General features: G+C 39.8%; 2 protein-coding genes, 1 long non-coding RNA gene and 79 other non-coding genes across 82 annotated transcripts; 80 read left to right on the top strand and 2 right to left on the bottom strand.

Moving 5' to 3' along the window:
• Positions 1-21,180: 21,180 nt before the first annotated feature.
• LOC117291765 lies at positions 21,181-51,444 on the bottom strand. Its single transcript, XM_033773666.1, has 2 exons — positions 51,106-51,444; positions 21,181-24,417 (listed from the first exon to the last, which is right to left on the bottom strand). Exon 2 carries the CDS (start codon positions 24,409-24,411, stop codon positions 23,920-23,922), a length of 492 nt encoding a protein of 163 aa, XP_033629557.1. The 5' UTR covers positions 24,412-24,417; positions 51,106-51,444; the 3' UTR covers positions 21,181-23,919.
• Positions 51,445-55,448: 4,004 nt separating this feature from the next.
• Positions 55,449-55,520, top strand: Trnam-cau. The gene has a single exon. It is a non-coding gene; the product is annotated as a tRNA-Met (tRNA).
• Positions 55,521-55,874: 354 nt separating this feature from the next.
• Positions 55,875-55,946, top strand: Trnat-cgu. Its single transcript has one exon. It is a non-coding gene; the product is annotated as a tRNA-Thr (tRNA).
• An 862-nt stretch (positions 55,947-56,808) lies between these two features.
• On the top strand, positions 56,809-56,880 carry Trnak-cuu. Its single transcript has one exon. It is a non-coding gene; the product is annotated as a tRNA-Lys (tRNA).
• A 1,777-nt stretch (positions 56,881-58,657) lies between these two features.
• Positions 58,658-58,729, top strand: Trnak-cuu. Its single transcript has one exon. It is a non-coding gene; the product is annotated as a tRNA-Lys (tRNA).
• Positions 58,730-59,347: 618 nt separating this feature from the next.
• Trnam-cau lies at positions 59,348-59,419 on the top strand. Its single transcript has one exon. It is a non-coding gene; the product is annotated as a tRNA-Met (tRNA).
• Positions 59,420-59,502: 83 nt separating this feature from the next.
• Trnam-cau lies at positions 59,503-59,574 on the top strand. Its single transcript has one exon. It is a non-coding gene; the product is annotated as a tRNA-Met (tRNA).
• Positions 59,575-59,772: 198 nt separating this feature from the next.
• Trnam-cau lies at positions 59,773-59,844 on the top strand. Its single transcript has one exon. It is a non-coding gene; the product is annotated as a tRNA-Met (tRNA).
• A 317-nt stretch (positions 59,845-60,161) lies between these two features.
• Positions 60,162-60,233, top strand: Trnam-cau. Its single transcript has one exon. It is a non-coding gene; the product is annotated as a tRNA-Met (tRNA).
• Positions 60,234-60,323: 90 nt separating this feature from the next.
• On the top strand, positions 60,324-60,395 carry Trnam-cau. Its single transcript has one exon. It is a non-coding gene; the product is annotated as a tRNA-Met (tRNA).
• A 185-nt stretch (positions 60,396-60,580) lies between these two features.
• On the top strand, positions 60,581-60,651 carry Trnam-cau. Its single transcript has one exon. It is a non-coding gene; the product is annotated as a tRNA-Met (tRNA).
• A 197-nt stretch (positions 60,652-60,848) lies between these two features.
• On the top strand, positions 60,849-60,920 carry Trnam-cau. The gene has a single exon. It is a non-coding gene; the product is annotated as a tRNA-Met (tRNA).
• Positions 60,921-61,381: 461 nt separating this feature from the next.
• On the top strand, positions 61,382-61,453 carry Trnam-cau. The gene has a single exon. It is a non-coding gene; the product is annotated as a tRNA-Met (tRNA).
• Positions 61,454-61,693: 240 nt separating this feature from the next.
• Trnak-cuu lies at positions 61,694-61,765 on the top strand. The gene has a single exon. It is a non-coding gene; the product is annotated as a tRNA-Lys (tRNA).
• Positions 61,766-62,383: 618 nt separating this feature from the next.
• On the top strand, positions 62,384-62,455 carry Trnam-cau. Its single transcript has one exon. It is a non-coding gene; the product is annotated as a tRNA-Met (tRNA).
• An 83-nt stretch (positions 62,456-62,538) lies between these two features.
• On the top strand, positions 62,539-62,610 carry Trnam-cau. Its single transcript has one exon. It is a non-coding gene; the product is annotated as a tRNA-Met (tRNA).
• A 198-nt stretch (positions 62,611-62,808) lies between these two features.
• Trnam-cau lies at positions 62,809-62,880 on the top strand. The gene has a single exon. It is a non-coding gene; the product is annotated as a tRNA-Met (tRNA).
• A 317-nt stretch (positions 62,881-63,197) lies between these two features.
• Positions 63,198-63,269, top strand: Trnam-cau. The gene has a single exon. It is a non-coding gene; the product is annotated as a tRNA-Met (tRNA).
• A 90-nt stretch (positions 63,270-63,359) lies between these two features.
• Trnam-cau lies at positions 63,360-63,431 on the top strand. Its single transcript has one exon. It is a non-coding gene; the product is annotated as a tRNA-Met (tRNA).
• A 185-nt stretch (positions 63,432-63,616) lies between these two features.
• Positions 63,617-63,688, top strand: Trnam-cau. Its single transcript has one exon. It is a non-coding gene; the product is annotated as a tRNA-Met (tRNA).
• Positions 63,689-63,885: 197 nt separating this feature from the next.
• Trnam-cau lies at positions 63,886-63,957 on the top strand. Its single transcript has one exon. It is a non-coding gene; the product is annotated as a tRNA-Met (tRNA).
• Positions 63,958-64,418: 461 nt separating this feature from the next.
• Positions 64,419-64,490, top strand: Trnam-cau. Its single transcript has one exon. It is a non-coding gene; the product is annotated as a tRNA-Met (tRNA).
• A 198-nt stretch (positions 64,491-64,688) lies between these two features.
• Positions 64,689-64,760, top strand: Trnam-cau. The gene has a single exon. It is a non-coding gene; the product is annotated as a tRNA-Met (tRNA).
• A 521-nt stretch (positions 64,761-65,281) lies between these two features.
• Positions 65,282-65,353, top strand: Trnam-cau. The gene has a single exon. It is a non-coding gene; the product is annotated as a tRNA-Met (tRNA).
• Positions 65,354-66,438: 1,085 nt separating this feature from the next.
• Trnam-cau lies at positions 66,439-66,510 on the top strand. The gene has a single exon. It is a non-coding gene; the product is annotated as a tRNA-Met (tRNA).
• A 198-nt stretch (positions 66,511-66,708) lies between these two features.
• Positions 66,709-66,780, top strand: Trnam-cau. The gene has a single exon. It is a non-coding gene; the product is annotated as a tRNA-Met (tRNA).
• A 517-nt stretch (positions 66,781-67,297) lies between these two features.
• Positions 67,298-67,369, top strand: Trnam-cau. The gene has a single exon. It is a non-coding gene; the product is annotated as a tRNA-Met (tRNA).
• Positions 67,370-67,685: 316 nt separating this feature from the next.
• Trnam-cau lies at positions 67,686-67,757 on the top strand. Its single transcript has one exon. It is a non-coding gene; the product is annotated as a tRNA-Met (tRNA).
• Positions 67,758-67,847: 90 nt separating this feature from the next.
• On the top strand, positions 67,848-67,919 carry Trnam-cau. The gene has a single exon. It is a non-coding gene; the product is annotated as a tRNA-Met (tRNA).
• A 185-nt stretch (positions 67,920-68,104) lies between these two features.
• Positions 68,105-68,176, top strand: Trnam-cau. Its single transcript has one exon. It is a non-coding gene; the product is annotated as a tRNA-Met (tRNA).
• Positions 68,177-68,374: 198 nt separating this feature from the next.
• Positions 68,375-68,446, top strand: Trnam-cau. Its single transcript has one exon. It is a non-coding gene; the product is annotated as a tRNA-Met (tRNA).
• A 618-nt stretch (positions 68,447-69,064) lies between these two features.
• Trnam-cau lies at positions 69,065-69,136 on the top strand. Its single transcript has one exon. It is a non-coding gene; the product is annotated as a tRNA-Met (tRNA).
• Positions 69,137-69,491: 355 nt separating this feature from the next.
• Positions 69,492-69,563, top strand: Trnam-cau. The gene has a single exon. It is a non-coding gene; the product is annotated as a tRNA-Met (tRNA).
• A 316-nt stretch (positions 69,564-69,879) lies between these two features.
• Trnam-cau lies at positions 69,880-69,951 on the top strand. The gene has a single exon. It is a non-coding gene; the product is annotated as a tRNA-Met (tRNA).
• Positions 69,952-70,041: 90 nt separating this feature from the next.
• Trnam-cau lies at positions 70,042-70,113 on the top strand. Its single transcript has one exon. It is a non-coding gene; the product is annotated as a tRNA-Met (tRNA).
• A 191-nt stretch (positions 70,114-70,304) lies between these two features.
• On the top strand, positions 70,305-70,376 carry Trnam-cau. Its single transcript has one exon. It is a non-coding gene; the product is annotated as a tRNA-Met (tRNA).
• Positions 70,377-71,042: 666 nt separating this feature from the next.
• On the top strand, positions 71,043-71,114 carry Trnai-aau. Its single transcript has one exon. It is a non-coding gene; the product is annotated as a tRNA-Ile (tRNA).
• A 306-nt stretch (positions 71,115-71,420) lies between these two features.
• Trnam-cau lies at positions 71,421-71,492 on the top strand. The gene has a single exon. It is a non-coding gene; the product is annotated as a tRNA-Met (tRNA).
• A 63-nt stretch (positions 71,493-71,555) lies between these two features.
• Positions 71,556-71,627, top strand: Trnam-cau. The gene has a single exon. It is a non-coding gene; the product is annotated as a tRNA-Met (tRNA).
• Positions 71,628-72,022: 395 nt separating this feature from the next.
• Trnam-cau lies at positions 72,023-72,094 on the top strand. The gene has a single exon. It is a non-coding gene; the product is annotated as a tRNA-Met (tRNA).
• A 468-nt stretch (positions 72,095-72,562) lies between these two features.
• Positions 72,563-72,634, top strand: Trnam-cau. Its single transcript has one exon. It is a non-coding gene; the product is annotated as a tRNA-Met (tRNA).
• An 834-nt stretch (positions 72,635-73,468) lies between these two features.
• Positions 73,469-73,540, top strand: Trnam-cau. The gene has a single exon. It is a non-coding gene; the product is annotated as a tRNA-Met (tRNA).
• Positions 73,541-74,090: 550 nt separating this feature from the next.
• On the top strand, positions 74,091-74,162 carry Trnak-cuu. The gene has a single exon. It is a non-coding gene; the product is annotated as a tRNA-Lys (tRNA).
• Positions 74,163-74,780: 618 nt separating this feature from the next.
• On the top strand, positions 74,781-74,852 carry Trnam-cau. Its single transcript has one exon. It is a non-coding gene; the product is annotated as a tRNA-Met (tRNA).
• Positions 74,853-75,050: 198 nt separating this feature from the next.
• Trnam-cau lies at positions 75,051-75,122 on the top strand. Its single transcript has one exon. It is a non-coding gene; the product is annotated as a tRNA-Met (tRNA).
• Positions 75,123-75,434: 312 nt separating this feature from the next.
• On the top strand, positions 75,435-75,506 carry Trnam-cau. The gene has a single exon. It is a non-coding gene; the product is annotated as a tRNA-Met (tRNA).
• A 174-nt stretch (positions 75,507-75,680) lies between these two features.
• Trnam-cau lies at positions 75,681-75,752 on the top strand. The gene has a single exon. It is a non-coding gene; the product is annotated as a tRNA-Met (tRNA).
• Positions 75,753-76,276: 524 nt separating this feature from the next.
• Trnam-cau lies at positions 76,277-76,348 on the top strand. The gene has a single exon. It is a non-coding gene; the product is annotated as a tRNA-Met (tRNA).
• Positions 76,349-77,054: 706 nt separating this feature from the next.
• Trnak-cuu lies at positions 77,055-77,126 on the top strand. Its single transcript has one exon. It is a non-coding gene; the product is annotated as a tRNA-Lys (tRNA).
• Positions 77,127-77,744: 618 nt separating this feature from the next.
• On the top strand, positions 77,745-77,816 carry Trnam-cau. Its single transcript has one exon. It is a non-coding gene; the product is annotated as a tRNA-Met (tRNA).
• Positions 77,817-78,014: 198 nt separating this feature from the next.
• Trnam-cau lies at positions 78,015-78,086 on the top strand. The gene has a single exon. It is a non-coding gene; the product is annotated as a tRNA-Met (tRNA).
• Positions 78,087-78,402: 316 nt separating this feature from the next.
• Positions 78,403-78,474, top strand: Trnam-cau. Its single transcript has one exon. It is a non-coding gene; the product is annotated as a tRNA-Met (tRNA).
• A 90-nt stretch (positions 78,475-78,564) lies between these two features.
• On the top strand, positions 78,565-78,636 carry Trnam-cau. The gene has a single exon. It is a non-coding gene; the product is annotated as a tRNA-Met (tRNA).
• A 197-nt stretch (positions 78,637-78,833) lies between these two features.
• On the top strand, positions 78,834-78,905 carry Trnam-cau. Its single transcript has one exon. It is a non-coding gene; the product is annotated as a tRNA-Met (tRNA).
• A 316-nt stretch (positions 78,906-79,221) lies between these two features.
• Positions 79,222-79,293, top strand: Trnam-cau. Its single transcript has one exon. It is a non-coding gene; the product is annotated as a tRNA-Met (tRNA).
• Positions 79,294-80,271: 978 nt separating this feature from the next.
• Trnam-cau lies at positions 80,272-80,343 on the top strand. Its single transcript has one exon. It is a non-coding gene; the product is annotated as a tRNA-Met (tRNA).
• Positions 80,344-80,894: 551 nt separating this feature from the next.
• Positions 80,895-80,966, top strand: Trnam-cau. The gene has a single exon. It is a non-coding gene; the product is annotated as a tRNA-Met (tRNA).
• A 90-nt stretch (positions 80,967-81,056) lies between these two features.
• Trnam-cau lies at positions 81,057-81,128 on the top strand. Its single transcript has one exon. It is a non-coding gene; the product is annotated as a tRNA-Met (tRNA).
• A 550-nt stretch (positions 81,129-81,678) lies between these two features.
• Trnam-cau lies at positions 81,679-81,750 on the top strand. Its single transcript has one exon. It is a non-coding gene; the product is annotated as a tRNA-Met (tRNA).
• Positions 81,751-81,990: 240 nt separating this feature from the next.
• Trnam-cau lies at positions 81,991-82,062 on the top strand. The gene has a single exon. It is a non-coding gene; the product is annotated as a tRNA-Met (tRNA).
• Positions 82,063-83,131: 1,069 nt separating this feature from the next.
• Trnam-cau lies at positions 83,132-83,203 on the top strand. Its single transcript has one exon. It is a non-coding gene; the product is annotated as a tRNA-Met (tRNA).
• Positions 83,204-83,293: 90 nt separating this feature from the next.
• Trnam-cau lies at positions 83,294-83,365 on the top strand. The gene has a single exon. It is a non-coding gene; the product is annotated as a tRNA-Met (tRNA).
• Positions 83,366-83,752: 387 nt separating this feature from the next.
• Positions 83,753-83,824, top strand: Trnam-cau. Its single transcript has one exon. It is a non-coding gene; the product is annotated as a tRNA-Met (tRNA).
• A 653-nt stretch (positions 83,825-84,477) lies between these two features.
• Trnam-cau lies at positions 84,478-84,549 on the top strand. Its single transcript has one exon. It is a non-coding gene; the product is annotated as a tRNA-Met (tRNA).
• Positions 84,550-92,819: 8,270 nt separating this feature from the next.
• Positions 92,820-92,891, top strand: Trnam-cau. Its single transcript has one exon. It is a non-coding gene; the product is annotated as a tRNA-Met (tRNA).
• Positions 92,892-93,287: 396 nt separating this feature from the next.
• On the top strand, positions 93,288-93,359 carry Trnam-cau. The gene has a single exon. It is a non-coding gene; the product is annotated as a tRNA-Met (tRNA).
• Positions 93,360-94,180: 821 nt separating this feature from the next.
• Trnam-cau lies at positions 94,181-94,252 on the top strand. Its single transcript has one exon. It is a non-coding gene; the product is annotated as a tRNA-Met (tRNA).
• Positions 94,253-94,491: 239 nt separating this feature from the next.
• Positions 94,492-94,563, top strand: Trnam-cau. The gene has a single exon. It is a non-coding gene; the product is annotated as a tRNA-Met (tRNA).
• A 240-nt stretch (positions 94,564-94,803) lies between these two features.
• Trnam-cau lies at positions 94,804-94,875 on the top strand. Its single transcript has one exon. It is a non-coding gene; the product is annotated as a tRNA-Met (tRNA).
• Positions 94,876-94,965: 90 nt separating this feature from the next.
• Positions 94,966-95,037, top strand: Trnam-cau. The gene has a single exon. It is a non-coding gene; the product is annotated as a tRNA-Met (tRNA).
• A 550-nt stretch (positions 95,038-95,587) lies between these two features.
• On the top strand, positions 95,588-95,659 carry Trnam-cau. The gene has a single exon. It is a non-coding gene; the product is annotated as a tRNA-Met (tRNA).
• A 1,582-nt stretch (positions 95,660-97,241) lies between these two features.
• Trnam-cau lies at positions 97,242-97,313 on the top strand. The gene has a single exon. It is a non-coding gene; the product is annotated as a tRNA-Met (tRNA).
• Positions 97,314-97,557: 244 nt separating this feature from the next.
• Positions 97,558-97,629, top strand: Trnak-cuu. The gene has a single exon. It is a non-coding gene; the product is annotated as a tRNA-Lys (tRNA).
• Positions 97,630-97,868: 239 nt separating this feature from the next.
• Trnam-cau lies at positions 97,869-97,940 on the top strand. Its single transcript has one exon. It is a non-coding gene; the product is annotated as a tRNA-Met (tRNA).
• Positions 97,941-98,024: 84 nt separating this feature from the next.
• On the top strand, positions 98,025-98,096 carry Trnam-cau. The gene has a single exon. It is a non-coding gene; the product is annotated as a tRNA-Met (tRNA).
• Positions 98,097-98,651: 555 nt separating this feature from the next.
• On the top strand, positions 98,652-98,723 carry Trnak-cuu. The gene has a single exon. It is a non-coding gene; the product is annotated as a tRNA-Lys (tRNA).
• Positions 98,724-98,926: 203 nt separating this feature from the next.
• On the top strand, positions 98,927-101,538 carry LOC117291374. The gene is made up of 2 exons (XM_033773024.1): positions 98,927-100,680; positions 101,511-101,538. The coding sequence occupies exons 1-2, from the start codon at positions 98,927-98,929 to the stop codon at positions 101,536-101,538; spliced, it is 1,782 nt and encodes a 593-aa protein (XP_033628915.1).
• Positions 101,539-102,221: 683 nt separating this feature from the next.
• Trnam-cau lies at positions 102,222-102,293 on the top strand. The gene has a single exon. It is a non-coding gene; the product is annotated as a tRNA-Met (tRNA).
• An 814-nt stretch (positions 102,294-103,107) lies between these two features.
• Positions 103,108-103,179, top strand: Trnai-uau. The gene has a single exon. It is a non-coding gene; the product is annotated as a tRNA-Ile (tRNA).
• Positions 103,180-106,385: 3,206 nt separating this feature from the next.
• Positions 106,386-106,457, top strand: Trnai-uau. The gene has a single exon. It is a non-coding gene; the product is annotated as a tRNA-Ile (tRNA).
• A 1,177-nt stretch (positions 106,458-107,634) lies between these two features.
• Trnak-cuu lies at positions 107,635-107,706 on the top strand. Its single transcript has one exon. It is a non-coding gene; the product is annotated as a tRNA-Lys (tRNA).
• A 4,874-nt stretch (positions 107,707-112,580) lies between these two features.
• LOC117291682 lies at positions 112,581-115,359 on the bottom strand. The gene is made up of 2 exons (XR_004519188.1): positions 115,292-115,359; positions 112,581-115,068 (listed from the first exon to the last, which is right to left on the bottom strand). It is a non-coding gene; the product is annotated as an uncharacterized LOC117291682 (long non-coding RNA).
• Positions 115,360-138,295: the final 22,936 nt, after the last annotated feature.

Genomic DNA, 138,295 nt, shown 5'->3' with positions numbered 1-138,295 from the left:
CTCTTTTCAGAGCCACCACTCCTTCAAAAGAGTTTTTACCCATGGTTGTACCTGCAAGTTTACTATAGGTTTTCTCGGTCAAATTCGGCAAATAAGCAGCCAATTTCATTTTCATGCGTTCAAATTAAAGCTGATTTGACTCTCCAGTTGTTACTGCGTTTCAAATTCTGAATTCGGTCATTCAATTTCGTTTTGAGTCGAGTCAAATTCATTTGGCACTCTGTTCAATTTAGCGTATCGTCATTCTTTTTCGAGACACACACGCCTCAAGAAGCGACTGCGAATTTGAATGCTGCTTTGATGAATTGTTGAATTGAATGTTTATTTTGTTAAATCGAATGAAGCAACATTACATTTGACTAATCATAAAACGAAATCGAATGACTCTTTTTAGTAGCATTCGATTTCCCGCGAAATAGAATAGCTTGATGGTTAAATTGGCTGCTCTTTTTCCGAAATTGGCCGAGAAAACCTATATTAATATTTATATTTATAGTTGCTCTTACATGGGGATTGTATACATTGTGCATGCGCACTCTATCGTGAACTGGTCCCCGACCCCATAATTGTATGATACTGGTAACCAACATCACAGCGATTGCATAACTCACATTGCGTCCTCGAGAATTTTCAGTACCGTCCATCATCTAACGTACGCATATTTTTTTAGCATTCAAACAAATTAATTTTCAATATATTTTTTTATACAGTTATAATATGGGGAAGTTATTGCCAGTTTGGTAGTTTTGTGTCTGAACTTTCGTCGAGTTCCGGTTATTTCAGGGAACATGCGCGCGCACAATCAATTACCTCGCACAGTAACCTTTGCCGTCAGCTGAACTGAACTTCCGTTTAACTATGCGAGATCAAAAATTGTAATTTTACAATGATTTATTTCAACAAAACACCCATCCAGCTACGAAATGGTAAGGCCCGGGCCGTACCATTCCATAGCTGGAGGGGTGTTTGATAAAAAGTCCTTATGAGTAGATTGGCGTGCGCGTCGCGCGTATCGCATGGTTTGGCGCAGGTGCAAGCGCGTGTGTCACGCCCATATTTAAACACTTCGGCAGGGGTGGATTTCAAAAATTAGTTTAGACTAGCCCTATCTCGACTTAGGACGAGTTACTCGTCCTAACTTAGGACTACCCATACTTGTTTAATATCTCCCGGGACTAGTCCTAAGTTAGGAATAGTCCCAACTCTTCGTGAAATCGGCTGTGATTGGTTAAATGCCTCTCTTAATATTTATGCATGAGGTACGTCACAATGCTAATCCAAAACGAGGCGATGGGCGCACCGACGACGGCGACGACGACGACGGCGGCGGCGGTTGCGGCGGCGGCGGCGACGGCGGCGTTCAGTTTGAAAGTCAATTTAGGTGTTTTTTTTTTGTTTTTCACTACCATTGTGATGTTTTTAAACTGGGACCCTGGTTGCAACGATTAATTCGATTATAATCATTAAGGCTTTGACCCACAGCAATTAATTTTAATGAGGGGGGAGGCAAGTCAGTTCTAATTCCTTCGTCCATAGTACAATTACAAACCATATTATTCATTAAGACACTGATGGAACAGCCTTCTAGAATAGTCATAATTATTCCGGTCACATGTAACTCGTTGTGTATCAACATAAGTTATATTTCTGGGTGGACTATTTCAGAATCGTAGTTTATTGCCGCAGGAAAAGTACAGTTAGCAAATCAATGATCTGAAAATTCAGGCTGATTCCCGAACAAGAACACGCTTTATGTTAACATCTCGCGCTATGAAAGTGCAGGAATATGACTCCATACACCAACAGTAGATTTAAGAATACTCCCACAGGGGTTACTGTGAGATTTTGCCCCTTACAAGATTATCACACTATTTCGGTCAGCCAATAAAACCCAACCCGGCCATATTAATGCCGACCGTTTTCTAGTGGCTGCTCCCCACACATCGCAGCGCAACTCCTAACACCTTGCATGCCGCAGGATTGCAAGGACGGACCCGTGTCAAGCCTCGAGCGGACGAGGTCCACCGTTAGCTTCCGGGTGTTGTACTTTCAGAATGCACGGACAGGTAAGCTTAAACGGGCACAAGACTCGTTTAAGTTGTGATTCCAACTGCTAGTGTTTAGATTTAACCCAATTCAGGAGTTAACAAAAATCGCGTGAGGCTGTTTTCAATTGAGCTTTTACGATGTGGCCTTTATTCAATATTTTGGAACAAAAAATGACAAGTTTCGCAGATCAAGATTGGTGAACGATATCACAACCAGGTAGAAGAAGTTTGCTTTGTTTATTTAAGGTATAATTACTTTGATAAATAAAGTTAACTATTATAAGTCCATTTCAGAACGGTACTTCAATGTCATCAAACATATTAAAGGGATGTGTAGGTCCATTCACTGAAACAAGCTATCTACAAACCAGCTTTCTAGTTATCTTGAAGTGTGAAGTGTTGCTTTATTACACCATGCTTAAAACGTATGTTAATTACTAATCAGACTATTCAAAACATTCCCTTATACGCTATTGATGTTTATAAGATTCGAGCATTCCTTCCAAGTATAGCACAATTATTTTGCATGTAAAAAGCCTTACGGCAAATTACCAATCATGGCAGTTACCTAAGACCTGCATTATCAAAAATAAAGTCAAATCCATTGATCGTATAGTGAGCCAAGCAATCTGGTTTATTGCTCAACCACATCACTGTATAATATCGTCTATGGTTAGAATTTCAATCAGTCAAAATAGGGTCCTTTTATCATCGGATTCATTTCTTATAATATAATAAAAAAAGACGACCGTCTGCAATCAGCTTTGATCCCATAAACTGCGGCATATTGCCCCATGATCAAATTAGGTCACTAAGCTAGATCTGATGAAAATCCCCAATGTGGATCAAGTAAGTTCTTATTGAAGACCAACCATTTCCCGACAGACCCACATTCGATGGCTAATTTTCACAAATAAACTCCTGCCTTTTTGTTTGGCTTATCGAGTTGAATATTGAAATAATCTCTCGCTTCCATAGAAAGGTTTAATATATCAACTCACACTCACTCTCTGAACAAACGGCTGAACCTAAAGTTCCATTTTCTACTATAATATTCTACACCGGGATATGTATAGGCTAACTATAAACATGAGATTGGTTTAATCTTCGATACGTATCAAATAATAGGTATGTTCATAGTTTGTAATTATTGTTATAAAAACATAAAAAAATCCACGATGTAGGCCCTATTATCTAATAATGTCTACCTCATCCGTTCAATAATTGTTATATTTTTTTTGTATCTATTATCAAATCCATTTCACAGTCTACATCAACTCAACAGCGTGCAATACCGCGATTCACAATTCAAATTTATATAAAGGCAATTCAAACAACATCAATGAAAATCTTCATTGAGCATTTTGTAAATCACCCTTTCAATCATGACAAATTGGTTGACAAAACGATCATTAAAATTGTTGAAGCAACCTAGGAGCACTTTCAAAAGACCTTGATTTATTGTAAAATATGTAAATGAATTCATTACCTTTTAAATGATACTTTGCTGCCCAGTTTGGTCAAGATTTACAGCCATTAGGTGGCGCCATGCCCCCCAATATTACTGAATATGCTGCATAAAATTATTTATAACAGCCTATTAAAAAGACAGTTTCAGTCAGGCCCGTGACCAGAAATTGTTTTTAATAAGCCTATTGTTATTACTATCATTATTGTTATTATTAATATTATTTATGTAAATACAAAATAATAAAAAATAAAAAATATAACATGATAATGTGTTGTGTGTGTGTGTGAGCCCGTGTGGGGTGTTTGGTCCATAAGGTCAATTTTTGCGCTATTTTTGCTCCGCACAATTTGAACTTCTATTTGATTCGGGGGACTCGGGGGACTTTTCCCTTGATTCAGACACTATTTGGTGTGAAGGGGGATCTGGTTTCAGTCATTTATTGTATTACTTGCTACTGACATTGAAAACAAACGTGTTATGCGCTTGACTCCATGTTATTTTACTTTCTCTATTAGTTTTCTTAAGTTGACGTCATGCGTCTCCTAGCAACCGATTCGATTATTAAATTACTATAAATCTGTTCAATGGAAATAAATGAAGAAAGGACATGCTTACAACAAAATGACAACAAAATGACTTTTGTCTCCATCTTTTTTCTCTTTGCACCGCTACTAATAGTTTAATCGAGACAGTTCGAGAAAATGTTTCTGCACAGTAGGGCAACACATAAAGGAAACATTCATAATTTTTATTATTTGGGTTTATTGATTTTTCCCCCCGAAACACGTTCTGAAAAGAACCGTTGGTTTCAACTCAAGAGTTGAAACGCTTCTCATTCAAAGCCTCATTAAGACTGTGAATCTTTTATTTGTGCAATAAACCAATCAATATGGTGTTACCGCAAACCTTGCCGTATCGTTTTTCCACCATTGCAAAATTTTAAATCCTACTTGTTTTACATACTTTGCTCTTACAAATGATCACGAGATAATTTACTGCAGAATGATGACATCATAAACGTAAGATGACGACATCCTTGGGATGAAATTTTTCCCGAGTAAGCTATATTTAACATTTATGATATATTTGTTTGAAAGTAGAATGTGAGCTTTCTGCGATAAGCCACATTGGTACGATGACAATCTGAATGTGAGCTTTCTGCGATAAGCCACATTGGTACGATGACAATCTGAATGTGAGCTTTCTGCGATAAGCCACATTGGTACGATGACAATCTGAATGTGAGCTTTCTGCGATAAGCCACATTGGTACGATGACAATCTGAATGTGAGCTTTCTGAGATATGCCACATTGGTACGATGACAATCTGAATGTGAGCTTTCTGCGATAAGCCACATTGGTACGATGACAATCTGAATGTGAGCTTTCTGAGATATGCCACATTGGTACGATGACAATCTGAATGTGAGCTTTCTGCGATAAGCCACATTGGTACGATGACAATCTGAATGTGAGCTTTCTGAGATATGCCACATTGGTACGATGACAATCTGAGATATGCCACATTGGTACGATGACAATCTGAGATATGCCACATTGGTACGATGACAATCTGAGATATGCCACATTGGTACGATGACAATCTGAAACTAGGATTTCGTCTTCATCAGAATGTTTTCTTGCAGACCTACAGAGGAGTGTCAGTAGAAATACAGAATTATTTTGGGAAGACGAAATCCTACTTTAAAGTTTCAAAAAGTCGCCATCGACAGTTAAACTATCAATCTGCGATAATTTTAGATAAATAGATCGAACGAAGAAAATACGTTGTTTTCTATGGAACGCCAAAGAGGCATTTAATCATCGGTGATGGTCTTTTGCAACCGGTGATCAAATTTGTCATCGGTGGTGATCCTATGCGATCGGTGATCAACTTTAGCAATCGGTGATAAAACACGATCGGTGGTCCATTTTAGCGATCGGTCATGCATATTCATGATCGGTGATGGTATTAGCGATCGGTCATGCGTATTCACGACCGGTGATGGCTTTTTGCAATCGGTGGTCAACTTTAGGGATCGGTGATGGCTTTTTGCAATCGGTGGTCAACTTTAGGGATCGGTGATGGCTTTTTGCAATCGGTCAACTTTAGGGATCGGTGCTGGCTTTTTGCACTAGGTCAACTTTAGGGATCGGTGCTGGCTTTCTGCAATCGGTCAACTTTAGGGATCGGTGGGGGCTTTTTGCAATCGGTAAACTTTTGCAACCGGTGATGGAATTTTGGGAAATCCGAATTTTGCGTCCGGTCGGTGCAGGCCTACTTTAAAATCTATGATTGTGTAGATTGTTGTTATTTTCTAGTTCACACCACCATGGAGGAATACATTACACTCACCAGCGGGTTGACTGACTTGCCAAAATTTTTTAGAAGAGTACCATTTTATAACTATAAGCCGGAACGCAACAAACATCAAATTAATTAGCTCTTTCTAAAAAAAAAAAAATAATAATAATAACAAAGGTGTAGGAGAGGGTGTGCAAGCGGATCTATGTCCCACAAATTGGTTGTCGTCTTCCGGGAATGGTGTATGCCGGGGAAATACAAATAGTTATATTCAGTGAAGGGAAATGTTTTTGAACAAGAGTCTTTACCGATAGTTTTGTTTGTTAGGGGAAATCTGAAATTATACAAGTAGCCCCGTGTAAACAGACCCGGAGGTGAGAACATTATGATCACACAAAAACCGTTTTTGATGGAAAAAACATAATTTTTATGTGCATCATAATTTTTTTTTTATGAATGTTTTTTTTTTTTTGGACAAGCACAGATATAGTAAAACCGGGACACACTCAACACGTTTTATAAAAGGCTGGGTAAAGTATTATACAAATATTTACTTTTAAACGGAGAGGCATGTATTAATTAAATCCAAAGCGAAAAACGTACTGTATAAAGTTCTTAATTTAGGGGGGGGGGGGGGGGGCGAAACAGGTGTTATAAAGTACTAAAGCGGAAATAATACAGGAGCGAGAAATTCTCAACCAAATCCAGTGTCAGGAGGGGGTGGAGGTGATTGGAAAAGGAAAACGTGTTATCGGTGTGGACTGTTTGACTCATTGACAACATAATCATAAAAAAAATAAAATAAAAAAAAAAAGTTTCCGTAAAAACCTAATTCAATAGCATTGACAATTCGAAAAAAATCACCAAAGCTCTGACGTGGTATGACCATGGAGGAAGACACTCTCATGGGGGACTGTACTTCACTGAATAATCATTCACTTGACCAGTTTATCTCATAGTTTATCTCCCAATCATGGAGGAATGTCCCGATCAACACCCATCTCTGGACGTCCCCAGCAGGAGTCTTCCTGTGTCCATGTACTGTACTGTAGTAAAGGTATCTTTAACCACCTGGCTGCATATCATTACAAAATTGTTAAACCGTACCACGTTTTAATAAGAACTAAGCTTTAGTGCACTGGCTATGGGAAACAATAAATTCACAATACCCAAAGGCGTGGGGGACAACTTGAGTGACTGGTCTCACTTCATTGATCATCTGTATGTCTATATCTTCTAGAATTTGGAAATCTCCAGTACAAATACTCATACAAAAACTAGTGATTTCCTTCTTCAAACTCAATCTGTAAATCTACCGTATCTAAGTTTCAACTTCTCCTCTGAACAAAGCTAACTTTTCCTTTGAACAAAGGGGCAAAATTTCAGTCCCTGAACTATATGCACACAAAGACACACCAACCAAGAAGTATGGCCAAACAAAAGCGAATAATTATGTGAGAAATCTGAGTAGCGTCACTTGTCAAACAAAGTGAGAGTATTTTGTCATAATTTCATAGAGCAATCATGAAATTCAGAAAAATTATCGGTACAGACTCGTATTAGTTGTTCAAAAAACATTTAAAAATATTTGTATTCCCACACCATTTCTGGAAGACAACAACCAATTGGGACATGGATCCCCTTCCGCACCCTCTCCTACCCCGTTGTTATTTTACTTTTTAGAAAGAGCTAGCTAATTTGATGTTTGTTGCGTCCCCCTGACATAGTTATACAATGGGAATCTTCTATGAATGTATGGCAAGTCCGTCAGTCAAACAGACTGGTGAGTGGCGTAATCTGCAAGCATAGGTTTTGAAAAAGGCTTGCACCGGACGCAAAATTCACCGATTATTATTTGCCTCTGTGGCGTGGCGCCAACGCCAAAGAGGCAAATAATCATCGGCGATACTTGGCGTAAAATGTGTCACTGACCTCATTACTATAATAAGGGAAGAGTTCCCACGGTCAACTCATTACCATATTGCCCGCGAAAGACGAGACATGTTTACATCACACCACCACCACGGACGCTCAGTGAGCATGATAGGGTCCAAAGGTTGTGATAAGAGAAGTGCGTGATTGGACGTCAAAATGAATAGTTCATTTGCTTCACATCCTGTGTTGTCTGATATGTCTGACGAAAGATATACATATTCATGAGCTGCATACTAGCATATCAGAGAGCCCCCCTTATTTTCCTCGTGTGAAAAGGCCTAAAGATACCCTAACCCACACCCTCTCCTACCCATTTGTTATTATTATTATTTGATTTTTTAGAAAGAGCTAATTAATTTGATGTTTGTTGCGTTCCCCCTTACATAGTTATAAAATGGTACTCTTCTAAAAATGTTTGGCAAGTCAGTCAACCTGCTGGTGAGTGTAATATTCCTTCCATGGTGGTGTGAACTAGAAAATAACAACAATTAATATCCACAATCTACACAATCATACTCATAGGTTTTGAAGTAGGCCTGCACCGACCGGACGCAAAATTCGGATATCCCAAAATTCCATCACCGGTTGCAAAAGTTGACCTAGTGCAAAAAGCCAGCACCGATCCCTAAAGTTTGATTGCAAAAAGCCATCACCGATCCCTAAAGTTGACCACCGATTGCAAAAAGCCATCACCGGTCGTGAATATGCATGACCGATCGCTAATACCATCACCGATCATGAATATGCATGACCGATCGCTAAAATGGACCACCGATCGTGTTTTGATCACCGATTGCTAAAGTTGATCACCGATCGCATAGGACCACCACCGATGACAAATTTGATCACCGGTTGCAAACGACCATCACCGAAGATTAAATGCCTCTTTGGCGTTCCATAGTTTTCAGACGGGGAAGACTATAGTATTGGAAAGATTTGTGCTTCACTTATAATTTAAGTATTATGATTGCAATATGTTTTATTTACACTGGTGTATTTGTAGGGAATTGACTTCGGCTCATCTGAAGGATGTACAGTTTAGGTCGTTATAGAACCGTGTCTATTTGACGTACATGGACACGAACAGCAAGTTAAACAATTAACAACCTTGAGATCGTATTCAAAGTCTTCAAAATAAACTAAGTTTTAGCTGTCTCTCAGTGACGATATGTTCATGTTGCACTGGTGGCTTACCCTTGGGATGGATGCTTGGCTCCCCTTTTGTTTGTTGGGTGGTCGTATTTTTGGTTCAGATTTTGTCATTTTTATGCGTTATGGATAAGAGCTTATAAAAGCTTAGGAGGGGCAAATGAATACCAAAAGGAAACTCCATTGGCATTGAAAAGTTTATGCTGACAGCATACTTAAATATGTTGAACTGTTTTTTTTTCTTTTTTTCAGCAAAGTGAAAATGTTTCAACTTTAAAAAGAGTTACAAGTAAGAAATATGTTGATATGGTAACTGGATCAGCCCGATATATGATGAACATCGATGATGTCATCAACCGTTACATCTCACGGATGAGTGGAATAGCATTTTAACAAGAAATAACGTTGCACAATAACGTGCAGCACAAAGCTGAATATTAAGTCCACATACCAGGTCGGTTTACTTCAGTTTACTTCAGTTTAATTCGGTTCCCTTTAGTTTATTTCAGTTAACTTCAGTTTACTTCAGTCTACTTCAGTTTACATCAGTTTACATCAGCTTACTAGAGTTTACTTCAGTTTACTCCGGCTTGCTTCAGTTTACTTCGGTTTGAATCAGTTTATATCAGTTAACATCAGTTTACTTCAGCTTACTTCAGCTTACTTCGGTTTGCTTTGGTTTACTTCAGTTTACTTCAGCTTACTTCAGTTTACTTCGGTTTACTTCTGTTTGCTTTGGTTTACTTCAGCTTACTTCAGTTTACTTCGGTTTACTTCAGTTTATTTCGGCTTACTTCAGTTTGCTTTGGTTTACTTCATTTTACTTCAGCTTACTTCAGTTTACTTCAGCTTACTTCAGTTTACATCAGTTTACATCAGTTTACATCAGTTTACATCAGTTTACTTCAGTTAATACCACAGTTTACTTCGGCTTTCTTCGGCTTACTTCAGTTTACTTTGTGCGCAACATTTTGCTGCTTTTAATAAAAATATCGCTCCTGACTTTCGAAAGGCCTAGTACGAAATAACTGTATTGCGCAAACAACCTTTTCATAGTATGCGATGACTCCATGCAATGTATATAGTCGACAAAAATGTTTGCAGCGTTTGCGAAACCTAATGTGCTCTTATAAATCGAAAGCTAATAACAATATAAATGACAGTTTCTGAGCTGGTTTTGGACTTGTTTAGCCTCTGTAATGAAGACGAAAGCAGCTACTTTAAATCAAATCGCCTCTGCTTTTGTAGAGTACAGCGTTGATGCTCATGGGAATATGTTAAAGTGCAAGGAACCCGGGGACTCATTTCCACTGAAATATTTTTATCAACACCGCTGCAACAGACGCCTTGGGAAATCTCAGCTTAATTGGTCTTGATGGTATCGGAGTTGCATTTCAAGGTTATTGCCTCGTGTGTGTTTTGGATACAGTGTTCTGCCTATTAGTTTGATTGTTTTACTATCCATCAATACACACACGCACACTCAACGATTAAGATGATAATAATAATAAGTAATTAAACAAAATTGAGGAAAAAAGAGTCATATCATAGTAAGCTGATGGTCTTTGAATATTGAACCTTGACTCGTCACATATGAAAGGGCATATAAAGTTTGAATGGTGAGTACTCTACGGACCAGTGACGGATATATACCCATCCAAACCCCTACTGGATATATACCCATCCATATCCCTACTGGATATATACCCATCCATACCCCTACTGGATATATACCCGTCCATACCCCTACTGGATTTATACCCATCCATACCCCTACTTGATATATACCCATCCATACCCCTATTGGATATATACCCGTCCATACCCCTACTGGATATATACCCATCCATACCCCTACTGGATATATACCCATCCATACCCCTACTGGATATATACCCATCCATACCCCTACTGGATATATACCCATCCATACCCCTACTGGATATATACCCATCCATACCCCTACTTGATATATACCCATCCATACCCCTACTGGATATATACCCATCCATACCCCTATTGGATATATACCCATCCATACCCCTACTGGATATATACCCATCCATACCCCTACTGGATATATACCCATCCATACCCCTATTGGATATATACCCATCCATACCCCTACTGGATATATACCCATCCATACCTGGCTCATCAAGGAGTAAGGCATACAGTTGTGACACAGACTAGATATCTTGCTTTCGTATTTTAATGCAATTCGAACTGTAAATAAACATACAGAAAAAGAGATCCTTAATACATGTGATCCTTAATCAAAGTTGAACTTGTCAGAAAGAAAGTGGTTCTTAAAACTCTCCTTAAACCTTCATAATAATCCAGGAAATACTTGGGAAACATATCAAACTGTCCTTATCTCTCAGTAATGTCCATGGATTCCATGTCCATCATTAATAAACAATCCCTAATTTCTCACATCTGGTCTGAAACTAGCAAAAGCTGGGAAACTTCTTACACGTAAATGTACCCAATCTGCATGTAAACAAGTTGCATGTCCCTTTAATTTCAACATGAAGACTAGTAAATTATGTCTGCTCTAATAAGGGCTTACATCATCAAAATCACAACTGAAAAGGGGTACTCACTTCTTTGGCAAGACTCTAGTAAACCTGGTGTCCATAATCTCTGAAGAAAAAAAAACTGATAACTGCTGGTTTTGACTATAAACTTTTCGGCTAAGAACTGCTACAGTAAAACATGGTGAAACATGGCTGAAACAACCACATGTAAACACTAAACATCTACAGTCACTAGAGGGTGCTCGTTACAATCTCAAAGGTCACTGGCTCAGTGAAACAATACCCCTACTGGATATATACCCATCCATACCCCTACTGGATATATACCCGTCCATATCCCTACTGGATATATACCCATCCATACCCCTACTTGATATATACCCATCCATACCCCTACTTGATATATACCCATCCATACCCCTACTGGATATATACCCATCCATACCCCTACTGGATATATACCCATCCATACCCCTACTGGATATATACCCATCCATACCCCTACTGGATATATACCCATCCATACCCCTATTGGATATATACCCATCCATACCCCTACTGGATATATACCCATCCATACCCCTACTGGATATATACCCATCCATACCCCTACTGGATATTATACAAATATTGACTGCTTCGAGTGCTATGGTTTAAACTATGACTACCTCGGTGATCCCCGGAGCTCCGGGGATCACCGAGGTAGTCATAGTTTTAAGTATTGCACGAGTAAAAGCAGTCAATATTTGTTTTATAACACCCCAAACATTTCTAAATACTGTACTTATTATAGGTTTTCTCGGTCAAATTCGGCAAATGAGCAGCCAATTTCATTTTCATGCGTTCGAATTAAAGCTGTTTTGCCTCTCTAGTTGTTACTGCGTTTCAAATTCAGAATTCGGCCATTCAATTTCGTTTTGAGTCGAGTCAAATTCCTTTAGCACTATGTTCAATTTAGTGTATCGTCATTCTTTTTCTAGACACACACGCCTCAAGAAGCGCTTGCGAATTTGAATGCTGCTTTGATGAATTGTTAAATTGAATGATTATTTTGTTAAATCGAATGACGCAACATTACATTTGACTAATAATAAAACGAAATCGAATGACCCTTTTCAGTAGCATTCGATTTCGCGCGAAATAGAATAGCTTGACGGTTAAATTGGCTGCTCTTTTTCCAAAATTGGCCGAGAAAACCTTTATTAAGTTACAGACCCGAACGCTACAATCCACGGACGACGCGAATACAGATTGCGAAAACTTTTACTGTGCTGCATGTAGTGTCATGTAATCCGAAATGGTTACAGACTATTAATTTATCATCCTCGTACACGCTATGTACGTACGCGAATGTTGCGAAGTTTGAGCGATTGTTAAATATTTCCTTCCGTTAGTATAGCACATTCGCAAGCATATTCGCCTTTTGAGAGAAGCATAAATTGACCGATCTTCGTAAGGAGGTGGGAATAATTGTTGAACGTACCGAAATTGTTACGAACGCTGACGAAGACACGGCGAATGTTGCTAAGTTTACAGCCATGATATACTTTCGGTACAGAAAAGAAAAAAAAAGGTTCACAGATTTACAAATAACTTACAGGGTTTACAGAAGGTAATGGTGAAAGACTTCTCCTGATATAATATATCCAAGAAATGCTTTAAAAAAACAATATCAATTCTCGATAGCGAGAATTACGTTTTTTTTAGACTCATGTCATGACACGGCGAAACGTGCGGAAACAAGAGTGGGTTTTCCCGTTATTTTCTCCCGACTCCGATGACCGATTGAGCATAATTATGTTTTCACAGGTTTGTTATTTTATATATAAGTTGTGATACACGAAGTGTGGGACTTGGACAATACTGTTTACCGAAAGTGTATAATGGCTTAATGGTATAATTCGTCCAAAAATGGCGATTGGATAGTGATTTTTCATATCTCGGTTTCACCCCTCGATCGTCTTCGGTCGGCCCTCTCCTTACCAATATTTTCCTATTTTATTACGAATGCTTACCAACGCTTGCTAATGCCTTTACGAACGTTGCCAACGCTTACGCACGCTTTACCAACCTTACCAATGCTTACGAAAAAAGACAGCTTTCGCAACATTTGCTGAAATTTAGAAAGCGCTTCAAAATTGACCGATCTTCGTAAGGAAGTGTTGGAATAAAGCCCGGTTCACACTTCATGCGAACGCGAATGCGAAGCGAATTTGACGTGAATTTGACGTCACACCCTCCTTTCGCAGCGATTATTCGCAAGGGTGTAGAGCAGAGGGCAACTGCTGCGAATTGTTCGTTGCGAATTTGTGACGTCACGATTCGCTTCGCATTCGCATTCGCAAGAAGTATGAACCGGGGTTAACTTGTGAACGTTCCGAATATGTTACCAACGCTTACGAAGACACGGCGGATGATGCGAAACTTGAGCAATTTCTTTTCAAAATTTTTCATTCGTTAGCACATTCGCCAGCATATTCTCCCCAGTGTGCAAGTAGCATTATACCATAAAAACTAAGAAACGACTGCATGTATTTTTTTGTGTAACGCCATTTTGCTTGTTAATATGTAATTAGACTTTATATTGGAGTTTTCTTCTTTAATTTCGTACTTGAGTTAAGATTTTTCCTCGATTTCTCTTAAATTATATGATCAGTGTTTAAGGGAACGTTGCCTTGGATCGGACGAGTTGGCAGAATAAAATGCATTTGTAACCGTTTGTTATACAATGCTTTATGGTTGGAAAAGTAGAATACAATGATCAGCACAAATTTGTCTCGAAATGCGTGGTTTTCCTTTTACTGTGCGAACTAACACGGTCGGCCATTTATGGGAGTAAAAAATTTGACTCCCTTAATGGCCGACCGTGTTAGTCGACGAGCTAAAAGGAAAACCAGACGCAATTTCGAGGCATATTATTTTGTGTGGATCATTGTGTTCTACTTTTAAAACATCTTTCTAACCAATGCATTTTATAACCAACGGTTACAAACGCTTTACAAACTCGACCGGTCCAAGGCAACGTCTGTTCCTTTAAATGATCTGTCTTGATTTGGTTTTCACAAATATGAAAGACGTTAACAAAGCTGTGTTTTTTTAATAAGAATCCTTGCCAGACCAAAATAAACCGATGATAAAATGAACCATAAGCGAATTGAACGTGGACTCTAAAGAGATATTTAATTTGCCAAGACTCATTAGATTACAGTATCCTGTGTTTTCTAAATGTCCATGAATTACAAGCCACAAGCCAAGCTGATAAATACCGATTTTACATTGCCACGTCATTTTGCAACGGGCGAGTTTTTGTCCTTAGGCACGTAGCGTATAGTTACCCCTCTGTGCGCCAAACATTCTTCCGCATTCTACAACGGTTTCCCTGCAATGTCTTGACGTAGATTCGGTAATTTTGTATTCATCTCTTGGAGCAAACTTTTTGTGAAAAGGCTGAGCACGGTGTGGTTTTCAGTCTTAATGATGGGGTTTCATTTGGTGAGTGATAATAGCTAGGACTTCCGAGAGCTTGGGGACTCATTAATTCACTGCGCCGGACGAGTTCAAAGGCGTAAGTGTAATATCCTTCGCTATGGCACGATCTTGCATCTAAGGATGCAGGAAACTTCTTTTAAGTTTATCATCATCAATACTGTCATAAAACCACCTCCTCAGAAATCGCAAGCGACTAAGAGAGACATTTATCAGATTGACGTATGCTGAATACTGGCAGATTTTGAGGATTCAATTAGATGATACGGGTAATCTTTGTCAACTTGACAATTTGTCCTATCATTTTGCTTCAAGATGATTTTCTTTGACGAGTTTGTTTGACTGTATTAATTCACGTTAGTAATTTTTTTTCACCGAATCTAAAAATTAAAATTAAATATTAAGTCGGTATGAAGACTTTGATGAAAAAAGGAAAATATGTTAAAGTATTCACAATCTCCTTGAATTGGATAAAGATTATAATTTTGTTGTTTAATGCTGTTGAATTGAGAACAATTTAAATACTTTTCGTTAAACTGTTCCTACCCACAAACCCATTGGTTGACGTAATGTGCGATATCAAGGTTGTAACACCGATTGCCAAGAGAGCTGCTATCAACAAAAGTAGAATCTTGACATCATAAATGTACTCTTAGGCCCCCTAACATCCCCATCCACAACATAAACAAAAACACAACACACACAAAACACATTTAGATGTGACTGAATGGAATCTGAGACTGACAGTTTCTGGAAATTATAAATTTGGCAGAAGTGTGTTGGGTTTGAGAATAGATTCAGCTGGACGCAGCATCCCCTTGAGCACGGTACTTGACTTCCCCGTTGTCAAAGTGATTGAATATATCAAGCAAGACAAAATCATTATGATCAGTTTACCTATTACCAGATGAAGATAACAAAATACTGGATGATCAGTTTGCTTGTTGCATGATAAATTTGTAATACTGGATGATCAGTTTGCTTGTTGCATGATGAAGATATAATACTGGATGATCAGTTTGCCTATTGCATAATGAAGATATAACAGTGGATGATCAGTTTGCATATTGCATGATGAATATGTAATACTGGATGATCAGTTTGCTTATTGCACGATGAAAAAAAATACTGGATGACCAGTTTGCCTATTGCATAATAAATATATAATACTGGATGATCAGTTTGCCTATTGCATGATGAAGATATAATACTGGATGATCATGCAGTTTGCCTATTGCATAATGAAGATATAATACTGGATGATCAGTTTGCCTATTGCATGATGAAGATATAATATTGGATGATCAGTTTGCCTATTGCATGATGAAGATATAATACTGGATGATCAGTTTGCCTATTGCATGATGAAGATATTATACTGGATGATCAGTTTGCCTATTGCATGATAATACTGGATGATCATGCAGTTTGCCTATTGCATAATGAAGATATAATACTGGATGACCAGTTTGCCTATTGCATGATGAAGATATAATACTGGATGATCAGTTTGCCTATTGCATGATAATACTGGATGATCATGCAGTTTGCCTATTGCATGATGAAGATATAATACTGGATGATCAGTTTGCCTATTGCATGATGAAGATATTATACTGGATGATCAGTTTGCCTATTGCATGATAATACTGGATGATCATGCAGTTTGCCTATTGCATAATGAAGATATAATACTGGATGACCAGTTTGCCTATTGCATGATGAAGATATAATATTGGGTGATCAGTTTGCCTATTGCATGATAATACTGGATGATCATGCAGTTTGCCTATTGCATAATGAAGATATAATACTGGATGATCAGTTTGCCTATTGCATGATGACGACATCATACTTTGGGCACCAGACTTTTTTTTTTTTTTTCTTTTTTTCTTTTACATAACTACATTACTTTTTAGTAAAATATTTCTTAAAAATGCTTTATACCTTTAAAAATTGCTGTATAGGCCTCTAACCAAAATTTCTCTTTACATTCATTTTAAGAGTGATTTCCCAAAATAACACCCCCTTTAACCTTTTAGCTTAACTAGACCTCCCATCTGCATAAAGTGACACACTGTAATAAGTTGTAGAAGGAAACATCGCTAGCTGGTGTTTGCAGAAAAATAATAACATCTAAAATAACATTTGCTAGTCACTTTTACGCATTGGCCAATCGATCTAATCATTATGTATTTTTTATTTTATTTTAATGTCAACGTTTATGATGATGAAATATTTTAGCTGTTACCTAATAAAACGCTCATTTGTAAACAAATTTTAAATTGTCTTTCATCATGATGATGTTTTCCAAACTAATGCCTCAGCAATTAATCGGTATGAGCATTGAGCCAGACATTAGTCTCGAACAGCTATTGTGTTCATTCTAATCTTATGAAAAAATAATCGTCGTAAAAATTACCGGTAACGTTAACGAGAGGCATTTATCTTGCAAACCAGTCACCCTTTCAACAAAGTCGGGCGGTGCAGGGACTTAATTAAATGGTTTTCTCTGTCAATTTCGGAAAATGAGCAGCCAATTTAACCACCAGCCTATTCTATTTCGCACGAAATAGAATGCTTCTAAAAAGGGTCATTCGATTTCATTTTAAGACTAGTCAAATGTATTTTTACTTTATTCCATTTAAAAAAATAATCATTCAATTAACAATTCATCGAAGCTGCATTCAAATTCGTGGGATTTTTTTGGAGGCGTGCGTTAAGGCATTCAATTTCATTTTTGGGCAGTCAATTCTGGAATTTGTGCATTCTTAAAAACGCTTGGTTAACTTGTGTTTCCTTACGAATGTTAAAGGCATATTGTTCATTATTTTGGCACTCTTCAACATAAAATGCCAAGATGTCTGGCACGGTTGGCGATAAAACATTAAACAAAAAACACAAAAAACCCACATTCAAACACATTCAAATCAGGTCTTGCTCAGTAAAAGCCAGTATTGTCCAAAGGCCAACACTTTGTATCACAACCTATATATAAAATAAAAAACCTGTGAACATTTCGGCTTAAAAGGTCATCGGAGTCGGGAGAAAAAACGGACAAAACCCACCCTTGTTTCCGCACGTTTCGTCGTGTCATGACATGTGTTTCAAATAAATGGTTTTGACCATTGAATATCTCCCGAAAAAATAAAGAAGAAACAAACCTTATTTGGTCCCAGGTGAAGTCTACTGGAAACATAAAATAAAGAAAATAAACATCGCTTGATTTAAAAGTGAATGTACAGTTGCCTTTTACAGTTTATCTGTTTATTCGTATTTCTTTAGTCGTACTTATTTGAATCCTCGTTTAGCGAAATTGATTGCCTCTTTACGAAATTGAAATTGATTAAATCAGCAAAATCTCTAGTCCAACCAGCTTTGCTAAATTGAATGCTGATTGTGTGTAATAAATAAAGAATGAATTTGAATGCCTCAAAACAAAACCGAATTCTGAATTTGAAACGCAGTAAAAACCGGAGAGGCAAAATAGCTTGAATTCGAACACCTGAAAATTAAATTGGCTGCTCATTTTCCGAAATTGACCGAGAAAACCTATACAACTTTATGAATTGTAGTTCAGGAGAGCTTTATTTGGTACATGATGACGTCATGGTGAGGAAACACGTTGTGAAACGTGGGGACCTACAATCCCCGTCATAATATATTTGTTGTGCCTTGCAACAACAGACTTGTTTTCTCTACCCCTGTTTACCCCGGTGACTCTGCGAAACCTCTTTATTCCTTCCTTTCCACGAATTAAAGCCACTCAATATTTGTTTTATATAACTGACATAAAGATCCTTGTGTTTGACAACCAAAAATCATATAGCGCCGCGTAGCGGCAACTATGCACCAATTTGATAGCAATCGGATCACAACCTTTTGAACAGGTGCTCCTTTGTTTAAGCAGCGGTGCGACGGCGCTGTATTGCTCGAAAACATTGGGAACAAGGATGATCCTAACTGTTGAATGGGAAATGCTATTTCCCATGGGCGAATAGTTTTTTTGATCGCCGGTGCGGATGGGAGTAATAGTGAATGTCACGTGAAGTACGTTCCACCAATCAAATTACAAGGATCTGTATGTCAGTTATATAAAAACTTTTATTAAGCATTTCACTCGGAGAAGATTCGGGCTGGTAGTTCGGCATTAAGAAAAGACTTCGGGCTGGTAGTTCGGCATTAAGAAAAGACTTCGGGCTGGTAGTTCGGCATTAAGAAAAGACTTCGGGTTGGTAGTTCGGCATTAAGAAAAGACTTTTGGGCTGGTAGTTCGGCATTAAGAAAAGACTTCGGGCTGGTAGTTCGGCATTAAGAAAAGAAGACTTCGGGTTGGTAGTTCGGCATTAAGAAAAGACTTCGGGCTGGTAGTTCGGCATTAAGAAAAGACTTCGGGCTGGTAGTTCGGCATTAAGAAAAGACTTCGGGCTGGTAGTTCGGCATTAAGAAAAGACTTCGGGCTGGTAGTTCGGCATTAAGAAAAGACTTCGGGCTGGTAGTTCGGCATTAAGAAAAGACTTCGGGCTGGTAGTTCGGCATTAAGAAAGGGCTTTCCAATAAAGCTTATAGTCATTGGTGTGAATAAGATTTTGAATAATGACGGGTCGTCAAACGAGACAGGTGGGACATGGTTAGATTCAATCCGAATCCTAATGTAACAGAGATTGCGCGAGTAGCCGATGTACATTCAGGCACTGCGCGTATTTTAACTCATTGTCTCCCTGACTGGTTGAATACGCACTGTTCCCTCAAACCATGGAGAAACAAGGGACCGGTTTCACTTAGATCTAAGATTGATCTTGTCTGCAAATCAATCCTAGTTGTTAAGTAGAGTTGTGATGTCACAATCTAAACACTATCGTAGTACTGAAAAAGTGCCTTGCGATGAATTTGATTGCTTTGTGAAATCGGCCCCTGGTCTTCCAGCAGTGTAACGGGTCAACAAATGACACAATGTGGACACGGCAACTCAACAGCTTAATTCACGATAATTTAATCTGAATAACAAAGATGAAAACCCAAGATGTTGCTGTGTCTTCGTTGAAAAGTAAACCATCAAGTCAAATAAATCAACAACATATAAGACACAGATGAAGAACAAAATATTTACACACATCCTTGCTGCTACGGTTGCCTCCATTTTGAATCTATCTGATTAGTATAAGCGTTATCAACTAAAATGTAGTGAACATTTGAACTATTAGGTGATGGTATAGAATGAATACTTTCAACGAAATAGTTATTATTAGCACGGATAATATAATTAAGGCGGTAGTCTACTCAGGACAGTCAGGAAACAATACATTTATGTCGAAATATTCCTCAAGTGATATTAACAATATATTTATTTAGGCAAAGTTCTAAAATCGCAAATGATAATAAAAGACTAAGAGTAAAACAAGAAGCTAGTTATACTTGAAAATTGGGAAGAAATTGAACATGTCACGGTGTGTTCGTGCGAACAAATTAATGCCGAACCCGAGGACCAATTACAAAGGATAGAATTATGCTGCATCGTTATACAACGATAAACGTTGCATAAGTAACTGTCACGTCGCAAGCAAAGTCATGTTACGTCATAAAAGTTAACGAATATATTGGAACTCTTTCTTCACAATCTTGAGATAAATACCTTCCACGATGTTTGCAGCGCAATATAAATGTTGTATTTATTATTATCATTGATATTTTATTCCCATAAAACATATTCTTCGTAAGATTTTAAACAAAGAATTTTTTTCTCCATTATGTAATAATGAACCATGAACAATTAATTATCTGATGATCAGCTGAACAAAAACAAAGACTTCGAATTACTTGAATTATAACCATTGGGATCTGAATGAACATACCAGAAGAAGAACGTAAGAGAACTTTGGTATTTCAATTCAAGTAGGGCCATCTTTGGGAATGTGTCCATCCGACAGAGGTTACAATGGGTTCATGATTATAAAAACAGGTTTGAGAATTGTGTTTCATGCTTTTCCTTTAAAGGCAGTGGACACGTTTGATAATTATTCAAAATAGTTATAAGCATAAGACCTATACTGAGAACCATGGAGCTGTGGATAGTATAACACACTGTGAGAAACGGCTCCCTCTAAAGTAACCTAGTATTTTTTCAAGAAGAAAGAAGTAATTATCCAAGAACTTGATTTTGAGACCTCGGAATTAGATTTTGAGGTATTGAAATCAAGCATCTGAAAGCCCACGACTTCGTGTTTACAAGGGTGTTTTATTTCATTATTATCTCGCATCTTTGACGATCAATCACAGGTTGACGATCAATCATTTTCGCAGGTTTGTTATTTTATGCATATGTTCAGATACACCAAGTGAGAAGACTGGTCTTTGACAATTACCAAAAGCGTCCAGTGTCTTTACTAGTAAATGGTTGTGTCCAGTAAATTTAAGGGATATTATGTTATAATTTATTGTTCTTATTGGTTAGTTTCGATTTGAAGTTAGGAAGAGTAAAGTTCGTTTTCAATGTTCGTTAAAATCGCTTACTTAATTTAGGCCATATCACCTTCGTTAATTTGATTGAAAACTTTTGCCTTAGACTTGATTTTGTTTTTTTCATTGTTTGTTTGTTTGCTCGTTTGTTTCGATTTTTGGTTTACTGTCGATTTTTGGTTTGCTGGATGTTTCATTGTACTGTTACTGTTTTCAATTGATAAGCAACACACTTAGCTTCAACGCAACAAAACAGTTAAAATGAATAAATATACAGTATAAATGTTTTTTATGAATCGTTTTTTAAACTTTTTTATTCCAGCTTTTGCTTCGAGACTTCAAACATTTTAGTAAACAACACAATGACCACTGTATCCGTAAAAGTGGACAACTGTTGCCACAATGGCAAACCTGGTCTGTTACAACTTTTGGAACTAATTTGTTCACAAAAATTGACATTTAGGGTTTCGGAATTTAATAGACTTTGTAATGATATCCAACATTTGGTGATGCATTTATCACCTGAAAACTTAATTTAAGCAAGTCGTTATTGTTTAATGTCATAGTCAGCACGTTGAAATTTAAGCGCACTGTATCTACCCAAGTGCTCAGTCAGAAAGGAATAGAGACACGTTTTATCACTTCAAAGTAAATGTTACATTTTAGCGCTAATGATATAGGACAAAATAATGTTAACTTATCTTTGGATAACAACTCAACTATAATTTGCATAATACATAAGACACTTGTATTCATTTGCGTCAGGGGCTACGATACAAATATTGTGTGATGCATAAAGAGTGTCATATAAGAATCACGAGCTCAAGTTAAATAAAACAGTTCAGATTTCAACTAGGGATTGTGATCTGCTTTATTATGAATAAAATGCAGTATATATGTGAGTGCCCATGGATAAATCCTTGTCAATTGACATTATTTATAAATTCAATTCACTGTTTTGAACACTATATGACCTATTTCGACATTACTGTATGAAATGATCGATAAAGCTGTGTATAAACAAGTATGCTATTTAAAGCACGTTCGGCGTCCATAGCCTAACCTGTCCTGGAGCGCAATCAATGCAAACGATTCTCAATGTAAATCTCAAAGCGAAGTTACGAAACGTCAAAAGCGTACAATATTTAATAATATAGAACTCTTCTAAATAAATATAAAGTGTTGGAGCAGTTTACTTGGCAAAATACTGTAAAGTATGACACGTGACGCGTGTTCCGCCAATCAAATTACACGATCGGTTTAATAATGTAGGTTGACAACTATGTTATATTAATCTGTACAACAAGAAGGAGAGGTTGTGAGTAGGAAACGAAATACCTCCATCTCAAGCCTGCTTCTTTTCAGAACGGCAACTTTCCTTAGATAGATTAGTAAAGCATTGTTGAGAACTATATAAATGTGTTATACTTCCTACATGATTCAAATCTGCAAATCGTGCTAAGTAACTCTTTTCTGCTAGTTCATGTTCAAGGTATATACACTTAACAAAAATAAAACATCGGGCTTACGAAGTTGACTCAAAAGACGGTTATGCATAAAATAATTTACAATGGATTAACGTTAAGTTTGTCAACATTGGAGTTTAAACAAAAGAAACAATATTCAGAATGACGCAACGAAATCCACAGTAGTTGCACAGATTTGTTATTATTGAGAAACAACAGTCAGTTCAAACCAATAAAACATCGACGGATTGAAAGCGCTCCGATTTGCAACGCAACGTTGTGGTTAACTCATAACTTTACTATTTTGCCTATAAAATGTGTGTTTTTCCAAAAAGGTTATGATAGAGAAGCAGTGATTGAGATGGCATGATAGAGAAGCAGTGATTGAGATGGCATGATAGAGAAGCAGTGATTGAGATGGCATATAGCTTCAATGGTACCCACATACATTTACAGATTGCAAGACTTCCAAAAGGCGTCAACAACTGCTTGCGTTCTAAAATACAAGGTTTCTTAAACATGGGGTTTATATTTATAAAACCGCATAACACAAAATACTTCTGCTAAACTGTCATTTTGATCCTGTCATGTAGTTCAGAAAGAGAGGTGTAATACCAATTGCGGTAAACGTCATTTGAACAATGATTCCTATCAAATTAAAAAAAATCAAATGATGGCAACCTTTGCTCGGAACATGACAAGTCAATCTTTAAACTTAAACTAAAGCTAATGTTGTAATTTGCAGTGTGAGCTGTACTGGCTTTACATGATTTATCCGTATTTATCAGTCTAATTAACTCGATACATCGCACGTTCAAACGCATTACACAATTACCAAGTACCCATGGTTTGTGTGAATTATTTGTAAATGATTTCGAGACGTTTTTTGCACAATTGTATTTGGCCGATAGTTGGACACTCTATTGAGACTTAACCCCCAACGAAGTGTCGAGTTATATTAGTTTGATATTGCGTTAACTTATCATAAAGACTATGCCTATTTACAAAACATTACTTTGCCAAATTCTTTAGAGCTTTTAAGTATCCTTATTTGCTAAACAATCTACAACGTAAAGTCTTCGTAGTCTTCTTCATTTCGCTTGCCAAAAAATAAGCCAAAGCCATATTGATCATCACCGCCCCTCTTGGTGTCCTTATCTGTCATTGCTCGTACCCCGTGGTCTGACCAGTTGGATCCTCTCTTGCCCCAGAATAGACCATGGCCGTAGTCATCCACCTTGGATTGTCTTCGTTTACGAGCTGTCTCTGTGTTGCCGTGAAGATAAAGATCTCTCGGGTTTGTGTTTGTGTCTCGCAGTGCTACAAGGAGGTCAAGAATGCCCGAGTCCCTGTTGTTATCCCCAAGTAGTCGCTTGCTCGTCTCGGCCAATTCCTCCGTGCCTTGACCTGTTGAACCGGACGGGTCTAACCACGTGCTGTGCAGGAGTTCCCGCCTTTCCTTACCGTCGGCTACGTCATGAAGAGGCAGGCACGTGATTGGCGAAAGCAAAAGGCATGTCACAGTTGCTATGGCGACCGTAAGCCAACTACTCATTATGATCTGAAATGATAATTGAATAACATACATAATTATTTCAGTGTTTTTGGAGAAGTTATAATGTGAATAATTTTAAAACAGGAACAGTTCAGTCTGAACAGTTTGTCGTCAGTTAAACATGTAGATAATATTATTACATTGGTCAATAATGGGATCACTGAACTGTTCACTAAGCTTGAATGATTTGATTGACAGCTTTGATAATAATAATTGTTATAGTGATAATCAATTCCTGAAGCACAACCTCTTATTATAAACCTTGTGCTTGTAATTTGTCTTCCCAAGCATTACTCGGTTTGGTGGGAGCATGGATCGGCACGTGCAAGCAATAATTCACAAGTTCCAATCCTGCTTATTAGTTAAAAGATTATCGGGATTATTTGGTATCTTGATAAACTTTGATGACTTGACTTGCTTTTATGCAGCAATGGCACCAAGGGACCTTTGTCTCTGCATAAAAAGGGTATATCCAGAAAAGTATGATTAGTACGATATAGCATAGGCCTTAGACTCAAGAAAGAGTATTTTCAAACAAAGTTGCAGCATTTTCAAACAACGATTTTCGTAAGTGGTGCAATTTTTTTTCTAAAACAGCAACATCAGCACACCAATAAAGAAGTAATGAACTGAATATTCTTTCATACCTTTGAAAGAATTTAAATTAAACTACAATACATGAAATATAAAGAATTCGATTGAATCGAAGTATAATTGTCCGCCTTGTGATTACTCGCTCTTAAAAAGTGAATCATGTTCACGATTGCCATGGGGGTAAAACAAAAGCAGTTATAAGCTAACTCGTATAACATCAAATGCAGTGGACACTATTAGTTATTACTCAAAATAATTATTAGCATAAAACCTCACTTGTTTTTCTACGAATTCGATTTTGAAAACTCAGAATTAGATTTTGAGGTCTCGAAATCAAGCATCTGAAAGCACACAACTTCATGTTACAAGGGTGTTTTCTTTCACTATTATCTCGAAACTTCGACGACCAATTGAGCTCAAATTTTCACAGGTTTGTTATTTTTTTGCATATGTTGAGATACACCAAATGAGAAGACTGGTTTTTGATAATTACCAAAGGTGTTCAGTGTCTTTAAAGTGGTCTGTAAGACTCAATTAGCTATATCACCACGGTGGTAATTTACAATTAAACCCGTTCATACTCGGAGATAAAAACAATTTGGTTAGAGGATGATCAGGTCCCCCAACAACCAGGTCATCAACCTTTGGCTTGTTATTTTGTTAATGAGTACAACCATAAAATATATCTCAGTTTTAAATTTTACTTTGGTGAATTGAAATTTTCAGTATAACTTAATTATAATAAATAATGACTGAATCAGATTGGTGTGCTGATTACAGCTCAATTAGCCAACAGATTATTTAACCCAGGACTAATCGTCTGATGATTGCCAATTATGAATAGTCTGTTTCAAGGGGTTGCATTCTACACAACCAGTCTGACACTAAAGTCTTGTGATTTAGAGGAGATCTTCATGGTAAACGTCATGGTAATGGTTAAGAGTTTTCACTTTCCATCAAAGATGCTGCTAATGAAATTGCGGGCACCATTTTGCAATTTTCTACAAAGTCCCCATCAATTAAAGTGACGAAAGTGTTTGGTTAGAAGCATTGAATGCTGCCATGGTCGCTGATTAACTCAGGCAGGTTGCCAACATTATTACTGCAACATACAGAACCCTTTAGGAAATGTTACAAGATATAACTATAAACCAATGGCATGGTTGTTCTCATGGTGTTTCAGTGTATTATGACCACATTTGCAAAGCAAAGAATTGACCTCAAACTCATTGTCTAGGATATTTCGTGAGGGATGAGACAATGCAATTAAATATTATTGTTGGGTTGGATTTTGTCAGCGTGTTTTTCGTTTCCCCTAAAATCTATAAAATAAAAACAAATAAAAAAAAAAAAACCACCTTCAAGCTTGTGGTAATTCTTGTTAAAATGTTGGTTACGTTTAAAAACATAAATGCTTATCAGGTTAGACACACGAACCAACTTGGACCAATATATAGAATGTAAACACCAGTCTAGTAAAGTTGGCTTTTACACAATCCCTTAGAAATACTGCTATTCTCGCAATGAGTGAAAATGTTTTGTGTATTTTTTTCCTGAGTGATTTTAACAGCCATAAAATGGTGGTATTTGAAAGTGCCTTGCAAGGGCAGAATGGGATTTGATTAACTTAATTGGCAGGTGTTGCAGTCATTTCTGCTGTGGGATGGGAATACAGTCATCGCTGTTGGCCTTCAAGCCACCATCTCAACTAATCAATTACCACTAGATACAAAACTGAACTTCAAATTTATGTTAATTCCTGGGTTCATGTAAACAGCTGCTCCACCCGTGGGTCCTTAATTCAATGGCAGTCCAGTCTGCATTTGGCCGCCCATACAGATAACTAGAGGAGCTTGAATTATGCAGTTGGCCGTCGCATTAATATTTCCAGTATATTATGTGAATATTGTATTGTTATTCTTATATATGTAACTCATTTTGACTTCAAGTCAGTCACAGAGCAGATAAACACATGGAAGGCGAATGTATTAAAACAATCGTATGCGTCCTTGTAAGCTTGTATGTTTGTGACGTGAGTGCACAACCTAAATACCAACATCAGACACTCAAGTTAACTTCTTCCAGGCCAAGAGAAATCAAATAAATCAAAATAGCCTTCAAAGCCGCTAAGGTTGTTTGTGATTACTTTATTCAAGGGGGCCATGCCAGAGTTTTTATATTTCACTTTCAACATTGCGGCAATTCTCCAATGTCACCAAATGGCTTCCTTCTTTATAGAATAAATATTTTTGTGTAAATACTAAGGCTACTCAAGAAGCCCTATTGTCTGCCATCCGTAGGGTAAGTCAATTAATTACGGCACTAAGAACCAAAATGAAGAACTTTCAGCAAATATTTGTACAGCAAATGCAAATGGAAGCTTCAAGGTGCCGAACCATACTGAGCCGACGTCTCCGGTCAAACCGAACTTCTTGAAAAACGCATAACAGATTCTTGTTTTGGCTTTTAGTGAGTCAGAGTGTGAGAGAGTATGATGCATTCCTTCAAGGCTATGTTACTGCTTACTCTATGTCTCAGAACAATATTATTTAAATCAACTTAATGTTTCCCCGTCGATATTTTTTGGTTTTGTGCGTGACGAATTCCGCGCTTGGCTGAAAACTTGCATTGCAGTCCACGGTCCGTCTCGAGGGAGAGATGTGAAGTGCTGTGCCGTTTAGTTGCACGACACAGGGCACCCTCCCCATAGATTTCAATCCTTCTGCAATGAATGCAGGTCACCCTAGGCTATGGACACTTTTCTTACGCGTGAAATTGTACACTTTTTTGATAATGACTATAACACCGCGAGCGAAATAAATGACACACTGGTAGTGTACATTGAACATCAAGACAGTCAAATGAGAAATGATACGCTCAGCTAAGAACCACAGATTAATCTTCTTTTAATACATGTTTTTTTTTTTTTTATGTATGCAATTTTGATTGGAATTTTTGTTATGATAACTTTAGCTGAAGCTTTAAAGATTATAACGAGTTGTATCAAACTAACATTTAGAAAGTTATTTGGTAAAAACAATAATTGGACATTTGTGTATATATTTGTTTTCTGTTGTTTTTCTGCAAACAAAAAGATTCAAATTACCCATCTTTAATATCTTTCCAGGACAATATTTGTGGCGAGTTAAAGGCCGTCGCTTGGAAGTGTTGTCTTTCGCAAAGTGGTGTGCCATGGAGAGTTGTACAGAGTGATCCCATGACACATACAGCGATCTAGTTCAATATGACCAATATTTTCAACGGGAATATTATGTCATAAGCAAAGAGAAGTCGTACTCTTACAAGACATTGGAAGTATGGATCACACTGAATAAATGTACTCAAATGGCGCAACACTTGTAGGAACGGTTGTCCCATGAAACTTACATCACCTAAGGTTAAATTAAGCTGTGGTTGATCAGGTCTAAGATGCCCTTATATACTTGTGGCTAAAATGTCAAATGTCCAATTTGTGAGGATCGTAACCTGGTCACGACAGACGTAACCTGGACGTTACCCGGAGCGATTCCCGGGTCTAATTAAGGCGTGGATGAACAGGAGAAACTCTGACTTACAATCAACAAAACCTGAATGATTCAACAATTGCTATATTACGTGTTGTTCAGTACCAATTAACCCAAGAACCTGCAAGATTTTAGTTCACGTAGTATTATTCGTCACAGATGGCGGACATTTCCTGAAGCACAGACAGTAAAGGTGTCTCTTGGAAAAGCAGTCCTTACTTCTCATTGTGGTTTCTCATCTCAAGTGGCAACAATGAAATTTAAAAGTGGTCAAAATTTAATTAGCAGAAAAGGTGAACAAAAAACAAAAACTCAGCCGACAAATGCCTGCATCCCCTGATCGTCGACCCAATTCATGTCAACTTTGTTAAACTAAGAAGTTAATTTGTGCCTTTTTGGGGAGTCTGTTGCATCTACCATTAGAACCATTTTAGCACAGGGATAAGGAATATTATTTGAATATAATTTATATTATCATATGACTTAACATCTCCAAGTTAGTTATAAAATTTGGTTCTTGTTCTTAAATTGATGTACCTGTAAGCGATAACAGTTTAAATATGTCAGAGCAGGGGAAAAGCAGGCGTTTATGTCACACAAACAAATTGTAATCGATAATTTATTAAAAGAAATCTACAAATACCATTATATATCGGAACATAATTATTGCTTATCAAGGGAATGATGAAATATTAATTCAGATAACGTACGAATGATGTTCGTTTGTGGCAATTTGAATGTTTCTTGGTCACGACGCCTCTGGGATAAGTCTTGGCCCACTTTAATAACATAATCGAAAGAGATTCAAATGTAACCGTAATTTGGACTGATTTCTTGCTGATTAATGTAACTATGCTGTGATTACTGGAGGGCGTCAAGGAGGATGACGGAGTTAAAACAACGTCTTGAGATTACTGTTGGGTAAAAGACACAACGTTGACGAGTAAGCCACCAAGCCAAGCATTCTGATTGATGACAACCAAATTGTCTTGTTGCAACACCTGCACACAGAAACTCACCCGTAGGCTATCAAAACATTGCCAATATGCAGAACGGTGAAAAGGGATGGCTAAATCATTGTCAACAGTCCTGTTAGGAAATGACTCAATGACGAGATGTTTTTTCTTTTGCTTTGGTCATCAGTCATTGAGGTTTACCTGATGGCAGATTCAGACCCGCCAAATTAGATGCCACATTGCTCATTCCAAAATAGCAATGTCACGTCATTCTTATTATATTGTCTTGTTGACCGTGTTGCCGTTCCATTCCTGTATAATGTTGATCGAAATGATTTGAATTTGCTTGTGCTAAAATTAATGTGTCAAATGAGGATAGTTCTCGTATGACTTTTAGTGATGGCGTTTATTTAGAACTAAAATGCAGTAGTGCCCGATGGGTTATGAGAGCTACAACCAACGTGCTTGTATTGTTTGTTTGATTCAAGATTGTTTACTGATCAAGTGGTTTTCAAACTATGAAAGTTTTTCCGAGTTATACTCAGATAAGAAAAATGGAACTAGGGACTACTAGAACGACAAATAACATGAAACGATGACCAGACGATTTAACCTGTGCTAAGCAAAACCGTGCAAAATTACATGGAAGGAAAAACAGTAAATATATTTAAATAAAACTGAGTTTTGATCCAAATAACTCCACGGACTTGGGAAATACATCATATGCAATGCTAAGTTAACTTTATGTACTTTTAAACACATTGGTTTGACATAATAATTGATAATTACAAACTGTTTGTTCCCCTTAAAATTTCATTTTATATGATATATATAATCAACTTTTAGAATTTACGTATCGTCAACTATTTGTGGAGTATGCGTGATTTTCAACGTTGAGGGTGTGTGATTTTAGCTGCACGTTTGTATTTCTTTCCTTGGTTCACTGACATTACTTGTACGTTGAACTCATAGACCAATTCAAAGGAGCGAGATGAAACTAAGGATTTGTGTCAGTAGCCCTACACATCCAAAAACCAGCGATGTTGTTTCATTTGGTGAAATGGCGGTGTAGTGTTTTTTGCAGGCCAACAATTATTGGTCAGAATAATTGTGATTCAAATAGTATTTCAAATCTATTTATTGTTTTTCTTTCCTTCCATGGTTTTGCTTCATAGCACAGATGACTTTTGCTTAGATGGTTTTGCTTAGCACACAAGGACTGTAAAAAAAGAAGCTAGGTTTGTTTTATATAATGTGTCTTTCTATTATCGTTATCTAGTTCCATTTCTTATCTAAATTAGAAATAAAAAGAATGACTTTGACTTAAGTTTTTTAACAACATTAACAATAATTAGTTGTCGTCCATAATGCTGGAACATTATAATATGTCGAACACAATGGCTGGCCCAAAGTGGTTGTGCAAACATTATAATATGTCGAACACAATGGCTGGCCCAAAGTGGTTGTGCAACATTATAATATGTCGAACACAATGGCTGGCCCAAAGTGGTTGTGCAACATTATATGTCGAACACAATGGCTGGCCCAAAGTGGTTGTGTAACATTATAATATGTCGAACACAATGGCTGGCCCAAAGTGGTTGTGCAACATTTTTGGTATATATTACATCTCAAATATACAAATGATCCTTTTATTAAAAAACAAATCCATTGTTAGATTTTCCGGTCATTACCATTTTCATTAATTCGTTTATTAATTGTGTATCCCCCCCCCCCGTTTTGCTTGTTTTGATAATATGGATGTAGATTCATCCTGCTGTGTACAAAGAGTTTGTATTTTAGAAGAATGTTTCCATCCCATTTGATTAAGGTTTGCTCAATGAAGTATACTATACAACTTCATCCTAGTTTAAGCGGTCTTGGGATAAAGTTTCGTCAATTTTGCCAATTTATGAAATTGCAGCAGTTGAAGATTGCCATCTATAATCGTTAAATCAAAACCTTACTTGGACAATAAATCCAGACGCCAAATATATTGTCATAAGCTTTGTATACGTGATCTGATTTGTTCCCAAGAATATTTCCCAATTGTGTATTTTGGGTTTCTGAGTCCAGACAATGACAGGTAATCCCAGTCTGAACTAGCCCTCACATACTAGTGAATATAACAGGTAATCCCAGTCTGAACTAGCCCTCACATACTAGTGAATATAACCTTCCGGAATTTATTCGGCAATTACAAGACATCGGATGCAATATTCACAAGCCCCGCGGGTATCTATTTCAAAAAGTTAGAGATAATTTCACTGGATAGCTCCTCTCGGAACAGATATATAATTTCATGAAATATAATAAAGATGACGTATATTGTCATATCAGTATCATTCCAAGCATTAAATTAGACAACTATTGTATCATAAGAGTTTAGTCAACAGCCCTAGGCTGTGCCTCGATTTAAGTGCAGAATGCTCGTCAAGTTGAAACCAATCAAAATCTGCTACTGTTTCCCAGTGTAATTCCCTGTAGTAAAAAAAACCCACAATTTACAACTTGCAATAAACTTGGTAAAACTTTATTTGAAAAAGCAATAAATGTGTGTTTTGAGCAATAAGATACAACGTACGTCCTATCTGTTATAGACAGCTGTTCAAGAATAATGATTATTTTTGTCCTAAGATTCGCCTGAAAACGAATGTGTTTAAGGATTACGATAGACATTCATATTAAGGACTGTAGAATTCCAATGTTCAGTAATTCTATCAGACATGTGGTCAGGATTTACGTGAAGTGTATCAGGGTTGTACACCCTTCGAGCCGGACTGCTTATTCAAAAAGCTCACATAAATAAAATTGCCCCGAGCAAAGGTGATTGCGCAGACCATAGTCGTACACAATGTGATACAACTTTGTTGTATATGCTCAGAAGACGATACTCCATGCATAGATGCATCAGTAACATTTTAGAATGTTGGTTCATTTGGCAAGGTATTTAGGACATTCCTTATTTGGCCTTGAATTACCAAAATAATACGACTAATAGTTTTTTTTATATATATTTTTTATATTTTTATATATATATATTTTAAACTTGTACGTGTTAGCGAGAGAGTCTGACAGATGACGCTAATGAAATGTGGTGACTTAACGGTAGTTTATTCGATAATCTTCAAGTGCTCTCCACTGAAGCTGAACTTGATTACCCCATACCACTTCAATCGTGTGTTATTGATTAATGCAATAAATCAAGTTTTCTATTGATTCATAAAATAATGCAATCAGCTTGAATCTTTACATCAAAGGCCATAGGGACTGGACCATGAACATCTGTATCGTTTCTTATAAACACATTTGTTAATAATTCAGAAGCAGCATGTCTGACCACTGTGTCGAAAGAACCATTGCTGACCCATCGTGTCGAAAGAACCGTTGCTGACCCATCGTGTCGAAAGAACCATTGTCTGACCCTTTGTGTCTAGAGAACCATTTTGTCTGACCCACTGTGTCTAAAGTACAATTTCTTGACCCATCGTGTCGAAAGAACCATTGCTGACCCATCGTGCCGAAAGAACCATTGCTGACCCATCGTGTCGAAACAATCATTGTCTGACCCTTTGTGTCTAAAGAACCATTTTGTCTGACCCACTGTGTCTAAAGTACCATTGCTTGACCCATCGTGTCGAAAGAACCATTGCCGACCCATCGTGTCGAAAGAACCATTGCTGACCCATTATGTCGAAACAACCATTGTCTGACCCATTGTGTCGAAAGAAACATTTGGTCTGACCCATTGTTTCCTACAGACCCCTTATGTCTACAAAACCATGGTCTGACCGTTGTGTCTAAAGAACCATTGTCTGACCATTTGTGTATAAAGAATCATAATGTCTGACCCACTGTGTCTAAAGAACCATTGTCTGACCCATTGTGTCGAAAGAACCATTGTCTGACCCTTGTATATATACATTACGGGGGTGGAACGGGCTCAAGCGTTAGCGCTTGCAATAGTGCCGCCATCTCTGTGTAATGGGTGGGGTTATGATGTATTCAAAAATACCCCAGACAGTTTTTCTACTCCTATTGGTGGAGAGCGCGTCGCGTGGGTGTGCATAAACCTTTTGTTAATGACCGGTAAAAAGTGTTAATTCATGGACGTGACACGCGACCTTGCACATGTGCTTAAGGCCGGTTTATAGTCGGTCGCGCGATGGTCCCAAGACGGAAATCTTGTGCGCAATCCTAAGACTGAGGCCTAAAAACCGTGTCTTTTTATGATCGCGCGTCAAGATTTCCGACGCCCGAACATCGCGCGACCGACTATGACTCGGCCTTTATAAGACAGTTTCTTCATTCCTATTGGTCGAGAGCAACGGCTGAAACAGTTGTGCCACATCACGCGATACGCGCGACGCCCACAGCATTCCCTTATAAGGAGTTGTTTACGCGAGGGAAGCGTGTGGGCTCTGGGAGGGGTGTTGTGTTGAAAGAAATCATTTAACAATTAAAACTTTTGCATTTATTTTACTTTTTGACCAACAAGTGATGATGTTTTTAACCGAAAAGGTATTTATGAATGGGAATCAAAGTGTGTTGAATCAGTTTTCAACTAGTGGTTTAAACCCGGTAAATATTCAAGAACCGGGCCTCGTTGGGATTAAACCACTGTTTGAAAACCTCTTCATCACACATTGATTCCATTATTTATGGCACAAACGAATGGATAAACATCGGAACATTTGAAAGGAACGATTCACGACGTGTTTTGATCTTTGTGGCTTGGCTTGCTCTCCTTCAAGACCCTTCACTCAATAATTTCCATAAAGTTCAAACAAGTCAAAAGTTGTAACTTTAAAGCCAAAGATAAACACTATCAGCTTTAATTCGATGCTGCTTTTAGGTTGTTTCTAATTTCCCGCTACTCATACAGTTTAACAGTGTCGGTCTAACTTTAGAACAGTGAAAAGCCAACTAATAACGTGTTTCCCTTTAGTGAATCCAAGACGTGTAGTATAGCTGAATATTATTCTAAAGTTTGTCATAATATGTCGGCCTTTTCAAATAACCTCGATGACAACAATGTATTAATAATAAGTACATCATTATTGCAGTCATTATCCTTGAAGCGTTGCACGTCTGGCGCACGTCTTTGGCCCACCGGGAACTATATACTTCTAGTCTCAGTGTCATTAAACAGACTAATTATCGTAATCGTAATTATCAATCAGTGTGCATGTAATCCCACCCCTACCCTCCATCCTTCCACCTCTTCATCGCAACAGACGTGCTGAAAGACCATGACTTCAAAATGTCACCGAAATTGACCCAGCTATCACATGACCCATGGAGATGGAGGCAACGGCCCCCAACAAAACAACGATGGGGACGATTCGGGCAAAATCCATGAGAAAGAGAAAACATTTTTGACAGAAAAAGCAAAACAAGAAATGAGTGTTTTGAGAAATACGTTAAAATATCGTGAAATCAAGTCTCTGCCTACGAAGTACCATACACCCATGTCGACTGCTGCAAGTATTCCTTCAAGTTCAAGTAAATGAACGAATCAAAGCACGGGTAGAAATGAGATCAAATACAATGGTAATATTATATACAATGATTTGTATTTCCATATTGAGTTCCAATTACTCCTTCCATGGTCTTGGCTTACTACATAACTATTCATGCCATTCATTAATAATTGGTTTAAATTTTATGAATTGAAAAAAAAAGTTGTAAACCTTGTTTAGTTTTGATTCATAAAATGATTCTAGTTGCCATTTGAAATGGTATCTTGAAGTTACATATAATAATGATTTTGCAAATTAATGTACAGCTTTGAGGCATAGCTTACTATACGATTAAGGTGTAATGAGACAATTATTGTCCAGCCACCTGTGGCCCGGGTATATCTAGTCAGATTTGTTTTGAAGTTGTTGTTCCTTTCCATTTCCCGCAAGGAGATCCTTGTACCTCAATCGTTCATAGGTAAAGGTCGATCATAGATAGATGAGGTCATATCCGTAAATAACACGTCCTTTAATTACGCCTCTTGGGATAATGTGAGGGGAATAAACGAGCTAAATGTCCGGAAATCAATCTGCAAACTATGCGTGAAATAATGAGTCATGGGATTTGTACAGCAAAAACAATAGTCCATTTATACAACCAACCCAATTTATCTTTATGCCAGCACATGCTCACTTGTTAAAGGCACTGGACACTATTGGTAATTGTCAAAGACGAGTCTCCTCACTTGGTGTAACTCAACATATGCATAAAATAACAAACCTGTGAACGTTTGAGTTCAATATTGGTCGTCAAAGTTGCCAGATAAAAAAACACCGCCTTGTCACACGAATTTGTGCGCTTTCAGTCGGGACCTCAAATTCTAAATCCAAGGTCTCGAAATCAAGCTCGTGGAAAGTTACTTCTTTCTTGAAAAATACGTTACTTCAGAGAGAGCCGTTTCTCACAATGTTTTATACTAACAGCTCCCCATTCCTTGTTACCGAAGTAGGTTTTTATGTTAACAATTACTCTGAGTAATTACCGATAGTGTCCATTGCCTTTAACAGGGGCCAGACCCATTGTACAGGGGTCAGACATATTGGACAGGGGCCAGACCCATTGGACAGGGGTCAGACCCACTGGACAGGGGTCAGACCCATTGTACAGGGGCCAAACCTATGGGACAGGGGCCAGACCCATTGGACAGGGGCCACACCCATTGGACAGGGGCCAGACCCACTGGACAGGGGTCAGACCCACTGGACAGGGGTCAGACCCATTGTACAGGGGCCAAACCTATGGGACAGGGGCCAGACCCATTGGACAGGGGCCACACCCATTGGACAGGAGCCACACCCATTGGACAGGGGCCAGACCCACTGGACAGGGGCCAGGCCCAATGGAAAGGGGACAGACCTATTAGACAGTGGCCTGACCCATTGAAAAGGGGCCAGACCTATTGGACGACAGTGGCCTGCGTAATGGGCAAGAAGTGGGGACAATGCGTTATACTCGGCATTTGGACAATAGTACTCGGTTATAAATATAACTGTGATACTTAAACGTGAAGACCCATACTCAAAGAATGACAATGTACACCCTTGTATTGGGCACTACATCAGTGACTATTGTACTGCTAGGTCATGTTTCTAGTCCAAATGCCTCCAAACTTCTACATATGAAACGTAATTAGGATAATGTTTCATTATATGACACTTTTACTGTTCTGCCCCCTTCAACATGATGGAGTTGCTTATTAGAAAGAGTAATGCAGCAATACTTTGTGTGGACAAATTTCAACCCATGTACATGTATCCCAACGTCTTAGCTGGAGGCGCCATCTACCGCATTTAAATTACAACGAAGCCTAAGGACCAACATACTCCATATTATTATTGAACCGAAGTAAAGTTTGGCACTGGTCTACGCCACAGAGTGTTGTTGTGGGCCGTGGGGTCTGTTTCTAATGTTTCGATGGCCTGTGTGGGTTATGATAACATTAGTTTGTCATTGTTAAATTCATTATATGTGCACACGGAGAGCTTTGTCTGTTGAACCCAGGGAAACAACACAAGAATACTTGAAATAAAGGAACTTGACACTTCTTATATAGTTTACAACATTATCGTGTTCAATTAATTAAATGTCCAACCCTTACCCCCACTTTTTTTCAGTCAAAACAGTTTGAATTGCAACATTTGAAAACGGAATTTGTTAACTTCCAACTTATTGAGTTTCGCGGTTGGTTTGATGCAATTGTTTAAAATGTCAAACTGTCCATAATGATCCTATCAAATTTCTTAATTATGGATGGTATTAAAAGTCGGCACCCACTGTTGACACTTTTATCATTATCTAGTGTGAGGTCTCTATGAGTGATGTTAGGGGAAATCAGCAATTAATGTCGTAATTATATACTTTTACCCATTTTTTTTTTACATTAAGTTTTTTAATATTTTAGTGTCGGCCTGTTTAACAACCTCTGCAAGACTGTTCCATAAGTGAACTGCTACAAATTTGAAAGAGCGGGAACCATATTTGACCATGTGTTTTTTTTTTAACTGGGGAGTTAGACGAGATTTATTCGAAGAACGCAGATTCCTGTTCGACACCTTTGAAAATTAATAGGATACACTGATAAGTGAGAAGCAACATTTGAAACTCTATTTAAGCCCGTATTGGTAGCCTGGTAGCCAATGTTAATCATGAGTAGGTTGTATATAAATATTGACTACTTCAAGTGCTATGGTTAAAACTGTGACTCCCGGGGTGATCCCCGGAGCGTTCTATTTTCCCGAGGCGAAGCCGAGGGAAAATAGAACGCTCCGGGGATCACCGAGGTAGTCATAGTTTCAACTATTGCACGAGTAAAAGCAGTCAATATTTGTTTTATAACACCCCAAACATTTCTAAATACTGTACTTATTATTAAGTTACAGACCCGAATGCTACAATCCACGGACGACGCGAATACAGATTGCGAAAACTTTTACTGTGCTGCATGTAGTGTCATGTAATCCGAAATGGTTACAGACTATTAATTTATCATCCTCGTACACGCAACGGACGTCTGGGTACTGCACGCCGTGTGATAGTCTTTCGGACTAGCGCACGGCAAACCGATGCACTAACACTCGGCCGTCGTCTAGTAAAACTAAGACATACCATGTGACGCACTATAAACCAATGAAAAGGCAGAATATTGGTAAGGGGTGTTATAATAGCAAATATGCGCCACATATCCAAGGAATTAGCCACATTTTCAATAGATTTCATATCCAGATAATGATAGGGCCGATGGAGCAAATGAGGCAGCATGATCGATATGTTTTGAAATTGTTGTTGGGTGTTAAAGATTGGCATTGTAATACTTTTTCGGTACCCAACACCGGCCTCCAGTCACCCCTAAGTCCAAGGTACACGATTTGTGGTAGGGGCAATTTTTACTATTTATAATGTATACCAACATATTATAACTACTTCTGTCTAGGCCTAATTCTTTTTAGACTTGAGGAAGAAGCAACTGAATCCCGCCCCTACTTTGGCAATAGCTGTGTCCTAAAACTCTTCTCTATTACAAAGGATTTATCTGGTTGTTGTATTACCAGCTCTCAACCACTGCTCACGTTAACATCAACACAATAGTTACATATCAAGAATGCCATTATCTATTTGAATGTACTGTTTGTAATAATATTACAAAGCTGGGAAGAACAACACAACAATGTTAAGACTAAATGGATCTACTAGTAGTTGTAAACACTGCATGTGAGACAACACCTCCCCAGGTACTTAACGGAGGCCAAAGAACCCAGCCATACAGTACCTGCCAAGATCCTACAAAAGTGTACAGAGACCGCCCAAAACATATCTTGGCTATTTCTTGTTTCCGGTGTATTTAAGCTCATGAAAACCAAAACTAGCGTCTGGCACTCCAACTCTTTAGACTTCAACAATAATGGCCCGGTAGGTACACCGTAGGCAATAGCTGATATGTGAACTTCAAAGCAAACTCCGTTTGATATCACACTCTCCTCTTCACTTTCATTGAGCGTGCGTCTTGCTTGAAAGACTTTGGTCCGAGGTTACATCTCGCCAACGCAGGACATGTTTTCATGAAAAACACAATCCCGGAACGCAGCTCCCTTGACATCCTGTTCTTACGGAAACATTCTTGAAATTGCAGTAAGACAATCATGGAGAGGAGACCATTTTGGGTTTGTTACCCATCATTAAAGGGAACTATGTATTATTATTATTATTATAATTATTATATAGCAGTATATGCATGTATTTGGTTAGCCCTATCTTGTATATGCATGTATTTGGTTAGCCCTATATAGGACTCTTCTACAATACGAAAGTGTAATATTGGTATGTTTACCAGTTGATCCTTATAGTGGTAACCTCTTATCTAAAATGTACAACACGACAATAGTATAAAATAAATAAATTTATTAAGATGCACAATTGATTACAATAAATTTGATTTAGTTTAATAATAACAACATTCATACGATGAGCTTTCAATCTGGACTTTATAACTAAACATTTCATTTTTCGACCTCCTCAAAATAACTGGAATTGTATTTACCCATCATTGTACAGTATTCTTGTCAAGTTAGGACCTGGGAAAAAACGTGCCGCCACAATCATTTTAGCCCGTATATGCGATAGTTATGAATGCGTATACTGTCCGGCTGTCATATTGGATTTGTTAGTTGTTCGGCCTTTATTTAAGGGCTCAAACTCAAATTCGTTCAAATGGGATATTGATTAACATTCTACATTTTAAGATTTGTGAGGTAAATCGTCAGCCAGGCCTCATCTTTGCACCCTGGGTTCCAAAAGAGGACGACAATAAGTTGTGTTTTTGTTGTGTTGTCATTTAGCCTTCGAGAAAGACTCTGCTAGGGTCGAACCGTCAGGCCATTAACAATTTTTTGCATTTATACCCTCGGTCCATTTGGTTGGTAAGTTGTTTGCAACAGCTAATTCTTATTTTCTCGTTTAAATATAATGTAATGTTTTGTCAAAAATAAAAAGGTTCGGGGATTTTCAAGAATGTGTGAAAATTGTGAACAAATTCTTCGTTCAAAGGAAACAATTTCGCAACGAAAACAAACTTCGTTCGAACGAAAATGTTAGCAAACCCAGGGCGAGCGCACGTGTGTGCATTGAGACAAAGACGCCATTGCTGACGGCACGCCCGAAGTCACATCAAAAACTATGTTGGTCAACGTCTTACTTGTAGGTTTGGATCTGAAGACGTGACTGCTATCGTGCCTCCACGGCATGGCGTCTGTGTCTCTGTCAGCAAACGATCGCAAGTCTAATCTTCGTTCGAACGTAAACATTGTTCCCCGTTTGAACGAAGAAAATCATAAAAAAATCTTCGCTAGAACGAATTTTTGTTCGTTCTAAGGAATAATTGTGTTCACCTATATCACTTTCAAAACTATGTAGGTGGGTTACTTTGTTGAAATTATGCATTTCTCCGCAATATTGTTTGAATCTAAGATCTAATCATTCAAATGTATGAGTTCGATGGTTTAAATAAGGATCATATTATGTCTGATAACAGTATTGAAAAAAGTACACCTAAAAGTGGTGAAAAAGTTTCTCCCACAGAATTTAGTTCAGTTAGAAACACAATTCACGTTTATTCGCGTTCCTTTATTTGTTTTGACTCCAGGTAACAACTAACGTTACACAAAGACCGCGTAACATCACAGTAACACACAACGATGATTAAGGTTATTTTGAGATGTAGATGCGATCTTGTTTTCAATGAAGACAAATTGTACACCCAAGTTAATATTGTTCAATGTTTCAAACAAGCACTGAAAAACGTCTTGGTCATGGAAAGTACCTGATTCAGAACACACATCGGTGTATGGGTAAAAAACAAAAATTAATTAATATTCAGAACATGTAGTTTCACTAAAGTTTACAAATGTGTGTGTTTTGTTCAAGATGGCAGACTTATCTTTAAGTTCTAATTAGTTTGCCTTTATTTGATGGCTGTCATGTATAGGGTTTTCATTTGAACCTTTTGATGTAACTTTGTGACATTATACATTGTTTTGTTTTTAATTTATTTAAGTGCCTTTGTTTTTCCTTATTTCGTGGTAATGTCACGAAAAATTGCTTTAATTTGTTTCTGTGTATATTTTGTACATTGATTAAATGTTTGCATTTGCTATGTAATAGCAGTATTTAATACGCTTCTTTATTAATAAGGGAATAAAAGGGTAGCGACTAGTTCTTTCACGGCCGTTTAAAACAGACAGGGTCGAATTGCCGTGCGATAAAGGCCCGAGCCGAATCACAAATATCTAATCAACTTGACGTTTCGATCAGTGTGCTCCGATCGTATTCAGAAGCATACTGAACCGAACGTCCAGTTTGTTTTCGAACCACCGGTTCTTTACGGAGCAATCACAACTCTAAAGTTACATGAATGTCCCCGCAAACTTCACTTGATTATATTTCCAACATCAACAGTTTAAATCCCAACACAACAGTTTTGAAGAAAGACAAAAACGACAAGAATATTTGACTTATACTGTCACGGTAATGGAAAAAACATACATTAGTAAGGGAATTAATGTGTGGTGAAGAGGTTTTCAACTAGAGTTTTAAACCCAACGAGGCCAGGCCTCAATTTCATAGCGCAGAAGCAGAAAAATTTGCTTTATAAGCCTTAGCGTATTTCACAGGTTAGCAGACAAATTGGTCGGCCATATTGCGTGTTTACCGTGGGTTTGCATTGTGACGTCATTTATTTTCGTGCGGTTAGCACCGGAAGGTTAGCATGCCTTTTCGTGTGCTTATTGTTAGAAAATGCACAGTAAGCACAAAATCGGCCGCTTAGCAGCGCTATGAAATTGGGCCCTGGTTCTTGATAATTTTTCGAGACGAAGTCGAGGTAAATGATCAAGAACCAGGCCTCGGCGGGTTTAAACCACTATAGTTGAAAACCGATTCAACACACTTTTATTCCCATTCACATGTGGCACAGCTGTCCCGGCCGTTGCTCTCGACCAATAGGAATGGAGAAACTGTCTTATAAGCACAGGTGCAAGCTCACGTGTCACGCCCATGTTCCAACACTTTTTACTGGTCATAAACAAAGGTTTATACACACCCACGTGACGCGCTCTCCACCAATAGGAATAGCGAAACTGTCTGAGATATCTATGAATTAAGGATAATTGGTATAGTTAGCCCCATTATGTTTCCACATTGCTCCCCATGTGTATACCAAAGACATAGCATATTAAACATTGAACCTATTTGGTTATATTACAGTAATTTGTCCCATGGCACACAGCGCATCAACAAAGGCACAACCTCAATGCACGATACAATTTGTTGTCAATCTTTAGTTTCCGTCGCAGTTTTGTTTTTTGCGTCGCAGTTTCTTCCGTCGCATTTTTACAAAAAGTTAAAAGCCTAAGGGGTTTTGTCGAGTGAGAATCATGTTTTGAAAAAGAAGTAGCTTTGAAAAACGTTTGAGGCGTCAAGTGCACTTTTATATTTGAGGGAGAAAAACGGTTATGGGCAAAGTCGGCGGAAGAACAGGTGTAGGTGGGGGAGGGGGTAGAACGGACATTAGGGAGGAAGAAGACTATATGCCTATAGGCACTGTTCTACTCATTGTTATTTAGAGAATAGTGTGCTTTGATTTGCTGGAATTTAAACACTAATTTCGGCGGTAGTCGGCGAAAAAAGAAACAAACATGTACCAGAAAAAAATTCGACGGAAACAAATTGTAGAAAAAAGCTAAACAATTATTTGAAGCAAAAAATGTTGTCGGCCTTCCGTCGTGCGTCACATGTCGCTCATCATCCATAGCGGTTGTCGGCCTTCCGTCGTGCGTCACATGTCACTCATCATCCATAGCGGTTGTCGGCCTTCCGTTGAGCGTTACATGTCGCTCATCATCCATAGCGGTTGTCGGCCTTCCGTCGTGCGTCACATGTCGCTCATCATCCATAGCGGTTGTCGGCCTTCCGTCGTGCGTCACATGTCGCTAATCATCCATAGCGGTTGTCGGCCTTCCGTTGTGCGTCACATGTCGCTCATCATCCATAGCGGTTGTCGGCCTTCCGTCGTGCGTCACATGTCACTCATCATCCATAGCGGTTGTCGGCCTTTCGTTGTGCGTCACATGTCACTCATCATCCATAGCGATTGTCGGCCTTCCGTCGTGCGTCACATGTCGCTCATCATCCATAGCGGTTGTCGGCCTTCCGTTGTGCGTCACATGTCGCTCATCATCCATAGCGGTTGTCGGCCTTCCGTTGTGCGTCACATGTAGCTCATTATCCATAGCGGTTGTCGGCCTTCCGTCGTGCGACGAGAGGGATTCAAATTGAAAACTAATTCAACAGATTATCAGTTGGAGAGACGAATAGTTTTAGATAGAACTCCTACTTCATACCAGTTTGAATAAAGACGAGGCTTAGAGCTTAGAGGGCAAGGCCGTTTGTTTGCCTGACACCGTAGCAACATAAAACACAGGTGACAAATAAAGACTATCGTCAATTAGGGAAAGTCCGTTTGAAGGAAGGGGTAAACTACCCAGCAGCCTTTACAAGATGGTAAGTTTGTCGTGTCTGCGCTAGAACACCATGCACGGTCAACTTTGTTTCAATATCAGACATCTGCATCCAATTTGAATGTGGTGGATCTTCTCTTCAGATTCAACTGCAAAGTTTAAAGACTCCCAAGTTTAGAGTAAAATATGTGCTGCTATGATCAACGACATTACTTTCAATGGCGTAACTGGACCGGGGGGGGGGGGGGTTGGAGGGTTGGACTAACCCAACATACCCCTATTTAAAATCTGAAATTTTGAGATATAAAGATACCGGATAAAAACTCGGAAAATGCAAACATTAACTTAGGTTTTACTCGGCCAGAAGTCAACCCCCTTATGGCCCCCTAAAATGTTAACCTAGTTTCGGCGCTGCATACTCGATCCTTTAATTAACAGGTTGTTCTGCCTGTAGATACTTACAAATTAACATTTGGGATGGGTATGTCTTTCAAAACCATCGTTAAAAACCGTCGACATCTGAACAACGATTTATTTTCTTTAAGACTCGTTCCTAACGAGTAGATTAGTTGTTCATCAACAGTTTTCTTTTGTTTTCCCGCTTTTTTGGTCCAGCTATGTCGTGCTTTGCTTACAAAACTACGCTCACTTTTAGGCTGGAAATAAATCACGAAAGCTCACCGTGTGCAAAACTCTACGGTAAGATTATGCAATAACAGCTAGTCACCTTAAGTGTTGTGTAGACGTGGAGTGTTTTATTCGCCCTTCCCACTTGTAGCATCAGTGAGAGGTCGAGTCAATTCTGCACATGAATAGCAATTAAAAATCAAGCACAGGCTCATCAATTATCACGCTGTTGCACTTGTCTAAGAGCACTCATTTATTTGCCAGGGCCACCTGCACGATTGGCCTAGCTACAATTGACATTCAGATAAGGTGATAGAGCTTACAAGGGCGTGAATCTCTCACTTATTATACTAAGACGTTGCTTCACAAATCAATGTTCTTCTGTCAGAATCATCATTAAATACTGATATGTATCCATTTCCAGGAGGATTGTACACAGATAGCGTGGGACGCGTGTCAATTGGTCTGGGATTTTCTTAAGATTTTTCACCCTAAACGTTCTTTCTTTTTATTGTAGGGGAAGTTCACTGCCAGTAGCATAAGGAAACAATTACCACTATAAATTATTACCAGTTGCTTGTTTCTAATGGCTCGTCCTTTCAGATGCTTAAACTGTTGGTTTGCTCATTTCATTGACGCTCTCACGACCTCGATTTATACACCTTCATATTCCGTATTGTGAAGAAATATTCCCTTCGTATAAAAGGATATTTTGGGGGATGATGAACTTATGTGGAAAACAAAATAAGCCTATATAATTTGTATGATAAAGTTGAAGAACTAGCATAAAGAATTGCGACTAATCAAAACCATGCTTAAAGGCAGTGGACACTATTGGTAATTACTCATAATAATGATTTGCATAAAACCTTACTTGGTAACGAGTAATGGGGAGCTGCAGCTGTTGATAGTATAACACATTGTGAGAAACGGCTCCCTCTGGAGTACATAGTTTTCGAGAGAGAAGTAAATTTCAACGAATTTGATTTCGAGAAATCAAAATTAAATCTTGAGGTCTCGAAATCAAGCATCTCAAATTCGTGTGACAATGGTGTTTTTTCATGCATATGTTGAGATATACGAAGTGCAAAGACTGTCTCTTTAAAGGCAGTGGACACTATTGGTGGTTACTCAAAATAATTATCAGCATAAAACCTCACTTGGTAACGAGTAATGGGGAGAGGTTGATGGTATAAAACATTGTGAAAACGGCTCCCTCTGAACATGGAGAAAGGAAGAGAAGGAGCTCGAATGACCCGCAAAACCGCAGAGTAACAAAATAATACTCTGACAATGCCCCTCTCTGGCCAGTGAAAAAAGATAGGAGACCTCCACCTGGACGGCCGATTAACGAGTAGGATTAAATCTCTTTGTACAGAACGTGTGGTATCGCCAGTCTGCGCTCTTGCCTGCTTGTAAAGTTGAATCATTGGAGACAAGAATTGTGAATATACACGTTTTCATTTACCGTTTGTGGTGTTTCACGGAAACATGGCATATTTTTACATTTTTTGTGACTTTCCGGTCACAAGCGGTGGTTCAAAGTTTGGGTATTACCACACGAGGGTGGTAGGTATTCAATTGTGTTTTTCGATTTGGTGAGCACAAGTGCACACAATTTTTATCGGGTCTCAAAAAAGTTGTTTTTTCTGTATTATATCCATACGACATACGACACCATAGTTCAGTGAAGAACCAAGTGCGCACGCGCAAACTCACATGCGCCAGGTCGCCCATTGTATGTATAAGGTATGTGGGTGATTACGAGGTGTCGTTAAGCGACCGCGGTACCGCAGGTTCGACTTTTGAAGTCCCTTCGTTCGAGCTCCTTCTCTTCCTTCCTCCATGCTCTGAAGTAACGTAGTTTTCGAGAAAGAGGTAATTTATCACAAATTTGATTTCGAGACCTCAAATTTAGAAACTGAGGTCTTGAAATCAAGCATCTGAAAGCACACAACTTCGTGTGACAAGAGTGTTTTTTCTTTCTTAGTTATCTCGCAACTCCGACGATTAATCAAGCTCAAATTTTCACAGGTTTGTTATTTTATGCATATGTTGAGATCCACCATGTAAGAAGATTGGTCTTTGACAATTGGCAGTAGTGTCCATTGTCTTTAAGGAAACATTACAACTTTTATAGGTATTACGGGAAATTAATAAAGGGAACAATTAAGCTCCTTATCATTAAGATTTGGTCGCTCAATTTTAACTGCTGGATCCAAACAAACATTACTCGATTAATTTAAAACATTTGTGGTTAAATAGCATGCAAGTTAGTTAATAGGTTAAATTGGCCAAGGAAGCAACGTCAGTAAACGGCTAATGTGCAAATCTGCTTATTTTAATTGTCCATACTAATTTCCTTGTGTGGAACCAATCGTTATTTTTAGATGTTAAAAAGGTTGTCTCTCTGACTTCATATTCAGATGAAAGAAATGCCGCAACTAGACAGGTGCATCTTGGTCAAACATTTAGTCAAAACCATCAATAATCATAGATGTAACCACCAGTGATGTAACACAGTATAAATTGGACAATATATCAACAACAATTATAATCTGTTGCTTTATAATCCTCTTGTTTTAAAGCAGGATTCCAATTTAAAACGTACAAAAGAGTAAGTGCGTTTCTGTATTTTTTGTTATATTATATAGATATATTTTAGCACTTCGTAATCATCAAGTGAGTTCCATGCATTCTATATTTCTATTGCTATTTTCTTGAAAATACATGGTTTCAATTTCAAAAACACTCTGTTACAAAACCTAATGCAAAAATAAGGGGTATTATTTGTGATAATTATGTAAAACTATTGCGTTAACGAGGATTTTTTCTTGACCCCCCCCCCCGATCTGTTGAAAGAACGTTTAATTACACTTTAAAGTGCACAATGTATTTATCGATGGTTTGGATTTCATTAATGAGTGTAAAACATACTAGAAAGACTGGCAAATAGTGATTTGAATATAAAGTTGACATGGTGGTAGCCAATGGGATCATTTCCATGCTGATCAAACATTGATATATACCATATACAAAAAGAGTATTAAATAATTACAAATACACAGGATTGAACAAAGTTTCCTTACTTTTTGTGAGCAGTTTATATATTTTTTTTTTATAGTTGAGGAGTATAATTGGATAAGGTTATAGTTACGGAATATGTTTTATTGAGTCTGATATTCAACCTGTGGAAAGGTTCACTGTTCGTCAACATTTAAATAATTTTAACATTTTACAAATGTTTTTATATAAAAAGGAATTTGCCCGTAGTTGGAGGATTTGGTTTTGGTTTATTATTAGAATGGAGTTTGTATTTGTTTTCTGTTCATTTAGGTAGGCTACAATACAGCATCGAACAAATATTGAAAAGAACTATAAAATCAAGAAAAGGGAACAGGTTGAAAGAAAAACTTCATTTAATTCCCGCAAAGAAATTTTTGTTTTTTAAATCAAGGAACTACTACAGCATTGTAACGAGCAGATGATTGAATAACACTTATTGACCAGTCATGGTCGTATCTGGAATACTGCAGCTGAGACGTTACTTCATTATACTGTTTGAGAATAATACGAGTCATATTGTCTGCAGAATAATTGAGAAAAAATGTCTTTCAAAGTGACGAAGAAAACTTGACCATGTTCTGGAGGCGACAATCCAGTGGTAGATTCCCCACAAACTTACACCTAATGTAATGATATAATGAGTTATGGCTTTGACAAACTTATAATGATTTGAATTTATTATCGCCGTTTGCAACCTGAGAAAAATTACCCCGAAATGAATACAGACTCAAGTATATTATTTGAATATGCCTAATATCTTATAATGGAAACCTAAATTATTCGAATCCCAACTTGCAAAGATTTTAGCCAAAAAGCTTAGTTTGATGTTCTCATTTTATTAGGAATGACAGGCGTAATTTTTTTTTTTTTTTTAATTAAACTTGGTTGCTTTGTTAAATTTCTTGTGTAGGCTGCTTGCGTATTCACAATCATTGTATAACCTGTTAATACTATTACATGTCTTGCAAGTTCTAAATCGGTGTTGGTGTTTCCAAAGTCGTGAAGGTTCAAATTAGTTTCCTTTTGGTATCTTGTGTGGAATATAATAAATTTGAAGTTATTTTGTTTGAAATCTTTAACTTACTTATTTAGAGTTGCCAAAAGTGCAAATCATCCCGAATGATGTTTTAACTAAAACATTGTCGAAAAGGGAGTTCATGTTTGATTGTGATTCTTTTTTTCCTTGGTCAAGGAACAGTCCATTCCTTTACAAGTTGATTTAAAGTTTTCGACAAATAGCACACATTTCAAAGTTAGTTATTTGTTTTAGGTGTTTCTATCTTTCTCTACATTTTGTTTTTCTTCTTCTTTTTTGTTTATTTTCTTTTTCTTATTTTCTTTCTGGTTATACATAGATGTAAAAAAATGTTTAAATATACATTATGCAGACATTTTGACCTACATATCTTATTTCGACTATGCTAGACATTATGATATATTTATTTTCACAGTAACAGTTATTTCGCTTTTGCGTTCAGACACACAAGACCAAAAAATGTTTGAATAGCGTCTAATTTATTTTCGTTCCAGATAATTTTGTATCGAATGAAAACACTGGCTTATCTAATTTGAGGAGATAGTGTAACCGAATCATTTCAGTCATTTATTAAGTGAATATCGATTCCCCTTCATGCACACGCGAGTTTAACAAGTAATTGTCTGATATTATTCTGTTGTAGTTTTTTACTCTTAATGGATGACAACTCGTGATCAAGCCATCATTTTACACACCTTTCACACTTCCATTATATTATATTTATATTCTTGTTCTATCAGGAACCCCGAGACAGTTTCTAGAAACAAAGTTATCCATGAAAAGGTGGGAATGCAAATGATTTCGGTATTTATATATATTTTTTCAATATATGTTTTGTGTCTAGCGAATCAGTATTCCGTTTAATATAAATGCCACGAAGTTCCTTATCTATCTCGTGTCAATAATAAGGCATTATAATTAATGTTCAGTTCTGTTACCAATCATTTACCTTTGTGTGCGCATTAAACATCACGAGATAACTTATCACTTTATACGATCCGGTACAAATGGAGATTGATTCAAATTGGTAAACATCATCAATTTCTTTCACAAATTCACCAATAATTACAATAAAGGTTGGATCATTGTCACGTACAGTGGTGCATCCAGAAAACAGCATTGACTTAGTGAGCAGTGGGAATTAAAGTATGCTTCAGCAGGTATGTGTTTTAACGCTGCTGTTTATAGGCCCTACCTGAAAACAAGACAAGTATAGGTAATGTATAGGGACGTTAAAGGCAGTGGACACTAAACTCGAAATAATTATCAGCATAAAACCTCACTTGGTAACGAGTAATGGGGAGAGGTTGATAGTATAGGTTTCTTGGTCAAATTCGGCAAATGAGCAGTCAATTTCATTTTCATGCGTTCGAATTAAAGCTGTTTTGCCTCTCAAGTTGTTACTGCGTTTCAAATTCAGAATTCGGCCATTCAATTTCGTTTTGGGTCGAGTCAAATTCCTTTGGCACTCTGCTCAATTTAGCGTATAGCGTCATTCTTTTTCGTGACACACACGCCTCAAGAAGCGTCTGCGAATTTGAATGCTGCTTTGATGGATTAAGAAATTGAATGATTATTTTGTTAATTCGAATGACGCAACATTACATTTGACTAATCCCAAAACGAAATCGAATGACCCTTTTGAGTAGCATTCGATTTTGCGCGAAATAGAATAGCTTGGTTGTTAAATTGGCTGCTCATTTTCCGAAATTGACCGAGAAAACCTATATAAAACATTGTGAGAAACGGCTCCCTCTGAAGTGACGTAGTTTTCGAGAAAGAAGTAATTTTCCACGAATTTGATTTCGAGACCTCAAGTTTAGAATTTGAGGTCTCGAAATCAAGCATCTGAAAGCACACAATTTCGTGTGACAAGGGTATTTTATTCCATTCATATCTCGCAACTTCGACGACCAATTGAGTTCAAATTTTCACAGGTTTGTTATTTTATGCCTATGTTTAGCTACACTAAGTGAGAAGTGTCCATACAGTGTGTTAACAGGGTTGAAGAATAGGAGTTGCCTTGTTAGTGTACAGAGCAAAGAAATGTCCGCAGAGTAACTGCAATACAACGCTGTGGGGGTATGTGTAGGTGGGTTATGGGAATAGGAGGGGCTCGTATGAATGTATCTTGCCCCACTCTACCCACCCCTACGCTTTCCCTTCTGTTTTTAAAACTATTTTATTATATGGGCAGCCTCTTTGACGAGCAGGACCCCATGTGGCCTGTGCCCAGTGTTTATGCCACTGCCCTTAACATTACAACATACACCAAAAACCCTCAAACAATCAGGGTGTTGTAAACAAAATTAAAACATAATGAGTCGTTGGATCTGATTTTACCTGTTCTTGTTTTTTACTAAATGGATGCACTGGTCTAGGTGTATCAATTCCAATTGTCATTTTAGGAAGTGATGCCAGCGTTTCACTCAAATAAAACACGTTTTTGTGTCAAGTCAGTACTATAGAACAATGCTCACGGCGTCGTAAAATCATAATGGTCCTTGTTTAATGCATTGTTAATGTCATTTGTAAAACAAATTTGTTTCAGAAATGTTGTCTCAAATTCAGAGCACTTTACAGCATATTCATTTCAGTATTGTTTACAATTGTGTAAACTTAAATTAAAACTCAGGAAATGACAAACAACCTTTTTTAAAAGGTCAGAGTTACGGCGGCTTTTGTTGATAATCAAATCAGATGAGATTTTTCTACCAATTTTAGTTTAATTCCACCGTATATCAAAACTGAACACAGGTATCATTTAACTGAACAATTGACAGTGTGTTCTACGATCAAAATACCATCGACAAATTGTGAATGCATTGGTTGATAAAGCTCTTATTACTGTACTCACTTACCTCGAGCAGAACTTCCTATATACGGATAGGTGTTGATAAGTTCAATCAGTCAAAATACAAGCAATGCGAGAGAAACAGTAGCGATGTGGCCCCTTGCAGCTCAGCAAGAAGCAACCAAAATACCGACAGTTCGTTTTAAACACGTCAAGTTCGTGTTCCTAGTGGGAATCAAAACTGAAAATCAGATCAATTCGATCAAAAAAGTGAACAAATTAACAGAGGAGGTCCCTTTGTTGGTTAGATGCAGACGGAATTGGGGAGAGATGTAAGCAGGCGGAACGTTGTAAGAGTATGCGATTTTAGAACCACGATAGCTGACGAGCATAACAAGAGATGTTGAAGTTTGAAGCCCGCACCGCCGAACACTTTGACGTACGTGGAGCTAACCAATCAGGAAATAGGTAGGTGTGAGCATGCGCTCTCCACTTGATACTCTGTTGTTGGTTCGTTTCTTTATGTAAATACGAACAGCTACATCATGGACAATTAAAGGGACAGGTTGCCTTGGTGTTGGCGAGTTGGTTCAACGTGATCACCCCATATTTGCGGTGAATTTGGCACAGATGTTACCTGTATAATCTAGCGATAGGCGGATAAGCAAGCTGCCTTGATCTTTGCAAACAATTTGATTGTTCTCTGCATCAAGGATCAAAGACTCAGCCGACATTGTGATCGCAAACTCGTTTCCGATATATTTCCATTTGCTTTATTTTGGAAAAAGTAAAGGGAATTTTCTCTCACAAACATGACGATAAGCGATACCCAATGTTACGTTCATTGATTATACTGTTTTCTTTTCTTTTCTTTGATTATCAAAATTAACTGCTAGTGAACCCCAGATGTACTTTCCCCTGTGTAAAACAATCATTGGTGATTATTTCTCACATTATGCTGTGAGCGCCATTATTCTTGCGTGTGATCTCAGGGACAATGGGATACCAAACAAGCGGCAGTTAGGACAGTTCTGATTTTGACCGGTAACATATATACAGTACGTGGCATGTTTCTAAGGGCACTGGACACTAAAGAGAATATCTGAAAATAGTTATTATCTAAAAAAAAAAAAAGAGCTGTTGGTAGTACAGAACATTGTGGGAAACGTGTCGCCAACAGAGTTTAGAGAAATAGAACATTTCCCACTCAAACATTTTGAGTCTGATAAAAGACTTCAGGCATGAAGCCCCTTTGAAACACAGATGCATAGGCCCTATAGAGCTTACGTCACTGCATGTTTATCAGTATCCAATGCAATCACTGGTCCTGAAATACAAGTACTTGTCTTCATCCCTGCAAAGACAGGGGCCCAGTCTAGACCATAGCGATGACTAGATGCTGAATATAGACAAGTAGCTGAATAGATGTAGACGGACGAGACTGGACGTCAGACGTTTAGGCTATAGACGGACAAGCAAACGGTGTTGTCGTGAGAGGGCGTACTTTCGATTTGAAATCTAAGGGTGCGTTCCATAAGCTTCCCTGGGTCGACCCCGGACTGCCTTGGTACGTTCGAATAGCTTTGACGGACGGGGCTCACCCGGGTCAGCCCCAAGTGCCCTGCTTGTGGAGTGGGTCACTTAGGGGTGACCTGAGGTGCATGCCGTCACCATACACGAGGGCGAGTGTGATCGTTCGATTAGCTCTTGTCAGGGGCTCACCCGGGTGAGCACTGCGGGGTCGACCCAGGGAAGCTTATCGAACGCACCCAGTATTGTGACAAGCAAGGTCAAAGGTCGTCTGACTGTGTCGGGCTACCCAAAGGTACACTACAGAATTGGTAAGAAAAAACTCGTCTTAGATCACAGATTTACATAAAATTTACACGGTCTAATGATGATGATAGTGGAAATTATCTCTTGAAATATTTTTGTCTGAAATGTCATTTTTGATCAGAAAATAAATAACACTAATTTCCCGTTTGGAGTTTATCGCTCAGTGAGTGGTTTATTATTATTATTTTTTATCGATGACGTGCTAAATAACCGATTTTTCACTTTTTTCTCTCGTGACCCAGATGGCCGATCGGTCTCTAAACTCTGCAGATTTGTCAGTTTATGTAGATGGTGGATTACATAAAGTGCTTAGGCCTCTATGCCAGTAACCGTTTTTTTGAGCAGAAACTAAATCGACTACTACGACTCACTACGACTCACTCGGTGACCCTTAAGAGTTAAAGTTGTTTTGTCTTTACATCAGCCCCTCCCAACGGATTTCAATAGCAACCCATAACAAAAAGGAATGCTTAGCACCTTTGTGGCAAATAATGCGACAACCGATATTTTTAAAACAGCAAAGTGGTACGCTTATATAAACTGATTGTTTTAATGTAAAGGCTGCCTTGATCCCACTAGGCCACTTTGCTTGCTTGCAAAGTAGTTTGATAATTAGTTTTCAAAACCAAAAGTATTTCGACAAATTTCGATAAATTGAACAAATTGAACTTTCAAGAAAGTGTTAGCAAACGAATGTTTTGATCCTCGGCCCTCTGGGCTATGGGTCCAGCACGCTTCCACTGCGCCACTGAGATTCCAATTAGTTTTTCAAAACGTCTTTATTATGACCTCTTGATCATTATGTTATGGACTTTGACGTCATACTGAGAGAGGTTGAGCGTGACTTGAGTACCGGGAACCTTCCATTAACAATATTGTGGCGCTGAATGTCTTATCATGGGTTTCACGATGTAGAGAGAATGGGAGTCATACTCGCACTTGACATTTAATCCAAAATAGAGATATCTCTGCTATCGGATGTATAAAGTAAAACATTAAATTCACGTGATATACTCTCGATTAATAATATAAGAGATGTTTCTACTAAAAGGAGAGTAATAAAATGTGCATTTTCGATGTAGAATTTTCCTACCACAACAATATAATAAGTTCATCTAATAGAGAGAGGTTTCTATTATCGAATGAAATATCTCTATGAAAACAGAGGACAACGCACTCCCACAATTCACACTAGACTTGTGAACAAGTCGTCTGTCGCGGTGATAGCGTTCTGACTCTCTCTGCGACTCCCGCAACACTGGCAATATTTTTGCGAGACTGATGAGCCCCGCGAGACTTATGTAAGCTCTCATGACTATGGTCCCATGGTCCCATTTGACGGCGGAGCAGTTATCTCGCGAGAGCAGTTTAAACACATTCATTACGACACCAAACGACTCAATTATCTCACCGTGTCAGACCAATAACGACTAGTGCGCAAGTCTAACAACTCCAGTCTTGGTTTCATAATGCGTTTAGCCCATAATAATAGCGCTATGGTTTAGCCGCATTTTGCTCAATTCCGCCGTTTGAGGGCGCTATTAACTTTAGTTTGATTTTGGACTTGGAGCAACTCGGAGGGGTGCACCCCACCAAATAGTCTACCATGATAGCACACAGTGCAAAATGCTAAATATTCAAAAATACTCTAAAATTACTAAAAAGTCTCACAGCTTTTAACTTGAAAGGGAAAATTATTGATTGACTCTTGAACTTTTATTCTCTGCTCAATTTTATATGGGGAGTCCCTGGGCCCGTCGAGTTATTCCCCCTCCAAGTAAAAACACCCCTTCACAGGTCTAATTTTCAAAACGTCCGAGCATCAATCTTGAAAAATGTCCCTACACCTCTCAGCAAATAAGACCATTTATTTCAGGGCCTATGTCATCCAAAATACCTCAAGCTGGAAGTCAACAACCCCCAGGTCACAATTGGGCAACATTTTTACACTGAAACACTTTCTGGGGCTCTCATATCTGTCTAATATAGAATATTTTCAGGGCCTACAAAATATTAGGGAGCTCGACGCTCTGTTTTCTCCTATTTGGTGGGGTGCACCCGGAGGGTTTTGGATTTTCCCTTTACTTGTTTTTTTTTCCCCGCAAACATTCGGAAAAACGAACGATCGATTTGGAATATTTCATGTCAGATTGATGACTCGTCCGATTGCAAATACACACGTTACTTATACACACACAGATAAGCAAAGTATAAACGTGCTTGATTCCAACAAAAACACTTTGACTTTGCCTCATGTCGATAGCAACAGAAGATACAACGTGAAATTTAAAGTTTAAAGTCACGCGGAAATGTAATTTTTTTTTTTTAACATAAGAGTATATGTTTATGAAAAATAAACATGTTTTAGTAATTGTTTTTAACGACTTATATGTCTGAAAAAAATAGATAAATTGGTTTAGGGGGTGACTCCGCCTACTCCTTTTGTGACGTCAGTCAAGGCAGACTTGGCCTCGATCGAACATCGCTCTAACACCTTTTTTAAGGACATTTAAATCTGCTCAAATTGTGCAAGCCAAACGCTAAAATAGTTGTTTTTTGCATCACTGTGCAGCAAGCAGAGTGGCGCAGTGGAAGCGTGCTGGGCCCATAACCCAGAGGTCCGAGGATCGAAACCTCGCTCTGCTAACACTTTTTAAGGATATTTAAATGTGTTCCAATTGTGAAACCCTATTTTTGAGATGGTTTTGTACACTATTTTGAATCACTTTGTTAGCAAGCAAAGTGGCGCAGTGGAAGCGTGCTGGGCCCATAACCCAGAGGTTCCCGGATCGAAATCTCGCTCTGCTAACACTTTTTAAGTAAAATGTGTTACAATTGTGAGATCCTATTTTTGAGATGGTTTTGTACACTATTTTGAATCACTTTGTAAGCAAGCAGAGTGGCGCAGTTTTTTTTTTTTTTTTTTAAGTGTTTCCAAATTATTGTGTAATCCAGTTTTTAAAAAAAGTTTTGAAAACAAATTTGCATCACTGTGCAGCAAGCAGAGTGGCGCAGTGGAAGCGTGCTGGGCCCGTAACCCAGAGGTCCGAGGATCGAAACCTCGCTCTGCTAACACTTTTTAAGTAAATGTGTTCAAGTTGTGAAATCCTATTTTTGAGATGGTTTTGTTCACTACTTTGCATCACTTTGTAAGCAAGCAGAGTGGCGCAGTGGAAGCGTGCTGGGCCCATAACCCAGAGGTCCGAGGATCGAAATGTCGCTCTGCTAACACTTTTTAAGTAAATGTGTTCAAATTGTGAAATCCTATTTTTGAGATGGTTTTGTTCACTATTTTGCATCACTTTGTAAGCAAGCAGAGTGGCGCAGTGGAAGCGTGCTGGCCCATAACCTAGAGGTTCCCGGATCGAAATATCGCTCTGCTAACACTTTTTAAGTAAATGTGTTCAAAATGTGCAATCCTATTTTTGAGATGGTTTTGTACACTATTTTGCATCACTTGTCAGCTAGCAGAGTGGCGCAGTGGAAGCGGGCTGGGCCCATAACCCAGAGGTTCCCGGATCGAAATATCGCTCTGCTAACACTTTTTAAGTAAATGTGTTCAAAATGTGCAATCCTATTTTCGAGATGGTTTTGTACACTATTTTGCATCACTTTGTAAGCTAGCAGAGTGGCGAAGTGGAAGCGTGCTGGGCCCATAACTCAGAGGTCCGAGGATCGAAATCTCGCTCTGCTAACACTTTTTAAGTAAATGTGTTCAAAATGTGAAATCCTATTTTTGAGATGGTTTTGTACACTATGTTGCATCACTTTGTAAGCTGGCAGAGTGGCGCAGTGGAAGCGTGCTGGGCCCATAACCTAGAGGTTCCCGCATATAAATCTCGCTCTGCTAACACTTTTTAAGTAAATGTGTTGAAAATGTGAAATCCTATTTTTGAGATGGTTTTGTACACTATTTTGCATCACTCTGTAAGCTAGCAGAGTGGCGCAGTGGAAGCGTGCTGGGCCCTTAACCCAGAGGTCCTAGGATCGAAACCTCGATCTGCTAACACTTTTTAAGTAAATGTGTTCAAATTGTGAAATCCTACTTTTGAGATTGTTTTGTACACTATTTTGCATCACTTGTAAGCTAGCAGAGTGGCGCAGTGGAGGCGTGCTGGGCCCATAACCCAGAGGTCCGAGGATCGAAATCTCGCTCTGCTGACACTTTTTAAGTAAATGTGTTCAAATTGTGAAATTCTATTTTTGAGATGGTTTTGTACACTATTTTGCATCACTTTGTAAGCAAGCAGAGTTGCGCAGTGGAAGGGTGCTGGGCCCATAACCCAGAGGTCCGAGGATCGAAATCTCGCTCTGCTAACACTTTTTAAGTAAAATGTGTTAAAATTGTGAAATCCTATTTTTGAGATGGTTTTGTACACTATTTTGAATCACTTCGTTAGCAAGCAAAGTGGCGCAGTTTTTGAATTTTGTTTTTGTTTTTCAAGTGTGTTCAAATTATTGCGTAATCCAGTTTGTTTAGAGAGTTTTGAAAACAAATTTGCATCACTGAGCAGCCAGCAGAGTGGCGCAGTGGAAGCGTGCTGGGCCCATAACCCAGAGGTTCCCGGATCGAAATCTCGCTCTGCTAACACTTTTTAAGTAAATATGTATCACCTTGTAAGCAAGCAGAGTGGCGCAGTGGAAGCGTGCTGGGCCCATAACCCAGAGGTTCCCGGATCGAAATATCGCTCTGCTAACACTTTTTAAGTAAATGTGTTCAAAATGTGCAATCCTATTTTTGAGATGGTTTTGTACACTATTTTGCATCACTTTGTAAGCTAGCAGAGTGGCGAAGTGGAAGCGTGCTGGGCCCATAACTCAGAGGTCCGAGGATCGAAATCTCGCTCTGCTAACACTTTTTAAGTAAATGTGTTCAAAATGTGAAATTCTATTTTTGAGATGGTTTTGTACACTATTTTGCATCACTTTGTAAGCAAGCAGAGTTGCGCAGTGGAAGGGTGCTGGGCCCATAACCCAGAGGTCCGAGGATCGAAATCTCGCTCTGCTAACACTTTTTAAGTAAAATGTGTTAAAATTGTGAAATCCTATTTTTGAGATGGTTTTGTACACTATTTTGAATCACTTCGTTAGCAAGCAAAGTGGCGCAGTTTTTGAATTTTGTTTTTGTTTTTCAAGTGTGTTCAAATTATTGCGTAATCCAGTTTGTTTAGAGAGTTTTGAAAACAAATTTGCATCACTGAGCAGCCAGCAGAGTGGCGCAGTGGAAGCGTGCTGGGCCCATAACCCAGAGGTTCCCGGATCGAAATCTCGCTCTGCTAACACTTTTTAAGTAAATATGTATCACCTTGTAAGCAAGCAGAGTGGCGCAGTGGAAGCGTGCTGGGCCCATAACCCAGAGGTTCCCGGATCGAAATATCGCTCTGCTAACACTTTTTAAGTAAATGTGTTCAAAATGTGCAATCCTATTTTTGAGATGGTTTTGTACACTATTTTGCATCACTTTGTAAGCTAGCAGAGTGGCGAAGTGGAAGCGTGCTGGGCCCATAACTCAGAGGTCCGAGGATCGAAATCTCGCTCTGCTAACACTTTTTAAGTAAATGTGTTCAAAATGTGAAATCCTATTTTTGAGATGGTTTTGTGCACTATTTTGCATCACTTTGTAAGCTGGCAGAGTGGCGCAGTGGAAGCGTGCTGGGCCCATAACCTAGAGGTTCCCGCATATAAATCTCGCTCTGCTAACACTTTTTAAGTAAATGTGTTGAAAATGTTAAATCCTATTTTTGAGATGGTTTTGTACACTATTTTGCATCACTCTGTAAGCTAGCAGAGTGGCGCAGTGGAAGCGTGCTGGACCCTTAACCCAGAGGTCCGAGGATCGAAACCTCGATCTGCTAACACTTTTTAAGTAAATGTGTTCAAATTGTGAAATCCTACTTTTGAGATTGTTTTGTACACTATTTTGCATCACTTGTCAGCTAGCAGAGTGGCGCAGTGGAGGCGTGCTGGGCCCATAACCCAGAGGTCCGAGGATCGAAATCTCGCTCTGCTGACACTTTTTAAGTAAATGTGTTCAAAATGTGAAATTCTATTTTTGAGATGGTTTTGTACACTATTTTGCATCACTTTGTAAGCAAGCAGAGTTGCGCAGTGGAAGGGTGCTGTGCCCATAACCCAGAGGTCCGAGGATCGAAATCTCGCTCTGCTAACACTTTTTAAGTAAAATGTGTTAAAATTGTGAAATCCTATTTTTGAGATGGTTTTGTACACTATTTTGAATCACTTCGTTAGCAAGCAAAGTGGCGCAGTTTTTGAATTTTGTTTTTGTTTTTGAAGTGTGTTCAAATTATTGTGTAATCCAGTTTGTTTAGAGAGTTTTGAAAACAAATTTGCATCACTGAGCAGCCAGCAGAGTGGCGCAGTGGAAGCGTGCTGGGCCCATAACCCAGAGGTTCCCGGATCGAAATCTCGCTCTGCTAACACTTTTTAAGTAAATGTGTATCACCTTGTTAGCAAGCAGAGTGGCGCAGTGGAAGCGTGCTGGGCCCATAACCCAGAGGTCCGAGGATCGAAACCTCGCTCTGCTAACACTTTTTAAGTAAATGTGTTCAAATTGTGAAATCCATTTTTTGAGATGGTTTTGTACACTATTTTGCATCACTTTGAAGCAAGCAGAGTGGCGCAGTGGAAGCGTGCTGGGCCCATAACCCAGAGGTCCGAGGATCGAAACCTCGCTCTGCTAACACTTTTTAAGTAAATGTGTTAAAATTGTGAAATCCTATTTTTGAGATGGTTTTGTACACTATTTTGAATCACTTCGTTAGCAAGCAAAGTGGCGCAGTTTTTGAATGTTGTTTTTGTTTTTGAAGTGTGTTCAAATTATTGTGTAATCCAGTTTTTTAAAAAAGTTTTGAAAACAAATTTGCATCACTGTGCAGCAAGCAGAGTGGCGCAGTGGAAGCGTGCTGGGCCCATAACCCAGAGGTCCGAGGATCGAAACCTCGCTCTGCTAACACTTTTTAAGGATATTTAAATGTGTTCCAATTGTGAAATCCTATTTTTGAGATGGTTTTGTACACTATTTTGAATCACTTTGTTAGCAAACAAAGTTCCCGGATCGAAATCTCGCTCTGCTAACACTTTTTAAGTAAATGTATATCACCTTGTAAGCAAGCAGAGTGGCGCAGTGGAAGCGTGCTGGGCCCATAACCCAGAGGTTCCCGGATCGAAATCTCGCTCTGCTAATACTTTTTTAAGTAAATGTGTTCAAATTGTGAAATCCTATTTTTGAGATGGTTTTGTACACTATTTTGAATCACTTTGTAAGCAAGCAGAGTGGCGCAGTGGAAGCGTGCTGGGCCCATAACCCAGAGGTCCGAGGATCGAAACCTCGCTCTGCTAGGACTTTTTAAGGAAATTTAAATGTGTTCAAATTGTGAAATCCATTTTTTGTGATGGTTTTGTACACTATTTTGCATCACTTTGTAAGCAAGCAGAGTGGCGCAGTGGAAGCGTGCTGGGCCCATAACCCAGAGGTCCGAGGATCGAAACCTCGCTCTGCTAACACTTTTTAAGTAAATGTGTTAAAATTGTGAAATCCTATTTTTGAGATGGTTTTGTACACTATTTTGAATCACTTCGTTAGCAAGCAAAGTGGCGCAGTTTTTGTTTTTGAAGTGTGTTCAAATTATTGTGTAATCCAGTTTTTTTAGAGAGTTTTGAAAACAAATTTGTATCACTGAGCAGCAAGCAGAGTGGCGCAGTGGAAGCGTGCTGGGCCCATAACCCAAAGTCCGAGGATCGAAACCTCGCTCTGCTAACACTTTTTAAGGATATTTAGATGTGTTCCAATTGTGAAATCCTATTTTTGAGATGGTTTTGTACACTATTTTGAATCACTTTGTTAGCAAGCAAAGTGGCGCAGTTTTTTTTTTTTTTTTTTTAGTGTTTCCAAATTATTGTGTAATCCAGTTTTTAAAAAAAGTTTTGAAAACAAATTTGCATCACTGTTCAGCAAGCAGAGTGGCGCAGTGGAAGCGTGCTGGGCCCATAACCCAGAGGTCCGAGGATCGAAACCTCGCTCTGCTAATAATTTTTAAGGAAATGTGTTCCAATTGTGAAATCCTACTTTTGAGATTGTTTTGTACACTATTTTGCATCACTTGTAAGCTAGCAGAGTGGCGCAGTGGAGGCGTGCTGGGCCCATAACCCAGAGGTCCGAGGATCGAAATCTCGCTCTGCTGACACTTTTTAAGTAAATGTGTTCAAAATGTGAAATTCTATTTTTGAGATGGTTTTGTACACTATTTTGAATCACTTCGTTAGCAAGCAAAGTGGCGCAGTTTTTGAATTTTGTTTTTGTTTTTGAAGTGTGTTCAAATTATTGTGTAATCCAGTTTGTTTAGAGAGTTTTGAAAACAAATTTGCATCACTGAGCAGCCAGCAGAGTGGCGCAGTGGAAGCGTGCTGGGCCCATAACCCAGAGGTTCCCGGATCGAAATCTCGCTCTGCTAACACTTTTTAAGTAAATGTGTATCACCTTGTAAGCAAGCAGAGTGGCGCAGTGGAAGCGTGCTGGGCCCATAACCCAGAGGTCCGAGGATCGAAATCTCGCTCTGCTGACACTTTTTAAGTAAATGTGTTCAAATTGTGAAATCCTATTTTTGAGATGGTTTTGTGCACTATTTTGCATCACTTTGTAAGCTGGCAGAGTGGCGCAGTGGAAGCGTGCTGGGCCCATAACCTAGAGGTTCCCGCATATAAATCTCGCTCTGCTAACACTTTTTAAGTAAATGTGTTGAAAATGTGAAATCCTATTTTTGAGATGGTTTTGTACACTATTTTGCATCACTCTGTAAGCTAGCAGAGTGGCGCAGTGGAAGCGTGCTGGACCCTTAACCCAGAGGTCCGAGGATCAAAACCTCGATCTGCTAACACTTTTTAAGTAAATGTGTTCAAATTGTGAAATCCTACTTTTGAGATTGTTTTGTACACTGTTTTGCATCACTTGTCAGCTAGCAGAGTGGCGCAGTGGAGGCGTGCTGGGCCCATAACCCAGAGGTCCGAGGATCGAAATCTCGCTCTGCTGACACTTTTTAAGTAAATGTGTTCAAAATGTGAAATTCTATTTTTGAGATGGTTTTGTACACTATTTTGCATCACTTTGTAAGCAAGCAGAGTTGCGCAGTGGAAGGGTGCTGTGCCCATAACCCAGAGGTCCGAGGATCGAAATCTCGCTCTGCTAACACTTTTTAAGTAAAATGTGTTAAAATTGTGAAATCCTATTTTTGAGATGGTTTTGTACACTATTTTGAATCACTTCGTTAGCAAGCAAAGTGGCGCAGTTTTTGAATTTTGTTTTTGTTTTTGAAGTGTGTTCAAATTATTGTGTAATCCAGTTTGTTTAGAGAGTTTTGAAAACAAATTTGCATCACTGAGCAGCCAGCAGAGTGGCGCAGTGGAAGCGTGCTGGGCCCATAACCAAGAGGTTCCCGGATCGAAATCTCGCTCTGCTAACACTTTTTAAGTAAATGTGTATCACCTTGTAAGCAAGCAGAGTGGCGCAGTGGAAGCGTGCTGGGCCCATAACCCAGAGGTCCGAGGATCGAAACCTCGCTCTGCTAACACTTTTTAAGTAAATGTGTTCAAATTGTGAAATCCATTTTTTGAGATGGTTTTGTACACTATTTTGCATCACTTTGAAGCAAGCAGAGTGGCGCAGTGGAAGCGTGCTGGGCCCATAACCCAGAGGTCCGAGGATCGAAACCTCGCTCTGCTAACACTTTTTAAGTAAATGTGTTAAAATTGTGAAATCCTATTTTTGAGATGGTTTTGTACACTATTTTGAATCACTTCGTTAGCAAGCAAAGTGGCGCAGTTTTTGAATGTTGTTTTTGTTTTTGAAGTGTGTTCAAATTATTGTGTAATCCAGTTTTTTAAAAAAGTTTTGAAAACAAATTTGCATCACTGTGCAGCAAGCAGAGTGGCGCAGTGGAAGCGTGCTGGGCCCATAACCCAGAGGTCCGAGGATCGAAACCTCGCTCTGCTAACACTTTTTAAGGATATTTAAATGTGTTCCAATTGTGAAATCCTATTTTTGAGATGGTTTTGTACACTATTTTGAATCACTTTGTTAGCAAGCAAAGTTCCCGGATCGAAATCTCGCTCTGCTAACACTTTTTAAGTAAATGTATATCACCTTGTAAGCAAGCAGAGTGGCGCAGTGGAAGCGTGCTGGGCCCATAACCCAGAGGTTCCCGGATCGAAATCTCGCTCTGCTAATACTTTTTTAAGTAAATGTGTTCAAATTGTGAAATCCTATTTTTGAGATGGTTTTGTACACTATTTTGCATCACTTTGTAAGCAAGCAGAGTGGCGCAGTGGAAGCGTGCTGGGCCCATAACCCAGAGGTCCGAGGATCGAAACCTCGCTCTGCTAGGACTTTTTAAGGAAATTTAAATGTGTTCAAATTGTGAAATCCATTTTTTGTGATGGTTTTGTACACTATTTTGCATCACTTTGTAAGCAAGCAGAGTGGCGCAGTGGAAGCGTGCTGGGCCCATAACCCAGAGGTCCGAGGATCGAAACCTCGCTCTGCTAACACTTTTTAAGTAAATGTGTTAAAATTGTGAAATCCTATTTTTGAGATGGTTTTGTACACTATTTTGAATCACTTCGTTAGCAAGCAAAGTGGCGCAGTTTTTGTTTTTGAAGTGTGTTCAAATTATTGTGTAATCCAGTTTTTTTAGAGAGTTTTGAAAACAAATTTGTATCACTGAGCAGCAAGCAGAGTGGCGCAGTGGAAGCGTGCTGGGCCCATAACCCAAAAGTCCGAGGATCGAAACCTCGCTCTGCTAACACTTTTTAAGGATATTTAGATGTGTTCCAATTGTGAAATCCTATTTTTGAGATGGTTTTGTACACTATTTTGAATCACTTTGTTAGCAAGCAAAGTGGCGCAGTTTTTTTTTTTTTTTTTTTAGTGTTTCCAAATTATTGTGTAATCCAGTTTTTAAAAAAAGTTTTGAAAACAAATTTGCATCACTGTTCAGCAAGCAGAGTGGCGCAGTGGAAGCGTGCTGGGCCCATAACCCAGAGGTCCGAGGATCGAAACCTCGCTCTGCTAATAATTTTTAAGGAAATGTGTTCCAATTGTGAAATCCTACTTTTGAGATTGTTTTGTACACTATTTTGCATCACTTGTAAGCTAGCAGAGTGGCGCAGTGGAGGCGTGCTGGGCCCATAACCCAGAGGTCCGAGGATCGAAATCTCGCTCTGCTGACACTTTTTAAGTAAATGTGTTCAAAATGTGAAATTCTATTTTTGAGATGGTTTTGTACACTATTTTGAATCACTTCGTTAGCAAGCAAAGTGGCGCAGTTTTTGAATTTTGTTTTTGTTTTTGAAGTGTGTTCAGATTATTGTGTAATCCAGTTTGTTTAGAGAGTTTTGAAAACAAATTTGCATCACTGAGCAGCCAGCAGAGTGGCGCAGTGGAAGCGTGCTGGGCCCATAACCCAGAGGTTCCCGGATCGAAATCTCGCTCTGCTAACACTTTTTAAGTAAATGTGTATCACCTTGTAAGCAAGCAGAGTGGCGCAGTGGAAGCGTGCTGGGCCCATAACCCAGAGGTCCGAGGATCGAAACCTCGCTCTGCTAACACTTTTTAAGTAAATGTGTTAAAATTGTGAAATCCTATTTTTGAGATGGTTTTGTACACTATTTTGAATCACTTCGTTAGCAAGCAAAGTGGCGCAGTTTTTGAATGTTGTTTTTGTTTTTGAAGTGTGTTCAAATTATTGTGTAATCCAGTTTTTTTAGAGAGTTTTGAAAACAAATTTGCATCACTGAGCAGCAAGCAGAGTGGCGCAGTGGAAGCGTGCTGGGCCCATAACCCAGAGGTCCGAGGATCGAAACCTCGCTCTGCTAACACTTTTTAAGGATATTTAAATGTGTTCCAATTGTGAAATCCTATTTTTGAGATGGTTTTGTACACTATTTTGAATCACTTTGTTAGCAAGCAAAGTGGCGCAGTGGAAGCGTGCTGGGCCCATAACCCAGAGGTTCCCGGATCGAAATCTCGCTCTGCTAACACTTTTTAAGGATATTTAAATGTGTTCCAATTGTGAAATCCTATTTTTGAGATGGTTTTGTACACTATTTTGAATCACTTTGTTAGCAAGCAAAGTGGCGCAGTGGAAGCGTGCTGGGCCCATAACCCAGAGGTTCCCGGATCGAAATCTCGCTCTGCTAACACTTTTTAAGTAAAATGTGTTACAATTGTGAGATCCTATTTTTGAGATGGTTTTGTACACTATTTTGAATCACTTTGTTAGCAAGCAAAGTGGCGCAGTTTTTTTTTTTTTTTTTTTTTTAAAGTGTTTCCAAATTATTGTGTAATCCAGTTTTTTTAAAAAGTTTTGAAAACAAATTTGCATCACTGTGCAGCAAGCAGAGTGGCGCAGTGGAAGCGTGCTGGGCCCATAACCCAGAGGTCCGAGGATCGAAACCTCGCTCTGCTAACACTTTTTAAGTAAATGTGTTCAAGTTGTGAAATCCTATTTTTGAGATGGTTTTGTACACTATTTTGCATCACTTTGTAAGCAAGCAGATTGGCGCAGTGGAAGCGTGCTGGCCCATAACTTAGAGGTTCCCGGATCGAAATATCGCTCTGCTAACACTTTTTAAGTAAATGTGTTCAAAATGTGCAATCCTATTTTTGAGATGGTTTTGTACACTATTTTGCATCACTTGTCAGCTAGCAGAGTGGCGCAGTGGAAGCGTGCTGGGCCCATAACCCAGAGGTTCCCGGATCGAAATATCGCTCTGCTAACACTTTTTAAGTAAATGTGTTCAAAATGTGCAATCCTATTTTTGAGATGGTTTTGTACACTTTTTTGCATCACTTTGTAAGCTAGCAGAGTGGCGAAGTGGAAGCGTGCTGGGCCCATAACTCAGAGGTCCGAGGATCGAAATCTCGCTCTGCTAACACTTTTTAAGTAAATGTGTTCAAAATGTGAAATCCTATTTTTGAGATGGTTTTGTGCACTATTTTGCATCACTTTGTAAGCTGGCAGAGTGGCGCAGTGGAAGCGTGCTGGGCCCATAACCTAGAGGTTCCCGCATATAAATCTCGCTCTGCTAACACTTTTTAAGTAAATGTGTTGAAAATGTGAAATCCTATTTTTGAGATGGTTTTGTACACTATTTTGCATCACTCTGTAAGCTAGCAGAGTTGCGCAGTGGAAGGGTGCTGGGCCCATAACCCAGAGGTCCGAGGATCGAAATCTCGCTCTGCTAACACTTTTTAAGTAAAATGTGTTAAAATTGTGAAATCCTATTTTTGAGATGGTTTTGTACACTATTTTGAATCACTTCGTTAGCAAGCAAAGTGGCGCAGTTTTTGAATTTTGTTTTTGTTTTTGAAGTGTGTTCAAATTATTGTGTAATCCAGTTTGTTTAGAGAGTTTTGAAAACAAATTTGCATCACTGAGCAGCCAGCAGAGTGGCGCAGTGGAAGCGTGCTGGGCCCATAACCCAGAGGTTCCCGGATCGAAATCTCGCTCTGCTAACACTTTTTAAGTAAATGTGTATCACCTTGTAAGCAAGCAGAGTGGCGCAGTGGAAGCGTGCTGGGCCCATAACCCAGAGGTCCGAGGATCGAAACCTCGCTCTGCTAACACTTTTTAAGTAAATGTGTTAAAATTGTGAAATCCTATTTTTGAGATGGTTTTGTACACTATTTTGAATCACTTCGTTAGCAAGCAAAGTGGCGCAGTTTTTGAATGTTGTTTTTGTTTTTGAAGTGTGTTCAAATTATTGTGTAATCCAGTTTTTTTAGAGAGTTTTGAAAACAAATTTGCATCACTGAGCAGCAAGCAGAGTGGCGCATTGGAAGCGTGCTGGGCCCATAACCCAGAGGTCCGAGGATCGAAACCTCGCTCTGCTAACACTTTTTAAGGATATTTAAATGTGTTCCAATTGTGAAATCCTATTTTTGAGATGGTTTTGTACACTATTTTGAATCACTTTGTTAGCAAGCAAAGTGGCGCAGTGGAAGCGTGCTGGGCCCATAACCCAGAGGTTCCCGGATCGAAATCTCGCTCTGCTAACACTTTTTAAGGATATTTAAATGTGTTCCAATTGTGAAATCCTATTTTTGAGATGGTTTTGTACACTATTTTGAATCACTTTGTTAGCAAGCAAAGTGGCGCAGTGGAAGCGTGCTGGGCCCATAACCCAGAGGTTCCCGGATCGAAATCTCGCTCTGCTAACACTTTTTAAGTAAAATGTGTTACAATTGTGAGATCCTATTTTTGAGATGGTTTTGTACACTATTTTGAATCACTTTGTTAGCAAGCAAAGTGGCGCAGTTTTTTTTTTTTTTTTTTAAAGTGTTTCCAAATTATTGTGTAATCCAGTTTTTTTAAAAAGTTTTGAAAACAAATTTGCATCACTGTGCAGCAAGCAGAGTGGCGCAGTGGAAGCGTGCTGGGCCCATAACCCAGAGGTCCGAGGATCGAAACCTCGCTCTGCTAACACTTTTTAAGGATATTTAAATGTGTTCCAATTGTGAAATCCTATTTTTGAGATGGTTTTGTACACTATTTTGAATCACTTTGTTAGCAAGCAAAGTTCCCGGATCGAAATCTCGCTCTGCTAACACTTTTTAAGTAAATGTATATCACCTTGTAAGCAAGCAGAGTGGCGCAGTGGAAGCGTGCTGGGCCCATAACCCAGAGGTTCCCGGATCGAAATCTCGCTCTGCTAATACTTTTTAAGTAAATGTGTTCAAATTGTGAAATCCTATTTTTGAGATGGTTTTGTACACTATTTTGCATCACTTTGTAAGCAAGCAGAGTGGCGCAGTGGAAGCGTGCTGGGCCCATAACCCAGAGGTCCGAGGATCGAAACCTCGCTCTGCTAGGACTTTTTAAGGAAATTTAAATGTGTTCAAATTGTGAAATCCATTTTTTGAGATGGTTTTGTACACTATTTTGCATCACTTTGTAAGCAAGCAGAGTGGCGCAGTGGAAGCGTGCTGGGCCCATAACCCAGAGGTCCGAGGATCGAAACCTCGCTCTGCTAACACTTTTTAAGTAAATGTTTTAAAATTGTGAAATCCTATTTTTGAGATGGTTTTGTACACTATTTTGAATCACTTCGTTAGCAAGCAAAGTGGCGCAGTTTTTGTTTTTGAAGTGTGTTCAAATTATTGTGTAATCCAGTTTTTTTAGAGAGTTTTGAAAACAAATTTGTATCACTGAGCAGCAAGCAGAGTGGCGCAGTGGAAGCGTGCTGGGCCCATAACCCAGAGGTCCGAGGATCGAAACCTCGCTCTGCTAACACTTTTTAAGGATATTTAAATGTGTTCCAATTGTGAAATCCTATTTTTGAGATGGTTTTGTACACTATTTTGAATCACTTTGTTAGCAAGCAAAGTGGCGCAGTTTTTTTTTTTTTTTTTTTTAGTGTTTCCAAATTATTGTGTAATCCAGTTTTTAAAAAAAGTTTTGAAAACAAATTTGCATCACTGTTCAGCAAGCAGAGTGGCGCAGTGGAAGCGTGCTGGGCCCATAACCCAGAGGTCCGAGGATCGAAACCTCGCTCTGCTAATAATTTTTAAGGAAATGTGTTCCAATTGTGAAATCCTACTTTTGAGATTGTTTTGTACACTATTTTGCATCACTTGTAAGCTAGCAGAGTGGCGCAGTGGAGGCGTGCTGGGCCCATAACCCAGAGGTCCGAGGATCGAAATGTCGCTCTGCTGACACTTTTTAAGTAAATGTGTTCAAAATGTGAAATTCTATTTTTGAGATGGTTTTGTACACTATTTTGCATCACTTTGTAAGCAAGCAGAGTTGCGCAGTGGAAGGGTGCTGTGCCCATAACCCAGAGGTCCGAGGATCGAAATCTCGCTCTGCTAACACTTTTTAAGTAAAATGTGTTAAAATTGTGAAATCCTATTTTTGAGATGGTTTTGTACACTATTTTGAATCACTTCGTTAGCAAGCAAAGTGGCGCAGTTTTTGAATTTTGTTTTTGTTTTTGAAGTGTGTTCAAATTATTGTGTAATCCAGTTTGTTTAGAGAGTTTTGAAAACAAATTTGCATCACTGAGCAGCCAGCAGAGTGGCGCAGTGGAAGCGTGCTGGGCCCATAACCCAGAGGTTCCCGGATCGAAATCTCGCTCTGCTAACACTTTTTAAGTAAATGTGTATCACCTTGTAAGCAAGCAGAGTGGCGCAGTGGAAGCGTGCTGGGCCCATAACCCAGAGGTCCGAGGATCGAAATCTCGCTCTGCTGACACTTTTTAAGTAAATGTGTTCAAATTGTGAAATTTTATTTTTGAGATGGTTTTGTACACTATTTTGCATCACTTTGTAAGCAAGCAGAGTTGCGCAGTGGAAGGGTGCTGGGCCCATAACCCAGAGGTCCGAGGATCGAAATCTCGCTCTGCTAACACTTTTTAAGTAAAATGTGTTAAAATTGTGAAATCCTATTTTTGAGATGGTTTTGTACACTATTTTGAATCACTTCGTTAGCAAGCAAAGTGGCGCAGTTTTTGAATTTTGTTTTTGTTTTTGAAGTGTGTTCAAATTATTGTGTAATCCAGTTTGTTTAGAGAGTTTTGAAAACAAATTTGCATCACTGAGCAGCCAGCAGAGTGGCGCAGTGGAAGCGTGCTGGGCCCATAACCCAGAGGTCCGAGGATCGAAACCTCGCTCTGCTAACACTTTTTAAGGATATTTAAATGTGTTCCAATTGTGAAATCCTATTTTTGAGATGGTTTTGTACACTATTTTGAATCACTTTGTTAGCAAGCAAAGTTCCCGGATCGAAATCTCGCTCTGCTAACACTTTTTAAGTAAATGTATATCACCTTGTAAGCAAGCAGAGTGGCGCAGTGGAAGCGTGCTGGGCCCATAACCCAGAGGTTCCCGGATCGAAATATCGCTCTGCTAATACTTTTTAAGTAAATGTGTTCAAATTGTGAAATCCTATTTTTGAGATGGTTTTGTACACTATTTTGCATCACTTTGTAAGCAAGCAGAGTGGCGCAGTGGAAGCGTGCTGGGCCCATAACCCAGAGGTCCGAGGATCGAAACCTCGCTCTGCTAGGACTTTTTAAGGAAATTTAAATGTGTTCAAATTGTGAAATCCATTTTTTGAGATGGTTTTGTACACTATTTTGCATCACTTTGTAAGCAAGCAGAGTGGCGCAGTGGAAGCGTGCTGGGCCCATAACCCAGAGGTCCGAGGATCGAAACCTCGCTCTGCTAACACTTTTTAAGTAAATGTGTTAAAATTGTGAAATCCTATTTTTGAGATGGTTTTGTACACTATTTTGAATCACTTTGTTAGCAAGCAAAGTGGCGCAGTTTTTTTTTTTTTTTTTTTAGTGTTTCCAAATTATTGTGTAATCCAGTTTTTAAAAAAAGTTTTGAAAACAAATTTGCATCACTGTTCAGCAAGCAGAGTGGCGCAGTGGAAGCGTGCTGGGCCCATAACCCAGAGGTCCGAGGATCGAAACTTCGCTCTGCTAATAATTTTTAAGGAAATGTGTTCCAATTGTGAAATCCTACTTTTGAGATTGTTTTGTACACTATTTTGCATCACTTGTAAGCTAGCAGAGTGGCGCAGTGGAGGCGTGCTGGGCCCATAACCCAGAGGTCCGAGGATCGAAATCTCGCTCTGCTGACACTTTTTAAGTAAATGTGTTCAAAATGTGTAATTCTATTTTTGAGATGGTTTTGTACACTATTTTGCATCACTTTGTAAGCAAGCAGAGTTGCGCAGTGGAAGGGTGCTGGGCCCATAACCCAGAGGTCCGAGGATCGAAATCTCGCTCTGCTAACACTTTTTAAGTAAAATGTGTTAAAATTGTGAAATCCTATTTTTGAGATGGTTTTGTACACTATTTTGAATCACTTCGTTAGCAAGCAAAGTGGCGCAGTTTTTGAATTTTGTTTTTGTTTTTGAAGTGTGTTCAAATTATTGTGTAATCCAGTTTGTTTAGAGAGTTTTGAAAACAAATTTGCATCACTGAGCAGCCAGCAGAGTGGCGCAGTGGAAGCGTGCTGGGCCCATAACCCAGAGGTTCCCGGATCGAAATCTCGCTCTGCTTACACTTTTTAAGGAAATGTGTTCAAATTGTGAAATCCTATTTTTGAGATGGTTTTGAACACTATTTTGCATCACTTTGTAAGCAAGCGGAGTGGCGCAGTGGAAGCGTGCTGGGCCAATAACCCAGAGGTCCGAGGATCGAAACCTCGCTCTGCTAACACTTTTCAAGGATATTTAAATGTGTTCAAATTGTGAAATGCTATTTTTGAGATGGTTTTGTACACTGTTTTGAATCACTTTGTTAGCAAGCAAAGTGGCGCATTTTTTTATATTTTTTTTTGAAGTGTATTCAAATTATTGTGTAATCCAGTTTTTTAAGATAGTTTTGAAAACAAATTTGCATCACTGTGCAGTAAGCAGAGTGGCGCAGTGGAAGCGTGCTGGGCCCATAACCCAGAGGTTCCCGGATCGAAATCTCGCTCTGCTAACACTTTTTAAGTAAATGTGTATAACCTTGTAAGCAAGCAGAGTGGCGCAGTGGAAGCGTGCTGGGCCCATAACCCAGAGGTCCGAGGATCGAAACCTCGCTCTGCTAACACTTTTTAAGGATATGTAAATGTGTTTACTTTTTAAGTAAATGTGTATCACCTTGTAAGCAAGCAGAGTGGCGCAGTGGAAGCGTGCTGGGCCCATAACCCAGAGGTCCGAGGATCGAAACCTCGCTCTGCTAACACTTTTTAAGGATATTTAAATGTGTTCAAATTGTGAAATCCTATTTTTGAGATGGTTTTGAACACTATTTTGAATCACTTCGTTAGCAAGCAAAGTGGCGCATTTTTTTGTATTTTTTTTTGAAGTGTGCTACGAAGTGTTGGCGAAGTGGAAGCGTGCTGGGCCCATAACCCAGATCGAAACCTCGCTCTGCTAACACTTTTTAAGTAAATGTGTTAAAATTGTGAAATCCTATTTTTGAGATGGTTTTGTACACTATTTTGAATCACTTCGTTAGCAAGCAAAGTGGCGCAGTTTTTGAATTTTGTTTTTGTTTTTGAAGTGTGTTCAAATTATTGTGTAATCCAGTTTTTTTAGAGAGTTTTGAAAACAAATTTGCATCACTGAGCAGCAAGCAGAGTGGCGCAGTGGAAGCGTGCTGGGCCCATAACCCAGAGGTCCGAGGATCGAAACCTCGCTCTGCTAACACTTTTTAAGGATATTTAAATGTGTTCCAATTGTGAAATCCTATTTTTGAGATGGTTTTGTACACTATTTTGAATCACTTCGTTAGCAAGCAAAGTGGCGCAGTTTTTGAATTTTGTTTTTGTTTTTGAAGTGTTTCCAAATTATTGTGTAATCCAGTTTTTTTAGAGAGTTTTGAAAACAAATTTGCATCACTGAGCAGCAAGCAGAGTGGCGCAGTGGAAGCGTGCTGGGCCCATAACCCAGAGGTTCCCGGATCGAAATCTCGCTCTGCTAACACTTTTTAAGTAAAATGTGTTACAATTGTGAGATCCTATTTTTGAGATGGTTTTGTACACTATTTTGAATCACTTTGTAAGCAAGCAGAGTGGCGCAGTTTTTTTTTTTTTTTTTTAAGTGTTTCCAAATTATTGTGTAATCCAGTTTTTTAAAAAAGTTTTGAAAACAAATTTGCATCACTGTGCAGCAAGCAGAGTGGCGCAGTGGAAGCGTGCTGGGCCCATAACCCAGAGGTCCGAGGATCGAAACCTCGCTCTGCTAACACTTTTTAAGTAAATGTGTTCAAGTTGTGAAATCCTATTTTTGAGATGGTTTTGTTCACTATTTTGCATCACTTTGTAAGCAAGCAGAGTGGCGCAGTGGAAGCGTGCTGGCCCATAACCTAGAGGTTCCCGGATCGAAATATCGCTCTGCTAACACTTTTTAAGTAAATGTGTTCAAAATGTGCAATCCTATTTTTGAGATGGTTTTGTACACTATTTTGCATCACTTGACAGCTAGCAGAGTGGCGCAGTGGATGCGGGCTGGGCCTATAACCCAGAGGTTCCCGGATCGAAATATCGCTCTGCTAACACTTTTTAAGTAAATGTGTTCAAAATGTGCAATCCTATTTTTGAGATGGTTTTGTACACTATTTTGCATCACTTTGTAAGCTAGCAGAGTGGCGAAGTGGAAGCGTGCTGGGCCCATAACTCAGAGGTCCGAGGATCGAAATCTCGCTCTGCTAACACTTTTTAAGTAAATGTGTTCAAAATGTGAAATCCTATTTTTGAGATGGTTTTGTACACTATGTTGCATCACTTGTAAGCTGGCAGAGTGGCGCAGTGGAAGCGTGCTGGGCCCATAACCTAGAGGTTCCCGCATATAAATCTCGCTCGGATCGAAATCTCGCTCTGCTAACACTTTTTAAGTAAAATGTGTTACAATTGTGAGATCCTATTTTTGAGATGGTTTTGTACACTATTTTGAATCACTTTGTTAGCAAGCAAAGTGGCGCAGTTTTTTTTTTTTTTTTTTTTTTAAGTGTTTCCAAATTATTGTGTAATCCAGTTTTTTTAAAAAGTTTTGAAAACAAATTTGCATCACTGTGCAGCAAGCAGAGTGGCGCAGTGGAAGCGTGCTGGGCCCATAACCCAGAGGTCAGAGGATCGAAACCTCGCTCTGCTAACACTTTTTAAGTAAATGTGTTCAAGTTGTTAAATCCTATTTTTGAGATGGTTTTGTACACTATTTTGCATCACTTTGTAAGCAAGCAGATTGGCGCAGTGGAAGCGTGCTGGCCCACAACTTAGAGGTTCCCGGATCGAAATATCGCTCTGCTAACACTTTTTAAGTAAATGTGTTCAAAATGTGCAATCCTATTTTCGAGATGGTTTTGTACACTATTTTGCATCACTTGTCAGCTAGCAGAGTGGCGCAGTGGAAGCGGGCTGGGCCCATAACCCAGAGGTTCCCGGATCGAAATATCGCTCTGCTAACACTTTTTAAGTAAATGTGTTCAAAATGTGCAATCCTATTTTTGAGATGGTTTTGTACACTATTTTGCATCACTTTGTAAGCTAGCAGAGTGGCGAAGTGGAAGCGTGCTGGGCCCATAACTCAGAGGTCCGAGGATCGAAATCTCGCTCTGCTAACACTTTTTAAGTAAATGTGTTCAAAATGTGAAATCCTATTTTTGAGATGGTTTTGTACACTATTTTGCATCACTCTGTAAGCTAGCAGAGTGGCGCAGTGGAAGCGTGCTGGACCCTTAACCCAGAGGTCCGAGGATCGAAACCTCGATCTGCTAACACTTTTTAAGTAAATGTGTTCAAATTGTGAAATCCTACTTTTGAGATTGTTTTGTACACTATTTTGCATCACTTGTAAGCTAGCAGAGTGGCGCAGTGGAGGCGTGCTGGGCCCATAACCCAGAGGTCCGAGGATCGAAATCTCGCTCTGCTGACACTTTTTAAGTAAATGTGTTCAAAATGTGAAATTCTATTTTTGAGATGGTTTTGTACACTATTTTGCATCACTTTGTAAGCAAGCAGAGTTGCGCAGTGGAAGGGTGCTGTGCCCATAACCCAGAGGTCCGAGGATCGAAATCTCGGTCTGCTAACACTTTTTAAGTAAAATGTGTTAAAATTGTGAAATCCTATTTTTGAGATGGTTTTGTACACTATTTTGAATCACTTCGTTAGCAAGCAAAGTGGCGCAGTTTTTGAATTTTGTTTTTGTTTTTGAAGTGTGTTCAAATTATTGTGTAATCCAGTTTGTTTAGAGAGTTTTGAAAACAAATTTGCATCACTGAGCAGCCAGCAGAGTGGCGCAGTGGAAGCGTGCTGGGCCCATAACCCAGAGGTTCCCGGATCGAAATCTCGCTCTGCTAACACTTTTTAAGTAAATGTGTATAACCTTGTAAGCAAGCAGAGTGGCGCAGTGGAAGCGTGCTGGGCCCATAACCCAGAGGTCCGAGGATCGAAACCTCGCTCTGCTAACACTTTTAAAGTAAATGTGTTCAAATTGTGAAATCCTATTTTTGAGATGGTTTTGTACACTATTTTGAATCACTTCGTTAGCAAGCAAAGTGGCGCAGTTTTTGAATGTTGTTTTTGTTTTTGAAGTGTGTTCAAATTATTGTGTAATCCAGTTTTTTTAAAAAGTTTTGAAAACAAATTTGCATCACTGTGCAGCAAGCAGAGTGGCGCAGTGGAAGCGTGCTGGGCCCATAACCCAGAGGTCCGAGGATCGAAACCTCGCTCTGCTAACACTTTTTAAGGATATTTAAATGTGTTCCAATTGTGAAATCCTAATTTTGAGATGGTTTTGTACACTATTTTGAATCACTTTGTTAGCAAGCAAAGTGGCGCAGTTTTTGAATTTTGTTTTTGTTTTTGAAGTGTGTTCAAATTATTGTGTAATCCAGTTTGTTTAGAGAGTTTTGAAAACAAATTTGCATCACTGAGCAGCCAGCAGAGTGGCGCAGTGGAAGCGTGCTGGGCCCATAACCCAGAGGTTCCCGGATCGAAATCTCGCTCTGCTAACACTTTTTAAGTAAATGTGTATCACCTTGTAAGCAAGCAGAGTGGCGCAGTGGAAGCGTGCTGGGCCCATAACCCAGAGGTCCGAGGATCGAAACCTCGCTCTGCTAACACTTCTTAAGTAAATGTGTTAAAATTGTGAAATCCTATTTTTGAGATGGTTTTGTACACTATTTTGAATCACTTCGTTAGCAGTGATTTTTGTTTTTGAAGTGTGTTCAAATTATTGTGTAATCCAGTTTTTTTAGAGAGTTTTGAAAACAAATTTGCATCACTGAGCAGCAAGCAGAGTGGCGCAGTGGAAGCGTGCTGGGCCCATAACCCAGAGGTCCGAGGATCGAAACCTCGCTCTGCTAACACTTTTTAAGGATATTTAAATGTGTTCCAATTGTGAAATCCTATTTTTGAGATGGTTTTGTACACTATTTTGAATCACTTTGTTAGCAAGCAAAGTGGCGCAGTGGAAGCGTGCTGGGCCCATAACCCAGAGGTTCCCGGATCGAAATCTCGCTCTGCTAACACTTTTTAAGGATATTTAAATGTGTTCCTTCCAATTGTGAAATCCTATTTTTGAGATGGTTTTGTACACTATTTTGAATCACTTTGTTAGCAAGCAAAGTGGCGCAGTGGAAGCGTGCTGGGCCCATAACCCAGAGGTTCCCGGATCGAAATCTCGCTCTGCTAACACTTTTTAAGTAAAATGTGTTACAATTGTGAGATCCTATTTTTGAGATGGTTTTGTACACTATTTTGAATCACTTTGTTAGCAAGCAAAGTGGCGCAGTTTTTTTTTGTTTTTTTTATTTAAGTGTTTCCAAATTATTGTGTAATCCAGTTTTTTTAAAAAGTTTTGAAAACAAATTTGCATCACTGTGCAGCAAGCAGAGTGGCGCAGTGGAAGCGTGCTGGGCCCATAACCCAGAGGTCAGAGGATCGAAACCTCGCTCTGCTAACACTTTTTAAGTAAATGTGTTCAAGTTGTGAAATCCTATTTTTGAGATGGTTTTGTACACTATTTTGCATCACTTTGTAAGCAAGCAGATTGGCGCAGTGGAAGCGTGCTGGCCCATAACTTAGAGGTTCCCGGATCGAAATATCGCTCTGCTAACACTTTTTAAGTAAATGTGTTCAAAATGTGCAATCCTATTTTCGAGATGGTTTTGTACACTATTTTGCATCACTTGTCAGCTAGCAGAGTGGCGCAGTGGAAGCGGGCTGGGCCCATAACCCAGAGGTTCCCGGATCGAAATATCGCTCTGCTAACACTTTTTAAGTAAATGTGTTCAAAATGTGCAATCCTATTTTTGAGATGGTTTTGTACACTATTTTGCATCACTTTGTAAGCTAGCAGAGTGGCGAAGTGGAAGCGTGCTGGGCCCATAACTTAGAGGTCCGAGGATCGAAATCTCGCTCTGCTAACACTTTTTAAGTAAATGTGTTCAAAATGTGAAATCCTATTTTTGAGATGGTTTTGTGCACTATTTTGCATCACTTTGTAAGCTGGCAGAGTGGCGCAGTGGAAGCGTGCTGGGCCCATAACCTAGAGGTTCCCGCATATAAATCTCGCTCTGCTAACACTTTTTAAGTAAATGTGTTGAAAATGTGAAATCCTATTTTTGAGATGGTTTTGTACACTATTTTGCATCACTCTGTAAGCTAGCAGAGTGGCGCAGTGGAAGCGTGCTGGACCCTTAACCCAGAGGTCCGAGGATCGAAACCTCGATCTGCTAACACTTTTTAAGTAAATGTGTTCAAATTGTGAAATCCTACTTTTGAGATTGTTTTGTACACTATTTTGCATCACTTGTAAGCTAGCAGAGTGGCGCAGTGGAGGCGTGCTGGGCCCATAACCCAGAGGTCCGAGGATCGAAATCTCGCTCTGCTGACACTTTTTAAGTAAATGTGTTCAAAATGTGAAATTCTATTTTTGAGATGGTTTTGTACACTATTTTGCATCACTTTGTAAGCAAGCAGAGTTGCGCAGTGGAAGGGTGCTGTGCCCATAACCCAGAGGTCCGAGGATCGAAATCTCGGTCTGCTAACACTTTTTAAGTAAAATGTGTTAAAATTGTGAAATCCTATTTTTGAGATGGTTTTGTACACTATTTTGAATCACTTCGTTAGCAAGCAAAGTGGCGCAGTTTTTGAATTTTGTTTTTGTTTTTGAAGTGTGTTCAAATTATTGTGTAATCCAGTTTGTTTAGAGAGTTTTGAAAACAAATTTGCATCACTGAGCAGCCAGCAGAGTGGCGCAGTGGAAGCGTGCTGGGCCCATAACCCAGAGGTTCCCGGATCGAAATCTCGCTCTGCTAACACTTTTTAAGTAAATGTGTATAACCTTGTAAGCAAGCAGAGTGGCGCAGTGGAAGCGTGCTGGGCCCATAACCCAGAGGTCCGAGGATCGAAACCTCGCTCTGCTAACACTTTTTAAGTAAATGTGTTCAAATTGTGAAATCCTATTTTTGAGATGGTTTTGTACACTATTTTGAATCACTTCGTTAGCAAGCAAAGTGGCGCAGTTTTTGAATGTTGTTTTTGTTTTTGAAGTGTGTTCAAATTATTGTGTAATCCAGTTTTTTAAAAAAGTTTTGAAAACAAATTTGCATCACTGTGCAGCAAGCAGAGTGGCGCAGTGGAAGCATGCTGGGCACATAACCCAGAGGTCCGAGGATCGAAACCTCGCTCTGCTAACACTTTTTAAGGATATTTAAATGTGTTCCAATTGTGAAATCCTAATTTTGAGATGGTTTTGTACACTATTTTGAATCACTTTGTTAGCAAGCAAAGTTCCCGGATCGAAATCTCGCTCTGCTAACACTTTTTAAGTAAATGTATATCACCTTGTAAGCAAGCAGAGTGGCGCAGTGGAAGCGTGCTGGGCCCATAACCCAGAGGTTCCCGGATCGAAATCTCGCTCTGCTAATACTTTTTAAGTAAATGTGTTCAAATTGTGAAATCCTATTTTTGAGATGGTTTTGTACACTATTTTGCATCACTTTGTAAGCAAGCAGAGTGGCGCAGTGGAAGCGTGCTGGGCCCATAACCCAGAGGTCCGAGGATCGAAACCTCGCTCTGCTAGGACTTTTTAAGGAAATTTAAATGTGTTCAAATTGTGAAATCCATTTTTTGAGATGGTTTTGTACACTATTTTGCATCACTTTGTAAGCAAGCAGAGTGGCGCAGTGGAAGCGTGCTGGGCCCATAACCCAGAGGTCCGAGGATCGAAACCTCGCTCTGCTAACACTTTTTAAGTAAATGTGTTAAAATTGTGAAATCCTATTTTTGAGATGGTTTTGTACACTATTTTGAATCACTTCGTTAGCAAGCAAAGTGGCGCAGTTTTCAATGTTGTTTTTGTTTTTGAAGTGTGTTCAAATTATTGTGTAATCCAGTTTTTTAAAAAAGTTTTGAAAACAAATTTGCATCACTGTGCAGCAAGCAGAGTGGCGCAGTGGAAGCGTGCTGGGCCCATAACCCAGAGGTCCGAGGATCGAAACCTCGCTCTGCTAACACTTTTTAAGGATATTTAAATGTGTTCCAATTGTGAAATCCTATTTTTGAGATGGTTTTGTACACTATTTTGAATCACTTTGTTAGCAAGCAAAGTTCCCGGATCGAAATCTCGCTCTGCTAACACTTTTTAAGTAAATGTATATCACCTTGTAAGCAAGCAGAGTGGCGCAGTGGAAGCGTGCTGGGCCCATAACCCAGAGGTTCCCGGATCGAAATCTCGCTCTGCTAATACTTTTTAAGTAAATGTGTTCAAATTGTGAAATCCTATTTTTGAGATGGTTTTGTACACTATTTTGCATCACTTTGTAAGCAAGCAGAGTGGCGCAGTGGAAGCGTGCTGGGCCCATAACCCAGAGGTCCGAGGATCGAAACCTCGCTCTGCTAATAATTTTTAAGGAAATGTGTTCCAATTGTGAAATCCTACTTTTGAGATTGTTTTGTACACTATTTTGCATCACTTGTAAGCTAGCAGAGTGGCGCAGTGGAGGCGTGCTGGGCCCATAACCCAGAGGTCCGAGGATCGAAATCTCGCTCTGCTGACACTTTTTAAGTAAATGTGTTCAAAATGTGTAATTCTATTTTTGAGATGGTTTTGTACACTATTTTGCATCACTTTGTAAGCAAGCAGAGTTGCGCAGTGGAAGGGTGCTGGGCCCATAACCCAGAGGTCCGAGGATCGAAATCTCGCTCTGCTAACACTTTTTAAGTAAAATGTGTTAAAATTGTGAAATCCTATTTTTGAGATGGTTTTGTACACTATTTTGAATCACTTCGTTAGCAAGCAAAGTGGCGCAGTTTTTGAATTTTGTTTTTGTTTTTGAAGTGTGTTCAAATTATTGTGTAAATCCTATTTTTGAGATGGTTTTGAACACTATTTTGCATCACTTTGTAAGCAAGCAGAGTGGCGCAGTGGAAGCGTGCTGGGCCCATAGCCCAGAGGTCCGAGGATCGAAATGTCGCTCTGCTAACACTTTTTAAGTAAATGTGTTCAAAATGTGAAATCCTATTTTTGAGATGGTTTTGTACACTATTTTGCATCACTTTGTAAGCTAGCAGAGTGGCGAAGTGGAAGCGTGCTGGGCCCAAAACCCAGAGGTCCGAAGATCGAAATCTCGCTGTGCTAACACTTTCTAAGTAAATGTGTTCAAAATGTGAAATCCTAATTTTGAGATGGTTTTGTACACTATTTTGCATGACTTGTAAGCTAGCAGAGTGGCGCCGTGGAGGCGTGCTGGGCCCATACCCCAGAGGTCCGAGGATCGAAATCTCGCTCTGCTAACACTTTTTAAGTAAATGTGTTCAAAATGTGAAATCCTATTTTTGAGATGGTTTTGTACACTATTTTGCATCAATTTGTAAGCTAGCAGAGTGGCGCAGTGGAAGCGTGCTTGGCCCATAACCCAGAGGTCCGAGGATCGAAATCTCGCTCTGCTAACACTTTTTAAGTAAATGTGTTCAAGATGTGAAATCCTATTTTTGAGATGGTTTTGTACACTATTTTGCATCACTTTGTAAGCTAGCAGAGTGGCGCAGTGGAAGCGTGCTGGGCCCATAACCCAGAGGTCCGAGGATCGAAATATCGCTCTGCTAACACTTTTTAAGTAAATGTTTTCAAAATGTGTAATCCCATTTTTGAGATGGTTTTGTACACTATTTTGCATGACTTGTAAGCTAGCAGAGTGGCGCAGTGGAGGCGTGCTGGGCCCATAACCCAGAGGTCCGAGGATCGAAATCTCGCTCTGCTAACACTTTTTAAGTAAATGTGTTCAAAATGTGAAATCCTATTTTTGAGATGGTTTTGTACACTACTTTGCATCACTTTGTAAGCTAGCAGAGTGGCGCAGTGGAAGCGTGCTTGGCCCATAACCCAGAGGTCCGAGCATCGAAATATCGCTCTGCTAACACTTTTTAAGTAAATGTTTTCAAAATGTTAAATCCTATTTTTGAGATGGTTTTGAACACTATCTTGCATCACTTTGTAAGCTAGCAGAGTGGCGCAGTGGAAGCGGGCTGGGCCCATAACCCAGAGGTCCGAGGATCGAAACCTCGCTCTGCTAGGACTTTTTAAGGAAATTTAAATGTTTTCAAATTGTGAAATCCATTTTTTGAGATGGTTTTGTACACTATTTTGCATCACTTTGTAAGCAAGCAGAGTGGCGCAGTGGAAGCGTGCTGGGCCCATAACCCTGGGGTCCGAGGATCGAAACCTCGCTCTGCTAACACTTTTTAAGTAAATGTGTTAAAATTGTGAAATCCTATTTTTGAGATGGTTTTGTACACTATTTTGAATCACTTTGTAAGCTAAAAGAGTGGCGCAGTGGAAGCGTGCTGGGCCCATAACTTAGAGGTTCCCGGATAAAATCTCGCTCTGCTAACACTTTTTAAGTAAATGTGTTCAAAATGTGAAACCTATTTTTGTGATGGTTTTGTACACTATTTTGCATCACTTTGTAAGCAAGCAGAGCTGCGCAGTGGAAGCGTGCTGGGCCCATAACACAGATGTCCGAGGATCGAAATCTCGCTCTGCTAACACCTTTTAGGTAAATGTGTTCAAATTGTGAAATCCTATTTTTGAGATGGTTTTGTACACTATTTTGCATCACTTTGTAAGCTAGCAGAGTGGCGAAGTGGAAGCGTGCTGGGCCAATAACCCAGAGGTCCGAGGATCGAAATATTGCTCTGCTAACACTTTTTAAGTAAATGTTTTCAAAATGTGAAATCCTATTTTTGAGATGGTTTTGAACACTATTTTGCATCACTTTGTAAGCTAGCAGAGTGGCGCAGTGGAAGCGGGCTGGGCCCATAACCCAGAGGTCCGAGGATCGAAATCTCGCTCTGCTAACACTTTTGAAGTAAATGTGTTCAAATTGTGCAATCCTATTTTTGAGATGGTTTTGTACACTATTTTGCATCACTTTGTAAGCAAGCAGAGCTGCGCAGTGGAAGCGTGCTGGGCCCATAACCCAGAGGTCCGAGGATCGAAATATCGCTCTGCTAACACTTTTTAAGTAAATGTTTTCAAAATGTGAAATCCTATTTTTGAGATGGTTTTGTACACTATTTTGCATCACTTTGTAAGCTAGCAGAGTGGCGCAGTGGAAGCGGGCTGGGCCCATAACCCAGAGGTCCGAGGATCGAAATCTCGCTCTGCTAACACTTTTTAAGTAAATGTGTTCAAGTTGTGAAATCCTATTTTTGAGAGTGTTTTGTACACTATTTTGCATCACTTTGTAAGCAAGCAGAGCAGCGCAGTGGAAGCGTGCTGGGCCCATAACCCAGAAGTCCGAGGATCGAAATATCCCTCTGCTAACACTTTTTAGGTAAATGTGTTCAAATTGTGAAATCCTATTTTTGAGATGGTTTTGTACACTATTTTGCATCACTTTGTAAGCTAGCAGAGTGGCGCAGTGGATGCGTGCTGGGCCCATAACCCAGAGGTTCCCGGATCGAAATCTCTCTCTGCTAACACTTTTAAAGTAAATGTGTTCAAAATGTGGAACCCTATTTTTGAGATGGTTTTGTACACTATGTTGCATCACTTTGTAAGCTAGTAGAGTGGCGCAGTGGAAGCGTGCTTGGCCCATAACCCAGAGGTCCGAGGATCGAAATCTCGCTCTGCTAACACTTTTTAAGTAAATGTGTTCAAATTGTGGAACCCTATTTTTGAGATGGTTTTGTATACTATTTTGCATCACTTTGTAAGCAAGCAGAGTGGCGCAGTGGAATTAAGTAAATGTGTTCAAAATGTGAAATCCTATTTTTGAGATGGTTTTGTATACTATTTTGCATCACTTTGTAAGCTATCAGAGTGGCGCAGTGGATGCGGGCTGCGCCCATAACCCAGAGGTCCGAGGATCGAAACCTCGCTCTGCTAATAATTTTTAAGGAAATGTGTTCAAATTGTGAAATCCTATTTTTGAGATGGTTTTGAACACTATTTTGCATCACTTTGTAAGCAAGCAGAGTGGCGCAGTGGAAGCGTGCTGGGCCCATAACCCAGAGGTTCCCGGATCGAAATCTCGCTCTGCTAACACTTTTTAAGTAAATGTGTATCACCTTGTAAGCAAACAGAGTGGCGCAGTGGAAGCGTGCTGGGCCCATAACCCAGAGGTTCCCGGATCGAAATCTCGCTCTGCTAATACTTTTTAAGTAAATGTGTTCAAATTGTGAAATCCTATTTTTGAGATGGTTTTGTACACTATTTTGCATCACTTTGTAAGCAAGCAGAGTGGCGCAGTGGAAGCGTGCTGGGCCCATAACCCAGAGGTCTGAGGATCGAAACCTCGCTCTGCTAACACTTTTTAAGGATATTTAAATGTCTTCAAATTGTGAAATCCTATTTTTGAGATGGTTTTGTACACTATTTTGCATCACTTTGTAAGCAAGCAGAGTGGCGCAGTGGAAGCGTGCTGGGCCCATAACCCAGAGGTCCGAGGATCGAAACCTCGCTCTGCTAATAATTTTTAAGGAAATGTGTTCAAATTGTGAAATCCTATTTTTGAGATGGTTTTGAACACTATTACGCATCACTTTGTAAGCAAGCAGAGTGGCGCAGTGGAAGCGTGCTGGGCCCATAACCCAGGGGTTCCCGGATCGAAATCTCGCTCTGCTAACACTTTTTAAGTAAATGTGTATCACCTTGTAAGCAAGCAGAGTGGCGCAGTGGAAGCGTGCTGGGCCCATAACACAGAGGTTCCCGGATCGAAATCTCGCTCTGCTAATACTTTTTAAGTAAATGTGTTCAAATTGTGAAATCCTATTTTTGAGATGGTTTTGTACATCAAATTGTGAAATCCTATTTTTGAGATGGTTTTGTACACTATTTTGCATCACTTTGTAAGCAAGCAGAGTGGCGCAGTGGAAGCGTGCTGGGCCCATAACCCAGAGGTCCGAGGATCGAAACCTAGCACTGCTAATAATTTTTAAGGAAATGTGTTCAAATTGTGAAATCCTATTTTTGAGATGGTTTTGAACACTATTACGCATCACTTTGTAAGTAAGCAGAGTGGCGCAGTGGAAGCGTGCTGGGCCCATAACCCAGAGGTTCCCGGATCGAAATATCGCTCTGCTAACACTTTTTAAGTAAATGTGTATCACCTTGTAAGCAAGCAGAGTGGCGCAGTGGAAGCGTGCTGGGCCCATAACACAGAGGTTCCCGGATCGAAATCTCGCTCTGCTAATACTTTTTAAGTAAATGTGTTCAAATTGTGAAATCCTATTTTTGAGATGGTTTTGTACACTATTTTGCATCACTTTGTAACCAAGCAGAGTGGCGCATTTTTTTATATTTTTTTTTGAAGTGTGCTACGAAGTGTTGGCGAAGTGGAAGCGTGCTGGGCCCATAACCCAGATCGAAACCTCGCTCTGCTAACACTTTTTAAGTAAATGTGTTAAAATTGTGAAATCCTATTTTTGAGATGGTTTTGTACACTATTTTGAATCACTTCGTTAGCAAGCAAAGTGGCGCAGTTTTTGAATTTTGTTTTTGTTTTTGAAGTGTGTTCAAATTATTGTGCAATCCAGTTTTTTTAGAGAGTTTTGAAAACAAATTTGCATCACTGAGCAGCAAGCAGAGTGGCGCAGTGGAAGCGTGCTGGGCCCATAACCCAGAGGTCCGAGGATCGAAACCTCGCTCTGCTAACACTTTTTAAGGATATTTAAATGTGTTCCAATTGTGAAATCCTATTTTTGAGATGGTTTTGTACACTATTTTGAATCACTTTGTTAGCAAGCAAAGTGGCGCAGTGGAAGCGTGCTGGGCCCATAACCCAGAGGTTCCCGGATCGAAATCTCGCTCTGCTAACACTTTTTAAGTAAAATGTGTTACAATTGTGAGATCCTATTTTTGAGATGGTTTTGTACACTATTTGCACCGCTGTGGGCGTTGAGGGCGACTGACTCTTTGTCAGTCGCGAGTCTGGTGTCCACCGGATGGACGTTTTGGGCGGAAGGTCCCAAAGTTTTAAAAAGATTTATTCCTCGTGCCCGAATTACCATTGGGAAATCTGGAGTGGACGGCAATGGTGAAACCACTGGGTGGGTGTCGATGGCTTAGGACCAAGGTAGTATCTATAGTATATGCTTTCGGGAAGGAAAGGTAAATTTTCTTATTTTCGACTATTTAGACCCATGTGAGGGAACATGTGTTTCACTTGCCGGGCACAATGGCGGCCAGTCCTTTTGCGCTTGGGTGCATTTGTATGGGACATAATGGCACCCTTTGTAAAATCGTTGAGAGGTTAACAATGGCACGTTTCTTGGTGGTATCAAGGGTCTATGGTGGTCGGTGGATTGCTTGCGGGCCCATGGGTGTCGCATGAGTGGGTACATGAGTGTAAGTGCAAGTGCCAGCGCGCACACAGACATACAAGATTGATTTTATCGGGGTAGAGAGGACCATCGAGGATGGTGGTGTGTTGAGATAACTTTATGCACCATTGAGGGTCGTGCTAGTTAGTTAAAAAATTCCGTGCTTGGCGCCAGGTTTTGTTCTTTGCCGTAGCTTGTTGGGGTTAAACTGCAGAGCTTTTGAGATCCGAAATATTCGGCGCTTCGGATCGGTACCCTAGATAATGGTCCGGAGTTCAGTGCTCCAATGGGGAGAGCCCCCCTTTTATTTGGTTAGCTTTGCATCCATGTTTTAGATAAACCCGGAAAAACTTGTAATTTAAATGGGAGTGCCTATCCTTGGTGAGCCTTGCATAAGGCATGGGTAGTGCCCCATAGTAATGAACATGGTAAGTGGGTGTTTTAAATTGGTAGTGCCCATTTTGTTTAGCTTTACATCGGGGAGTGCCCCAAGTAATGAACCCGAAACAATGGCCGTTTTAAAAGGGGGGGGGGTGCCCATCTTTGGTTAGCTTTCCTTCGGGGAGTGCACCAAGTATAATTAACCCGGAAAAATCGGGTGTAAATATGGGGAGTGCCCATTTTTGTTTGCTTTATGCATGTATCGGGAAGTGCCCCAAGTATAAACCCAGAAAATGGGTGTTTTAAACGGGGAGTGCCCATCGTTGGTTAGCTTTACATCGGGAAGTGCCCCAAAGTTACGAACCCGAAAGAAAATAAAAAATGGGTAGGGCCCATCTCTGGTTAGCTTTAGATCCGGAAATACCCCGAGTATGAACCCAAAATGTGTGTGTTTTAAATGGGGAGTGACCATCTTTGGTTTAGCTTTCCTTCGGGGAACGCCCCAAGTAATGAACCCGAAAAATCGGGTGTTTTAAATGGGGAGTGTAGTGTTCACGTGATCACACTCGGTTATGCAAATGAGTTGACCTCGTGTAAGGTCACACGGAGGCAGAATGGAAAACTGAGGAACAGAGAATAAAGCACATGTTGATGCAAAGAATGAATTCGTATATTATTGCTTTTAATAGTGTTGATTTAATTCGTTAGTCTATTAAGACATTACAGGAGTGCCTATATTTGTTTAGTTTTATGTTCAGAAATGCCCCAAGTATGAACCCGGAAAATGGGTGTTTGAAATGGGGAGTGCCCATCTTCTTCGGGGAGTGCCCCAAGTATTGAACCCTGAAAATTGTGTGTTTTAAATGGGGAGTGCCCATCTTTGGTTAGCTTTCCTTTTGAGAGTGCCCCAAGGATTGAACCCGGAAAATTGGGTGTTTAAGATGGGAAGTGCCCATCCTTGGTTTTCCTTCGGGGAGTGCCCCAAGTATGAACACGGAAAATGGGTGTTTGAAACGGGGAGTGCCCATCTTCTTCGGGGAGTGCCCCAAGTTTTGAACCCGGAAAATCGTGTGTTTTAAATGGGGAGTGTCCATCTTCGATATGTTAATTTTTGGTTTTTACCCATATACACCGATGTGTGTATCACTGTATACTCAGTACTTTCCCCGAGTCCTGTGAAAAAAAAAAAAAAAAAAAAAATCACAGGCATTTTTACGCGGGTGGGATTCGAACCCACGACCCTTGCAATTCTACAGCAATAAAAACAAAAAATTAATATTCTTTATCCCGATGCAAATTTAACATATTTGATATGCTTTCCTTCTGGGAGTGCCCCAAGGATTGAACCCGACAAATCGGTTATGTAATGGGGAGTGCCCATCTTTGGTTAGTTTTATATCCGGAAGTGCCCCAAGTATGGGGAGTTCCCATCTTTGGTTAGCTCCTTCGGGGAGTGCCCCAAGTATTGAACCCGAAAAATCGGGTGTTTTTAATTGGGAGTGTCCATCTTTGTTTAGCTTTCTTTCGGGAAGTGCCCCAGTAATGAACCCAGAAAAATTTGTGTTTTAATTGGGGACGGAATAGCCCATCTTCTTGTTTTGCTTTTTAATCGGGGAGAGCCCCAAGTATTAAACCCGGAAAAAAAAAAACAAACAAACAAACAAACAAACAAACAAACAAACAAACGGGTGTTTGAAATGGGGAGTGACCATCTTTGGTTTTTCATCGGGGGGTGATCCCATTAATAATACTATAAAATAAAAAAATAAAAAAATAAAAAAATAAAAAACCTTTGGATGGCGAGTGCCCCACTTGGGTAGGCCTTGCGTAATGAGGGATTGCCCTGAGTAATGAGCCCTGAAAATGGCTGTTTCTAAACGGGGATTGCCCCTCTCTTTTGGTCTTGGCCGGCACTGGGGCGTCCCCCTTGCTTGGGCCTTGGAAGTTAGGGAAAAACGGGGAGTGCCCCCTTAGGTTTAGGCGTATTTTGGTTTAATCGGCCAATGGACGCTGGAAAATCTCTACAGGCAAAATGAGGTCTAGTATTTGGAGAGTGCCTACATCCAGAGATCATGATTTGAAGCTTTTAGACGTACAAAATAAGTTTATATACTTGTGTAGAGCCAGTAGGGGAGATGACCTTAGCTTTGATCCACACCGGGTCTTCGTCAGATGTATAAGCAAACACAAGCAACATAGCAGAAGGAGGGCAAAGAACTATGGGAAGGCTCCGAAAAAGCGGAAATTATACCCATTCAAAGTTGTTATCTACAGACATAGGGTGGCTACGATCCCTTAAGAGTAACGCAGTGGGGACAGAATGATGGTCAATGGAAGGGTGGATTACCGGCCAAAAAGGCTAGCTAGTAGGGGAGTAGGACTTTCGTATCTTATAAAGTTAGAAATAAAAGGAAAGGCAACGGGGAATGCCACACTTCCGGTTTTGGCGGGCAGCAGGGGAAGGCCCTAGGAAATGGACTTGGAGGTGTGCACTCTGAAAGTTTGGTGCCTCTGTTGGTTTGGCCTTTGGCCTTAGTTAGCCTTGGTAAGAGGGCGGTATTTATAGGTACGGCTCAGGGGGAGCACCCCCTCAGTTACCCCTTAGTATGAATGGCGTTGCGTTTATGCATTGAGTATGGTCTGAGAGAGTTCTAAATGGGGAGTGCCTTTATAGCGGTTTTGGCACCATAATATACGAAACTGGCCCGGTTAATGGGGTTCCTATAAGACTAGAGCTCAATAAAAGAAGCTTCTTAAAGGAGGTTTGGCAGATTGTTTGCACTGGTATCACGTTTGTTCAATACAGGCAAAGTCGGCATTGAAAGTCCATAAGCCTGGCAGGCTTCAGTTGCTCAAGGCTTCCCGAGACCGGTTACGATCGTAACGTAGCTTATGTCATGGCTCTACGATCGTAACGTTGCTTATGTTATGGCTCTACGATCGTAACGTAGCTTATGTTATGGCTCTCCTTCGTAAGTACGTCTCCGAGTTCGCTCCTCTATCACCCGAGGACATCAAAGAGAAGCAGTTGTATGTGCCGAGAGACACGGATGTCTGTTTCCGTTGCCGAAAAAGGGGTAAATTTTTATCGAGACTGCAAGGAAATACTCAAAGTTTTCTTGAGCCGGTTTGGCATGGTGGACTTTTAGTCAACGTACATCGGGGGAAGGGAGCCTCGGGATGATATTTGGGTTTTCTATGTGCATGTTCTAAAGTGGGGAATTATTAGATATTCAGGTTTGTTCGAGGAATGCCTCGCACCCCCCCCCCCCCCCACTTACTAAAAAAAAAAAAAAAAAAAAAAAAAAAAAAAAAAAGTAAAATTGCACGTAGAACACTGAGTCGCTTGTAGTGTTGTGGTTTAGTGTGTCAAATAAAACAATTTGAGCGGTTGGCAGTTGGCGCTAAGAATGGCATTTCTATGTGAAATGTATTCATTATTTATTGTCTGAGTTTTGTTTCCTTTTTATATATTTTATAGATCGGTCGTTGGCCGTTGGAAATGTTTTACAAGCTGTGCTTTGAACGGTTTCTCTCTTGATTAAACCTAGGAGTATAGGCGGTTCTTGAAGATATTGGGAACCCATGTGTGGGAGCGCTCATCTTGCTACCCCTTTGACCATGTTGCAGCTCAGGCTGCAAGGCGGCGCAGAGGTTCGTGTTTCTGGGTAGATATATCATGAGTTGTTGCAGGGCCCCCCGATGGATCATAGCCAAGTCCTGCTAAAGTTCTTTCAGGTGTTTGCCGGCCTAATTTTCAAGCCCTGCGGTTTCGAGACCCAGATTTATTTTGTAGCTGGAAGGTCTGCACGATCATCCCCAGGCGTGGAATGACATATTGACTGAGCGCCCTCACGCCGGCCAGCAGATAGGGCGATGGTTGCGTCAGGGCGTAGACCTGTTTGAGTTTTCCCAACCCTTTAGAGGGAAATACCGGGGTAGAACCTTTGACTCGGCTATCCTTCCACCCAGGTACTTTTCTAACGCCCCTATTTGCAAGGAATTCACCCCTTTCATTAATGAGACAATTTCGAAGCGCCTTGTAGAAGGGTCAGTGGAGCTTTTGGGGCGGTAAAAAGCACGAAACCGCCGAGGTGTGTCAATGCGCTCACCATCGAACCACCCCAAAACAGACCAGTTTTGTCGATGAAGGGACCGAACATCTGGTGTAAGGATACACCTTTCAAATTAGTTCCATTGGGGGATACTGTGGAATCGATTAGTCGAGGTGGAAAGTTCTCGGGAATCGACGACGCTCAGGGATACAAACAAATCCTTCTAAATGAGAGGTCTAGGACCTTCTGTGGCTTCGAGTGGGCGGGATTCCATTTTGTTGACACTACTCTCCCGTTCGGTTTCAAAAACAGTGCCTACATATATTCCTCACTTGGGTTTTGTCTCTCAACCTGGTTAAAAAACAGGGGCATTCACACAGAAGTTTGGATCGTCGAACGGTTCATTGAAGAGTGTGCTGGAGAGGGGAAGTCTTGTTCCTAAAGGCAGAATGTTTGTTTTTGTTTGTTTGCAGGGCTCGATAAGCGACTCGAGTCAAAAGGCTGCTAGAGCGTTGTATGTAGTCTGTTACATGCAGTCACTTGGATACTTCATCAACCTGAAGAAGAGCCAATTGCAGCCGGTTTCATGGATGATGCATTTGGGTCTAGGTTTTTTTTTCTTCAGACTCCCTATCTTTCTGGATCACGGATAAGAAGAAGTGCTCATTCGCCCATGTTAGGGAGGACATGTTGAAAGCAGGTTCGGTGCTTCTGAAAAAGATGCAGCACTTTGTCGGAAAATGCCAAGCTTCATTTTAGTGTTCATTGCTACTTCCCTTTTGTCCGGGAGTGTTGCTCCTTTATGGTCGAGTTGGATGAGGTCACACCTGTTCATTTAACTCAACCGGTGCGCGATGAAGTGCTCTTTTGGCGTTTTGTCGTTTTCCTGCGGATGGTCGGATTTCGAGGGAGGTTCGTTTGCCGCTCAACACCCAGTGCTTCTAGTATCTGATTTGATGTTCAAGGGTATGAGGGGATTTGGTTGGCCAGCGTCGCTGGTTGCCAGGTTGAGGGTAAATGGCGGAGCAAGATTGGGAGTCTTGTGCAGCGTTTTGGCAGAGCCCTGTCGAGCAAAGAAGCCGGAGTTGGCGGTTCTAGACGGAGGTGTAAACGACATCAGCAAGGCTGGCGGTGCATGAGTAGAGGAGTTGCTGAGAGTTCTTGCCTCAGCAACTCCTCTCTCCAATGATTGTATAACTCAGTCAGACCTAGTAGGTCAGGTTCATTTAACGGTTTGTGGGAGTATGAAATCACAGAGACGACTGCAAAGATGACTCAGGTCAGTTTTGGTCTTGCGTACCGGAGTGCACGTGGATTTAGATATTTAGCTCAGGTTCCTTTTACCCCAAACAGGTTTTGGTAACCGTACTGTTTTCTTTCCTTTCCTTGTCTCTCAAGCTCGACCGGGTCAAGGAGAGTCTTAAAGAGTTGGACGATCGTTTTGACAAGTTTGACATTCAATACGCAGAAAAGGAGTTTGATAAGCAGTTTGTCGACCTTTCTTTGGAGCAATCATAGCTCAGGCTATTTCACTGACGGCGAGGGCTCGATTCAGCGACCCTAGAGGGTGTGGCTAAGTTTTTAGCGGATCGAGACTCAAAGGGTCGAACACAGGTTCATGCCTTGGGTTGCGGAAATTTTTGAAAAAGTGGACCTTTTGGCTGTGGGTGTGAGCGACATCTTTCAGCCGGAACAGTCGATTCATACATTGGTAAGATCAGGGCCTATTTCAACACAGGTGGAAAGACACTTCCTTGGCGGCAGAATTCACAATGGGGCAACCCTTGTATTTCCTTTCGAGTGCGGAAATATTTAAAGGCAACGAGGCTTGAGCAAGCCCGGGTGACGCCCAGACAAGCAGTCCCCATTTTCTCGGACAGGATCAGGTGGCTCGCAAACGAAATCAGGAAGTGAATAAAAAAGCTTCAGGAGACCGACCATGTACACTTCGTGGGGCAGTTCATTTTGTACAAGGACTTGGCTTTCTTCTTCTTGTGCCTATGGTTGGCAGGAGGTAGGTCGGAAGACCTAGGGTGAACGAAGACCAGTGAAATCACTAAGATTTATGGCAGAGATCTTCTTCTCAGCCACACTATTGGCCAAACTGTGCGGCAAGGTGGCTCATCTCTCGTTGTAATCCCCAATTAGATAGTGAAATGGACCCGGCAGGGGCTTTGGAAGGCGTGGTCAGGTTTGCACGGGATACGGACATCTACACCGGATCACAGGTCGTTGACTAACAAGCCGTTCACTGGAAACGGCCCCACGAATCGCCTCAAACTATACTTCTCAGCTTCGTAAGATCCGGGTGACCGCGTCTTAAGACCCTACGGTGGAAGGGCGGGAGTAGCAGCCACTCTGCGGTTGCAGGGAGCCACGGACCAGGAAGTGACGGATCACTGCGGATGGGTGACACAGTGAGCGTACAGACACCACACTTGGATAGATGGATAGAGTAACCAGGCGCCGCACCACGGTTCTTTTAATAAGGAAGGCCATTGAGGATGAAGGAAAGGAGCGGCCATCGCCAGCAGACCAGGCTGGGGAGTTCTATCAGCCCTAAACTCCGGCTTCAAGGCTGAGAAGGCTTTTAAATCTCCAGCAGGGCAAGCAGCGACGGTGTGAGAGTTGGATGAGAGATGGGGGGAAAGTGGGTGACAGTGGCGTGCGGATCCTGGGTGCGGGTGAGGAACCTTTTCTACCCAGTCCTCAATCCATGTAGAGACCGGAGCCCAGGACGAACACAGCGGTGCAAATAATTTACTATTTGCACCGCTGTGGGCGTTGAGGGCGACTGACTCTTTGTCAGTCGCGATTCTGGCTGGGCTAAGGTGAGGGCGTCAATAGCGGTGGGACTGTCCGGCGGACCCCCTTTTTGTATTTGGGTTTTGGGTTTTGGGGAATTCTTTTTACCCCACCCACCCTACCCCTTTTCGCTCCCGGTTCTGGTTTCTACGTTTAGAACCTTTTCTACCCAGTCCTCAATCCATGTAGAGACCGGAGCCCAGGACGAACACAGCGGTGCAAATAATTTACTATTTTGAATCACTTTGTAAGCAAGCAGAGTGGTGCAGTTTTTTTTTTTTTTTTTAAGTGTTTCCAAATTATTGTGTAATCCAGTTTTTAAAAAAAGTTTTGAAAACAAATTTGCATCACTGTGCAGCAAGCAGAGTGGCGCAGTGGAAGCGTGCTGGGCCCATAACCCAGAGGTCCGAGGATCGAAACCTCGCTCTGCTAACACTTTTTAAGTAAATGTGTTCAAGTTGTGAAATCCTATTTTTGAGATGGTTTTGTTCACTATTTTGCATCACTTTGTCAGCTAGCAGAGTGGCGCAGTGGAAGCGGGCTGGGCCTATAACCCAGAGGTTCCCGGATCGAAATATCGCTCTGCTAACACTTTTTAAGTAAATGTGTTCAAAATGTGCAATCCTATTTTTGAGATGGTTTTGTACACTATTTTGCATCACTTTGTAAGCTAGCAGAGTGGCGAAGTGGAAGCGTGCTTGGCCCATAACTAAGAGGTCCGAGGATCGAAATCTCGCTCTGCTAACACTTTTTAAGTAAATGTGTTCAAAATGTGAAATCCTATTTTTGAGATGGTTTTGTACACTATTTTGCATCACTTTGTAAGCAAGCAGAGTGGCGCAGTGGAAGCGTGCTGGGCCCATAACCCAGAGGTCCGAGGATCGGAACCTCGCTCTGCTAACACTTTTTAAGTAAATGTGTTAAAATTGTGAAATCCTATTTTTGAGATGGTTTTGTACACTATTTTGAATCACTTCGTTAGCAAGCAAAGTGGCGCAGTTTTTGAATGTTGTTTTTGTTTTTGAAGTGTGTTCAAATTATTGTGTAAATCCTATTTTTGAGATGGTTTTGAACACTATTTTGCATCACTTTGTAAGCAAGCAGAGTGGCGCAGTGGAAGCGTGCTGGGCCCATAGCCCAGAGGTCCGAGGATCGAAATGTCGCTCTGCTAACACTTTTTAAGTAAATGTGTTCAAAATGTGAAATCCTATTTTTGAGGTGGTTTTGTACACTATTTTGCATCACTTTGTAAGCTAGCAGAGTGGCGAAGTGGAAGCGTGCTGGGCCCAAAACCCAGAGGTCCGAAGATCGAAATCTCGCTGTGCTAACACTTTCTAAGTAAATGTGTTCAAAATGTGAAATCCTAATTTTGAGATGGTTTTGTACACTATTTTGCATGACTTGTAAGCTAGCAGAGTGGCGCCGTGGAGGCGTGCTGGGCCCATACCCCAGAGGTCCGAGGATCGAAATCTCGCTCTGCTAACACTTTTTAAGTAAATGTGTTCAAGATGTGAAATCCTATTTTTGAGATGGTTTTGTTCACTATTTTGCATCACTTTGTAAGCTAGCAGAGTGGCGCAGTGGAAGCGTGCTGGGCCCATAACCCAGAGGTCCGAGGATCGAAATATCGCTCTGCTAACACTTTTTAAGTAAATGTTTTCAAAATGTGTAATCCCATTTTTGAGATGGTTTTGTACACTATTTTGCATCACTTGTAAGCTAGCAGAGTGGCGCAGTGGAAGCGTGCTTGGCCCATAACCCAGAGGTCCGAGGATCGAAATCTCGCTCTGCTAACACTTTTTAAGTAAATGTGTTCAAGATGTGAAATCCTATTTTTGAGATGGTTTTGTACACTATTTTGCATCACTTTGTAAGCGAGCAGAGTGGCGCAGTGGAAGCGTGCTGGGCCCATAACCCAGAGGTCCGAGGATCGAAATATCGCTCTGCTAACACTTTTTAAGTAAATGTTTTCAAAATGTGTAATCCCATTTTTGAGATGGTTTTGTACACTATTTTGCATCACTTGTAAGCTAGCAGAGTGGCGCAGTGGAGGCGTGCTGGGCCCATAACCCAGAGGTCCGAGGATCGAAATCTCGCTCTGCTAACACTTTTTAAGTAAATGTGTTCAAAATGTGAAATCCTATTTTTGAGATGGTTTTGTACACTACTTTGCATCACTTTGTAAGCTAGCAGAGTGGCGCAGTGGAAGCGTGCTTGGCCCATAACCCAGAGGTCCGAGCATCGAAATATCGCTCTGCTAACACTTTTTAAGTAAATGTTTTCAAAATGTGAAATCCTATTTTTGAGATGGTTTTGAACACTATCTTGCATCACTTTGTAAGCTAGCAGAGTGGCGCAGTGGAAGCGGGCTGGGCCCATAACCCAGAGGTCCGAGGATCGAAACCTCGCTCTGCTAGGACTTTTTAAGGAAATTTAAATGTGTTCAAATTGTGAAATCCATTTTTTGAGATGGTTTTGTACACTATTTTGCATCACTTTGTAAGCAAGCAGAGTGGCGCAGTGGAAGCGTGCTGGGCCCATAACCCAGGGGTCCGAGGATCGAAACCTCGCTCTGCTAACACTTTTTAAGTAAATGTGTTAAAATTGTGAAATCCTATTTTTGAGATGGTTTTGTACACTATTTTGAATCATTTTGTAAGCTATAAGAGTGGCGCAGTGGAAGCGTGCTGGGCCCATAACTTAGAGGTTCCCGGATAAAATCTCGCTCTGCTAACACTTTTTAAGTAAATGTGTTCAAAATGTGAAACCTATTTTTGTGATGGTTTTGTACACTATTTTGCATCACTTTGTAAGCTAGCAGAGTGGTGAAGTGGAAGCGTGCTGGGCCCATAACACAGATGTCCGAGGATCGAAATCTCGCTCTGCTAACACCTTTTAGGTAAATGTGTTCAAATTGTGAAATCCTATTTTTGAGATGGTTTTGTACACTATTTTGCATCACTTTGTAAGCTAGCAGAGTGGCGAAGTGGAAGCGTGCTGGGCCCATAACCCAGAGGTCCGAGGATCGAAATATCGCTCTGCTAACACTTTTTAAGTAAATGTTTTCAAAATGTGAAATCCTATTTTTGAGATGGTTTTGAACACTATTTTGCATCACTTTGTAAGCTAGCAGAGTGGCGCAGTGGAAGCGGGCTGGGCCCATAACCCAGAGGTCCGAGGATCGAAATCTCGCTCTGCTAACACTTTTTAAGTAAATGTGTTCAAATTGTGCAATCCTATTTTTGAGATGGTTTTCTACACTATTTTGCATCACTTTGTAAGCAAGCAGAGCTGCGCAGTGGAAGCGTGCTGGGCCCATAACCCAGAAATCCGAGGATCGAAATATCGCTCTGCTAACACTTTTTAAGTAAATGTTTTCAAAATGTGAAATCCTATTTTTGAGATGGTTTTGTACACTATTTTGCATCACTTTGTAAGCTAGCAGAGTGGCGCAGTGGAAGCGGGCTGGGCCCATAACCCAGAGGTCCGAGGATCGAAATGTCGCTCTGCTAACACTTTTTAAGTAAATGTGTTCAAGTTGTGAAATCCTATTTTTGAGAGTGTTTTGTACACTATTTTGCATCACTTTGTAAGCAAGCAGAGCAGCGCAGTGGAAGCGTGCTGGGCCCATAACCCAGAAGTCCGAGGATCGAAATATCCCTCTGCTAACACTTTTTAGGTAAATGTGTTCAAATTGTGAAATCCTATTTTTGAGATGGTTTTGTACACTATTTTGCATCACTTTGTAAGCTAGCAGAGTGGCGCAGTGGATGCGTGCTGGGCCCATAACCCAGAGGTTCCCGGATCGAAATCTCTCTCTGCTAACACTTTTAAAGTAAATGTGTTCAAAATGTGGAACCCTATTTTTGAGATGGTTTTGTACACTATTTTGCATCACTTTGTAAGCAAGCAGAGTGGCGCAGTGGAATTAAGTAAATGTGTTCAAAATGTGAAATCCTATTTTTGTGATGGTTTTGTACACAATTTTGCATCACTTTGTAAGCAAGCAGAGTGGCGCAGTGGAAGCGTGCTTGGCCTAAAACCCAGAGGTTCCCGGATCGAAATCTCGCTCTGCTAACACTTTTTAAGTAAATGTGTTCAACATGTGAAACCTATTTTTGTGATGGTTTTGTACACTATTTTGCATCACTTTGTAAGCTAGTAGAGTGGCGCAGTGGAAGCGTGCTTGGCCCATAACCCAGAGGTCCGAGGATCGAAATCTCGCTCTGCTAACACTTTTTAAGTAAATGTGTTCAAATTGTGGAACCCTATTTTTGAGATGGTTTTGTACACTATTTTGCATCACTTTGTAAACTAGTAGATAGGCGAAGTGAAGGCGTGCTGGGCCCATAACCCAGAGGTCCGAGGATCGAAATATCGCTCTGCTAACACTTTTTAAGTAAATGTTTTCAAAATGTGAAATCCTATTTTTGAGATGGTTTTGAACACTATTTTGCATCACTTTGTAAGCTATCAGAGTGGCGCAGTGGATGCGGGCTGCGCCCATAACCCAGAGGTCCGAGGATCGAAATCTCGCTCTGCTAACACTTTTTAAGTAAATGTGTTCAAATTGTGAAATCCTATTTTTGAGTGGTTTTGTACACTATTTTGCATCACTTTGTAAGCAAGCAGAGTGGCGCAGTGGAAGCGTGCTGGGCCCATAACCCAGAGGTTCCCGGATCGAAATATCGCTCTGCTAACACTTTTTAAGTAAATGTGTTCAAAATGTGAAATCCTACTTTTGAGTGGTTTTGTACACTATTTTGCATCACTTTGTAAGCAAGCAGAGTGGCGCAGTGGAAGCGTGCTGGTCCCATAACCCAGAGGTCCGAGGATCGAAATCTCGCTCTGCTAACACTTTTTAAGTAAATGTGTTCAAAATGTGAAATTCTATTTTTGAGATGGTTATGTACACTATTTTGCATCACTTTGTAAGCTAGCATAGTGGCGCATTGGAAGCGTGCTGTGCCCATAACCTAGAGGTTCCCGGATAGAAATCTCGCTCTGCTAACATTTTTTAAGTAAATTAATGTGTTCAAATTGTGAAATCCTACTTTTGAGATGGTTTTGTACACTATTTTGCATCACTTTGTAAGCAAGCAGAGTGGCGCAGTGGAAGCGTGCTGGGCCCTTAACCCAGAGGTCCGAGGATCGAAATCTCGCTCTGCTAACACTTTTTAAGTAAATGTGTTCAACATGTGAAACCTATTTTTGTGATGGTTTTGTACACTATTTTGCATCACTTTGTAAGCTAGTAGAGTGGCGCAGTGGAAGCGTGCTTGGCCCATAACCCAGAGGTCCGAGGATCGAAATCTCGCTCTGCTAACACTTTTTAAGTAAATGTGTTCAAATTGTGGAACCCTATTTTTGAGATGGTTTTGTATACTATTTTGCATCACTTTGTAAGCAAGCAGAGTGGCGCAGTGGAAGCGTGCTTGGCCCATAACCCAGAGGTCCGAGGATCGAAATCTCGCTCTGCTAACACTTTTTAAGTAAATGTGTTCAAATTGTGGAACCCTATTTTTGAGATGGTTTTGTATACTATTTTGCATCACTTTGTAAGCAAGCAGAGTGGCGCAGTGGAAGCGTGCTTGGCCCATAACCCAGAGGTCCGAGGATCGAAATCTCGCTCTGCTAACACTTTTTAAGTAAATGTGTTCAAATTGTGAAATCCTATTTTTGAGTGGTTTTGTACACTATTTTGCATCACTTTGTAAGCAAGCAGAGTGGCGCAGTGGAAGCGTGCTGGGCCCATAACCCAGAGGTTCCCGTATCGAAATATCGCTCTGCTAACACTTTTTAAGTAAATGTGTTCAAAATGTGAAATCCTACTTTTGAGATGGTTTTGTACACTATTTTTCATCACTTTGTAAGCTAGCAGAGTGGCGAAGTGGAAGAGTGCTGGTCCCATAACCCAGAGGTCCGAGGATCGAAATCTCGCTCTGCTAACACTTTTTAAGTAAATGTGTTCAAAATGTGAAATTCTATTTTTGAGATGGTTATGTACACTATTTTGCATCACTTTGTAAGCTAGCAGAGTGGCGCAGTGGAACCGTGATGGGCCCATAACCTAGAGGTTCCCGGATAGAAATCTCGCTCTGCTAACATTTTTTAAGTAAATTAATGTGTTCAAATTGTGAAATCCTACTTTTGAGATGGTTTTGTACACTATTTTGCAACACTCTGTAAGCTAGCAGAGTGGCGCAGTGGAAGCGTGCTGGGCCCTTAACCCAGAGGTCCGAGGATCGACACCTCACTCTGCTAACACTTTTTAAGTAAATGTGTTCACATTGTGAATTCTTCTTTTGAGATTGTTTTGTACACTATTTTGCATCACTTGTAAGCTAGCAGAGTGGCGCAGTGGAAGCGTGCTGGGCCCATAACCTAGAGGTTAACGGATAGTCTCTGATGCTGAACATGTAAGATTTGCCCTCTGGAACGCCAGATCCTTAACAAACAAAGTTAATATGCTATGTGACTTTGTCATTGGTGACAACATAGACATATTAGCTGTCACAGAGACATGGTGCTCTGGAGATGAGCGGGATGACTTTACGCAGGCACAACTTCTATCCACACTTAAGAACTATGCATGGTACCACAAGCCACGTGTGGGTCGTGCGGGTGGAGGCGTTGGTGTTTGTGTCAACAAATCTTTCCAGGTTCGAACAGTTGAATATCCAGAATTTTCTTCATTTGAGCACATCAACCTGCTATTGACTTCACGCCAACAAACTCCAGTGCATCTGGTTGTTTTATATCGCCCTCAAAGAACGAGCACAGGAGAGATAACAGACCAGTTGTTCCTCCAAGAGTTTTCAACTTTCTTGGAGCAACTGATGTCAACTCCCCATCGTCTTCTGATCGTTGGAGACTTCAACTTTCACGTTGACACTGAAACTGATCGCAGCGCTACTCAGTTTGTGGACCTCATCACATCCCTCAACTTGAAGCAACACGTGTCCTTTCCCACACATCAAGGTGGTCACACACTTGACCTCATTCTTTCTCGTGACACTGAAAGTTTCGTCAGCGTTGTCGGCTCAACCAGCTACCTTCCATCTGATCATGTAGCTGTTAAATGCTCCCTGCACATACGTAAGCCTGGACCTGTGAAAATCACCATCAACATGCGGAAAATTCGTGATATTAACATTGATCATTTTCGCGATGACATTCTGCAATCTGAGTTGTGTGTCTCCCCATCAAATGACACTAAAACCCTTATCGATCAATACGGGCGTGTCCTTTCTGCTCTTCTTGATAAGCATGCTCCGATGATCTCACGTATATTCAGGTGTCATCCTAAGTCCCCTTGGTTCAATGACGAGCTTCGTACTGCAAAACAACTGCGAGCACTGGAAAGGAAGGCCTTTTCTCCAAGAGGCCTAGAAATTGATCGTCAGATTTTTAGAAGTGCCTCTCATCAATACAACAATAAACTATCATCTGCTAAAAAGTGGCACCACAGAGATCAGCTGAAAGACTGCAGTAACCGTGAACTGTTCAGAAAAGTGGATCAACTAACCCGCCCACGCTCTGCAAAGGTTCTTCCGAGTAATCATGGCAGTGCAGTTCCTCTTCCTGAGCGGTTCATTCAATTCTTTGCTGAAAAAGTCAACAAGATAACTGCAGAATTGCAGTCATCTTCACCTACTGACACTGATCGACTTCCTGAACACCAGACAACTTTTTCATTTGACAAATTTAAGCGTGTCACTGAAAAAGAAGTCTTGAAAGTTATCACTAACTCTACTTCAACGACGTGTAATCTTGACCCGATCCCAACTCACCTGCTAAAGAAATGTCTTCATGAACTAACACCTATCATTACTTTTGTTATCAATGAGTCATTTAATAGTGGTTGTTTTCCTGAAAAATTCAAACTTGCAAACATTGTACCAATTCTCAAAGGCTTGAAATGTGATTCTGATGTACTTAATAATTACCGCCCTATTGCAAACTTGAAGTTCTTTGCTAAGACATTAGAAAGAATGGCAGCTTTACAGTTGCAACGGTACTTAAATGATCATGAACTCCACGCAAAATTTCAATCTGGGTACAGATCATTCCATAGTGTTGAAACTGCCTTACTGCGAATAACAAATGATGTATTGTTGACACTTGATAAGGGCGAGGAAGTCATACTTGTCCTCTTAGACTTCTCGTCTGCGTTTGACACCATCAAGCATGATGTCTTGCTGCAACGATTGTCGCAAAGGTTTGGTATTCGCAGTAAGGCACTCGACTGGATTGAGTCTTATTTGTCAAATCGTAACCACACTGTTGTTATAGGAAATGAACAATCGTCAAGTTATTGTATTGCTCAAGGGGTACCTCAAGGTTCTGTGCTAGGTCCCCTGTTGTTTACACTGTACACTGCTCCACTAGAGTCACTAATTGACAATCATAATGTTCATAAAATGTTCTACGCTGATGACACTCAATTGTATATTGCATTTAAACATTCAGAAGCATGTGATGTTATTACTCAGATGGTTGACTGTGTTCAAGCAATTAAGGAATGGTCTCAAATCAACGGTCTTAAGCTCAATAGCAACAAGACTGAATTCCTTCACATATCTTCCCGTTTTCGTTCCACAGATCACATATCATTCATTGATTTAGATGGCACACAGGTTAATTCTGTCAGGAAGTGTCGTAATTTGGGTGCAATATTTGATGATAATTTCACTATGGACAGTTTTGTTTCACAGAAATGCAGATCAGCATCTTTTGCACTTCACAAAATCGGGAAAATTCGCAACCTGATAGATAAACACACTACTGAACGTTTGATTCATGCTTTTGTGGTGTGTCATCTTGATTTTTGCAATAGCCTCCTTTCTGGGATCTCGGCTCGTCAAGTGCAGAAGATGCAGGTTGTGCAGAACTCTGCAGCTCGTCTTATTTATCGTATTAGGAAACATGAACCTGTGTCTGTTATTCTAAGAGACTTACACTGGCTACCTATTCACTCTCGCATTTCATTCAAAATATTGTTGTTAGCATATGAATGTTTTTATGATTTTGCGCCTCCTTATTTGACAGAGCTGTTAACATTGTACACACCTTCTAGAAATCTTCGTTCTAACAAGAAAAAGTTGTTTGTTATTCCACCAGTGATAACCAAATCATATGGTGAACGCAGCTTCGTTCACACTGCCTCAACCTTATGGAACAATCTCCCGGAACACATAAAAAACATTGATTCCATTATTAGGTTTAAGATTGCTTTAAAGACGCACTTATTTATCGTTTAATTCATCCATTTTATTTGTTACCCAGTACGTCTTGTCTTTGTATTCTGTTGTGTTTTTCTCAGAAGCGCTTAGGGACATGTTTGATTTCTATGTGTTATGCGCTATATAAGAATGGTTAATTATTATTATTAGAAATCTCGCTCTGCTAACACTTTTTAAGTAAATGTGTTCAAAGTGTGAAATTTTATTTTTGAGATGGTTTTGTAAACTATTTTGCATCACTTTGTAAGCAAGCAGAGCTGCGCAGTAAAAGCGTGCTGGGCCCATAACCCAGAGGTCCGAGGATCGAAACCTCGCTCTGCTAACACTTTTTAAAGAAATTTAAATGTGTTTAAATTGTGAAATCCTACTTTTGAGATGGTTTTGTACACTATTTTGAATCACTTTGTAAGCAAGGAAAGTGGCGCAGTTTTTTTTTTTTTTTTAAGTGTTTCCAAATTATTGTGTAATCCAGTTTCTTTAAAAAGTTTTGAAAACAAATTTGCATAACTGTGCAGCAAGCAGAGTGGCGCAGTGGAAGCGTGCTGGGCCCATAACCCAGAGGTCCGAGAATCGAAACCTCGCTCTGCTAATAATTTTTAAGGAAATGTGTTCAAATTGTGAAATCCTATTTTTGAGATGGTTTTGAACACTATTTTGCATCACTTTGTAAGCAAGCAGAGTGGCGCAGTGGAAGCGTGCTGGGCCCATAACCCAGGGGTTCCCGGATCGAAATCTCGCTCTGCTAACACTTTTTAAGTAAATGTGTATCACCTTGTAAGCAAGCAGAGTGGCGCAGTGGAAGCGTGCTGGGCCCATAACACAGAGGTTCCCGGATCGAAATCTCGCTCTGCTAATACTTTTTAAGTAAATGTGTTCAAATTGTGAAATCCTATTTTTGAGATGGTTTTGTACACTATTTTGCATCACTTTGTAACCAAGCAGAGTGGCGCAGTGGAAGCGTGCTGGGCCCATAACCTGGAGGTTCCCGGATAGAAATCTCGCTCAGCTAACACTTTTTAAGTAAATGTGTTCAAATTGTGAAATCCTTCTTTTGAGATTGTTTTGTACACTATTTTGCATCACTTGTAAGCTAGCAGAGTGGCGCAGTGGAAGCGTGCTGGGCCCATAACCTTGAGGTTAACGGATAGAAATCTCGCTCTGCTAACACTTTTTAAATAAATGTGTTCAAATTGTGAAATCCTACTTTTGAGATTGTTTTGTACATTATTTTGCATCACTTGTAAGCTAGCAGAGTGGCGCAGTGGAAGCGTGCTGGGCCCATAACCTAGAGGTTAACGGATAGAAATCTCGCTCTGCTAACACTTTTTAAGTAAATTTGTTCAAAATGTGAAATCCTATTTTTGAGATGGTTTTGTACACTACTTTGCATCACTTTGTAAGCAAGCAGAGTGGCGCAGTGGAAGCGTGCTGGGCCTATAACCTAGAGGTCCGAGGATCGAAGTCTCGCTCTGCTAACACTTTTTAAGTAAGTGTGTTCAAAATGTGAAATCCTATTTTTGAGATGGTTTTGTACACTATTTTGAATCACTTTGTAAGCAACAGAGTGGCGCAGTGGAAGCGTGCTGGGCCTATAACCCAGAGGTCCGAGGATCGAAGTCTCGCTCTGCTAAAACTTTTTAAATAAATGTGTTCAAAATGTGAAATCCTATTTTTGAGATGGTTTTGTACACTATTTTGCATCACTTTGTAAGCAAGCAGAGTGGCGCAGTGAAAGCGTGCTGGGCCTATAACCCAGAGGTCCGAGGATCGAAGTCTCGCGCTGCTAACACTTTTTAAGTAAGTGTGTTCAAAATGTGAAATCCTATTTTTGAGATGGTTTTGTACACTATTTTGCATCACTTTGTAAGCAAGCAGAGTGGCGCAGTGGAAGCGTGCTGGGCCCATAACCCAGAGGTTCCCGGATCGAAATCTCGCTCTGCTAACACTTTTTAAGTAAATGTGTTCAAAATGTGAAATCCTATTTTTTAGATGGTTTTGTACACTATTTTGCATCACTTTGTAAACTAGCAGAGTGGCGCAGTGGATGCGTGCTGGGCCCATAACCCAGAGGTTCCCGGATCGAAATCTCTCTCTCTGCTAACACTTTTTAAGTAAATGTGTTAAAATTGTGGAACCCTATTTTTTAGATGGTTTTGTACACTATTTTGCATCACTTTGTAAGCAAGCAGAGTGGCGCAGTGGAAGCGTGCTTGGCTCTTAACCCAGAGGTTCTCGGATCGAAATCTCGCTCTGCTAACACTTTTTAAGTAAATGTGGTCAAGATGTGAAATCCTATTTTTGAGATGGTTTTGTACACTATTTTGAATCACTTTGTAAGCAAGCAGAGTGGCGCAGTGGAAGCGTGCTGGGCCCATAACCCAGAGGTCCGAGGATCGAAGTATCGCTCTGCTAACACTTTTTAAGTAAATGTGTTCAATTTGTGAAATCTTATTTTTGAGATGGTTTTGTACACTATTTTGCATCACTTTGTAAAGTTAGCAAAGTGGCGCAGTGGAAGCGTGCTGGGCCCATAACCCAGATGTTCCCGGATCGAAATCTCGCTCTGCTAACATGTTTTAAGTAAGTGTGTTCAAAATGTGAAATCCTATTTTTGAGATGGTTTTGTACACTATTTTGCATCACTTTGTAAGCTAGCAAAGTGGCGCAGTGGAAGCGTGCTGGGCCCATAACCCAGAGGTCCGAGGATCGAAGTATCGCTCTGCTAACACTTTTTAAGTAAATGTGTTCAATTTGTGAAATCCTATTTTTGAGATGGTTTTGTACACTATTTTGCATCACTTTGTAAAGTTAGCAAAGTGGCGCTGTGGAAGCGTGCTGGGCCCATAACCCAGATGTTCCCGGATCGAAATCTCGCTCTGCTAACATTTTTTAAGTAAGTGTGTTCAAAATGTGAAATCCTATTTTTGAGATGGTTTTGTACACTATTTTGCATCACTTTGTAAGCTAGCAAAGTGGCGTAGTGGAAGCGTGCTGGGCCCATAACCCAGAGGTTCCCGGATCGAAATCTCGCTCTGCTAACATTTTTTAAGTAAGTGTGTTCAAAATGTGAAATCTTATTTTTGAGATGGTTTTGTACACTATTTTGCATCACTTTGTAAGCTAGCAGAGTGGCGCAGTGGAAGCGTGCTGGGCCCATAACCGAGAGGTCCGAGGATCGAAATATCGCTCTGCTAACACTTTTCGAGTAAATGTGTTCAAAATGTAAAATCCTACTTTTCAGATGGTTTTGTACACTATTTTGCATCACTTTGTAAACTAGCAGAGTGGCGCAGTGGATGCGTGCTGGGCCCATAACCCAGAGGTTCCCGGATCGAAATATCGCTCTGCTTACACTTTTTAAGTAAATGTGTTCAAATTGTGAAATCCTACTTTTGAGATTGTTTTGTACACTATTTTGCATCACTTTGTAAGCTAGCAAAGTGGCGCAGTGGAACGTGCTGGGCCCATAACCCAGAGGTTCCCGGATCGAAATCTCGCTCGGCTAAACATTTTTAAGTAAGTGTGTTCAAAATGTGAAATCCTATTTTTGAGATGGTTTTGTACACTATTTTGCATCACTTTGTAAGCTAGCAGAGTGGTGCAGTGGAAGCGTGCTGGGCCCATAACCCAGAGGTTCCCGGATCGAAATCTCGCTCGGCTAAACATTTTTAAGTAAGTGTGTTCAAAATGTGAAATCCTATTTTTGAGATGGTTTTGTACACTATTTTGCATCACTTTGTAAGCTAGCAGAGTGGTGCAGTGGAAGCGTGCTGTGCCCATAACCCAGAGGTTCCCGGATCGAAATCTCGCTCTGCTAACACTTTTGAAGCAAATGTGTTCAAATTGTGAAATCCTATTTTTGAGATGGTTTTGTACACTATTTTGCATCACTTTGTAATGCTAGCAAAGTGGCGCAGTGGAAGCGTGCTGGGCCCATAACCCAGAGGTTCCCGGATCGAAATCTCCCTCTGCTAACATTTCTTAAGCAAATGTGTTCAAATTGTGAAATCCTATTTTTGAGTGGTTTTGTACACTATTTTGCATCACTTTGTAAGCAAGCAGAGTGGCGCAGTGGAAGCGTGCTGGGCCCATAACCTAGAGGTTAACGGATAGAAATCTCGCTCTGCTAACACTTTTTAAGTAAATGTGTTCAAAATTTGAAATCCTACTTTTGAGATGGTTTTGTACACTATTTTGCATCACTTTGTAAGCTAGCAGAGTGGCGAAGTGGAAGCGTGCTGGTCCCATAACCCAGAGTTCCGAGGATCGAAATCTTGCTCTGCTAACACTTTTTAAGTAAATGTGTTCAAAATGTGAAATCCTATTTTTGAGATGGTTTTGTACACTATTTTGCATCACTTTGTAAGCAAGCAGAGTGGCGCAGTGGAAGAGTGCTTGGCCCATAACCCAGAGGTCCGAGGATCGAAATCTCGCTCTGCTAACACTTTTTAAGTAAATGTGTTCAAAATGTGAAATCCTATTTTTGAGATGGTTTTGTACATTATTTTGCATCACTTTGTAAGCTAGCAAAGTGGCGCAGTGGAAGCGTGCTGGGCCCATAACCCAGAGGTTCCCGGATCGAAAGCTCGCTCGGCTAAACATTTTTAAGTAAGTGTGTTCAAAATGTGAAATCCTATTTTTGAGATGGTTTTGTACACTATTTTGAATCACTTTGTAAGCAAGCAGAGTGGCGCAGTGGAAGCGTGCTGGGCCTATAACCCAGAGGTCCGAGGATCGAAGTCTCGCTCTGCTAACACTTTTTAAATAAATGTGTTCAAAATGTGAAATCCTATTTTTGAGATGGTTTTGTACACTATTTTGAATCACTTTGTAAGCAAGCAGAGTGGCGCAGTGGAAGCGTGCTTGGCCCATAACCCAGAGGTTCTCGGATCGAAATCTCGCTCTGCTAACACTTTTTAAGTAAATGTGTTCAAAATGTGAAATCCTATTTTTGAGATGGTTTTGTACACTATTTTGCATCACTTTGTAAGCTAGCAAAGTGGCGCAGTGGAAGCGTGCTGGGCCCATAACCCAGAGGTCCGAGGATCGAAGTATCGCTCTGCTAACACTTTTTAAGTAAATGTGTTCAATTTGTGAAATCTTATTTTTGAGATGGTTTTGTACACTATTTTGCATCACTTTGTAAAGTTAGCAAAGTGGCGCAGTGGAAGCGTGCTGGGCCCATAACCCAGATGTTCCCGGATCGAAATCTCGCTCTGCTAACATTTTTTAAGTAAGTGTGTTCAAAATGTGAAATCCTATTTTTGAGATGGTTTTGTACACTATTTTGCATCACTTTGTAAGCTAGCAGAGTGGCGCAGTGGAAGCGTGCTGGGCCCATAACCGAGAGGTCCGAGGATCGAAATATCGCTCTGCTAACACTTTTCGAGCAAATGTGTTCAAAATGTGAAATCCTACTTTTCAGATGGTTTTGTACACTATTTTGCATCACTTTGTAAACTAGCAGAGTGGCGCAGTGGATGCGTGCTGGGCCCATAACCCAGAGGTTCCCGGATCGAAATCTCTCTCTCTGCTAACACTTTTAGAGTAAATGTGTTCAAATTGTGAAATCCTACTTTTGAGATGGTTTTGTACACTATTTTGCAACACTCTGTAAGCTAGCAGAGTGGCGCAGTGGAAGCGGGCTGGGCCCATAACCCGAGGATCGAAACCTCACTCTGCTAACACTTTTTCAGTAAATGTGTTCAAATTGTGAAATCCTGATTTTGAGATTGTTTTGTACACTATTTTGCATCACTTTGTAAGCAAGCAGAGTAGCGCAGTGGAAGCGTGCTGGGCCCATAACCCAGAGGTTCCCGGATCGAAATCTCGCTCTGCTAACACTTTTTTAGGAAATTAGAATGATTTCAAATTGTGAAATCCTATTTTTGAGATGGTTTTGTACACTTTTTTGCATCACTATGTTCGCAAGCAAAGTGGCCCGGTGGAAGCGTGCTGGGCTCTTAACCCAGAGGTCCGAGGATCGAAACCTCGCTGTGCTAACACATTTTAAGTAAACGTGTTCAAAATGTGAAATCGCTCCAGTAACACTTTTTTTGTTGAAGGTTTTAATATGTGTTCAAATTGTTGTAAAATCCAATTTGCTTCATTTTGTAACAAGCAGAGTGGCGCAGTGGAAGCGTGCATGCTCGGCCCATAACCCAGAGGTCCGAGGACCGAAACCTCGCTCTGCTAACACTTTTATAGGAAAAGTTAAATGTGTTTAAATTGAAATCCAATTTTTCACATTGTTTTGGACAAGCAAAGTTTGTTTGCAAGCAAAGTGGCGCAGTGGAAGCGTGCTTGGCCCATAACCCAGAGGTCCGAGGATCGAAATTGCGCTCTGCTAACACTTTTTTTAAGGAAATTTAAATGTGGTCAAATTGTGTAATCCAACATTTGAGTTAGTTTTGTATGTCTTGCCTCACTTTGTAAGCAATCAGAGTGGCGCACTTGAAATATGCTAGGCACGTAAACAATATGTATAAGGATCGAACCTTCGCTCTGCTAGTAGAGGTCCCAGGGTCAAAACCTCGCTCTGGTAACGCTTTTATAGGAAAATTTAAATGTGCTCAAATTCTGAAATCCAGTTTTTTTAATAGTTTTGGAAACTAATTTGCATCATTTTGTTAGCAAGCATAGTGGAAGTGTGTTGGGCCATATTCCAGAGGTCCGAGGATCGAAACCTCGCTCTGATAACACTTTTATAGGCAAAATTAAAAGAACACGTTGCCTTGGACCGGTCGAGTTGGTCTTTGAAAAGCGTTTGTAACCGTTTTTTATAAAATGCATATGGGTAGTAAGATGTTGTAAAAGTAGAATACAATGATCCACACAAACATGCCTCGAAATTGCACGGTTTTCCTTTTACCTCGTCGACTAATACGGTCGGCCATTTATGGGAGTCAAATTGTTGACTCCCATAAAATTAATGGCCGACCGTGTTAGTTCGCACAGTAAAAGGAAAACCACGCAATTTAGAGGCAAACTTGTGTGGATCATTGTATTCTACTTTTAAAATATCTTTCCAACCATATGCATTGTATTTAAAAAAAAAACGGTTACAAACCCTTTTTATAGACCAACTCGTCCGATCCAAGGCAACGTGTTCCTTTAAATGTGCTCAATTTCTGAAATCCAGTTTTTTAGATAGTTTTGAAAACTAATTTGCATCCTCCTTTTGACCTCTCTTTATTGCGAGATCAGAGGGAGATGAGATTCCGCAAAGGTGATCAAAAAACAAGTGTGAACGCAGATCGAGATCGAGATCTGCAATTAAGCTGCTCACATCCGGCCAACTTTGTGTAATCTTCCTCCATGGTGTAATTTACATTGGGATTGTATACATTGTGCATGTGCACTCTATCGTGAACTGGTCCCCGACCCCATAATTCGTATGATACTGGTATTCCAACATCACAGTGATTGTGGATGCATAAACTCACACGCTTTGCGTCCTCCAGAATTTTCAGTACCCACCTTTTTTCGTTCAGCATCTAACGTTAGCATATTTTTTAGCATTCAAACAAATTTGTTTGGAATATAATTATTATTTATACAGTTATAACATAGGGAATAATCGTCAGTTTGGTCAGTTTTGTGTCTGAATTTTCGTCGAGTTCCGGTTATTTCAGGGAACATGCGCGCGCACAATCAATGACCTCACACAGTAACCTTTGCCGTCAGCTGAACTGAACTTCCGTTTAACTATAGACCCGAGATCAATGTGAGATCACACTTAAGTGTGAACGCGGCAAAAAAAAACATGCTTTCGGGATCTGATCCTCCTTGGATCCGTGTGGGAGGATCTAGTGTAAACGCGGTGCCAGTGTCGCCCTTTAAGACGGGATCTGATCCTCCTTGGATCCGTGTTGGAGGATCTAGTGTAAACGCGGTGCCAGTGTCGCCCTTTATGACGGGATCTGATCCTCCTTGGATCCGTGTTGGAGGATCTAGTGTAAACGCGGTGCCAGTGTCGCCCTTTAAGACGGGATCTGATCCTCCTTGGATCCGTGTGGGAGGATCTAGTGTAAACGCGGTGCCAGTGTCGCCCTTTAAGACGGGATCTGATCCTCCTTGGATCCGTGTGGGAGGATCTAGTGTAAACGCGGTGCCAGTGTCGCCCTTTATGACGGGATCTGATCCTCCTTGGATCCGTGTTGGAGGATCTAGTGTAAACGCGGTGCCAGTGTCGCCCTTTAAGACGGGATCTGATCCTCCTTGGATCCGTGTTGGAGGATCTAGTGTAAACGCGGTGCCAGTGTCGCCCTTTACGACTTATAATTTTTGTTAAGTTTAATGTAGCTGTAGTGTGGTGCGTTTTTGGCTCTTCATTGTTAATTTCAGCAGAATTGGTTTTAACTGTTTATGTTGTTCTTCTTTGACTTTGTTCCACTGGGCAAACTTGTTGTCGACACTACTAAGGGACCGTACTGACACGTATTTGAGTTTTGAGGTCCGATGGGATCATTTTGATAATTTAGATCTTCTTTGGCGCATTTTTAGCCTGTCTTTGTTATCTTGTCAGGCTACGCTAAGTCATGTGCATGGTAACATTGGTTCAATCAATTCAATCCAGTTAAATTTAGCACACAGTTTACAAAATATCGGGATGATCCAGGGGTGGATTTCCCAAAGAGTTAAGACTAGTCTTATCTTGAGTTAGGACGAGTTACTAGTCCAAACTTAGGACTACCTTCAATTTTTAATATCTCCTAGGACTAGTCCTAAGTTAGGACTAGTCCTAACTCTTTGTGAAATCGACCCCTGATCCCCTGCAGCAACTCCCCCCCCCCCTCCGGCCTCGATTTTAATTCATTGGATGAGGATTTCCTGAGACCTTTCCTCTCCTTCTGGCAGAGTTAGCTCGCATTAGCCCAAAATACTGATTTAAACTTTACTAGTCCGCGACTTACATTCAAATGTAACATTTTAGTAGGTCCTACTCTTTGTGAAAACCTTGTAAAACGGTATAGCGAAATATTTGTGTGGGAGCCCATGTTTGACGGCTGAGTCACAAATCTTCTGTAAAAGGTTAGATTAGGGTGACATCAATTCCAAGATAGGGTCACAGGAGGCACAAATTCCTGGACAATGAGGCAATTATTAATTAGTCCTGAAGAAATCTGCCCTACCTGAAGGTTCATATCCAGAATATTTCCAATGGAGGGCGCCCTGTCTAGAAAGCAATTGGCAAACAACATATTTTGTGTTCATAAACGCAGGCACATTATTCATTAAGATATTTATGTTATTCTCTGAGAGAACAACATTGTTTATTACTTTAGATTGACTACATGAAAAAGGACAACCTATCCAAGCTTTAGACAGCCATTAATTAACTGTATACTGCTCGTAAGTTGAGTTACGTGATGTATGTCACTTGTTTATTATGATTGCCCTTGTCTTTATAACATGGAGCTTATATCGAGACGGAACGTCATAGAGGATACATAGCTTTAATCTTATTAACAGTCAACTCATTGCCATTGACATAATATAAAACTGGCTATTAAACAGGACGATGGAGAATTCAGGCCTTTTCTGCTAATCATGATGCATAACTGAGTTAAATGCCACATTTTCCGGTGTGCCGCGTTTCCAGGGACTCGCTAGCAATGTCTCCCTGTTTTTATCCGATCGTAATCCACCCCTTGGGCAAACGTCTTACACGTGACAGGTTAGTATTCAATACGTATATTAGTAAATACTCCCTACGGAGCAATGGCGAACTCTACAAATCCGAACGGGCGTCTGGATTTTGTCTAGGGCAAAGACTTTAAGCCATTAGCGTATTGCTGAGTGTTAGCGTACCCTTGTCCCTACCATGAAACACGGGCCTCAAACTGCCTCCGGGGACGGAAGAACATGAAGGACAGACAAACCAAAAAGACTTGAGAATGAATACTGGTCTAGAAATTGGCTGTTTTTTCATTCTGTATGGTTAAAAAGGACCAGTGAGTTGCAATTGCAAGCTCATTTTATGCATCCAACAATGACCATGGATCTTGCCGCTTTAATTTACTAACATAGCAAATGTTGTGGTTTAATGTTGATAGTCGAAAGCAGATGGGCGAGGCAAGGGTAGTTAAACACTAATTTGCGGGAATACTGGCAGCTCCTTGTTAAATTGAACAATACAGGGAGTAAATAAACCTGTAGGATCCAAAACGTTCAAAGTTTATCCGTCGATTAACGTTTGAGGGTTTCTCTCAAAAATACCCTGCCCTGACATCCAAATGGGACTGCATTAAATAGATGTTTTAGTTATGGCCCAAGTAAGTTAGTTTTAAAAACCCAAGTAAGTTATTTTTATAACGCCCACAAATAAATTAAAAGTAAGTTAGTTTATGAAGCCCCAGAACGTTTACATTGTTTCAAAGTTTTGACCGATTAGCTACCCTTCTGCCGTTGATGGCGTGCGTAAAAAAGGCAACTTCGACGGCATTGTGCGAGATTGCTTTGTTGCAACAAATCTGCTACACAAAACAGGGCTCCCACATGTGACGTAGTGATGACGTAATAGGGCTTTTCGCGAATTTTTCTGAAAAGCACCTGTCGTGAGAAGAGTACTAAAAAAAAATATTTTCTTTACATTTAAATCTGTTTAATCCCATCTAAACTCAATTCCCATATTGATTTAAAATGTTTCGAATGGCTTTCAGCGTAAATCACTTATTGTCGTTTTTTGTTCAAGCTGATCTTTAAGTGACAGGCTGTTAATAAAACTAGAAATTTTTGCAATTGATTGCCCATGGAGAGTGACATTTATAGACACAAGGGCTGTTGAGCTTTAATTGTCCAAATTATTTCAAAAGGAAGTGATCGGCAAAATGGATCAAGCACACCGTGTTTTACAACAAATACCAACCATCAGTGCAGTTTAAGTTTTGCGTTTTTATTTCGTCAAATTCATTTACAGTGAAATATAGTTAGAGTTAGGTAAATCAATCAAGAATTCGTTGGCACTTCGAGATGTACACGTTTGCACTTGGTGTTTGTTTAAACATTCATACTCTTTGCACAACATATATATAGGTTACATGTGACGCTTAAATAAAAACCATACAGGCTTTACTCATGTATTATTCGTCATCCTGTGATTTCAGTTCAAATATCTGAATAACTGGTAATTTGTACAGAGAGTACATCAGAGTACATCCTAGTCTGAAGCATCTCCCTATAGACTAATCGGCGAGACGTTGAATGATCATGTTTATGTCTTAATTCAATTGCGTTGACAAATAGTGCATCACAATAGGTCAATGTCAAACCTCGATAATCATTAAGAGTTGGGCAACACAACATCCCACTAAACATTACTAAGTCTAAGGTTTGGAATTAATATAATTAATACTTGTTTAACACTTGGTGTAAGAAAAATAAAACAAATCAAGATCTAGAATACTCATTGCCCTGTACTTTGCCCTTTGTTTATCATCAAATATTTCAAAACTGCACACTGATGTTTGTCTTAATTGACACCAAGTTGGTGGAAAAGAATGAAGTTGTAAATGACGATGTTAGTTTGTGTTCAAACCCAACAATTGTTTTCAATTAAATAAATTCTGTCTCAGTGCAGTCTCTTATAAAGGTTGTATCCTCAAATTTGCTTGAAATACGAAGAAATAATGGCTTTATTTATTGTAAAAGCTTTTTTATAGTCTTGTATAACTAATGAAACGGTCGACTGTGTGGTTATGTTTTGTTTACAACAATTTCAGTGATGTCAAAGTGCAATGGGATTGTTTTTTACAAGCTTTAATTGGTTTTAGTTTAGATGACCAGGTCATGCCAAACTCAGTGATCTAGCCAACTCACAACTCACCCCAAGAAATCAAATATCCACACATCGGCCGATAGTAAAACAAAAGTGCAGGCGAAACCAATCACTGAGATTGATTTAAAGGTCATGACTATTTTGCAATGCAAGCACTCAGAGTGTTGGGCGTGTAACTATCTCATTAAGTCAAAAGTCATTTTGACGGACAGGTGTCGATTGGCCAATTACCTCCCGCGGCAAAATTCAATTCAACAGTCATGGCTCGACTTAATTTGTGAATCAATTACCAAAAGAAAAGCGGAGAAAGAAGGTTGTGGAAAGAGCACACGAAATAGTTCTGTGTTAAATCTCATAGACAGTTCAAATGAGCTTCTGAACGTTGTTTAGGGTTATGTCAAAAAGGGCATGTCAAAGGCTTGGAACAAGCCCACACTGACATTCGATTTGGTTTTAAACTTATGAAGAAAATTGTAAAGAACATCTGTTACCTTTTACATACAATGTTAAAAGAACAGTGTTACTAAAACAATTAATTTTTTTTTGGCAAACAGGTAATACACTGTATCCTTCTCTAATGTTTTACTTTATTTTCCAAACACATGTTTTGTAAAAGTATCTGAGCAAGCTCTACTCTTAAACGTTTGTAGTTTCCGAAATAGTTAAAGAAGTTATCCTTTGTGAATCGAGTCGATATTATAATAGTCACTATTTATTATTTTGTCTTTTAAAACGTTTATGCAACTACAATTAGTTGTAGTTTAGAGTCCCTTTGACAGTCGTTGTCATTGATCTCACGCTTTGAAAAAGGTCCCTAATGACATTCAGCTCGTGTTTCTAAGACGAAAATTTGTCATTTCAAAAATAATGTTCATTGACAGTGTGTATTGGCCTCCATTGGACTGCTTACGGTACGGCCCCTAGTCCATGGAATCGTACGATGACGTCATTGATGCGTTCATCTTAGCAGGCCTCCCATGGCGAATGAATAACGTGAGAATGCAGGAAAGCTGCCAGACTAGTAATGGCTTGGTCGTTTAAACGGGATATCTGTAGTTTGTTGTTTCGAAGAAAACTAAAAACGTTGACAGCACAATACGGTGCTATAATTAAACAGTATGTCTCTGAGTCAAAGGTTGAGATGCCATCAGGGGCAAGCTATCCACACAGCAATTGATCGTGTCAGATAGGTCAAATCATCTCGCCATTCAGCCATTTCATAGAAGCAGATGGTCCTCTGTCCCGTATGAAATAACAAGATAAATTATTATGGTCCGTCCTTTAAGAGTGGTGGCGTTTTACTCATCCTCGAATGCGTAGTAGCCGGGGTCCTGATTGATCTCCTCACCCGTATTAAACATCCTCTTCCGGAAGATCCCTGCAGCGAAGTGATAATCCTGCTGTTCTGGCCCCCTGCTTAGCGACGACAAAGGGCGTCGTTTCCTCTGGGTTTCCGATTCGATTGCCTTATCGATAAATCGATTCCGTAGTTCGTCTAATCTGGTGGATTGTACCCGCTGACTTACTAGACACCAACAACACAACATGACGAGAATCAGAAGCAACTTTGGTCCCATCCTAATATCTGAATGCACAAAATCAAATTATTAATTAATATGATAGGCTAATCAACCTAGTTGTTCAATAGATAAACTTAAATTTAAGAAAATATTTTGATACTTTAGTTTCAACTTCGTCATTAAACCAACCAAATCTCCCTCAGGAAAATGAAATTTCTTTAAACGTCCTTTTAAGTTAATCTGCCAGTAGACACAACGTGTCCACATGTAACAATCTTAGATACACACCTTCAATGTTGTGACTAAAGCTGAAAAGGTGTTATTTGTAGTTCTGTACAGTTGACGGTTTCCTGTAAAATACAAAATGAATTGAAATGATTTATAATAACACCTAATATTAATAAGGATAATCAATGTGTGGTGAAGAGGTTTTCAACTAGTGGTTTAATCTCACCGAGGCCTGGTTCTTGATGATTTTACCCAGACGAAGTCGAGGTAATTATCAAGAACCAGGCCTCGGCGGGTTTAAACCACTAGTTGAAAACACACTTTGATTCCCATTCATTAATAACTCTTTTGTTAAAAGGCGTAATAAAGTAAGAAACTCTGTAAAACCATGGAGGAAGGAAGAGAAGGAGCTCGAACGAAGGGACTTCAAAAGTCGAACCTGCGATACCGCGGTCGCTTAACGACACCTCGTAATCACCCACATATCTTACACAGACAATGAGCGACCTGGGCCCAATTTCATAGAGCTGCTTAACGGTCGATTTTGTGCTTAACGGGCGCACCTAGCAAATTTTTCATTTCATAACCTTGCTTAAGCAAGGTTTTTTGCTTACATAGGTAAGCAAACAAAAAGGGTCCTTAAAGCCTCTATTTTGCTTAAGCACCCTATTCACACAGCGCATAGTGCAACATTCATTGCAAACGATGTTATTGTGCCGGCACAGCGGTGATTGTACGTGCGTTTGTATGGTAGATGTAGCGAATAAACGAGTGTCTAAAATGCTTCAGAATCATGTTGTACAATGTATCTTCTTGTTTACTTTCAAGTTAGTGTGTAAACCTTTCGAGGGGCACTTTGAACCATTACAAATAATACATATCAGACACAGAAGGTGATGAATTTTTGGTATCGCCACTCGAGTGCACTCCGCATTTATTTCGCCCGCCATTTAGTCAGCACCTTCTTCTTTTCGATTAAGCAAACGATCTAAAATGTTGCGCGCGCAGTTTGTTTACGTGCTTAAGCTAGCAACCGCTGGTGAAATAGGTTTACGCTTAAGCAATTTTTGTTGCTACGTTAAGCCAACATATTTGCTTACCGTTAAGCAGCCCTAGGCCATGCACACAGTGCAAAATACACTGCCTTCTTCTGTTTTGCTTAGGCAAACGATCTTAAATCTCCGCGCGCAGATTGTTTACGTGCTTGAGCTCGTGTACGTTTAGCATGGAATCCGAATGGTTTTAAGCAATTATTTTTGCTACGTTAAACGAAAAAAATTGCTTACCGTTAAGCAGCTCTATGAAATTGGGCCCTGGCGTATGTGAGTTTGCGCGTGCGCACTTGGTTCTTCGCTCAACTATGGTGTCGTATGTCGTATGGATATAATACAGAAAAACTACTTTTTTGAGACCTGATAAAAATTGTGTACACTTGTGCTCACCAAATCGAAAAACACAGTTGAATACAAACCACCCTCGTGTGCTAATACCCAAATTTTGAACCACCGCTAGTGACCGGAAAGTCACAAAAAATGTAAAAATATGCCATGATGTTTCCGTGAAACACCACAAACGGTAGATGAAAACGTGTGTATTCACAATTCTTGTCTCCAATGATTCAACTTTACACGCAGGCAAGAGCGCAGACTGGCAGTATCACACGTTCTGCACAAAAAGATTTAATCCCGCTCGTTAATCGGCCGTCCAGCTGGAGGTCTCCTATCTTTTTCCACTGGCCAGACAGGGGCATTGTCAGAGTATTCTTTCGTTCGAGCTCCTTCCCTTCCTTCCTCCATGGTAAAAACTAATCCGTTTCCGAGTGCTTGAGTTCTGTATGTTTCCACCTCCATGGTATGTTCAGTATACATAATGAATGTACATGTACGATGTCAATACGCGTGTTTCCGGTTCCGTACGTGCGCATGCGCGTATAGTCTTGGTGCCTATTTGCTGGTTTTCCTTTCACACACAGCGCGGCAAAATCACCGACAGCGCCTGCATCGCCCGTAACAAGAAACGTCTTGCATCAAGACTAGCGCGGACAACCGGTTATAAACACTGGTCATTATCAACGGTTTAAACACCCCCACGTGGCGCGCTCTCCATCAATAGGAATAGCAAAACTGTCTGAGGTATTTGTGAATGTTAATTAAAAGTTCGTGTAATGCCTGTCATTATATCGACCTCACACAGTGAGGAAGGGACCATTCGTAATGGGAGACTTTCTGGGACGATAGAGGGCAGCAGACTTACCGGGTAAATCCATTGTTCTCAGAATTATGCGCATGTTCAGAACTACGTAAACAATGGAAATTTACCCGGTAAGTCTGCTGCCGCCTAGCGTTGGAAAGTCTCCTATTGTAAGTGTTTAAAAAATAACTGAAAATCAAAACTTTGTTTTTATAGAAAATTATGTGGGAGGAAAAAAATTACCAGTGGCAATGATTGTCAACTTCATTCCTGATTAAACTACAAAGTCAAAATTTTCAGAGTGAGCCAGGAAAGCTTAGGCCATTGGAAACTACTGGAGACATGTGATCTGAAATATCTAGTTCTTTTGAGGCATTGCTTTGTTCTTCAGGGTAGAATAGAATAGAATATAATAGAATAATTTATTGTCCACGTTTAAAACATAGAAACTTGACATCTACTGGCCAAATTACAAGTATATACAATCAATATAAAAACTATAAAAGTTACAAAATAAGTTAAGTTAGAAATACAAAGCAACAAAATACAAAAAACCCACACACTAAAAAATGCACCAGTCAAAACAATGCTAACCGGTCACAATAGGACATGAAGACAACAACAGGCTGGGGAAAAAAATACTACTCCTACCCCCTTGTAGCAACCCGTGACCAGCTAACGCTGCCCCGACCAATCCATTCGAACAGAGCGAACAATACATTAAATACAAAGCCATCATGGTAAAAAGTTCTAACAACCCTTAGTAACCCTGCTAGCATTGTTGTTGAACATGTGAATAACATTAGGAACAAATGATCATCTGGTGCGGCATAGTGAAGTCCTAGGAACAGAAAGACGAATACCTGACCTATTGTTACATTGTAACATTATTGTTAAGTGGGTGTACTTTAAGCATGAGTCTTTTTTCATACAGTGAACCAATCGGATCCTGATCATTACCAATTAAACGCTGAGCGATTTTCCTAGGTCTCTCCAGTTTCTTTACATTTTGTTTAGACAGATTACCAAAGTTACAGATCAAAAAGTGAGAATACTTTGAATCAGTGACTGGTAAAAAAGATTTAAGATCCTATTGTCAACGTGGAACTCTTTTTCTAGTTTTCTCAAGAAGTGCAACCTTTGGTTAGCTTTACTAGAAAGTAATTGTGAAATAGTGTTCCAATTGAGTTTATTGTCAATAACTGTGCCTAAATACTTGTACTCTGAAACCTGCTCAATAGGATGATTATGGATGACCAGGGGTTCATCGACTGCAGCTGAGCGACGGAAGTCAAAGATCATTTCCTTGGTTTTCTTGACGTTAAGCACTAAATGATGGCGCTCACACCAGTCGACAAACTTTTTGACAGATGTATTCAGTGGAATCATTGGTTAAGTAACCGCTAATAACTGTGTCGTCTGCATACTTAATTAAACTGCAGTTGGGACTTAAGATTAACACAGTCACTGGTGTACAGAGAAAACAAAACAGGTGACACCACGCAGCCTTGGGGAGCACCTATACTCACATATTTGACACTAGACACCATATTATTACATTTTACCCTCTCTGGTCTATCTAAGAGAAAATTGATTGTGAATAACCAAAGCAAGCTGTGGTGATACATCCAGACTCAATAACTTATCAATTAAAATAATGTGGAACAATTGAGTTAAAAGCACTTGGAAAATCAATAAAAATCCATCTAACAAAAGACTTGGAGGCATCTAAATGAGTGTACAATTTCTGAAGAAATATGGTCACAGCATCTTCAACACCCCTATTACTCCTGTAAGCAAACTGAGATACTTGGCTATTCAACATGTTTAAAAGAAGCCTTTCAAAACATTTCATTACATTGGATGAATAGTGCTATAGGGCGATAGTCATTCATTTCCTTCGGGTTCCTGACCTTCGGTAGAGGGGTAATAAAAGAAGATTTCCAGCTCTTTGGAACAACTCCACTGTCTAGTATAAGATTAAAAATATGAGTAAAAATGTGGGCAAGTTTTTGGCTACACAGATTTAAAACCCTGTTTGGGATGCCATCAGGGCCAGGAGCTTTCCTAACATTAGTCCTCGCAAAAACATTACGAATCTCATCAATATTTACAACAAGGGAGTCATTAGAGTCCTGAATCTTATTTTATTTTTAATTGCACAGTGGTATTGTTTTCATCGTGAAAACTGTCACGCAGCTCTCGAGTTATGACCATATAAGTTTTGCTCAAGTTTTCTTTTGTAGTCTAACTTTGACCGTTTGACTTGTCTGTCGATTTCTTTCTGAATTCCTTTGACTTCAGATTTATCTCCCTTGGCGAACGCTGCCCTTTTCCTTTTGAGAAGTGCATGCAGGTCTTTAGAAATCCATGGTTTATTGTTGGGATACACTTTTACTGTTTTGAGGGGGATAACAGAGTCAACACAAAACTTGATGTACTCAGATACCCCATCCACTATCTCCTCATAGATTAGTATAGATTATCATAGTATAGATTATTATGAAGGCAGTCAATAATTAAAAATCAAAATTTGGGGTGGCCGCGTGGGTTTTTGCGAGGAACGCTGCGAGGTAACTGTCACTTGCAAAGCACGCGGGAGTGTAGAAAGCAGTATGGGGACCAGTTATTGTTTAATACTAACGAAGTGCAAGGAAACTGCTAAATAAAAGCAACCTGTGCGTCGTGCATTGACGCGATTTGCACTGTTAACAAACGTGAAGAAATATTCCAAATAAAAGGTATGAATGAATTCCAATGCACATGATGCACTTAAGACAGGTCCATTTGAAAGAATAGCCTACGATGTCAAAGTTAGAAACTCATACTGACGTCACACATAATATAAAGCTACAAATTGCTTGTAAATTTCTACAAATTGAGTTAGCTATGGATTTGAATTTTGCAAAGGTTTGTTCATCTATTGTCCTGGGTGTATCTCATTGTGTTGACCTATAGGTCAACAGGTCAACACAATGGGCCGATTTTGGGCCGATTTTGGGGTCTGAAAAACTGGTTTTTAGTTATTTTTTACAACTCCACCCCACCAAAATGCAATTTTTTTTCAAAAAACCTAGTATATCACTACAAAGTATCATCCTTGACCTTCCTTGAGAAAAGAAATTATTGCTTTAAATATCACCCTTGTGCTATTTTTGCATCATGCATTAGAGTATGTTTTTAGAATTGGCAAAATCGCCAACATTGGTATTCTCATATCTGGTGAGAAAAACTTGGGCAATTGTATCCTGTTGTGACAGTACTGCCTCAAAACTAGACTTTTTTCCCCAAAACGTGAAAAAAAAAAGCTTTTTAAGGGTCTTTTCAAATAGTATTGACATACGTGTCCACGGTGAAACAAAGGAATATTTTTTCTTATTCTTTGTGGATGGTAGGGACTTGGGGTCCAAATAAACAAAATTTACATTTCAAATCATTATATAATACGTTGCCATGGTAACAGTTCATTTGTGTTTAGGCCACTTTAAGCCGATTTGGGGGTCTGAAAACTGTTTTTTAGTTAATATTTACAACTCCACCCCACCGAAACACACAAATATTTCATAAAACCTTTTACATCACTACAAAGTATCATCATTGGATTTACTTGAGTCAAAAAATTATTGCTATAAATTTCACCCTTGTGCTATTTTTAGAATGTGCATTAGAGTATGTTTTTCGAACTTGCAAAATCAACATTTTTACCATATTTTTTGCCCTCAAAATTTCATTTTTCAGGGGTCTCAGACAATTTTCCTTTCGGTTTTGAGTAGGGCCAAAATTGTTCTTTTTATTCCTAATATAACAGTACTGTCTTAAAAATAGACTTTTTTCCCGAAACAGAAAAATGCATTTTGAATTGTTTTTTCTTCATATTGAATTTATAACATTAAAAAGTAAAAATTATATCAATCTTGCAGCTCTTCCTAAGCACTCTGTAGGCTTAGTGGATTACCCAACATTGATCAGGAACTATTGATGACATAAATTTTAGAATTTGGCGGCCCAGCCCCAATCATATTCCTTGACATTGCATAAAACAATGTTTTGTGAATAGCGCCTCTTTTTTGAAAGCGTTCCCTTTCGGTTGTGATTGGGGCGATTATTGGTGTTTTCATGTCTTCTGGGGAGAAACACTTGGGTTTATTGTATCTTGTTGTGACACTACCTGCCTCAACTATAGTAATTTTTTTCAAAAACAATACATGCTTGTAAAAATCTGACACTGTTTCACTGCCCTTTGAGTATTGAATACAAAGTTTTTATTTAAACATATTGGTATCCAACCAAGCAATAACCAATGCTTTTCCACTGAGAGTTCTTGACTTGGCTACTTTACCTATTGAACAGGTATGATTCCCATTGCAAGTAGAGTGCGATGAGCATTCTTTACAAGTTGCTTTAATACAGGGCCCACTCTCTGCTTGTCCCTGCCTACTACCAAATGTAAAACTTTTCATAGAGATAGAGATCATAAACAATATAGTTTCTGTGCTGCAGATGGTTTGGAGCATCCAATCATGTCCAACGCAAATGTGGGAAAATAAAAAGCCTCCGCTTAAAAGTGTTGGAAAAAGTTTGCCAAGATCTTATTAAAAACATGATACTAACGATTTGCAAGACGAGCGTAAGAGATCATTTAAAAGGAACACGTTGCCTGGGATCGGTCAAATTTGTCTTTGAAATGCGTTTGTAACCGTTTGTTATAAAATGCATATGGTTAGAAAGATGCTCTTGGGTGATACTTGTGTTGGATCATTGTTTTTAACTTTTAAAATATCTTTCTAATCATATGCATTTTGTAATAAACGGTTACAAACGCTTTTCAAAGACCAACTCGACCGATCCAAGGCAACGTGTTCCTCTTATGAAACAACATTGAAAGAAGTTGTAAATACTTGCACCTGCTCAACCTAAATTAGTAAATGCAATTGCAGTGACAAAAGTTAATTCATCCTAGTTTGATTATTTTTTCCATTCACTATCTTACTAATTCATATTTGGTATATTTGTCTCTGAGAACGATCAACAAAAAACATTGTCACACAAAAAACATTACCTGCTGAATTGTTTATCACGTTAAATAAACCAAATCTATTATTGTTTGCAACAGTACAATTGAAAGGAACCCCACCATGGGTGGGGGAACTGCTTACAGGAGGCTAAAGCAGGTGAAAGGCCATTTAGATACTTTGGAGACAGTATTTGCGCACTTTTAGCGCCTCTTTGTTCTGATGTGGATGAAAATGTTTAGTTTGGTAGCAGGCAGGGGACCAATTAGACTGTTATAAGGCCATGTATAGACAACTTGTAAAGAATGCTCATCGCACTACTTCTCTTTTTGCAATGTGAATCATACCTGTACAACTAGGTAAAGTAGTCATAACAAAACAATAACTCTCAGTGGCAAAGCATGGTTATGGCTTCAAAATAAAAACGTTGTACTTGTTACTTGTACAGTGTTTAACGATCATGCTCGTTTTTGTGTTTTATCAATTCAAACTAAGGGATATCTTAAAAATTAATTGTTCTTGTTTTCGGAAAAAATACCATGTTTGATGCAGAAGTGTCACAACACCAAAGTGTTTCGCCCCAGCATACATGCAAACCATATTGATAGCCCAATCACAACCAAAAGGGAAATATTCTGAGAACCAATAAAAATTAAGACAGCACAAACTTTTTTGATGTGCAAGGTGAATTGAAAAATGTGACTTTCAAAAAAGAGTTCACAAAACTTTGTTTTATGCAATGTCAAGAAATATGATTGGGGCGGGGCCAATGTGGGGCAAATTCTAAGATTTAGGTCATCAACAAGTCGTGATTAATGTTGGGTAATGCACTAAGCCTACAGAGTGCTTATATGAAAAGCTGCCAGATTGATGGAACTATTACTTCTTTCTGTTATAAATTCAAAATGAAACAATTTTTTTTAAAATGCATTTCTCCATGTTTTGGGGGAAAAGGGTCTACTTTTGAGACAGTACTGTTACATCAGGATACAATTGCCCAAGTTTTTCTTACCAGAAATAAAAAGACAAATTTTGGCCCTATTCAAAACCGGCCTAAAGTGGCCTAAACACAAATGAACTGTTACCATGGCAACGTGTTATATTATGACTTGAAATGTTAATTTTGTTTATTTGGACCCAAGTCCCTACCATCCCCAAAGTATTAAAAAAGTATTCCTTTCTTTTTAAATGTGGATACATATGTCAATATTACGTGAAATAACCCTTAAAAAGGCATTTTTTTCGTTTTGGGGAAAAAAGTCTAGTTTTGAGGCAGTACTGTCACACCAGATATGAGAATACCAATGTTAGTCCTAACCACAGCCGAAGGAAAATTTTCTGAGACCCCTGGCAAGTTGACATTTTGGGGTCCAAAAATAGGGTAAAAATGGCGATTTTGCAAGTTCTAAAAACATACTGTAATAAACGATGCAAAAATGGCACAAGGGTGATATTTAAAGCAATAATTTTTTTCCTCAAGGAAGGATGATACAAGGTTTTTTGAAATAATTTTGCATTTTGGTGGGGTGGGATTGTCAATATGAGCTAAAGACCAGTTTTTCAGACCCCAAAATCGGCCTAAAATGACCAAAAAACAAAATGAGTCGTAACCATGGCAACAGGCTATATATGGAACTGAAAATGCAATTGTGTTTACTTAAGCCTCGGTCACGTCCGCCACGTTTTTCTGAAAACGTGGGGAAACGTGGGGAGGGAGTGGCAAGAGCAGGGAGGGAGTACGACAACGCACGTCACTCGCACGGTTTGCGCAAGGTATAAATACGTGGCCCAACGTACGATGATCTTGCGATTGCCACGTTGTCGTACGGAGGCAGTACTTACACGTGCTGGTCACGTACGGTGTCCTTACTCACTCGCATGTTGTAAGTGCGTGCATATGCGATGAACGTGAGCTTTTCGCCCGATGTCGGGGGGGGGGGTATATATAGGACGAACTTCAGCTGAAAGTGAAAGTAAGTTTTACACATTAATAAGTTTCCTTTTTTCAATTAACATAATCTGAAATTAAAAAAATTAATGGTTACATGTACGATTATATTACATGTAAAATGTACAATTGTGTATTTAGAAACTATTTGGCGGACTATTAAAGTTCTCCACTTCGGGCAACCTACCATGGCAAGATCGGGTTGTTTGAGCACATGAACTCATGGCATTCATGATTTAATTTGATGAACTCTACTCCATGAACTCATAATTTAATTTTATGTATTCATTGTGTCAAACAAATAGTAAAATGTTTTTGTTCTTATTGTGACCCACTCTCCGATCCACCAGCAGCACCCTTCTCATGATCAGACTCTCTGGCGTCACCATCTGACTCTTCTTCACTCTTCCTCCCATCTTCCTCTCTGGCCCTCTCATCTTCCGTGGCCCGTTTCTGTTGGGCGTCTCTGGCCGTATCCGCTGCCTTTTGAACTGCAGATGCAGCGACCTCTTATTCTGTGTCTTCTTCGGCATCTTTGAGACGAAATGATGGCACTCGTCCGACGGCTCGTTTTTTTTTATACTGCCGAAAAAAGTGCGCACACGTGTGTTGTTAGTGTGGAGCACGTGCTTACGTACTCGTGCAAGTGACCGTTGGAGAAGAAAAAAAAAGACTCACGGAGTCTGTGCGCTGTGCGCACGTTGGCTGTAGAGGGCACGCACGTCACCCGTGAATCCGTACGGGTGACGCAGAGAAAGTTCCTCATGCACTAAAAGTGCTTCGTCGTGTCTGCGTGCTCCCAAATCCGTACTGAGACGGTACTCGGCACGTACTCGACACGTACGGATCCCCAAATCTTGCCCACGTTTTTGCACGTATATAGACAGCACGCACTTGCACGTACGGCGTGTTGGGACCGCCGCTTTAAGTTCACTTATAGGCGGTACGTTATTTTGTTTGTTGAACGTTTAAATGGCCTGTTATTCTTCAGTCATGTAGAAACCACAACGTATTGCTTAAAGGCAGTGGACACTATTGGTAATTACTCAAAATAATTATTAGCAAAACCTTACTTTGTAACGAGTAATGGGGAGAGGTTGATAGTATAAAACATTGTGAGGAACGGCTCTCGTAGTTTTCGAGAAAGAAGTCGTTTTCCACGAATTTTATTTCGAGACCTCGGATTTAGAATTTGAGGTCTCGAAATCAACCATCTTAAAGCACACAACTTCGTGTGACAAGGGTGTTTTTTCTTTCATTATTATCTCGCAACTTCTCGCAACTTTTTATCACATCCTGAAAATGATAATGGAACCAATTTTAAACCACTAATACAAGCCCATTGAGAGTCTTTAGCCGTGCTCGCACTGGACTAATATTTCTCCTGACGATGACTAGAGCAAGCTAGTCGAAGCGTTGAGACCAATTTCAGAACTGACTCCGCGGCAGTACAGTTAATTACGATCCTATAAGCTAAAGTAGTAGTCCAGTCTAATTTCTATACCATCCGCCCTGGTAATAGTTAAAAAGCAGGACAGTTCTTTTCAGAACTGAGAAGTCTCCCGAACCTCCGATTATCTACTCCACGGCAGTAGAATAAAGCAAGACAGTTCCCTAAGAACAACTCTACCTGGCAAGTAGATACACACATGGTGTTACCGCAAACCAAATATACGATTAATAGCTTGTTCAGGTAAGAAGCATGAGTATTTCCCCAAGCTAGAATTCCGTATTGAAAGTGGGGACAATGCCATCGTATTATAAATAGAGAATAGCTCATTTCTAGGCAGTTTATGTTTAAGTTTATGTAGAACACAAACGGCATGATTAGATATATTCAATTCAATTCAATAAGACGTTTATTCCCTATTCCTGTCGGAAAATGGAGAGTATACGAATATAAAACATACTGACTCGCTACATCTGTCAGAATAACGAGGGCCACTATATTATAGTTACCTTAAAAACAAACATTCGGGTCTTTGATTGTTGTACAAAGTGACCGTCTTTGTTCCTGGAAATGCTGGATTAGTCATTCAGGTTGAAGTCGCAGATTACATCAAAATACATTGATTGCAACTAATTTGATGGCGGCCATTTTGACAAATTTCAAGATGATCACAATCAGACCAAAGGAAATAAACGGTTTTTGTGTTCAGACCAAAGGAAATAAACGGTTTTTGTGTTCAGACCAAAGGAAATAATAGGTTTTTGTGTTCAGACCAAAGGAAATAATAGGTTTTTGTGTTCAGACCAAAGGAAATAAACGGTTTTTGTGTTCAGACCAAAGGAAATAAACGGTTTTTGTGTTCAGACCAAAGGAAATAATAGGTTTTTGTGTTCAGACCAAAGGAAATAATAGGTTTTTGTGTTCAGACCAAAGGAAATAATAGGTTTTTGTGTTCAGACCAAAGGAAATAATCGGTTTTTGTGTTCAGACCAAAGGAAATAATAGGTTTTTGTGTTCAGACCAAAGGAAATAATCGGTTTTTGTGTTCAGACCAAAGGAAATAATAGGTTTTTGTGTTCAGACCAAAGGAAATAATCGGTTTTTGTGTTCAGACCAAAGGAAATAAACGGTTTTTGTGTTCAGACCAAAGGAAATAAACGGTTTTTGTGTTCAGACCAAAGGAAATAAACGGTTTTTGTGTTCAGACCAAAGGAAATAAACGGTTTTTGTGTTCAGACCAAAGGAAATAATCGGTTTTTGTGTTCAGACCAAAGGAAATAAACGGTTTTTGTGTTCAGACCAAAGGAAATAAACGGTTTTTGTGTTCAGACCAAAGGAAATAAACGTTTTTTGTGTTCAGACCAAGGAAATAAACGGTTTTTGTGTTCAGACCAAAGGAAATAAACGGTTTTTGTGTTCAGACCAAAGGAAATAAACGGTTTTTGTGTTCAGACCAAAGGAAATAAACGGTTTTTGTGTTCAGACCAAAGGAAATAAACGGTTTTTGTGTTCAGACCAAAGGAAATAAACGGTTTTTGTGTTCAGACCAAAGGAAATAAACGGTTTTTGTGTTCAGACCAAAGGAAATAATCGGTTTTTGTGTTCAGACCAAAGGAAATAAACGGTTTTTGTGTTCAGACCAAAGGAAATAAACGGTTTTTGTGTTCAGACCAAAGGAAATAAACGGTTTTTTGTGTTCAGACCAAAGGAAATAAACGGTTTTTGTGTTCAGACCAAAGGAAATAAACGGTTTTTGTGTTCAGACCAAAGGAAATAAACGGTTTTTGTGTTCAGACCAAAGGAAATAAACGGTTTTTGTGTTCAGACCAAAGGAAATAAACGGTTTTTTGTGTTCAGACCAAAGGAAATAAACGGTTTTTTGTGTTCAGACCAAAGGAAATAACGGTTTTTTGTGTTCAGACCAAAGGAAATAAACGGTTTTTGTGTTCAGACCAAAGGAAATAAACGGTTTTTGTGTTCAGACCAAAGGAAATAATCGGTTTTTGTGTTCAGACCAAAGGAAATAAACGGTTTTTGTGTTCAGACCAAAGGAAATAAACGGTTTTTGTGTTCAGACCAAAGGAAATAAACGGTTTTTTGTGTTCAGACCAAAGGAAATAAACGGTTTTTTGTGTTCAGACCAAAGGAAATAACGGTTTTTTGTGTTCAGACCAAAGGAAATAAACGGTTTTTGTGTTCAGACCAAAGGAAATAAACGGTTTTTGTGTTCAGACCAAAGGAAATAAACGGTTTTTGTGTTCAGACCAAAGGAAATAAACGGTTTTTTGTGTTCAGACCAAAGGAAATAAACGGTTTTTTGTGTTCAGACCAAAGGAAATAAACGGTTTTTTGTGTTCAGACCAAAGGAAATAAACGGTTTTTGTGTTCAGACCAAAGGAAATAAACGGTTTTTGTGTTCAGACCAAAGGAAATAAACGGTTTTTTGTGTTCAGACCAAAGGAAATAAACGGTTTTTTGTGTTCAGACCAAAGGAAATAAACGGTTTTTGTGTTCAGACCAAAGGAAATAAACGGTTTTTGTGTTCAGACCAAAGGAAATAAACGGTTTTTGTGTTCAGACCAAAGGAAATAAACGGTTTTTGTGTTCAGACCAAAGGAAATAAACGGTTTTTGTGTTCAGACCAAAGGAAATAAACGGTTTTTGTGTTCAGACCAAAGGAAATAAACGGTTTTTGTGTTCAGACCAAAGGAAATAAACGGTTTTTGTGTTCAGACCAAAGGAAATAAACGGTTTTTGTGTTCAGACCAAAGGAAATAAACGGTTTTTGTGTTCAGACCAAAGGAAATAAACGGTTTTTGTGTTCAGACCAAAGGAAATAAACGGTTTTTGTGTTCAGACCAAAGGAAATAATCGGTTTTTGTGTTCAGACCAAAGGAAATAAACGGTTTTTGTGTTCAGACCAAAGGAAATAATCGGTTTTTGTGTTCAGACCAAAGGAAATAATCGGTTTTTGTGTTCAGACCAAAGGAAATAAACGGTTTTTGTGTTCAGACCAAAGGAAATAAACGGTTTTTGTGTTCAGACCAAAGGAAATAATCGGTTTTTGTGTTCAGACCAAAGGAAATAAACGGTTTTTGTGTTCAGACCAAAGGAAATAAACGGTTTTTTGTGTTCAGACCAAAGGAAATAAACGGTTTTTTGTGTTCAGACCAAAGGAAATAAACGGTTTTTGTGTTCAGACCAAAGGAAATAAACGGTTTTTGTGTTCAGACCAAAGGAAATAAACGGTTATTTTGTGTTCAGACCAAAGGAAATAAACGGTTTTTTGTGTTTCAGACCAAAGGAAATAAACGGTTTTTTGTGTTCAGACCAAAGGAAATAAACGGTTTTTGTGTTCAGACCAAAGGAAATAAACGGTTTTTGTGTTCAGACCAAAGGAAATAACGGTTTTTGTGTTCAGACCAAAGGAAATAACGGTTTTTGTGTTCAGACCAAAGGAAATAAACGGTTTTTGTGTTCAGACCAAAGGAAATAATCGGTTTTTGTGTTCAGACCAAAGGAAATAATCGGTTTTTGTGTTCAGACCAAAGGAAATAATCGGTTTTTGTGTTCAGACCAAAGGAAATAATCGGTTTTTGTGTTCAGACCAAAGGAAATAAACGGTTTTTGTGTTCAGACCAAAGGAAATAATCGGTTTTTGTGTTCAGACCAAAGGAAATAAACGGTTTTTGTGTTCAGACCAAAGGAAATAAACGGTTTTTGTGTTCAGACCAAAGGAAATAAACGGTTTTTGTGTTCAGACCAAAGGAAATAAACGGTTTTTTGTGTTCAGACCAAAGGAAATAAACGGTTTTTGTGTTCAGACCAAAGGAAATAAACGGTTTTTTGTGTTCAGACCAAAGGAAATAAACGGTTTTTGTGTTCAGACCAAAGGAAATAAACGGTTTTTGTGTTCAGACCAAAGGAAATAAACGGTTTTTGTGTTCAGACCAAAGGAAATAAACGGTTTTTGTGTTCAGACCAAAGGAAATAAACGGTTTTTGTGTTCAGACCAAAGGAAATAATAGGTTTTTGTGTTCAGACCAAAGGAAATAAACGGTTTTTGTGTTCAGACCAAAGGAAATAAACGGTTTTTGTGTTCAGACCAAAGGAAATAAACGGTTTTTGTGTTCAGACCAAAGGAAATAAACGGTTTTTGTGTTCAGACCAAAGGAAATAAACGGTTTTTGTGTTCAGACCAAAGGAAATAAACGGTTTTTTGTGTTCAGACCAAAGGAAATAAACGGTTTTTGTGTTCAGACCAAAGGAAATAAACGGTTTTTGTGTTCAGACCAAAGGAAATAAACGGTTTTTGTGTTCAGACCAAAGGAAATAAACGGTTTTTGTGTTCAGACCAAAGGAAATAAACGGTTTTTGTGTTGGTTATATCAAAGCTTCCTCTATATGTTGAAAACACAATTCCAACTGAACACGAGTGATGTTACAGTTAATCTGACTGGTGCACCTAAACTTGTACAAAATCTAAGAATGTGGTGTAATATTGTTATCAATTATTCGATTTACCTTGTTATTTAGTTCGACATAAACACACAGGCATCTGACTTTATTATTTCAATAAAACTGTCAAGTAGGAGGTTGGAAAGTCAGTTACATACCGCCAAAATGATGATGCTAGTTTTTCTTGAAAAATAGACCTGATTTATTAGAGCGATTTAGCCCGTGATCTTCTTTAAACAATACAGCCTGTGATTGGAAGGCATTGACAGAATCTTTAACCTCATATTCAAGTTTACCTCAAGGGATAGTTGAAGTAATTTCAACAATGGCGCACCCGCAACCCATTCTACAAATAAATAACTAATTGTTCTTTTCTGAAGACGCTAAATTAATTCCACATTGATGTAATGCAGCTCGGAGCGTAAATAATACTGATTAAAGATATTAAAACGTCTCTGTGTGTTGTATTACATTGTAATACTGATTAAAGATATTAAAACGTCTCTGTGTGAAGTATTACATTGTTTAGATTATCTGGAAATTGGGATCGGGGACGGGACGGATGAAATAAACAAATCAGAATGTGTAGACATCCGTTTACACGACCGAGAAACAACTAATTAAAATGTAAAGCATGGACATTTCAAATTCAGTTTTACGCCGACTTCAAATTTCCTCGAAACACAAATCGAACACAAATTGAGAGAGAAAGTCACGAGTAAATTATCGTCGTGTTTGCCTTAGCAGGAAGTTTTCTAAACATCCGTATAAATCGGAATTATATTACTCTCGTACGTTATTCTACTATATATAATCGAATTGCGCAAAACATCAATTTGTCCAGACGTGAAAATGCCAGAAAATAGGACACGTTAAAGTTTTAGGATCCGTGCCACAGACTAGTGTCTGATTCGTCATTGAAAAACTAGAGCAACATGGGAACATCCAATGGGTTAGTTACCTGTCATGTTATCTGTACAACTACTTGGTGCCTATAATGAGAGCCATCGATTGGAAGAGGATTACGCTGTTGGCGTGTCTTCCCTCACAAGACATGTTCAATTGGTGGATATTTGGCGTTTTCACATCTGACGTGTACACTACCTCACGTGTGACCTACAATTTGGGCCTGGGTGTTTTTAATTATACCACACAATACAACACAGCTTGCTGCACTCAACCAAACGACATCGTATTAATTATGGTAAACAATGGAGTGAAACCAAAACACGGGTTTTCCCGCCACCAAAGATAAAATCACCTTAACGAAGAGACTGTTCATACAATATTAATACCATAATTTCATATCAGCAACCTTGACACTTTTAAATTAACCATACTGTACGGTGACAATAAGTAGGTTAATCATTGTGTTGAGTTTACCAGAGTGAGAAAGCACAATTGGCTATTGCAAACTGCTTATCAACCATAATGACCTTTGGTATACATGCAAACAATAGTCAATGGCCTGACGTTTCGACCAGTGAGTATGTTTGTCAGATAGACTACAGTCTATCCATGGAGGTAGAAATAGAGGTGACGTTTATGAGACACAGTGCGATATTTGGGGGTTTTGTTGCGTTACAAGAGTGAGTGTCAATAAGTTGATAGTGCTTGTTTCTGTACATACAAACAAAACTATATTTTTCAGTAAAAAGAAAAACATGATTAGGCCCCTATACAAAATGTTAATGGAGTGTTTTCTGTAAACAACCCACTTCTGGTAACTTACCAGACCCGAATGGGTAGTTTAACCGAGCCAGTGCCCAAGAAGATTGACCGAGGGCCCAAGATGATTGACCAGGTCAGTTTAACCGAGCCAGTGCCCAAGAAGATTGACCGAGGGCCCAAGATGATTGACCAGGTCAGTTTAACCGAGCCAGTGCCCAAGAAGATTGACCGAGGGCCCAAGATGATTGACCAGGTCAGTTTAACCGAGCCAGAAAGAGGACGCGACGACTCGGTTAAATCTTCCATCCATCCGTGACCCGAAGAAGCTAACATGTTTTGTCATGGAAGAATAAGATTTTTGTGATTCAATGTCGAACTATTCAATGTTGCAAAAATCAGGAATGCAACTCTTAAGCTGAAAAACGCGGAATAACTTTCCCGTTCACGGACTTCTAAATTCCACAAATGACCCGATCAGAAGTTGCGATCAAAAGTTTGTATACGACGGCGATTTGTACAGCAGTAATAGGCAAATGCAGTCAACAACCGCTAGATCCCGTGTACAAAAGCTAGCCGAGTATTGGTCCCTTTATATCTTTATGCATAACACAAACACAACGGAGCCAGACTGTGCAGAAAATAGTGTAGAAGGTATTCCTAGCCGCGTAATGTGACCTTCGTGTCGGAGCATGCCTCAAGTAGGGCGAGCGGGACGTCTTTCATCTTTCAAAGTAAGTTGTAAAAATAAAGCGGAGCGGTGAATTTGATATCGATTTGTTTAGATTAACAATAATTGCGAAAGATCGAGTCGAAAACCGAAAAGTGTGGTCAAAGGTTACGCAGGGGGGGGGGGGGGCTGGGCGGGGGGGGGGGGGGGCAGCTCGGTTGGTTTACCCACGGTCTTGGTAAATTTACCCGAGTCAAATAAATCCAAGTGCGAAAGTTAACCCGTCGGAATGTTACCCAGCGTCATGGTTAAGTTACTCAACATATTAATTCAGTGCGAACACGGCTTATTATAAGACTGCAGCAGTCATACATCAATATGTAAGAGTGGCACCAGTGCCTTCATATAACAACTTATCTTAGAGTTGCCCTGTGTGCCCTAATAAGGCAATCCATGTAAGAGTGCCCTTAGTGCCCACATACTGCAATCTATGTAAGAGTGCCCTAGTGCCCACATACTGCAATCTCTGAAAGAGTGCCCTTAGTGCCCACATACTGCAATCATTGTAAGAGTGCCCTTAGTGCCCACATACTGCAATCTATGTAAGAGTGCCCTTAGTGCCCACTTACTGCAATCCATGTAAGAGTGCCCTAGTGCCCACATACTGCAATCTATGTAAGAGTGCCCTTAGTGCACCATACTGCAATCTATGTAAGAGTGCCCTTAGTGCCCCATACTGCAATCAATGTAAGAGTGCCCTTAGTGCCCACATACTGCAATCTATGTAAGAGTGCCCTTAGTGCCCACATACTGCATTGTATGTAAGAGTGCCCTTAGTGCCCACATACTGCAATCAATGTAAGAGTGCCCTTAGTGCCCACATACTGCAATCCATGTAAGAGTGCCCTTAGTGCCCACATACTGCAATCTATGTAAGAGTGCCCTTAGTGCCCATACTGCAATCAATGTAAGAGTGCCCTTAGTGCCCACATACTGCAATCTATGTAAGAGTGCCCTTAGTGCCCACATACTGCAATCAATGTAAGAGTGCCCTAGTGCCCACATACTGCAATCTCTGAAAGAGTGCCCTTAGTGCCTCATACTGCAATCTATGTAAGAGTGCCCTTAGTGCCCACATACTGCAATTCATGTAAGAGTGCCCTTAGTGCCCACATACTGCAATCAATGTAAGAGTGCCCTTAGTGCCCACATACTGCAATCTATGTAAGAGTGCCCTTAGTGCCCACATACTGCAATCAATGTAAGAGTGCCCTTAGTGCCCACATACTGCAATCCATGTAAGAGTGCCCTTAGTGCCCCATACTGCAATCTATGTAAGAGTGCCCTTAGTGCCCACTTACTGCAATCCATGTAAGAGTGCCCTAGTGCCCACATACTGCAATCTATGTAAGAGTGCCCTTAGTGCACCATACTGCAATCTATGTAAGAGTGCCCTTAGTGCCCCATACTGCAATCAATGTAAGAGTGCCCTTAGTGCCCACATACTGCAATCTATGTAAGAGTGCCCTTAGTGCCCACATACTGCATTGTATGTAAGAGTGCCCTTAGTGCCCACATACTGCAATCAATGTAAGAGTGCCCTTAGTGCCCACATACTGCAATCCATGTAAGAGTGCCCTTAGTGCCCACATACTGCAATCTATGTAAGAGTGCCCTTAGTGCCCATACTGCAATCAATGTAAGAGTGCCCTTAGTGCCCACATACTGCAATCTATGTAAGAGTGCCCTTAGTGCCCACATACTGCAATCAATGTAAGAGTGCCCTAGTGCCCACATACTGCAATCTCTGAAAGAGTGCCCTTAGTGCCTCATACTGCAATCTATGTAAGAGTGCCCTTAGTGCCCACATACTGCAATTCATGTAAGAGTGCCCTTAGTGCCCACATACTGCAATCAATGTAAGAGTGCCCTTAGTGCCCACATACTGCATTATATGTAAGAGTGCCCTTAGTGCCCACATACTGCAATCAATGTAAGAGTGCCCTTAGTGCCCACATACTGCAATCCATGTAAGAGTGCCCTAGTGCCCACATACTGCAATCTCTGAAAGAGTGCCCTTAGTGCCTCATACTGCAATCTATGTAAGAGTGCCCTTAGTGCCCACATACTGCAATCATTGTAAGAGTGTCCTTAGTGCCCACACACTGCAATCTATGTAAGAGTGCCCTTAGTGCCCACATACTGCAATCAATGTAAGAGTGCCCTTAGTGCCCACATACTGCAATCTATGTAAGAGTGCCCTTAGTGCCCACATACTGCAATCTATGTAAGAGTGCCCTTAGTGCCCACATACTGCAATCCATGTAAGAGTGCCCTTAGTGCCCACATACTGCAATCAATGTAAGAGTGCCCTTAGTGCCCCATACTGCAATCAATGTAAGAGTGCCCTTAGTGCCCACATACTGCAATCTCTGAAAGAGTGCCCTTAGTGCCTCATACTGCAATCAATGTAAGAGTGCCCTTAGTGCCCACATACTGCAATCTCTGAAAGAGTGCCCTTAGTGCCTCATACTGCAATCAATGTAAGAGTGCCCTTAGTGCCCACATACTGCAATCCATGTAAGAGTGCCCTTAGTGCCTCATACTGCAATCAATGTAAGAGTGCCCTTAGTGCCCACATACTGCAATCAATGTAAGAGTGCCCTTAGTGCCCACATACTGCAATCTATGTAAGAGTGCCCTTAGTGCCCACATACTGCAATCTATGTAAGAGTGCCCTTAGTGCCCACATACTGCAATCTATGTAAGAGTGCCCTTAGTGCCCCATACTGCAATCTATGTAAGAGTGCCCTTAGTGCCCCATATTGCAATCTATGTAAGAGTTCCCTTAGTGCCCCTTACAGCAATCTATGTAAGAGTGCCCTTAGTGCCCCATACAGCAATCTATGTAAGAGTGCCCCCAGGGCCTGCATATAGCAATCTTAGAGAGCCCTTAAAGCCCCATACTGCAATCTATGAAAGAGTGTCCTCAGTGCCTGCATATAGCAATTTATGCATATTTGGCCTTAGTGCACTCATATATCAATATACGTATGTGTGCTCTTAGTGCCATCCTATGGCATAATCTACAATGTTCTACCAAGTTTGAATCAACATTATATACCTTGACAGATCTACCATCAAGCTTATAACAATATTATGAGTCTAATCCAAACATTGCTAACTTAATCATCCAAATGCTCAAGGAAAACTACTGGGGATTCAGAGAAACCTCTGCATCAAAACAAACTCTCAATTCGAATTAAATAATTGATTCAATGCAACTTATATAAAGGTCAGACGGCATGTATCATTGAACCAAGTATCCTCCAAACACGGCATATCTCAAATATCGTTCACCACACCCAACCTTTAAATTAACTTTGAATGATAAATGTTATTAGTCATTTTTGAATAACGCCTATTACTGTTTAGGGATTTTTTTTTCAAGCAAAAATTAAAACAGTGTACACCAGTGCAAAGTCTAAGGATGATACAAAAATAGACATTGACATACATATGAGGATAAGTTTCGAAAAATAAACCCCTACACATTATTTAGTTGTGTGTACACTGCAAATTTGTTGGTCAAAAAAATGTGTAGGTTAAATGCATTACTAATTTGTTGGTCACAAATAATGGACGTTGGTTAAACAAAACCGTTGCCCAACACGCTTGGGCAAAGTTGACCAAATTATTGGTTAACTGATTGGTTAACTAATGTGTATATTATTTTAGTTGGGCAAGATTTGCCCGAGAAATTGGTCAAAATTACCACAGTAACCAATGGTGTTGTGCACAAAGCTTTCTGGTTGTTGGGCAAAGTTACCGGTGCGCATATATTATACTGTATGTAGTAGTAGTAGGCCTACAGGCGGCTGGCTGTCAAAAATACTCTTCGAGATTGGGGAATGGAGTGCTGGTGCTAACAACAACCAATATTGAAAGGTTTACCCATAGAATACACTGATCCATGTGTAGGGACACAGTTTAGTTTTCAGAAGTAAAGTAGGACGGAGCCCACCGTGCATAGTTTGATGTTTACTCCCGTGTTTGGGGAAATGGCTGCACAGTCCGTTGCCGTTAACGATCGAAAGGCAAGGGTTATTAGAATGAATCCGTTGTGTTCCAGACTTTTTGATCGGGCTCAGTTATCTCGTCAAAGTTTATAAAGCCAATATAGTTTGGAAATTATAATTTTAAAAAAGCAAAAAAAAAAGGGGAAAAAAGCAGTGAACACTGTTGATTGCTGACTCGTTTACCAGGTTACTTCTGACATGCTAAATTTATTTACTTCATCAGATTGAAAAATACTACGTTGCCCAGCTTCCAGCAGATACAACAAAGCAGAAGTTGAAGCAGAAGTGAAGAGGAATGGCTGTCTGAAAACATTATATACTGCACATATCAGATGAATCCAGTGTGGAAAGAGTACCGCAAATTAGATGCCCTTTCCGAATTGAAGTTTTTGTTGCATCATTTTAGGTTTTTTTATTTTTTATTAAAAGGCCAACATCTTCCTCTTTTTGAAAAAAACCGGACGATCAATGTATTTTTTGTTTTGTTGGCCTAACCAAATGAAGGAGTAACCAACAAGCAATCAAGCATTGCTACTTTTGTTGGGTAACAACCTTTGCCCAACACGGTTGCCCAACGTTGGTTCAAATATCAACTGACTACTATGGGTGCGTTCGTTTAGCTTCCCTGGGTCGACCCCGGTGTGTGACGGTTTTTTTCCCAGGACGAACGTGTGCAGATAATTACCCACGTTGTCCTGGAAGAAAAAACCGCCACACACCGGGGTCGACCCAGGGAAGCTAAACGAACGCAACCATTATTGGTTATTATTTTAACCAACATAATGGTAAACAAACTTGCCCAACTATTGGTCAAAATTATGCCAAATTATGTAGCCAGTTGATATTTGAACCAACGTTGGGCAAAAAAGTTGGGAAATTTTTGACCAACGAGATTTGCAGTATACTTTAACTCCAACATAGAATTATTCCTCGACGGTGCAGGTAAAATATTTTTGACTTGTAGGCAACAGAAATGTTGATTTATATCGATCGGTTTCTTCCTCTGAGCGTTGAGCCCGGTTGAAATCACGGAGCAGAGCAAGCCTGGTAATTGGGTTTTCATTCCTTCCCTAATTGCATGAGTTTCCCCTATAATGTATTGTCCTACCACATCTTAAGCTTATATTCCCTGACAACAGACAAGTTTCTGACGAATGACCGAAACCATTTAAAAAGCAACAGGAACATTTATTGACGTAGGTACGTCTAATAAATATTTATGTCCTAAACTCTACATTGCCTTCCAAGAAATGGGACGTCTTTGTAATGTTATATTATATCATTTAATTGTAATGTTTGACGTTTTTAATTAGTAAAAGATTCGCTTGACAAAGTTTGTATCTTGACACCTACCAAACCGATTCAACAACCCAGTCACGGTTTGCTCGGAACAGTGAGCCGCGTCACTGAAGCGGAAGCCAAAGTTCAATGTGTTTGTGGTGGGGTGGCCAAAACGCGTATACAATCAACTATTTCAGTATGAGTATTGTATGTTGTATGTCTTGTTAATTGCGTATGCTAGATAGATTCAGTATCAAATAAACACAAACAAAATTAATAGTAAAATGAGAGGTGGATACCAAAACCAT

The sequence above is a fragment of the Asterias rubens genome, chromosome 6 (genome assembly GCF_902459465.1).
Source record: "Asterias rubens chromosome 6, eAstRub1.3, whole genome shotgun sequence".
In the NCBI taxonomy this organism is placed as follows: domain Eukaryota; kingdom Metazoa; phylum Echinodermata; class Asteroidea; order Forcipulatida; family Asteriidae; genus Asterias; species Asterias rubens.
This window is presented reverse-complemented; position numbering and strand designations above follow the sequence as displayed.

Coding starts and splice junctions, on each gene's coding strand:
- LOC117291765 (XM_033773666.1), bottom strand. CDS start 24,411: ATGAGTAGTTGGCTTACGGTCGCCATAGCAACTGTGACATGCCTTTTG.
- LOC117291374 (XM_033773024.1), top strand. CDS start 98,927: ATGCTATGTGACTTTGTCATTGGTGACAACATAGACATATTAGCTGTC. Junction 100,681..101,510: donor CTGCAACGATTGTCGCAAAG/GTTTGGTATTCG, acceptor CTTATTTGACAG/AGCTGTTAACATTGTACACA.